We start from the raw sequence: 117,138 nt of genomic DNA on the forward strand, positions 1-117,138 counted from the left end.
CCTGTATATATATATATATATATATACATATATATATATATATATATATATATATATATATACACACATACACACATACACATACATACATAAACATATACACACACATACACACACACACACACACACACACACACACACACACATATATATATATATATATATATATATATATATATATATATATATATATATATATATACATATACACATACACATATACACATACACATATACATACACATACACCTTTAATAAACATACAACTCTAAACTATACCTCTCTCTCCACAGACCCACTGCAAGAGCCCCCCAAAAACGTCAAATATCTACCCCATTTCCCAATAAAAGAATCCCATATCCCCAGCTTTCTTACATGATACCTCATCGAAGGCTGCCACCCTTCCCATCTCTTTGCACCACTCCCGAATTGAGGGTGCGCCCACCGACTTCCAACCCCTTAAAACAATCTGCCTGCCTATCATCGCACTAGTGAGGATCCAATTGTTTATGTATTTATCACCTATGTTGATGACCGCCCCATCACCCAAAACACAGAGTCTGGGGCAAAACGAAATCCGAATGCCCAACACATCACACAGAACACTCCGTACCTTCAACCAAAATTCCTGAATCTCAGCGCACCACCAAAAAACATGGGCCATGTCTCCTTCCTCTGATTGGTATCGCCAACAGGTGGGTGTGTCTTCAAGACCAAGCCTATACAATTTAGAGGGGGTCCAATAGAACCAGTGTAAAATCTTGAATTGTATAAGGCACACTCTTGCATCTCTCGATGCAGTTTTTATGTTTTTTAAAATCCTAGCCCATTCTCTCTCCTCCAATTCCAGGTTTAAAACTTTCTCCCATAATCTCTTGAGAGTGGTTGAGACTCCGTCCCCCAGACTCTGAATTAATAAGGAGTAATACACTAATGCCTCATGGCCCTTTCCAAAAGCAGAAATCACCACTCCTAGAGTATCTGCTGCTTTAGGGGGGTGTATGCTACTCCCAAAAATAGTACAGAGCAAATGGCGTAACTGAAGATACCTAAAAAACTGAGATCTGGGGATCCCAAAATATTGAACCAGATTTTCAAAGGATCTCATCACACCGCTCTCGTAAAGATCACAGAGTGAATTAACCCCCCTCGCAATCCACTCTGACCAACAAAAAGGGGACTTATTAATGCATAGTTTGGGGTTTAGCCATAGGCTTGAGGCAACATTTAGATAAATATCTGAATTAAACACTCTGGACACTTTTGTCCATACTGAGTGTAAATGTGAAATAATGGGGTGTGATTTAACTTCTCTATTTAGTTTGATGGAAAGGCTGTGCAATGGCAAAATATGGGCAAGGAGTTCTTGTTCAATGCAGAACCAGGGAGGGGCTCTTTCAGGTGGAAGCGACCAATGAGCCAAATGTCTGAGACTGAATGCATAATAATAAAACAAAATCTTGGGTAGGCCTAGCCCACCTTTGTCAATCGGCCTATGTAATTTATTGAAATGTAGTCTGGGGTGCTTACCACTCCAAATGAAAGACTTCGCTATGCTATCAAATTGCTTGAAATAAGAGAGGGGGACATCTACAGGGAGAGACTGTAGCAAGTAGTAAAATTTTGGAATACAGTTCATTTTAATAACATTAACCTTCCCAATCATCAATAAATGTAATGAAACCCACCTGTCTACATCGCTCGAAAACCTTTTTTTTAAAGGGTCAAAATTAACTCTGACTAAATCAGACAAATTTGTTGGGAATAAAATGCCCAAATACTTAATTTCCTGTTTAGAAGGCCATTACTGGACAGTATGCTGTCAAAGCCAAAGCTTTGGATTTAGACCAATTGACTTTGTATCCTGAGAACTTGGAAAAGGAATTAATAATTCTGTGGAGGCAAGGCATAGATCTAGTGTGGTCGGAGACGAATAATAAAATATCATCTGCATAAAGCAGAAGCTTATGCGCCACACCTCCCGCCATCACCCCTGGAAAATCATCATCTTTTCTTATCGTGGCTGCTAATGGTTCCAGGGCAAGACAGAACAATAATGGGGAAAGAGGGCAGCCCTGACGGGTGCCCCTATCCAGAGTAAAATAATATGAAATTAATCCATTTGTTTGTACCGCTGCTACAGGGTGTTTATAAAGTAACTTAATCCAACCAATAAACGTACTCCCGAACCCATATATTTCCAAAATCTTAAAAAGATAATCCCATTCTACCATATCAAACGCCTTTTCAGCATCAAGTGAGATGGCAGCGACAGGAGTCTGATCATTCACCACTGACCACATGATGTTGATGAGACGCCTAATGTTGTCAGAAGAGCTGCGGCCCTGAATAAACCCCACCTGATCTATATGTATAAGAGATGTCATAATCTTACTTAATCAGTTAGCCAAAATTTTAGCCAGAATTTTTACATCTAGCTGGATCAGGGAAATTGGACGGTAACTTTTACACTCGCTTGGATCTTTGTCCTTTTTAAGAATCAGACTGATCCGGGCTTGTGTCATGGTTGGTGGAAGCTTTCCATTCTTTAATGATTCTGTATAAACATCTAACAAAAGTGGAGCCAGTTCTGTAGCATAAGATCTAAAAAATTCAGCAGCAAAACCATCTGGCCCCAGAGCCTTACCAGTAGGTAGGGACTTGATTACCTCATCAAGTTCCTCCAAGTTTATCTCAGAATCAAGAGAGTTTTTTTGCTCATTCGTCAGTTTAGGGAGTTCTAATGGTTCCACAAAGTTCCTAATATTCTCATTAGTAGACAAAGATGTGGAACTATAGAGATCAAGATAGAATTCTTTAAAAGCATTATTAATATCAATGGCTGAGGTAAAAATTTCACCACCAGCATATTTCACTTAGGGAATAGTAGAAAAAGACTCTCTCTCTGCTTAATATATCTAGCCAAAAGCTTCCCTGCTTTGTCACCCGACTCAAAGTATGACTGTCTAGACCTGAACAACCAAAACTCCACTTTCTGCAACAGAATAGTATTATACCTGTATTTCAATCAGGTCAATTCTCTGAGGCCATCAGATGACATACGGCGCTTCAGCTCTGCCTCGGCACTTTTAATATTTCCTTCCAACTCCACAAGTTCTCGTGCTTTGACTTTTTTGATAAATGAGGCATACTGTATGATTCGACCCCTAAGAACCGCCTTAAGTGCCTCCCAAGCCACTCCCTCAGAGGATACTGAGGACCAGTTGGTCTCCATATAGACACTGATTTCAGTCTTTAACATTTGTTGAAAATCAGGATTTTGCAAAAGGGATACATTAAAGCGGCAATTATATGATTTCCTTTTCTCTGTGTGTGGCAATATCTCTAAACTCACCAGGGCGTGATCTGAGATTAAGATATTTCCAATTGAGCAATCAACAACAGATCAAATGAGGGACTTCGATATAAAAAAAAATCTATTCTAGAGTAAATCTAAATCTTTTTTCATATGAACTGATGAACAAAATGTATAATCCCTACCAGATGGGTTCAAAAGTCACCAGATATCTACAAGACCAAGATTTTTACAGATCTTGTGAAGTGTCAATGTAGCTCTAGGGGGTTTACACACTTTTGCTTCACTGTGATCAAGGACTGAGTCCATCAAAAGATTAAAGTCTCCTCCCAATATTATGTCATGAGAGATGTCAGCAGCTTACAACATCCCTTCAAGATCTATAAAAAAGCCTTGATCATCAGCGTTAGGTGCGTAAATATTAGCCAAAATCAACCTTTGCCCCTGAATTTCTCCTAACACAACAATGACTCTTCCTAATTTATCTTTAATCTGTTTGAGACATTTGAATTGTAGATGTTTATTAATCAATATAATGACTCCCCTGCTCTTACTTGAGCCAGCACTAAAGAAAACATGTCCACCCCATATCTTCCCAAATTTTTCAGCTTCTTGCGGGGAAAGATGCGTTTCTTGAAGAAACACTATATCATATTTCTTACGTTTAAGAAAATTAATAACCTTCCTTCTTTTTATGGGGTGCCCCATTTACATTCCATGTGGAGAGAGATAACCCATTCACATTAACATTTGACATATTGATATAATAAAAAAATAAAAAAATGAGTGTGTCAAAAACAAAATTATACAGACCACATTCCCCACTAATGCAACAATCAAACCCCGAACTTCCCCCAGAACAAAACAAACAGAAAAAAGAAAAATGTGCGCATTAACCCCGCGCACGGCAGCGCCAACCGGCGACAATCCCTCTAAACTCAAAGAGTCCATGTATGCCTACGAGAGCCCCCGCAACAACTTTGCCATCGGAATGCTTGAGTCCGGTGCTTCTCCACAAATAATATTAAAACCATTCAGTTTCCTCGGACAGACAAACAATTGTTCAGTGAACTGGCTGTTATGAATGCAGCAGATGAGGTAATCATTCTACTAGGAGGCATAAGCACAAAGAACAAACATATTTAACCACAACTGTCCCGAAGTAGTGTATTCCACAAAACAAGTTCCAGCCGTTAGGCAGAGCCAGCGCGAAAAACAAAACCGGCATCCCGGTTCCTCGGATGATCAAGAGCCAAACTAACTCGGAGGCCACGCAAAAAAAAACAAAAAAAAAAACACCATAACTTACTCACCCGTTAACTTTATAAAAGACGTCCTTTATGTGAAAATATAGATATTTTGTGGTCATCCAAATTGTCCATTCTCAATCTGGCCGAAAACTTCAGTGTAACAAAAAATCTTCCGTCAATGCAAAATCTCTCAATCTCAAACTTTCTTGGAGTTATGCCATAAAACAAACTCCAGCCGCTAGGCGGAGTCAACACAAAAAGAAACAAAAATGGCACCCAGCTTCCTCAGATAATAGAGTGCCTGAACCGCGAGTCAGTCCACTAATATAAGAAACATCAAATGGCTTACTCCAATGTATTTATAAAGGAGAGTGCCTGTTTTGGACAAGTAAATACTTTGCGACCATTCTTCGTTTCAATTCTCAGTTTGGCCGGGAACATCAGAGCAAATGAGATCTTTTTCTGATGTAGGAGTTTCTTGCATTCCTTGAACCGATCACGTTTCTCTCTTGTGGAATTCGCAAAGTCCGGGAACAAGAAAATATTATGGTTCTTCCAAGAAAGCTTCCCTTTGCTCCTTTCAGAAATTTGGCCAGAATGCATCGAGGCCTATCTCCCTCAGCAGTTCTGCGAGCTGGCACTCTGTGAGCTCGCTCGATTTCCAGTTTATGGCCTGTTATGTCGAGCAGACTCGGGAAAAACTCATCCAGGAATTTCACCATATCTCTGCCCTCTTCATGCTCAGGAATTCCAACAAATCGCATGTTATTCCTTCGGCTCATATTTTATCTTGAACTCTAGAGCACCCTCTACCAGTAGAGTTTACCCTTGTCGGTGGAATTTGTTCTCTGATTGGTGTAGGGAACGAGCAGTGGCCCCACAACACTGCTCTTTACCCCTGGTATTACGTTTTCTGCAGTCCCTGCTAGAAAGCAACAGAGCAACCTCTACCCTAAAAGTCAAGTCATTTTTATTTGTATAGCGCTTTTCACAACACAGGAAATTATGCATTAACAACTAAAAAAATAATAAAGCTCCCGGCCTCATTTAGAAACCAAGCTATCGAACTGTCTGTGTTTAATCCACCAGCGTTAGAAACACGGGAAAACAGTCAAGCTGAACTATTATTCCTAGTGCTGGCCCACTGTGGCTATCTTAGGGTCACAGAAAGCTTATGACAATCAGACCAACAATTCTCTGCTATGGTGGGCCAAAAAAGTTAAAGCAGAGGTTGTCACACTGGGAGGTAGATGTGATCACCCATGTTTACAAGGCTAGCAACTATCTGTTGCCACCTGGTGTAAGATGCCACTCGACTAGAGGTATGTCCACATCTTGGGCAGCACTGTGAAGTGTCCCTCTCAGTGACATCTGTGCTGCAGCTACTTGGTCATCTACAGATACTTTCTCCAGATATTACAGTGTTAAAGTAGCTGCTCTGTGCACCATGGAGACAGCCGTCCTTTTGGGGCCTTCGACTTCGTATTAGGGGTAAGCATGGCCTGCTTGTGACCTTGTTGACCTGCACAGGTGCAAAGAGAGATAAAAAAAAACGGTGTGAAGCACTGCCTCTGGCGGTCATCCAGAACTCAAAGAACCACAGTTACATACGTAACTCTCCTTTTCTTTTAGATCATGTGGACGGCTGGGTGCATGTGCATCATTTACCTAGGGAAGAGATGGCAGCAGGATGCACCATGGGAAGAAGGCAGGCCGGTGGAGGCAATGTGATGCTCTGGGTAATGTTCTGCTGGGAAACCTTGGGTCTTGGCATTCAGATTCTTGCAGACCACATACACCCCTTCATGGCAACAGTATTCCATGATGGCAGTGGCCTCTTTCAGCAGGATAATGTGCCCTGCCACACTGCAAAAATTGTTCAGGAATGGTTTGAGGAACATGACAAAGTGTTCAAGGTGTTGACTTAGCCTCCGAATTCCTCAGATCTCAATCCAATTGAGCATCTATGGGATGTGCAAGTCCGATCCATGGAGGCCCCACCTTGCAACTTACAGGACTTTAAGGATCTGCTACTAACGTCTTGGTGTCAGGTACCACAGGACACCTTCAGAGGTCTTGTGGAGTCCATGCCTCGACGAGTCAGAGCAGTTTTGGTGGCACAAGGGGGACCTACACAATATTAGGCAGGTGGTTTTAATGTTGTGACTGATCGGTGTGTATATATATATATATATATATAATATATATATATATATATATATATATATATTGTGCTCAAAAGTTTGCATACCCTGGCAGAAATTGTGACATTTTGGCATTGATTTTGAGGATATTTGATTTATTTATTTAAGGATAGTGATCATATGGAGCCATTTATCATCACATAGTTGTTTGGCTCCTTTTTAAATCATAATGATAACAGAAATCACCCAAATGGCCCTGATCAAAAGTTTACATACCCTTGAATGTTTGACCTTGTTACAGACACACAAGGTGACACACACAGGTTTAAATGGCAATTAAAGGTTAATTTCCCACACCTGTGGCTTTTTAAATTGCAGTTAGTGTCTGTGTATAAATAGTCAATAAGTTTGTTAGCTCTCACATGGATGCACTGAACAGGCTAGATACTGAGCCATGGGGAGCAGAAAAGAAATGTCAAAAGACCTGTGTAACAAGGTAATGGAACTTTATAAAGATGGAAAAGGATATAAAAAGATATCCAAAGCCTTGAAAATGCCAGTCAGTACTGTTCAATCACTTATTAAGAAGTGGAAAATTCGGGGATCTCTTGATACCAAGCCAAGGTCAGGTAGACCAAGAAAGATTTCAGCCACAACTGCCAGAAGGATTGTTCAGGATACAAAGAAAAACCCACAGGTAACCTCAGGAGAAATACAGGCTGCTCTGTAAAAAGACAGTGTGGTTGTTTCAAGGAGCACAATACGACGATACTTGAACAAAAATGAGCTGCATGGTCGAGTTGCCAGAAAGAAGCCTTTACTGTGCCAATGCCACAAAAAAGCCGGTTATAATATGCCCGACAACACCTTGACACGCCTCACAGCTTCTGGCACACTGTAATTTGGAGTGACGAGACCAAAATAGAGCTTTATGGTCACGACCATAAGTGCTATGTTTGGAGAGGGGTCAACAAGGCCTATAGTGAAAAGAATACCATCCCCACTGTGAAGCATGGTGGTGGTGGTGGTGGTGGTGGTGGTGGTGGGGGGGGGGGGGGGGGGTGAGCTCTAAAGGCACGGGGAATCTTGTGAAAATTTATGGCAAGATGAATGCAGCATGTTATCAGAAAATACTGGCAGGCAACTTGCATTCTTTCGCACGAAAGCTGTGCATGGGATGCTCTTGGACTTTCCAGCACAGCAATGACCCTAAGCACAAGGCCAAGTTTACCCTCCAGTGGTTACAGCAGAAAAAGGTGAAGGTTCTGGAGTGGCCATCACAGTCTCCTGACCTTAATATCATCGAGCCACTCTAGGGAGATCTCAAACGTGCGGTTCATGCAAGATGACCAAAGACTTTGCATGACCTGGAGGCATTTTGCCAAGACGAATGGGCAGCTATACCACCTGCAAGAATTTGGTGCCTCATAGACAACTATTACAAAAGACTGCATGCTGTCATTGATGCTAAAGGGGGCAATACACAGTATTAAGAACTAAGGGTATGCAGACTTTTGAACAGGGGTCATTTAATTTTTTTCTTTGTTGCCATGTTTTGTCTTATGATTGTGCCATTCTGTTATAACCTACAGCTGAATATGAATCCCATTAGAAATAAAAGAAATGTGTTTTGCCTGCTCACTCATGTTTTCTTTAAAAATGGTACATATATTACTGTAGTTCTCAATGGGTATGCAAACTACACTGATTGGTGTATATATATATGTACACCGATCAGCCACAACATTAAAACCACCTGCCTAATATTGTGTAGGTCCCCCTCGTGTCACCAAAACAGCGCCAACCCGCTATTCTTCTCACCACAATTGTACAGAGCGGTTATCAGAGAGACTAGCACTGTCACAAATACAGGTGTAATATTTCATTGCATCTATTTCGTCAATATCTTTAAGGCAATACTGACATTTCTGCTTGTCAGTTAATGAAAAATCACTTTCTGCACCTTTAAGCTCAATTGACAGCATTTGCAGCATAATGTTGATAACCACAAAAATTTATTTTGACTCATACTTCCTATCTTTTAAAAAAATAGAAATTTAGATTACAGTGAGATCCTTACAATGGAAGTAATTGGGGCCAATTTTTGGAAGGTTTAAAGGCAGAAAAGAGAAGCACTTACAGTCATTTTTTTGTTGAAACGTGTGTATTATTTGAGATATAAAGTTGTTTAAATCATTGTTTTTTTGGTCATTTCAGGGTTTTAAAGTTTATGGCATTTGGTCGTCATGGCAACTGAGTGGTAAACTTGGACATAACTTTACACAAAAAGGGTTAGTAAGCGATTTTATAAAATTATGTTAACAGGCATATTGTTTGCATCTTGTGGCTATCCTTTTGAAACAGTGACTATTTTAACATTTACGGATTGGCCCCATTCACTTTCATTGTAAGTGCCTCACTGTAAATCGGATGTTTTCTTTTTTTAAAGAAAAGGAGAGACAAGTTGAAATGAATTTTTGTGGTAATCAACAATATGCTGCAAATGCTGTCAATTGAGCTTAAACTGTATTGAACACAGAATATTCATTCAGTAGTGAAATTTTTTATAAGGGATCTTTGGTTGCTGTTATTAGACTAGTCTAATTTTTATTCTATATGAGAATTTGTTTGGTTTAAGTCAAAAACATTGACAAGCTAAATATTAACCTTGGCTAGATCTTTATCATTCCTTGATATTTTTGTTGAGGGATTAAGCATGATTGTAATCCATTTGGTTATTTTTATTTAGTGGCCTGGCTACACCAGTAACAAGGACTTTTAATTGGTCATAATAATAACTCTCATCAACATTAAACGTATTTAAGGATATGAATGTGGTTCAATGGTTAGTATGCTAAAACTTGAAATTTGATTGAAAGCAATAACACTTTAGAATGTCTCAATGCGAAAACTATCTCATGTGATTGAAAAACAATATTATTTTTAGATGGAAGCTACAGTACATTTCATACTTGAGCGCAAAAAATCAAGCAAACAGATAAATATGTGGTTGCACTATTACAGGAAAATGGAAATACATTTTCATCCTGTAAAATTTTTAATTAAAAGCTTAGCCCAGTGGTTAGTCAGAAAACCTGTGGATAAATTCCTCTTTTTAAAGTCTCTTTTACAATGCATGACAGAAAAATCTAGAAGAACAGATAGAAATTTTTTTTTTAATTATACTGTAGATTTCTTCATTGTTTAAAAATTAAGGTTAAATAAAGATGCCAAACAACGAAAATTATAGAAACAAACAACTAAATATAAATTTTTATTGAGACATTTATTATCCTGCTGTGGGAGTCAATGTACTTACTGAGCTTCCTTTTTTTTTTTTAATTTTTTAATTTTTTTTTTTTTTTTATTAACACTTTTTATTGATTCATATATATAATACAGAATAAACAAAATATATATATACAGAATCAACTTTTAACCCTGTAATTTCCCTTTCACCCTTCCAAACCCCAACCCCACCCCCACCCCCACCCTGACCCTCAACAAATATCCCTGTGGTCAAAGCCTGTTACACACATATTAAAAAAAAAAAAAAAAAAAGGAGGAGAAAAGAGTTCCATAAAGAATTTACAATTTGCAATTTTGACCATAATCTTATTTACCAGAAACATCAAGTACTTGTCCCATTTCTGCCAAGCTGTTTATATGACATCTTTTCAAATGCTGCCACCATGCCCAATTCAGTGAACCATTCTTGAAATGAGGCAGAGCCTTTTGACTTCCATCCTCTAAGAATTATCTGTCTGTCAATCATTACACTAGTTTGAACCCAGCTTTTTGTATATTTGTAACCTACTTTAATAACCGCTCCATCACCCAATATACATAGCCTCAGACAGAATGAAATTTGAGTATCTAGAGCCTCACAGATAAAATTCTGGACTCTTACACCAGAATTTTTTGAATCTTAGTGCAGAGCCACAGAGCATAGGCCATGTCTCCATCCTCCAACTGACATCGCCAGCAGGTAGGTGTGTCTTTTAAACCAAGCCTAAACAATCTAGAGGGAGTCCGGTAGAAACAATGCAAAATCTTAAACTGAATAAGGCGTAGCCTTGCATACCTAGACAGTTTTAACATTTAACTTTCCCACTCCCCATCCTCCAATACCAAATTCAAATCTCATTCCCATAACTTCTTAAGAGCTGTTAAGGCTCCATCACCTAGACTCTGAATCAACAAGGACAAATTAAATGGAGCAGCAGTAAATACCTGCAAAATTGAGACCTAGAAATCCCATATTGCTGTTATATTTTCTATTATATTTTCAATTCAAAGCTCCATTTTCATAAAGGTCACCAGGTGTAGCAACACCCCTCTCCACCCATTCTTTCCAGCAAAAGGGGTACTTATTAATACATAATTTGGGGTTGAGCTGTATACTTAAGGAAACATTTAGGTAAGTGTCAGAACTGAACATACGAGAAACCTTTTTCCATACTGAATGTAAATGTGAAATTATAGGATGCATTTTTAATTCTCTTGGCAATTTAATAGAAAGACTTTGCAATGGTGAGATTGGGGCAAGGACTGTTTGTTCAATGTTGAACCAGGGAGGGGCTCTCTCTGGTGGAAGGGACCAATGGGCCAGGTGTCTAAGATTAGAAGCATAGTAATAAAACAACATTTTGGGGAGGCCTAAACCTTCTTTGTCTATTGGTCTATGTAACTTAATGAAATGCAACTACCATTCCAAATAAAAGACTTAGATATTCTATCAAATTGTTTAAAATAAGAAAGAGGAACTTCTAGAGGGAGAGACTGCAGTAGATAAATTAATTTGGGGATACAATTCATTTTTACAACATAGACGTTCCCAGCCATAGACAAATGTAATGAAGCCCACCTATCAACATCACACGAGAACATTTTCATTAATGGGTCAAAATTAACTCTAACTAAATATCTTAAATTTGCTGGAAATAAAATGCCTATATACCTAATGCCTTGCTTGGGCCATTGAAAGGCGACAGGTTGGAAAGCTGTGGTAGGGCAATATGCTGTCAGAGCAAGAGCTTCCGATTTGGAACAATTCACCCTGTATCCTGAAAATTTGGAGAAAGAATTAATAATTCTATAGAGGGTACGCATAGATCTTCTAGGATCGGAGACAAATATATCATCTGCATAAAGTAGAAGTTTATGCACCACACCTCCTGCTACAATACCAGGAACATCTTCCTCTTTTCTTATTGCGGCAGCTAATTGTTCCAGGGCAAGACAGAACAATAAAGGGGAGAGAGGACAGCCTTACCGGGTTCCCCTAATAAGAGAAAAATAATCTGAAATTAATCCATTAGTTTACACTGCCACTAACGGTTGTTTATAAAGCAACTTAATCTACCCAATAAAAGTGTTCCCAAACCCATACATTTCCAAAATCTTAAAAAGATAGTCCCATTCTACCATATCAAATGCCTTCTCGGCATCAAGTGAGATGGCAGCGATCAAGGCCTGATCATTTGCTACTGAATACATCATATTTATAAAATGTCTATTATTATCAGAACTACGATCATGAATAAATCCCACTTTATCTATATGTATAAGAGATGTAATTACTCTGTTTAATTGATTAGCCAGAATTTTAGAATATTTTTTAGAATATTTTTATAACTAACTGAATCAGCGAAATTGGACGATACCTTTTACATTCATATGGGTCTTTATCTTTATTAAGAATGAGACTGATTCTTGCATCATGGTTGGCATAGTTCACCTTTCTTTAATGTGTACATTTCTAACATACAGTAAGTGCAGCCAGTTCTGTAACATAAGATCTAAAGAATTCTGCTGCAAAACCTTCTGGCCCTGGTGCCTTACCTGCTGGCAAGGCTTTAATTACCTATCTGAGACAAAAAAAAGTATTTTTGATCATTCGTCATTTTAAGAATTTCTAATAGCTCTAAGAAATTGCTAAAATACTTATCAGTAGACAAAGACATGGAACAATAAAGATCAAAATAGAAACCTTTAAAGGATTTATTCATATCTGTGGCAGAAGTAAACATATTGTCTCCAGAAGACTTCACTGAAGGAATGGTGGAAGAAAACTCTCTCTGTTTTATGTACCTGTTAAGAGGTTTCCCTGCCTTGTTCCCCTACTCAAAATATGTCTGTCTTGCCCTGAATAACTAAAACTCTACTTTCTGTGACAAAATGGTATTGTACCAACTGTATATTTTAGCTGTGTCAACTCTCTAAAACCACTGGATAACATTCGGTGCTTCAGCTCTGTTTCAGCACTTTTAATACTCTTTTCCAATTCCATGAATTGCTGTACTTTGATCTTTTTAATGAGTGAGGCATATTGTATGATCTGCCCCCTAAAGGCTCAGGTATACTTCGTTTTTGTGTGTTCCAGATCGCCTCGCACATGGTCGACTGCGTTGTCTTTCTGAGTATACTTTTCTGACCGTGAACGAATAGGAACACATTCTACGCATACGCACTACAACTGCTTTGTGACACTCTTTTAGTACAGTCAGTGGCCAGCGCATACGCAGACGATGCACACAGACCAGGACCATGTGCACAAGTCAAGAAAATATTGCAGGCGTGCGATCAAGCCATGCGGCTGTTCTGATGACGCAATCTGCATACTATGTGCAGAGTGATCTGCATTGCGCACACTCAAAGTATGCTTTGGCCTTAAGGAATTGTTTACCCAAAAAATTAAAAATATCTCATTATTCACTTACCCTGATGCCATCCCAGATATGTATGAATGTTTTTCTTCAGCAGAACACAAATTAAGATTTTTAGAAAAAAGTTGATGCTCTGTAGGTCCTTACACCAATCAGCCACAACATTAAAACCACCTGCCTAATAATGTGTAGGTCCCCCTCGTGCCGCCAAAACAGTGCCAACCCTCATCTCAGAATCTTCTCACCACAATTGAACAGAGCGGTTATCTGCAGTTACCATAGACTTTGTCATTTTGAACCAGTCTGGCCATTCTCTGTTGACCTCTCTCATCAACAAGGCATTTCCGTCCACAGAACTGCCACTCACTGGATGTTTTTTGTTTTTGGCACCATTCTGAGTAAATTCTAGAGACTGTTGTGCATGAAAATCCCAGGAGATCAGCAGTTACAGAAATACTCAAACCAGCCCATCTGGCATGGTAAGTGAATAATGAGAGAATTTTCATTTTCACTATTCCTTTAAGAATTGCCTTAAGCGCCTCCCATGCAATGCCCACAGAGGACACTGAGGACCATTTGATTACATCATAAACATTAACTTCTGTCTTTAACATTTATTGAAATTCTGGGTCTTGTAGAAGGGATGTATTAAAGTGCCATCAATATGATTTTCTTTTCTCTATATGTAACAATATCTCTAAACACACCAAAGCATGATCTGAAATTAAAATGTTCCCAATTGAGCAATCAGTGGCAAATGGAATGAGTGACTTACATTTCTGCATTTGGCAGATGCTTTTATCCAAAGTGACTTACGGTGCCCTTATTACAGGGACAATTCCCCTGGAGCAACCTGGAGTTAAGTGCCTTGCTCAAGGACACAATGGTGGTGGCTGTTGGGATTGAACCAACAACCTTCTGCTTACTAGTTCAGTGCTTTAGTCCACTATGCCACCACCACTCCATTAGATATTAAAAAATAAATAAAAATAAAAATTCTAGAATAAACCTTATGAATTGATGAAAAAAAGGTATAATCCCTCCCAGATGGATTCTGTCTTATCGTGCGCGACATTAAATAATACTTATATCAATTTGATTTGAGTTCCATGTTTTATTAATCTTATAATTAATTATTTTCTTTATTTCATCTGACTCCAATTATGAAAAACCTCGCTGATGTATCTACGCTCTGAATTTTAGTAATTCTCTCTTCTAGACTGCATTTGTTATTTCAATGTTATTTGGGTCCTGTGCTGGCCAGACACAGGTCCTTTAACTACAAAACTCATCAGTTTCAGATATTAGTACCTTTTAGACTAAGTCCTTATAGGTTCTTGGCTTTATCCATTTAGTCTTATTTGGCAAATTCATATAGATTCTCGACTCACCGTTTAGCCCCAGTCAATTAAGTTCTGTTTTACAGATTCTCTGTCCTACCCTTAGTATTCCCATTTAATTCTACTTGGCTAAGTTCTATTATAGATTCTCGGTTTATTGTTTGCCGTTTGCCGTTTAGCCTTTTACATACTTAACTAATGGGTTACTTCTGAAGTAGCTTAGTTAAGCCAACTCTGACCATAGATTTGTAGTTAATAAGAAATATACTAGAAAACAGTCCTTCAGAATGAATCATAATAACAATTTATTTACCAGGTAATAGCAATACATTCAAACAATCCAATTAAAATATTAAATCAAACTCAAAGCTATCAGTGAACCAAGCATAATAATATAATTAAACTTGTATTCCATTCAAACATTTACCAAACATAAGAAATTCAAATTGCAATTACCTGGTAGAGATAAAACTACACACAATGTTTACTGTGTGGATCATCTGGCTACAGAGACCTTGATTCCTTTAAGTTATTACACACAGCAATTGTGTGGGAGATCTGAATACAAATTCCCTGGTAGATTTAAATACGACACACAATGTTTTCTGTGTGGGTCATCTGGCTACAGAGAACTTGAGCTCCTCTGCCATCCTTTCTTAAGTACCAAACAATTGTATTGTTATTTCAGATGTGTGTTTAATGTTATTTAGCATTTGGTTTACAATTTAGGGAGTTGTGAGTAGACCTTTGAAACGTGTGATGGAGTAGTTTGTTTGATGTTTACAAAGAATGCACCAAATCTGCATACAGCATCTGGTCTCTGTGAGGAGTCATGCCCCTGATAGAATACAGTATTATACTAAGTTCTTAAATCTTACTTGTGATTTGACTTTGCTGAAAGGAAATGAGACCGTTTTACCAGTTGCACTGAGACATCTTGAATGATACCAACATGTATGATCAGAAAATCTTTTACATTACAGAACAGGATAAGTCATAACTTAGTCTTTTGGTGTCCTTAAAGTGACCTGAGGTGAGAGTGAGAGCAGATGTGAGTGTTGTTTGCATTTTATGGTCTCTAATCAGTGGGGTGTGTTTTCTCAGGTGGAGATGCTCTTCTGTGTGAGAATTTTATGACGTTGGTTCTCGCAGAGTTCTTCGACTTTCCCGGAAGTGATGCATTCAATTTTGTGCCAGTCTTACATGATCAATAACCGGATCCATTAACAGACTGAAGTCCCCACCCAAAACCATATCATGGAGGATCCCAGCTGCTTGTAACTTTCCCTCAAGATCTATAAAACAGTTCTGATCAGCATTGGGTGCATAGATATTAGCTGTTTGAGACATTTAAATTGTAAATGCTTACTTATCAATGTGATGACTCCCCTGCTCTTACTCAATCCAGCACTGCAAAACACATACCCAACCCTTGCCCTACCAAGTTTTTCTGCTTTCTGTGAAGAAAGGTGAATTTCTTGAAGTAACACTATATCATATGTTTTTACGCTTAAGATACAACCTTCCCTCTTTTATAGGGTGACCCAGCCCATTAACATTCCACATGGAGAGAAATATTTTACATTTTGACATATTGACATGCAAAGAAAAATTGTGTACCCAAGGCAAAATTATAAAGACCACTTTCCGACATTGGAGTAACCATAAAATCCTGAACCCACAGAATAGAAAAAAGGTGCGCTTCAATGTCGTGCATAACAGTCTCAATTGGTGACCATCCCCTGGAAATACGACGGTCCATGAACGCGAAGTCTGTTTCATCGAAGTCAGTTCCTCCTATTTTTAATGTTTAACGGCACTACGGGGAACACTAACCGGGGAAACTTTGACACAACACCGGCCGTCTCCAGAAACTCAACTCGTTTTTCAACATTGTCTATTCTTATGATCAAGGTGGAAAGTTTCGCCTCCAAAGATGTGGTCGTTTTACATATTTCTGCGAGGCCTTCCGTGTTGGTTGAAATTTTCGTTAGTGCTGCATAAATGTTCACAATATCTTGACCTACACCATGAGGCTCGCCATCACTTTCAACCAGGCCCCAGCCATCTTGGTCTTGGGAGTCGTCAGGCGTGTGCGAATGTAAATGCTTTTTAATGTCCCCGCAGGCTGACGGTTTCAAATTTTTCGACATCCTACACTTCCAGCAGTTTAGCAATCAAAGCTATTTCAGTCATATTAATTAAAAGGATAATTGTAACAAAGTGAAGCGGAGCTCACCATTAAGCAGCCTACACTCGCATGGCATCACGTGACTCCTGGTATACTATATGTATGCATATTCAGACGCAGCTATTGTCAGTGTAGACTTACAGTTGGGTCTATATAAAGCTATCTCTTCAGAAGATTTAGCATATAGCATGTGAGCTTTTCCTAATACTTTCATTGATGAAAAGAAAGTCATAGGGTTTTGGAATTATATGAGGGTGAGTAATTGATGGCAGAATTAACAGAATCCTTTATGTTCTATTTTTTGACTATTTTAAAAAGTATATAATTAAATAATTATATAATAAAGTTTATTATATTTATTATTTATTTTTGTGACAATGACAGAACAATGTTTGGTATAGTGACAAATTATTATTATTATCAATTCAAGAGTCATTTTTATTATTTAAAACAATGAACATATGCAGAAAACACGAATAAACACATGCAATTCAGGTTTTTGTAGTTTCAAAGGGGGGAGTGAGTGTGACCAAAAAAACAAAAAAAAAGAAGAAAAAAGAGAGAGAGAGAGAGAGACCACTGTGCCAGACTGCCAGTTAATACATTTGATATTTAACTATTTTGGCTTTCTCAGCCTAGATGCAATGACTATCAAAATGTGAATAAATCAGTCTTGACTGGTGGCTTTTTATAGACAAAATCTAGGCAAACTGAGCAAGTATATTAAGAGTTAATTTCAAATTAGATTTTTTTCAAATCACTTCAAACTTAACAGATGAGATGTATATTATTTTATATTATCATATTATAAGAGAACAATATTATTTAAGATAGAAGCTAAATTACATACTTCAGAGCAAAAATCAAGAAAACAAATACACATGGTTGCGCTAAATCATAAAAATTGAAATATTTTTCCATCCTGTAGGCTTATTTTTTATTTGAACTATTTTTTAACGTACTACATTGTCTCGTTACAATACTTTTTCCAGTGCAAATCATCAAAGACATCATTATATCTTGTTAAAAATTAGCCTACTGCATGTTTCAGCTGACAAGTATTTTTCACAGATCATTTATGATTTCTCTCAACAATTCATGTGGAAATTTGAAAAAATCTCCAGTTGAAAAAAATAAAATGAAATAAAAAATTTCATCTCATATGCATCCAAGACATCCAGTCAGTTGCTCTGGGTCTCTTTCTGGTATACCTTGTTGGAACAACACATGCACTCCCCCAGTAAGGTGGGTAGTCCCTGGTGTGTTACTCGGACACTGTACCTGTAATGAGAACAGTTATAACCCTTTCCTGCAGGAATACACTGAAGACAATGAGCATAGATCATTACGGAATTCTGAGTGCTGGATGCAATTGTACCAATTTTTTAGATGTACCTTTTCTCTTTCTCGCAAATGTACACAGTTCATAGTATTTCGACATGCAACACAGGACATCCAAGGCTGCGAAACAGATGGGATAGTTTGTGAAATTGTCAGCAGAGGATTTTGTTGCTTTGTTTTTTTTTTAAAGTGTATTCTCTATGGGAGATAAAACTTACTTTGCCATCTTTGATTTTACATTCACTTCGATGTACACTATTTTTCTTGTCACATGAGGTGGGTTTTAATAACACATGGACCATGCCCTTGTCATTATCCTGTCATACATGGAAAGCTACTGGTAATGTTATTTTGCAAGGTATAAAGATGAGTATAACACCGTTAAGAGCTGTCGAAATATTTTTATAGAGCACTCTAAGACAAAGTGAAAAAAATACTGATCACAAAATTAAACAGACATTGAAATGGTCAAATGACTATACTTCCCGCAAGCATGAAATAAAAAATACATTAAAATATATACATAAGAAAATAAAAAAATAAAAAAAATAAAAAAAACTTACAATGCTCAAGATAGAGTGAAAATCAATGTGTTTACGATGTCTAGAAACAGCATTGGCCTGTTCTATTGCCATGTCAACGATTTGTCTCATATTTATATGTAGTTCATCATATTTCGTATTTCCCTCTGTTGACCCCAGCAGTAATACAACACCAAGCAACAAAAGTAATCCTTCCATCTTTCACAGTAACTGATCTGCTGCAGCTGTTTGCTTGTTAATCTAATTCAGAACCAGTTAATCATTAATTCGGTGGTCTCACAAATAACGTCTGAAAACGCTTTCGCCCCTGTTCTGCGCACGAGTAAAACGTTAAGACGCTTCGACACGCGTCGTTCCCGTCAGGCGTTTATTTACTTTCCGCCTCTTTGAAACGTCGCGGCAATGTACGGTCTGAAACGCCACTGTCCTCGCGTTCCGCCGCTGAACAACAACTGCAAGTAAACACCCCGTCTCCTTTGAAGAAATGTAAGCTGAAGTATGTACAAACTGACATTAATCTTTAACAACGCAATCAAACTGGAGAGTAGCTAAAACAACTGCGATACAACGTCGTCCACCATCTTGTTTTGGACTGAATGGGTCACATGACTAAAAATGCGTTATCGTTTTCGAAAGCATCCGTTTTCACAGTCCACACTACAACGCGAAAACGGCGTTTTCAAAAAGCTCCGTTTTCGTGGACAAAACACCGTGTGGACGGAAGGCCAAAACGGAGAGAAAAAGATGCGTTTTCAAACGAAAACGTATTACTGTGGACAAGGCCTTACCCTCACGCAATCCCAGATGTGTATACTTTCTTCTGCAGAACAAATATTTTTAGAAGAATATCTCAGCTCTGTTGTTCCTGTGCAAGTGAACGGCAATCAGATCTCTGAAGCTCCAAAAATCACAAAGGAAACAAAAGTAATCCACAAGACTCCAGTTGTTAAACCCATTTCTTCAGAAGCAATATAATAGGTGTGGGGGAGAAACAGATCAAAATTTAAGTCCTTTTTTTACTCTAAATCTCCACTTTCACATCTGAGAGTAACATGTGTTACAGTTTCACCTTTACATCTGAAAGTGAAAATGGAGATTTAGAGTAAAAAAGTACTAAAATGTTTCTCACCCACACCTATTATATACTGCTTCTGAAGATATGGGTTTAACAACTGGAGTCTTGTGGATTGCTTTTTTCATTGTGAGATTTTTAGAGCTACAAAAGGTCTGATCACCATTCGCTTGCATTGTATGTACCTACAGAGCTGAAATATTCTTCTAAAAATCTTCATTTGTTCTGCTGAAAAAAGAAAGTCATTCACATCTGGAATGGCAAGAGGGTGAGTAAATGAGAGAATTTCATTTTTGGGTGAACTATCACTTTAACATAAGAATTAGAAAATGATCCTAATTTGGGCAGATATTCCAATTCTTCAATAATCCACCATTTACAGGGTCCCCACTCTTTTCGACCAATTAATTTCCATGCCCTTTCCATTATTTGAAAGCTAATTTCCATGCCCAAACATTTAACCTTTTATTCCGAAAATGGCACCAAAATAACAATTGCAAATTTGTAAAACAAAACCACATTGTTTGATTAAAGTTCAACTGAAAACATTTAACTTAATCCATACGAACATTGCATGAATCCTAAAATGGTCTGGGATTAGGGACACATTGTTGTCTCTAATTGATCAGGTATTCTTAATAACATTTTAAACTCTTCACCGTGTGTTTTGAATTCAGTGCAACGTAACACCCAGATTAAATATTTTAGGACAGAGCATAATAAAAATATATTAACTATAAAAAATGTTTTTTGATTTCTATTATTTTTCTGTGACTTTGAAGATTTTATTAATTTCCATGACTTTTCCAGGCCTTGAAATCACAATTTTATATTCCCTGATATTTACAGGTTTTCCATGACCATGGGAACCCTGGATTTACATATTTGGATTTAAGGATAGTCACATATCCTATTTGAAAAGCAAAAATCAGACTAATTTTAAAATTTGATGAATCAGCTTGATGTTGATTTGACTCAGTTCACCATTTGTTTTTGCTTTTTTTTCTGCCAAAGTACAAATGGAAAGTTTACACAACCCCTGATAAAACATTCAATGTTTGATTTAAACTCAGAAACATCAACATGTGCAATAGGTTAACCTTTTCTTACTTATAGGCTGTATTTATATCTTGCAAAGTTATTAATCACATTGTTATATAAACACTAATCAATTACAGTTCCAGTTAAAAGTCTCAGATAAACCTCTAGACAATTTTATATATATAAAAAAAGTGTCTTAAAGAGAAAGGACTGCAATAGACCCAAGCATCATACTTGAATTTATTTTTCTTGACATTTGAAACCATGAGCATTATAATAAGCAAATGAGAATATTCAGGGATGTGGCAGGGGGTTGGGGGTTAAACCAATTACCAAGAGGGGGCATCCAGTCATTTACATTAAGGAACAGCAACAATAATAATAAAAAAAGAAAAATCCATGACCGTTTTCTTGCCTCTATCCTCAGAAGGGGTCATTAATAATATTAATATCAACATCGATAAAAAATAATTACAAGTCCTAAAGAGGCCTGCACCACAGGGAATAGTGTCAGGCAGCTGTATCTGTGTAAGTGAGAGAGGAATAGGGGAAGAGAGAAGATTATAAAGATGTATTTTTGACAGTCTATGCAGAGAGGTCACTGTTGTCGAATCGATCTTGATCATACACCTCCGCAATTACTTTTCGACCTCCAAACCAGCGGTTGTTAAGCGCCTGAATGGCCTTGTTCATTTCAAACACTGCTGAAAACTCTACAAAGATCTTCACAATGACTTCAGCATCCTCCTCCTCACCCTGCTTCTCCTGGTAAATAATCACTCTATTAACAACTCCAAATTTCCCACATTCCTCTGTCACTTCTCCTTCCAGATCATCATCGATGTCCTCAGGACCGACCATATTCCTGAGCACCATAACTGTAGACTGTGGAAAGAACGTACAGGAAAGTGCTTAAAATCACAATTCTCCACTACTGTGCAGCAAAAGCGACATCTGAGCATCGTCAAAAGACAAGAAAGTTGTCATTTTTTACTTACCCTCAAGTTGTTCCAAACCTGTTTGACTTTCTTTCACAGAGCACAAAAGGTGATATGCAGATGCAAGGAAAAGGTGATGCAGGAAAAAGATGCATTCAAAGTGAATGGTGACTGAAAATAAAATACTGCCTCATCTCTTTTTGCGTTCCACAGAAGAGGAAATCATATGGGTTGTAAAGAATGACAATTTTCCTTTTGAGATGAACTATCCCTTTAATAGTTAATGAACAACCAACCTCTTGTTTCCTCATCAGTTTCTGCATGACCATATGCCTGGCGCTGCTGCCCGAGATGCTCATGTGCTCCTGTTCACTGAGCATCTCCTGACCCGTGCCATCTTGAGCAGATTCCTCATCTTCCTTCTCCTTCTTTGCCTCTTGGGCTGCAGCCACAGCAGCTGAAAGTGACGGTGGAGAGGCCAACACTGGGTTCACAAGGCCCACCTGAGGCACAACAGGAAGTGTGGGCCGGGCTGGCGTCACCCCTGCACAGAGACAGCATTATTAACGGTGGTCTGACAGAGATACATGGAGCCCTGATAGACCCCAATAAAAGCCCTCTCTATGAGAATGATGTGGGCTTTTTTCCAGACTACAGGGACTTCACAGAACTGTTTAAATGTGTCATCGAGCACGTTTGCAAGCACGTTTTTACACCGATTATGCCTAATAAGCAGACAACATGTTTGGTCATGTAAATGCATTAGACAGCTTTCCTTTATTGGTATAAGGCCGTAAACAGCATAAGAATAAACCGATTGACACGGGTAGATTTTTGCCCATTATGCCGATTTCACTGTGCATGTAAACATCTTAACCGCCGTTCTTACCGGCTTATCCAATGTAAGCACGTTTTGACATCTAAAGCACAGAACTTGATTATTTCAAATGTCATAGAAACGCTGATTTTTGGGAGTAATCAGCGTATTGGCGTTCATGTAAACAGGCTTATTATTTTCCCTGAGAAGGATGAAGATATCTTTATGCTACTTTGCATCTTATCTCCACAGCTAATAGGACCAAAAACTGTTAACTCAGTTCCCTCTCATTTTTTTGAGTGAAATGATTCCTAAAAAACAAACAAAGGAAAGTTTGATTTTGGCCTAAAGCCATGCTAAAAAGTTTCAAGTTTTAAATGCTTTAAGTTTCAAAGTAATAATTTAAAGGTTGCACAGGCCTTACAGACTTCAACTGGTTTTCATGGGATAAGGGTCTGTTTGGGGTAAACTATGTTTGATCAGTTAGAAAAGAAAGCAAGCCAAATCAAAACAGACTGAAGGTTTGTGCAGAAATTGACAGATGTAGTTTGAAAGCTTCAGGAGGAGTTACAGTTTGAAATTTTGGTTTATAACAGCATGTTGGCTTTATCAAACCAACATAAGCTGCTTACGTAGAAACTGGACAAACGGCGGCTTGAAGTTCAGGCACTGATATTACACATTTGTCAATTTGCAATGACAGAAAAGAAAAAAAAGCTATTTTCAGGACAATTGCTTGTTACTTGCCTCTATGACCACGATATTTCAGCAACTTTTACATTTACTGAAACTACATAGCAAACTACAAGTGTTAAAATGTGAGACAGCAAGACAAGGGTCATTTATCATCTCCAGTTTGTAATAGTAGGTCATTCGCGTGTTTGGATGGTCACGCTGATGCATATTAAGATCAATTCCACATAAAACACACAGGATCTGAGAGACTCACTGGCCAATAGGAATGAGAGATTTGTTTATGAGGGGAGGGGCTAGAAACAGTCCTCTTCAAACTTGGTTGATCAGTGTGCAGCAAAGGGGAAGGGTTAAGAGGCCACGGTCAGGGCAAATGTGGAGAATAAAGACAGGGAGGGGAAGAGAGGAGAGAGAAAAGGAGGAGAGAGAGAGAGAGAGACAAGGAGAAAAGAGAAAATAAGAGAAATCTATTAGTGGAAAAGTCCCATGACTAGCCACGTTTAACTGTGTAGGAGACAACTGAAACCTGAGGAAGAGAAAAGGTTTACACATAAAATCTAACCTAAGACATTGAAAACAGAGATTATGGTGGGAGTTTAGAATGAGTATTGAATGTTTATAAGTATTAACACTGGTCCGAGCACACTTACATTTAGTGATATCATTTAAACTGTAGTCCTAAGTAATGCGTGGGGAGTCATGCCTGTTAAATAAGATTATGAATATAAAGGAAGGGCTGTCTGATGTATGTGTTGGTAATTATGGTTCAAACAATCAGACTTCTGTAAATGTTCCTAACAATCCTGTTTTTGAAAACATAAAATGGAATTCATGCAATTTACAACCAACTTAAAGGACACCACCCCTACACAACACACCATGCAGAACAAAAATACTCAAGACATATAGGACGTATAAAGACCTATTATGACCGAGATCAAATATTAGATGCTAAAAATTGACTTTGAATAGGAGTTTGACCTCTCATGCCAGGGAACAGTGCTCTTTACTCGACTTGCACGCTTGCACAAATGCACAGATTCTTTATTCCTCAAAATGCATCAATTCTAAAATTGTCAAACAGCACCACCTTTTGTACTAGGGTGATTTTGGCTTTCCTTTAGGTTGCTGAATATTTGTTTGGGTCTTGGTATGAATAGACTATTTGCTGTTGATTGGTCACATTTTTGTTTTGCATTTGGTGTGAATCAGCCTTAAGGCAAATAAGTGAAACACTGGTTGCAGAGGGCCACAGTTTTAACACAAGATAAACAAAACTACGATAAATCCCTTTCGATTACATGTGTGTGTGCCCACCTGTTATGACCCCTGGTGCCTGAGCTGCCATGACGGCCTGAGGGATCTGGGGCAGATTCAGGCCCGTCCCCGCGGTCATCGCTCCCAGGATAGATGCTCCCGCTACTGCTTCCTGGAAGAACAGAGTGGGACATATAGGAACACCACCTGGACAGCGCCCGTTAAAAGCACACACAACACCAACACAAGGAGACAAACACGGGACAGGATGGGACAGGACGCAAGACAAACACAAACCTTTGCACACACAGACAAGTCTTGGGCCAATTGCATAGAAATGGGCATTTGGAGTTTGGATTATTGGGAAATGTTTATTTGGTCAGCAATATGAAAAAAGCAATAAAATATTTTGTTCTTTTAAAATGCACACAACTACTGCCTCCAAGAGTATTCAGATGTGTATGTGTGGTATTGGGAAAGAAAACTGTAATAATTCCAGCATAGAGGGTAAACATTCTACATTGTTTTTTGAATTTCCATAGAAGTCGTCATGCAGGTTTGGAACATCATCAGGGTGAGTAAACAATGACAACTTTCACTGTAGATTAAACTCTTTATAAACCTTTCAAACATTTTAAGATCCCACTTTTATGGGTATTATCAGCCAAAAAGGTAATAGCTGAACAATGATTTTCACAAATTTCACTCTTTACAATATAATCACTCTTTCAAACACATTAAATGTAATAACTCATTAAATAACCATATAACTAGTACTGAACATTATGTAACTAGACAATATTTGGCATATGTACATTTATTTGTAATGCGTGCCTTGCCAGGAGTCTGGTTTCTACTAGGGATGTGCGAGACTAGTCGAATAAACGGTTCTGATGCTGCTAGTCGACACTGGAATTACTAGTCGGTTAATATTTCCCCCCATTAAACTGATCATAATTTTTACACATTTATGTTTGGCTTTATATTTTTTACAGAGGCTGCACTTAAATTACTGTCATATTGTTACATATTTTAAATAGAATTAATAATAGAAATATTATTAAAAAAAAAAAAAAAAAAAGGATATCTGGAGCAGATACAGAGTTTAATTTCACCTCAGGCTGCGTGAGCTTCTTTCCTCTCTCTCTGGCGGCGCGCGCAGGAAAATGTCCTCACGTTATAAAATCAATTCGTGGTGGTACGGGAATCGGCTTTCCAAATATTTGAAAGTCCCTAAGGATGTTTTCACATTTGAGTCTTCTTTACGTCGGTGCATGCTTGTATGTTATTTTTCCGCTGAGCAGGCTTTTTCAAGTGCAGGATAATCGCCTCAGGTGAGTCAAGTCCCGTCTTTCACCGGACCATGTCGACGTGTTAATTTTACTCATCAAAAAATTATGCTTTTGAGTAAGTAGCCTAGAAAATAACTGTTTTAGACTATGTATGCCATTTTTTAAATCTGCTGATTAAGAAGGCTATTTTCAACGAGGTGCCGACTGCTTAACGTGTTGAAGTATATTTTATTCTGTGTGCACGGCATGTTTAGAATACATTAGGTTTATTGTAGGCTACATCACAGGCCTATTTTTTTCTATCCTATAGCAATTTATTTATTTATTTATTTTTACATCGTAACTCTTTTTGGTTCTTAATACACGACTGCACGTTGTGAAATACACGCAAATTTTCAGTGCATTTTTTTCCTCTCTCATAGATTTGGCTTACCTGTTAATTATTTTCAACAATGTTCTGACTGTTTTAATATGTTAAGTAACTTTTACTTGGTGATTTCTATTTAGAACAGGCTTTTAATGGTTGTTCCATTGATCCTGCACTATTCATTCAATTGTTTTCAATAAATGTGTCTATTAAATATTCGCTAATGTTGATTCAGTGAATGCTTGTCATGTTCTATATTTAATGTACAATGATCAATTCAAGGTGAGCACATCCCAGATAAATGCCCCTTTTCAGTAGAATTCAGCATCGGATTTGGAATAGATTAAGTATTTTAAATGGGTCGCATACACTTTTTTTTTTTTTTTTTTTTTTTTTACCATTTTCTGAAGGTTGGTTTCTCTTTAGACTAGTCGGTTACAAAACTTCCGTTTAAGCCACAATCAGATTAATCGTAGCGCATATCCCTAGTTTCTACAAAGATCTTTCTCCCTCTTTTACTATAAATTCTCCTCCCTGCTCAGTCAGTCTTCACTTTAACTTTCTTCTTGTGTTTTTGGTGATTCATATTCTTCATGCATATCGGCCCCTAATGGGCAGGGAGCAGAATTTATAGTAAAAAGGGACTTAAACATTGATCTGTTTTTCACCCACACCTATCATACCACTTCTGAAGATATGGATTAAAACACTGAAATCATATGGATTGCTTTTATGATGCCTTAATCTGCTTTCTGGAGTGTCAAAACTCTGACACCCATTCACTTGTATTATATGGACTTACAGAGCTGAAATATAATATGTGATCTGCAGAAGAAAGAAAGTCATACACATTTGGGATGGCACGATGTTGAGTACATGATTAGAGAATTGTAATTTTTGGGTGAACTCTCTCTTTAAGGCACTCTTTTCTTAAAATGAAATTGAGGGTTGAAAGACAATCATATAAACAATGGTTTACAGTGTCCACTCTGATCAAGTGGGTGTTTACTGTAAAGCTGTGTTTTCATGCAACTAGGCCCAAGACCAGAAATAAAGGTCAAGAACATGTGACATAAGCTCAATTTATCATTAAAAATGTAGGTAAATAATTTAACAAGTACAATTATTTAGACACTGCAACATAACAGTTATGAACCAACATTTAACTGCTTACACAGTATGTATTTTAAAGTTATCTTTGAATGTCAAGCATGAGACAACATAGGACAATTACAACAATGAACACACAGTTAAGAACATATAAGTAGTGGTGCACCGATCAGGAAATTTGAGGCCGATATCGATCACCGATATTTAGCCTGCCACACTTTAAAAAGTTACATGTTACAGTTATGTGTTTATGCCCCACACTGTAAAATTACATTCAATTTACATTCATTGTGAAATGCTAACATTTACTTAAGTGAACACAGTTATGATATATAGTTCTGTTGTCACTATCAAAGATCACCGTGACATATTTGCAACCAGTAAACACCATGAGCATCACACACAGCAGAGATACGTTCAAAAATATATCTACTACTAGCTCCAAAAATGCTCTATTGAGAACACATTAGTATCTATGATAAGTTTACCCTCATTGGCGTTTTGTTGTAATGCAAATCACGAATTACTGAGCAACTGCGAGAAGCAGCGGTGCTGTTATTGAATGTTAAACTGTTATTGCGACAAACATAACTGATTTAAATGGGGGTTCTCACTAAGGTTGCTCCGATACCAAAATGTTGGCTCTGGTATGATACCAGCCCTGGTACATCAGGATCGATACTAAATCGATACTAGAATCAACAAATAAAAAGCCTTTATGAAATATCACAGAAAATGACAATTAAAAGAACTGCCAGTCTTACAGATTAAAATTGTGTTTTACATTTACATTTTTCTGGATTCCATGTTAAATATTTTAATTAAATGTTATGATCAAATGGTGTTTAAATCAAATTGATACATATAGTTTTAAATAAAAATAAATAAATTATAAATATTTGGTAAAATAAAATGCTGCACAACAGAGCTTCACAGTATAAATGAAAACATTAATGAAAAAAAATCTGATTACCTGTGGCACAAGGCTGCTTGCGTTTGTGATATTGCTTACAGATAATAATAATTCTACAACCATTTAATATTGCATAATTGTTATTATGAGTATTATTGCTACTTTTTTAATATGACATTTTTATACAGTAATTATATTTTTCCGTCTTCAATTTCATGCATCCATTTGAAGAGATTTCATGTTAGCGGGACTTTTATTTTGACAGACCTTTTAGTTCCTGTTTTTACGGGTTAGTTATATCAAGATTCCCATTAATGCTGGGATAATCCCGTTACGACTCTTGATCTGAAATCTCCGAGCTGCACCCGAGGAGTAGCTGTTTATACTCTAAACACACTGCATGAAAATTAAGCACCAGCAGTGTGTGTTGCGTTTGTGTACATGTGCGCATGCGTGTGTGGGGGAATCATATGACAGAGCAGAGCGGCACCTCTTGTTCATTCTGTATAGTGCAGCACATGTGACTATATTATTTAAATAAATTACATCCGCCATTTAAAGATCACACTTGGCCATATCCAGTGTTTTTTTTTTTTTTTTAAATGTATTTCATTATCATCAAATTGTCATTGATTTTATCTAAAATTTGTTACATCTCAAATAATTTAGCTAATGACAGCATAATGTAATATGGTACCGAAATTAGCAAAACGATTTTTTGGTATCGCGGTACCTCGTTAGTACCGGTAAACCGCACAACCCTAGTTTTCACAAAATATCACTGGGATGAGTGATGAGAAATTGGAGCTCGCATGTTTGATTGCCACCGAGAGCGTGCGTGTTGGAGGGAGTGAAAGAGCGCACATAATATCTCAAACTGTGTCTAAAGCAACTCACGTTAAAGTATACTCCGATATGTTTGCATGTGTTTGTTGTTAAATTTGCTTTACACCCGTTTGCAATATCTTTGTCTAACTGTACAGTGAGTCAGAATGAAAATGGGTACCTTAATATCCATACACATGTAATTCATACACTTAATTTTTTTTAAAACAAACTGGCATGTCTGAAAGTGTAAATTTAAGAATGCTTAGAATAGCTAATAATTCACCTTCCATTGTCTGCAATGTCATGCTTCGAGTGCTGAGCAAGTAGTGTGTGTGAGATTTCATGAGTGCTGTAATACATTTTTTTTTAAAAAGATCTGACCTGAATCTAGCCATGATCGGCCGATTGCTGACCACAGATTTAAGAGGAAGATCTGCCGATTTACATCGGTGGCTGATTGATCGGTGCATCCCTAATTATAAGTTTATGGTACAGCAACTTTGGTATTATATGGTGCATTCAGAAAGTATTCAGACCCATTCATTTTTTTTTTCACATTTTGTTATGTTGCAGCCTTGTGAAAAAAAATAAAATAAAAGCAGAGGTTCCCAAACTTTTTCAGTCAAGCCCCCATTTACTAATCAAAACATTTCTGCCCCCCCACCCCCCAAAAACCCCTTTTGCATCTTTCATAGTAACATTTTTGTAATTGTTGAATAGTCATACAAAAAGTGACTTACTGTCTCTGTAAAAAGGATTCAAAAGATAAAACTGAAGTTGATGTCATTTTGTTCAAATGTAATTGTAACGAATTACTAATAACTCATTTTGAAATAGTTAATGTGCAGCACATTAAAAACGCTTCACTGACATGACGTCATGTGAGGTTCGGACGTGTGAACGGCGAGCTCTTCGCACTTTGCTAGCTTTAACATTATTATGACAAACCAGTGAGATTTGATACACTTGGTTCCATAACTGTTCTAGGAGGACAATATGTCAAATAATTTAAAATCCTCGGGCTCTGGAGACATTAAGACACTTGCGTGCTCAAGCTGACACCCCCAAGAAGGCCCCGAGCCAGGGCGTCGATTTGATCGGAGAAATGAGGGAAATTCGTAAGAGATGTTGAACATGTCGACAATGCTGACGAAGGTCGTTGCTGACTTGCAGGATCTTGCTGTAATACGTCGATTGATCACTGCCATGGAAACAAAATTCTCTGAGATGGTTACAAGTGTGGGGGATGTTGAGAAACTGATCGATTATCTGGAGTCATCAGAGAGGAAATTATCTGCTAATCCGCTAGCGTCCAAGGTGGATTTGGAGCGTGTCTGGGAGAAGTTGGAGGACATGGAGAACCGTAGCCCGCAGAATAACGTCCGAATTGTCAGAATTCCTGAGGGCGAAGAGGTTCAGGATATGGTGAAATTCCTGGACAGGCTTTCCGAATCTGCTTGACATAACAGGCCATAAGCTGGAAATCGAGTGAGCTCACAGGGTTCCGGCTCGGCGATCTTGGCCAAATTTCTGAGATCATCCGATAAAGATCTTGGGATACGCGAGGCGAGGAGTAAAGGAAGGCTTTTTTGGAAGAACCACAGCATTTTCTTGTTCCCAAACTTTGCGAATTCGACAAGAGAGAAACGTGATCGATTCAAGTAATGCAAGAAACACTTACATCAACGGAAGGTCGCTTTTGCACCGTTATTCCCGGCCAAATTGAGAATAGATGTTAAGGATGGCCGTAAAACATTCACATGCCCACAGCAAGCGATGTTCTTTATAAAATCAATGGAGTAAGTTATTTTGTGGTACTCGCGTTGCAGCTGAGTGGACCAACTCACTGAACATTCACTTGATTGTTCGGGGAAACTGAGCACCTTTTTTTGTTTCTTTTTGTGCTGGTTCCGCCTAGCGGCTGGAATTTGTTTTGTGGAGTAACACTCCTTCGGGACAGTTTTGTGGATGAATCTGCAAGCTCTGTGTGCTTATGCCTCCAATTGGCTAGAGTTTGTTTTGTGGAGTATTTCTTGCAAGACATTGGAGTGATTAGGTCATTTGTTGCACTCATGTAGCAGCTGAGTGGGCCGGCTCACTGAACATTCGTTTGAATCTTCGTGGAAACGGAGGGCTTTTTTTTTTTTTTGTGCTGGTTCCACCTATTGGCTGGAGTTTGTTTTATAGATTATCTTTTGTTGTATAATTCTGTCTCACAAAATTTTTATAGAAAGACCAGACTTGAGCAATCCGACGGCAAAGTTGTCGCGGGGGCTCTCGTAGGCGGATGGATGGACGCCAGTTGCCGCTGTCGAGTGCGGGGTTAATGCGCGGGGTTAATGCACACGTTTTTCTTTTTTCTGTTTGTTTGGTTCTGGGGGAAGTTCGGGGTCTGACTGTGGCACTAATGTTGGAATGTGATCTTTATAATTTTGTTTTTGACACACAATAAATTTTTTCTCATATGTCAAAATGTCAAATATTAATGTGAGTGGATTGACTCTCTCCATGTGGAATGTGAATGGGTTGGGGCACCCCATAAAAAGGAAAGTTATTTATCTTAAGCGTAAGAAATATGATAGTGTTTCTTCAAGAAACGCATCTTTCCCCGCAGGAAGGTGAAAAATTCGGAAAGATATGGGGTGCACATATTTTCTTTAGCGCTGGCTCAAGTAAGAGCAGGGGAGTCATTACACTGATAAGCAAGCAAATCTACAATTCAAATGTCTCAAACAGATTAAAGATAAATTAGGAAGAGTCATTATTGTTTTAGCAGAAATTCAGTGGCAAAGTCTAATTTTGGCTAATATTTACACACCTAATGTTGATAAGGCTTTTTTATAGATCTTGAAGGGATGTTGCAAGTCGCTGGCACCTCTCATGATATAATAATGGGAGGAGACTTTAATCTTTTGATGGACTCCTTGATCATAGTGAAGCAAAAGTGTGCAAGCCCCCTAGGGCAACATTGACGCTTCACAGGATGTGTAACATGAGGCATCAGTGTATTACTCCCTGCTAATTCAGAGTCTGAGGGACAGAGCTTTAACTTCTATCGAGAGATTATGGGAGAAAGATTTAAACTTGGTATTGGAGGAGGGAGTGTGGGCTAGAATTCTAAAAAACATCAAGTCTGCATCTAGAGATGCAAGGGTGCACCTTATGCAATTCAAGATTTTATATAGATTCTATTGGACCCCTCTAGATTGTATAGGCTTGGTCTTAAAGACACACCCACCTGCTGGTGATGCCAATCAGAAGATGGAGACACAACCCATGTTTTTTGGTGGTGTGTTAAGATCCAAGAATTTTGGTTGAAGGTTCAGTTTATGTGTGACGTACTGGGCACTCAAATGTAATTTTGCCCCAGACTCTGTATTTTAGGCGATGGGGCGGTCATCAATATAGGGGTTAAACGCATAAAAAAAATTGGGTCCTAACCAGATCGGCAGACAGATTGTTTTAAGGGGATGGAAGTCGGTTGGCGCGCCCTCATTTCATGAGTGGTGCACGGAGATGGGGAGGGTGGCGGCTTTCGAGGAAGTGTTATGTAGAAGGCTGGGGAACATGGACTCGTTTGATGGGAAACGGGGCAGCAATTTGGCATTCTTGGAGGGTTCACGGGGAGGGGCAGTGGAGAGAGAAGTACAGTTTTAAATGTCTATGATTATTATTATAATTCTGATTTTGAGTATACTCGTGTGACCACAGGGATGTTTGTTGAGGGTCAAATTCTGTGAATATATATTTTGCTTTGTTAATTGTATGAATCAATAAAAACTGTTAATCAGGAAAAAAGAAAAAACCCCACTTCTCCAAGGTTTTTCCTGAATCAAAAATGGTCTTCAGTGGTGGCAGATGTGCATGGTTTTTAGTAGTTTTTTTTTTTTTTTACGTAACTGCAATTAATATTTTAGAATATCTGACACCAAACCAGGCCAGTTTGTTTCCTAATCTCAAACATAATTAGAACAAGAAATGTATTTAAATAGTACACGAGTTTGTTAATAATTTATAATGGTCCAGACTTCTATTCTACACTGTACATGCCCTTTTGTTTACCATAGTTCTTTCCTTTCTTTTAGTTCTTTCATTGTTTAAGTTTAATTTGTAATGCCATAATCACAAGAAAGACCATGGATGGCTCATTACAGTGGTTAGTTAGGTAGTTAGTCTTTCTTAAAAAATAAACTTTGTTAAAAGTAATAGCCTAAACACATTTAACACCACTTTAATAAAACGTCCACAGTTGTAATTAAATTTTTTTAGTTTACTGTGATAAACGTTAGTAAGGATGTTGATGTGTAGATGCGAAAAGTCTTGTAATTGATGCTGGTGCAGGTGTTTTCACTTTCCCTTGTCAAAGCTGTTCAGAATGTCAGTTCTGTAGCCGTTTGAAATGGCTGAATTACTCCACAGCACTTTAAAATAGAAAATTCTCATGAAGAATTCAAATGGGTCACATAAGTTGTCGTCTGAGCCACGATATTGAGAGAAGCCCCGTTTAACGAGACAGTCATGTGATCCGCTCTGTGGTATCCTGTCACCAGAACTCGCATTACGAGTGAAGCCTGGTTGACGCGCATCTCGCGCTTCAGATATACAGTAGGATAGAGCAGCGTGCATCTCATATGTGATTCTCGATGATTGCACAACACTCTCAGTTTGGCTGGGCGGCCAGCTCTAGGAAGAGTCCTGGTTGTTCGAAACTTCTTCCATTTAAGAATAATGGAGGCAATTGTGCTCTTGGGAACCTTCAATGCAGCTATTTTTTTTATTTTTTTTTTAGCCTTGCCCAGATCTGTATCACGACACAATCCTGTCTCTGAGCTCTGCAGGCAGTACCTTTGACATGAACTATCATCTGTGAGATCTTAGACAGATGTGTGCTTTTCCAAATCATGTCCAAACAATTACATTTGCATCAGGTGGTCTCTAATCAAAGTGTAGAAACATCAAAGATGATCCAGAGAAATGGGATGCACCTGAGCTAAATTTCAAGTGTCAAAGCAAAGGGTCTGAATTAGATGTAGACCGATAGTGGGTTTTGCCGATACGATAACTAAGATGGGAAAACAGACCGGGTAATTGGCCGATAGTTTTAAAAATGTGTAATTTGAATAAAAACTTTACACTCAATGTACAATAGTGTTGAACTTTAGTATTACTTTCCATGGCGATACTTTAATAAATTTCTCCCACACTGGTACCTTCTTCAAAGCCTTTGCCATCTGAAATTAATGAAAATAGTACAGGTCAAATGTGTTTGTTGTTCAGTAGTAACGTAAAACACTGCCTTACAAAGCCAAATAGCGATTGTATGCTTCATTACTGACAATATTTATTACTTTATTTTCATTTTAAATCTATAAATTATGTACAAGAAATAGAGAAAAAGGGATAGAAAAAAAAAAAATCAACTCAGGAGGGCCTGGGTAGCTCAGCGAGTACTGATGCTGCCTACCAAACCTTGAGTCATGAGTTCGAATCCAGGGTGTGCTGAGTGACCCCAGCCAGGTCTCCTAAGCAACCAAATTGGCCCGGTTGCTAAGGAGGGTAGTCACATGGAGTAACCTCCCCATGGTTCTCACTCTCAATGGGGTGCGTGGCAAGTTTTGCGTGGATCGCAGAGAATAGCACGAGTCTCCACGGTGTCATGCACAGCGAGCCACGTGACAAGATGCGCGGGCTGACTAACTCAGAAGCGGAGGCAACTGAGACTTGTCCTCCGCCACCCGGATTGAGGCGAGTAACCGCACCACCATGAGGACCTAGTAAGCCGTGGGAATTGGGTATGCCAAATTGGGGAGAAAATGGGATAAAATAAATAAATAAATAAAAATCAACTAAAATCTTGTCTTTTAGAAGGTATTTTTAGAATGGCATTGTTTATATTATCCTCACATGACTGTATCCATCCACTTTGTGCTGTTTTGTTATCGACAAAGTGAAAATGCGTAAAAAAAATTTGTTTCCATTCAAATGGTCTTTTATCGATAAAAATAGTGTGTGATGACGTCATGCTTAAAAACAGTCGTATACGTTTAGGTTTAATCACAAAAGAAATCTGCCCTTATCGATGACAGGTGCATGATACGAGATATTTTTGTTGGCACACCTGGAAGCGTCATGGAGGCAGATGTGTTTGCAGCATCGGATCTGTGCAGGTATGCCGTTAAGAGCAATCCATAACAGTGCGAGTAATGCTTCACGTACAATAAACTGGCTTTCAAGGATGTATACCTCGTCATGTGACACTACATTTTTGTGTTAATGCCAATTTTCTCAAGAGTTTCCAAACCAGTTTTTCGAGACATTAAGTATCGACATAGTTTATGCACTAGAGCTAAACGGAAAAATATGTTGACACTTGTGAAACTTTAGCGATAATTTGCGTTTCCATCAGCTATATCGGTAAACTTTTTGATGCCTTTCACCAGGGGTGTCCAAACTTTTTCGGTCAGGGGCCAAATGCAGAAAAAAATAAGGTGCCGCATCGCTGTAATAATTAAAAAGAAAATAGCTAGAAGCTACTAGATTGCCACTATGCATAATCTTTATATTCTATGCTTCATATTATTAATCATAATTTGTGCTCTATGGCAGGGCTGTATGTTAACTTTTTTTTTTTTGCACATAGCACTGGTGCTACAAAGGTTGAAAGTTTTGTAGCACAGGCCACACAATTGTAGCACAAGTATGAAACATCTCTGAAAACACCCACAAGTAGTGCAGTTCATCACTTAAACAGGCATGTGACTGGCAAAGACATTAATGTTGCATACAGGGCACACAAAATCCAAACCTTACGAAATGTTTTCAGATAAACATTTTATTTGCCCAAAATGGCAGACTGCAGGAACACAACACCTCTTGCTTAACATCAAGTCAATTTTGATAGCCCAATATCATAATCCAAACAACATCCATATATTAAACTTCAAATTAGCAGAACAAATCTGTGGGTCTGTGGGCAGACATCACTTAATAAAAGAACTCTTATTTGCAAACCAGCAAATTAACCCTAACTGGACTCACACCGTCAACAGTTGCATCATTGTTTTAGTGCATTGTGTGTGTCTGTATGTGAGTGAGTGTGTGTGTGCACGAGTGTATGTCTGTGCGCGTCACAGATCTGATGTCCGCTGGCCACTCTTTCCTATTTGGTCTCCTGGCGTGGCATTAGGAAGTGTTTTTTATGTTATCCTTTTTTAAAATGCTGTTACCCATTACATAAGGATTGTCTACTGTAATCTTTTCTGAAGCCTCCATGCACCAGCAACAGAACAAGAGCTTTTGTTTTGCTTCGAAAGTTAGCCAAGGAAAATCCTTTTTCCACTCGGGTGTTGTATCTATAAATTTTCCCTTTCGTTTCTCCCTTAATTTCATTTGGCAGAGTTGCTTCTTTCGTTTCTTCCTTGCGGGCTTGTTTGGGTTTTTGGTTGAGCACTTGAAAATACTGCTTTGTTTTCCTGTCTTCATCTAACTCGTTCGACAAACTGATGAAATGGCATAGAGGTAACTGCATAGGAATTATGGGATTGTTCCCTAGGAATTGTGGGAATTGGTGTTGGATGTATGGACTCTACGCAGCTGGGACATGATTTTTAAATCGCACAATAGACTACAACTACCAAGTAAAATAGCGATGCGCCATTGATTAACCTCACACACAACAAACTCTTGCTTCACACAAACAAGTGGCTCTGTCTCACACACATGCAAAACTATGTTGCATGGGTGCTACTGTGGTAAATTCATTCATCGCACAAACCGATATTTTCACATATATGTCGCACTGTACATCCCTGTATGGTATGATTGTGTAGGCCCTACATGTAAAAAAAAAAAAAAAAAAAAAAAGGATAGGGTACTTCCCTCACAAAGAAATCTTATAATGGAACAGTGATGCGACTTATACAAAATATTACACTAATTTATTCACATTTTTATCTTTTTGACGTCCATTCAGTGGCACTGCAAAGAAAATATAGATCTGCTGCTGAGTGTTTGGTGTGACCCATCACAATAATCTGAATCAGATTACATTTTATCAGTTTATGAAGTGATGCAAGGAATTACTCTATATAGCTATAGAATTATAACTTCTGTTCTTACTTGCGTTACAAATACCTCAGTTTACACACACTTAAGTTGAAGTCATTAAACCTCATTTAACCACTCCACAGATTTCATATTAGCAAACTATATTTTTGCCAAGTCGTTTAGGACATCTACTTTGTGCATGACACAAGTCATTTTTCCAACAATTGTTTACAGACAGACTGTTTCACTTTTAATTGATCATATAACAAATTCCAGTGGGTCAGAAGTTTACATTCACTAACTGTGCCTTTAAGCAGCTTGGGCAATTCCAGAAAATGATGTCGAGCCTTTAGGCAATTAGCTTGGATGTATTTTAAGGCCTACCTTCAAACTCAGTCCCTCTTTGCTTGACATCATGGGAAAATCAATAGAAATCAGCCTAGACCTCAGAAACAGAATTGTGTACCTCCACAAGTCTGGTTCATCCTTGGGAGCAATTTCCAAATGCCTTAAGGAACCATATTCATCTGTACAAACAATAGTACGCAAGTATAAACACCATGGGACCATGCAGCCATCATACCGCTCAGGAAGGAGACGCATTCTGTCTCCTAGAGCTAAACGTAGTTTGGTGCAAAAAGTGCAATTCAATCCTAGAACAACAGCAAAGGACCTTGTGAAGATGCTGGAGGAAACAGGTAGACAAGGATCTATATCCACAGTAAAACAAGTCCTATATCGACATAACCTGAAAGGCTGCTCAGCAAGGAAGAAGCCACTGCTCCAAAACCACCATAAAAAAGCCAGACTACAGTTTGCATGTGCACATGGGGACAAAGATCTTTTTGGAGAAATGTCCTCTGGTCTGATGAAACAAATTTAACTGTTTGGGCATAATGACTATTGTTATGTTTAGAGGGAAAAGGGCGAGGCTTGCAAGCTGAAGAACACCATCCCAACCATGAAGCATGGGGGTGGCAGCATCATGTTTTGGGGATGCTTTGCTGCAGGAGGGACTGGTGCACTTCACAAAATAGATGGCATCATGAAGGAAAATTGTGGATATATTGAAGCAACATCAAGACATCAGCCAAGAATTTAAAGCTTGGCCACAAATGAGTCTTCCAAATGGACAATGACCCCAAGCCTACCTCCAAAGTTGTGGCAAAATGGCTTTAGGACAACAAAGTCACAGTATTGGAGTGGCCATCACAAAGCCCTGACCTCAATCCGATTGAAAATTTGTGGGCAGAACTGAAAAAGCATGTCCAAGGAAGAAGGCCTACAAACCTGACTCACTCACACCAGTTTTGTCTGGAGGAATGGGCCAAAATTCCAGCAACTTATTGTGAGAAGCTTGTGGAAGGCTACCCAAAATGTTTGACCCAAGTTAAACAATTTAAAGGCAATGCTACCAAATACTATCAAAGTGTATGTAAACTTCTGACCCACTGGGAATGTGATGAAAGAATTAAAAGCTGAAATAAATAATTCCCTACTATTATTCTGAAATTTCACATTCTTAAAATAAAGTAGTGATCCTAACTGAATTAAGACAGGGAACGTTTTCTACGATTAAACGTCAGGAATTGTGAAAAACTGAGTTTAAATGTATTTGGCTAAGGTGTATGTAAACTTCTGACTTCAACTGTAACTACATCATAGAATTAGGAAGTTTAGTCATAAGTTAATTTTTGGCAGAACAGAGAAAAAAAACAAAAACATAAAATTGTTCCTGTGCTCGTGCATTCGAATGACCGAGTAAAAACAAAAACTCAGGCAGCATATTCATAAAAGGTTGCCATTAATGATTGATTTATAACTGATAAGTAACTTATAAATTCACTTAGAAACAAAACCTCTTTGGAGCGCTCATGTTTATAATCTGACTGGAACAAATTGGACGCACCTCTATCCCAAAAAAATTCAAAATTGCGTATTAAGAGGAAAGGTAAGTGGTTTCCACCCTTGACTTTGGAACATTGTTCTAACCATTCGAAAAGCTAACGTCCATTTGCCTGTCCTCTCCACCTTGTCGGCATTGCAATTCTCCAGTGCAGCTATTAGTTATAAACAAATATATTATCAAACCACCTTTGGTTGTCTTAAATGACTGATTTATTGTACAGCGGCAATAACAATAACGTGCACTGTATTCATACCTTGGCTTTTCTCAGTAGATGTTTTAAACCCGCGTTTGATAAATAGCCTAGTCATGTTAAACAAACTCCACGTGGAGTCAGTGATTGTTTTTATTTAACATCTAGTGGGCAACGTTACATAGTTTAACCAAGGATTTCAGACTGTAGAATTCTCCAGCGCTGACCATGGAGAAATGAAACCAAAAACAACTATCGGAAACTATCAGTGATGATTTTTTCAGATAGCCGATAGTTAAACGCAACTATCGGCCCAGATTAATAGGTAAATCCGATATATTGGTCGATCTATAGTCTGAATACATGTGCCAATGTGATTTCAGTTTATTTTTAATACATTTGCAAAGCTATCAAAAATCTGGTTTTTGCTTTGCTATTATGGTGTATGGAGTGTAGATTGATGTGAAAAAAATAATTTAAATCATTTTAGCCTAAGGCTGCAACATAAAATGTGAATAAAATGAAGGGGTCTGAATACTTTTTGAATGCACTGTATATGCTGTAGCATTGACAAGTTCACTAAATACAAGATAATCCACAATATAAAATGTAAAAAGTGTATCTTAGAATTGAAATCAAGTCACACACATTAAAAAAAAAAACACCAACATGAATAACCTTAAAGATTATGAAGACATCCAGGATGTCCACTTAATGTCCAATTAATTTCACTTAATTATTTAGGCTAGAACCCAGATTTCAGATAAAAGGCATTATTTAGCTCAAACATATTGTAGGAGGTGCTAGTTAAAGTCACCTGGAGCAGCAATCAGCCTGTCTAATAAACATTCTCTACCAAGCACACTATTAAACAAAGAGCACCACTTTTAACGGGAGGTCTTGAAGACAAGTCTCTCCCCACACTCATATTCTACACAAAACAAAAAGGCACCAGCGTGCTTTGAACAGAATTTCCTGAAGGATTTACCAGACAGTTGAGGAAGTCTTCTGTACGATTCTCCGGCTGGGACAGATTCCATGCCATCTGTTTTTGGAGTTTACACGCTATGTTATCTTTCTGCATGTAAAAGCTCAGTCTCAAATAAGTAATGCTGTATCATAACTGAGTCTTCATGCCAGTCAATTCCTAAACTGAAATCAAGCCCTCACATACAGCACCAAGTGTCTGCTCTAGCCTTGCTCAGCGAAGTAAAAAAACGCTACCTTATTTTAAAAAGGAAGGATTTAAATGCCAAAGGAAGCAGCTGCTCACACATGCACACACACACTCCCTGACTAATAATAGATGATAGAATTGGAAAAATGCTCACCTGGGCAGTGATTCTGGCTGTGGCGGCTGCTGCAGCTACGGCGGCGGCAGGGGGCAGGCCGCCCGGCGTCGCTGGTGTCAAAAGGGGCATGGGAGGCGTGACGGCTTTACCCACTCTCAAGTACTGGCCACCCAAGTCAAAGAGGTTCATGGAGGACACGGCATCCTGCGCAGACTGGGCCTTATCATATTCTACAGGGGAAACAAAAGGACTAAGACTCAACAGCCTCCAAGAAGACTCAGCATAAATCTACCAGAGCTCTGAGACAGTTACTTTGTAATTACCAGCGGGTACTTATGGCACAAATGTCCGTAACAGAGCCTAAGAAAACAATGACAACAGAAACAAAAACTTACTATGAAAGCATGTGAGGAACCTGCCCCCACCCTTCTCTATCCCCTGGTGAGACATGTAGAGAACAGCATTCTTCCATGACTGACTGCTCTCAGTCAGATACATTTATATTCAACCGAATAGGTAAAGTTGCCACCAGCTCACCTATGAAGCCATAGCCTTTGTGTTTTCCCGTGGTGGGCTCTCGCGCCAGCATACAGGACTTGATTCTTCCGAAAGCCTCGAACACACTCTTAATGTCATCATCTGACAAATCAGGATGCACGGATGCCACGTAAATTCGGTTGAAGGCGCGCGCTTCTTCAGCTAGCTGGTCTATGATTGGTTGAGCCTGCCCAATGTTGCTTGGTCGCCCCACCTATAAACAAGTGTAGTAACAAACCAGACATTTAATGTTGAATACATTTGAATGATTTAGAAATATCTGGAATGTGATTCACCAAATTACCACAAACCAACAGCTAATCCTTAAAAACATGCATAACCCAAACATTTTAAAGTACTCACTTTAATATTTCTACCGCCTAGCATGACGGAGTTCATCTGCTCTAAAGCCAGCTGTGCGGCTTCTGGTACTTCATATTCTACAAATGCAAAACCCTGAAGAAAAAGCAACTCATCAGTTAAGATGCAACAAACCAAACCTAAATTGTTAATTTACAAACATGAATTAATTCTGACCTTGTGTTTCAATGTAACCGAGTCCCAGGACATGTCAATACTCTTTATGGGACCAAAGGGAGCAAATGCCTGTCTGATGGTGTCCTCTCCTAACTCGTAGTAGATGGACCCAACATAAACTCTGCACATTATGGCTAGTGCCCGCTGCCTCTGTGCTGCAACCTGTGACAGACAATTCCACTGATCAGATGGGGTCCATGCACTGACATTTTTCAGTACTGATTCTTGTAAATTATTGTAGACTTGTTCCAATGATTGAGGATAGAACCAGCAGACGATAAACATGCTAGCACCGAAGACATAGCACTGGCTTTATTTACCTCCGTACATTACACACATGAGTACTGAAAAACTACATGTATGCCAAGAAAAGGAGGGGAACAATCTTTTACAAATAGTTAACAAATGGTCTAGCAATGAAAGTAATTGACGACCCTCTTTGACAGCGTTGTACTTACAGACTGTAGTGGTGAGAGGGGATCTCCAAATCCCATTGTTAATGAGGCCATCTGAAGAGAATTAGGGATCTGTCAGGAAAAACAAATTATCCTGGTAAGATCATGACTTATGGAGCTGCTTTGCACTACTAGTTAAGTGTGAAACTTGCCAGTGATGGTGATAATCACATTACATTACAGCCATGTATCAATTTAGGATAAGGATGAAAGCGCAACAATACTACATCAATTTCCACCATCTTGAGCAGTTTTACCTGTAGGCTACTGAGCTGTTGCTGCTGATGAGCAAGGGTCTGCTTGACCAGAACACTTTTGATGCTTTGTTCCATGGCATACTTCTTTGCCTAAAATCCAGAACAGACAACACATTTAAGACCAATGAAGTTACATAACTATCTCATCAGGGGTGGGTAGAGAAATTATTAAAAGCCCATGAACAGCTAGGGCTCTTAAAAAAAAAAAAAACCAAAAAAACAGTATTCTTCAGTTAAGCCACCTAACAATCTCAACTCTTCGAAGACATCATTTCACAAATATGATTATCTATAGACCTTTTATAAAATTTCCGGGTTTTGCCCTTGCAAAAAAGGTCTATTAAACTGGCAGACAGAAAATAAACAAAAGTGCGTATATGATCTTCAATGAGAATTACCTTTAACTTCAAATATCAGTGTACCAGCAATAGGGTTGGAGTGGTATACCGGTTTCACAGTATGAAAATTGACGGTTATCATACCATGTACATTTGCTTATCTACGGTATTGAGAAACAAATGCAACCGGACGGAGAATCTCACCTGCGCATCTCCTTTCCTCCTCGACTGTCTGTCAGACTTGTCAACTTGCCCCACACACACACACGCAGCGGAGAAAATGTCAGAGAAAGGTGAGGGGGTCTGACATAAGTGAGTGTGTGTGAGTTAAAGCAGTGTTTCCCAACTGATGGGTTGCAGGTCTATTCGGACTGGGTCGCGGACAGTGGGGAAAGAACAATGCCATGGTTCTCCCATTGAAGATATTTTGGTGGCCGCCCAAGTGATAGCCTATTTAGGACTGCTTAGGCAGATTTAATGATAATCTCGCAATCAGCTAAAGGCTTCTCATCTGCACTTTCGCACAAGTGTAACAGAACCAGCTCGCGATCATGATCTGCTCTCCTCTCTGATGCGCGCATGCAACAGCCGGGCTTCCCTCGATGTTGCGGAGCACAGACCTCAAAACCGATGTGACCAATTTCAATTCTAGTGAGACTTTTCTAGTTTAAAGCGTTACGGAGGAAGTCAAGTTGAACCTCTCAAACAGTAGGCAACCCTGACATGCCAAACAGCACTGATGAGGAAAGAGCAACACTGTGCTATGCGCTATTTTTTTTTTTTATTATACATCACCTTTACAAAATTGTTTCACGATTTTACACGAGTAAAAATAACTCTGATAAAATGTTAGTTTCATATGAAATAATCTAAAAGGTAGAATCTATTAGACCTCATTTTATATCAACAGTGGCAGTTTAGTTAAAGTTTCAAGATGTGTTCCAGCTAGTACTTATTTTTTCATACATACTATAATTTGTTGTTATTATTACTATTATTTAAGACTAGCAACACCTGACCTAATCATGGTAATGAGGAGCCTTTCCTCCTGTGTAATATGTATGTTCTGTTTGAATTCTGTTTGAAATTAGGAAGCAAACAGGATAATAATGGGCTCATAAGTAAATATGCTCTTCAATTTTTTTAAAAGGGGGGAGAGAAAACTTCCTGTCGATTTGTTGCTGACGTCAACAACAAAAATAATGTCACTTGATGCATGTCCTTGAAAACCATGAACAAAACTATGCAACATAAAGGGAAATGCGACCCAGGATACATTACATACAGGTTACATTTTTACTATTGTGGGTCGCCACTTTCCAATATAAAATCTGGGTCCTGAAGCAAAACCAGTTGAGAACCACTGAGTTAAAGGTACAGAGAGGAGCAGTCTGGCTGCACTGTCATGCACCTACAGTATGTTAATTGTTAATAATCATAGGACATTACTTCAAGCTCACACAGCTGGTGTTATTTTTCATTTAGTAGTTATTTTAACATGCTATGCTAACATGTAATCTAACAGCTATATAACATGTTATAGTTACATGCTATTTTTATGTTTATAATTAGGTTTATTATAATTCTGTTAGCTTTCTTATTTATTCTATTTTATTTATCTTCAAAAGGGAGACATTTTACACATACTTCAATTTTAAAAAATGGTTTCAATTTTCAATTATAATAAAGCATTTGTTCAACCAAAAACGCTTTTCACTCCTTTAAGGGACATTGTAACTGATAACAGTAATTGTGTAATACCGTATACAGTGAAATTTTCTAAGACGGTTATCGTACCATGAAAATCTCATACCGCTGCAACCCTAACCAGCAATTGAGAATAGTACTAGCAGACAGTCAAACACCACTAGTACCGAAGGCATAGCACTGGCTCTGCTCTTGTACACTGCTTTTATACGTGTGCAATGAGCAAACACATGCTTATAAAGCTGGAGGACACAAAAGAGAAAACAAGGGAAATACCAAAATGATCATTTTGGGATGTGTTGGCTTTAAATACAACATGCATACATTTCTTCAATCATAGCTTTATTCATACAAGGTTTGATTTTTGACTGACCAACTGTTCTAATGCAAACTTGAAAACGTCAACATCTGAGAAAAATTCCTTACATGAAAACACGAAACAGCCACCAAAGTATGTGCATGTAGCCTACTGTTTAAATACCATTTAAATAAATAAATGTAAGTGTGTGTATTGGTATTTTTCTCAACATGTTTTCAGTCGAGTGCATTTTGTTTATTTATCCCCTTTTCTCCCAATTTGGAATGCCCAATTCCCACTACTTAGTAGGTCCTCATGGTGGCACGGTTACTCACCTCAATCCGGGTGACGGAGGATAAGCCTCAGTTGCCTCCACTTCTGAGACAGTCAATCCATCTTATCATGAGGCACGTTGTGCATGACACCACGGAGACTCCGCATGTGGAGGCTCACGCTACCCTCCGCGATCCACGCACAACTTACCACGCGCCCCATTGAGAGCGAGAACCACTAATCGCGACCACGAGGAGGTTACCCCATGTAACTCTACCCTCCCTAGCAACCGGGCCAATTTGCTTGCTTAGGAGACATGGCTGGAGTCACTCAGCACACCCTGGATTTGAACTCGTGACTCCAGGGGTGGTGGTCAGCGTCAATACTCGCTGAGCTACCCAGGCCCCCAGTCCAGTGCATTTGTAATACATCCAAGCCGTTTTAACTTATTTACATTAATTTACTGTTACAGTTCTTCATACTCTGTATAGACAGTCTTTTCTCTATCTGCTGATATGATTAGTAAACGCATTTTTGCTGAAATTGATCGATGAATCAAACTATTGATCAAATTATTAATGACTAATAATCAATCATTATTTATTAACATCCCTAGCTGGCTTCAAGTTAAATGTGGAGGTATAACAATACAGTTGTACAAAAGGTTATGGAACACTGAACAACAAAGGTATGAGGAAAGTCTCACCTTCTGCAGTGCCTCCTGCTGTTCGGGGGTGAGGGGGGGCAGGCCGAGCTTCGAGGCCGTGCTCTGTCCATTCTCCATCATCAGAGCCTCGCCTCCCTGCACAAAGCAAAGGAATCTGTCAGACTTTGTTTGTGAGCTGCAGTAAAACTGCAAATTTACTATATACACACGCTGGACAACTTTAAGATCCTCTCCTAGTTAAAGAGCAAACTCAAATTATATCAATGATAATACATCTAGATAATTCTCTTATGGTGTATGACCTATGCATTGTTTAATGCAGGGGTTCTCAAACTTTATTAAGCCAAGGAGCCCAAATATGACAATCCCCTTGCGAGGAATCCACTGTTTAAGAAAAATAGTAAACAAGATATTTTATAGACATGTTTGATAAATTAAATAATTGGCTTTTATATGTGCCATTGTACTAAAGAGAAAATGGTAACACTTTACAATAAGGTTCCATTTGTTAACAACATTAGTTAACATGAACCAACAATGAAAAATACTTAAGCATTTATTCATCTTAAATGTTAACTCCAACATATACTAATACAGTTTTAAAATGAAGTTGTATTAGTTAACATTAGTTAATGCACTATGAACTAACAATGAACAATTCTTTTTATTAACTAACATTAATAGAGATTACTAAATATTTTTCTTTGTAAGTTCATGATACCTAACGCATGTTAACAAATGGAACCTTACTGTAATGTGTTACCGAAAGAAATATTAAATTGGTATTATAGGGAAAACAATTTTATTAAGTTGATTGTCTTTTTTCTTTTACAGTAATGTAAATATTTACATCAATTCAAACTTATTTGTATAGTGCTTTTCATGATAATTATTGTTTCAAAGCAGTTTTGATAGAAAATAGAAAAGTAAATTTCTTGCAAATAAGAAATATTTCTCATAATACATGACATTCTATGCAGGTTAATTTTTATTTCTTACTGTTTAAAACTATGGCTGTCAACAGAATAAAATAATCCCTATTAACCTAATTATTTCAAAATGAAACAGTAAATGTCAAACAATGTTGTCAATTTTTTTTTAAAAGTCACTTTCTCTGAAATTTTCCACAGACCCCTTAGCAACCCCTTGCGGACCCCTGGGGTTCCCAGACCCCAGTTTGAAAACCCCTGGTTTAATGTACTATTTGATCTTTATAAATGCAGTAAACAAATGTTAAGGTAAGTAATGGTAGGACAATTTTCATATTCACATTAGTGTATGTTGTGGCATTACAAAATGATTCTAAATCATTTTAAGCAAGCTATGGAACGGCTTTCAGCACATTTTCAACAACTTCAGTCTAGCAAATGGCTTGTTTTCAAGACATTTTAAACTGAATTAAAAGGTCATAATTCTGTGCAGTCAATAATGAATCAAGCCTTCTGTATGCATTTCAGTTATTAACATGTTTCTCACAAAATGGTAAAGAGAACCATGTGTTCATAGCACATGGCGACCTCTCCCCTCAATGGAAACTAATGCTTGATATTGTCATTCACTGGGGGAACATGTATGTCCTTAGAGTGCATATGCTTATGTGAGCCCTTCTTATTCAATACTACACACAAGAGAAAACTTAAGTACCTTTGCTCAAATGAACTCCAGAGTGGTGCACTGCCCCTCCTTAAGGAGGTTTGAACCCAAAAAGTTCTGCCATTGGCTTTGGAAATATAGTACAGTCAAGAGATATGCTCTACAGCACAGACGACACATAGAGAGAAACGACAAAAAAGAAAAAGAAAAAGAAAAAACACAAGCCTACTTAGAACAAGAGAACTGGATAGGGAGACAATTTTGAGATCACTGACATCCAAATCCAGGGAAAAAGACTTTACACTAACGCTTGGGACATGAAGCCCTGGGTGACATACCTAACGGTTTTATATTTTCTACTCACGGTAAAGCCACAAGTCGTCATTTTCTGTAGCAATGATTCTTAACGGACTGACATTTTCTATTGCATGGAAATTAGTGCAAAAACATGTACATTGCTTACACTCATCCCAAAAATTAGAACAAGTGCTACCAGGATGGCATGGATGACATATAATGATCAACAAGAAATTAAAATGTATCACTAAGAATGTATATGCAAAGAAACATTATTACAAATCATTTAGCATCTAAAGTGCTGTTAAAGCCTATAGCTTTGATACTTTTTGAAATCTTCTAGGTAGCCTCTTTATTTCAGTTACTATTAGACAACTGTTCTTCCTCTCTGAAATAAGCTATATGCAATACACCAATAATGTAAAGGAAATGTGACACTTTGAATGTGCTTTGCAGACCTCTTTCATAAGAAAGGGGAAGTGTGGACTCCGGGTGAGCAGTGCAAAGGGCCCTTACCTAGCGCCTGCTCTCCGCTGGGGTGTCTTGGGGTGTTTACTCGTGAGATTAAATATGGGGGAGCTTTTACTGTTCAAAACACAGTCTACAAGGAGAGAGAAAGTTTCAATGAGTTTACTGAAACCTGTGTCCATTCCCAAATTAACAGGATGAACTTGCATCATTTTTATGAATATTTATCCTAATTTTACATTCCAAGGGCTTTGAGATGTCTGCAAAACATTGTGGTACCACCCACAAAACATAGGCTGGGCTCTAATTCACCCATTTAGTAGGCCTTCTCAAAATTACTCCACATAATTCATCTAGTTACCTCAAGTATCAGAGTTTGTCTAGTAAATACATTCTATGTCATAAACCACGCTGGCTATAGGGTTACAAAAAGCAGCATTCATTGAAGATGGGCCTTCCACAACTCTGTATATACCCTTTCCCATGCGTTCCAACAGGCCATTGCGCCTTATTGAGCTACATTACATTAGATATGGGACGCGAATGCGTATCTGCAACCAACGTACTTTGCTTACAAGCGTTAAACACACTTTACTGGAGCATTCAGTCTCTCTGGTGCCATGCAGCAGGGGTACAGTTGACTCATGAAGGACAATATGAACGGGTTAACATGTTAGCTCACGTAACCAATACAAAAAATCGAATAAACGCAAGCGTTTAAGTTAGTGATATCACAGCAGGCCTTTAAAACGACTGTTCGGATCAAATCCTAAACATTAGAAATTACGCACGAGTTCGAATATCGTTATTAAATCACTGAGGTTTAAATAAAACACACGCATCTGCAGCAGTAGGCCGTGAGGAAAATCCCGCTCACTGTGAGCTAGGCTAGTTAGCCAACCCCTGTTCTTAAACACTGCGCTGTTTTAAATTATATTTTGAGCGAAATATACATAAACACACCTGGAATATGTAACAGGGTTTATAAATAAGAAACATGTTAATACAAATGTCAAAAATAAATTACATTTACCGCCGAAACAGCCACCGCCATTGAGCACACCTTACAGCACCGACGTCCACACGGCCACGGTGAGGAGGAAGACTATGAAATCTCGCGAGAATTAGCTTTTCCCAAACAATGGGCGTTTTCAAACCATTGAGATTCCCTACTTTCAGTGGTTAGTTTAGAAATGCCCATCCTGGTTTGGAAACGCCCACTGATTTCTACACTGAGATTCCCTACTTTCATTGGCTATTTTAGAAACGCCCACTGATTTCTACACTGAGATTCCCTACTTTCATTGGCTATTTTAGAAACGCCTACTGATTTCTACACTGAGATTCCCTACTTTCATTGGCTATTTTAGAAACGCCCACTGATTTCTACACTGAGATTCCCTACTTTCAGTGGTTAGTTTAGAAACGCCCATCCTGGTTTGGAAATGCCCACTGATTTCTACACTGAGATTCCCTACTTTCATTGGCTATTTTAGAAACGCCCACTGATTTCTACACTGAGATTCCCTACTTTCAGTGGTTAGTTTAGAAACGCCCATCCTGGTTTGGAAATGCCCACTGATTTCTACACTGAGATTCCCTACTTTCATTGGCTATTTTAGAAACGCCCACTGATTTCTACACTGAGATTCCCTACTTTCAGTGGTTAGTTTAGAAACGCCCATCCTGGTTTGGAAACGCCCACTGATTTCTACACTGAGATTCCCTACTTTCAGTGGTTAGTTTAGAAACGCCCATCCTGGTTTGGAAACGCCCACTGATTTCTACACTGAGATTCCCTACTTTCATTGGCTATTTTAGAAATGCCCACTGATTTCTACACTGAGATTCCCTACTTTCATTGGCTATTTTAGAAACGCCCACTGATTTCTACACTGAGATTCCCTACTTTCAGTGGTTAGTTTAGAAACGCCCACTGATTTCTACACTGAGATTCCCTACTTTCAGTGGTTAGTTTAGAAACGCCCATCCTGGTTTGGAAACGCCCTCTGAGTTCTACACTGAGATTCCCTACTTTCATTGGCTATTTTAGAAATGCCCACTTTTTTCTACACTGAGATTCCCTACTTTCATTGGCTATTTTAGAAATGCCCACTGATTTCTACACTGAGATTCCCTACTTTCAGTGGTTAGTTTAGAAACGCCCATCCTGGTTTGGAAACGCCCACAGTTTTGAAAACACCCATTACTGTTCTGCAGAGACCTACGCCCGTTTCACATATGATGCATATGCAGTGCGTATGCAGTACGTACTTTTTTCAGTGCTCTTGTTAACAGGTTAGATCATTCAGACAGCACACGGGTGCAGCACGGCAATGCGTTGCAGGAGCGGTGCAGCAGTGCAGCGATACAGTATGTTTTAAGTGAACCAAACCCAGTTCGCTTAAAGTGAACCAGAAATAGAACCAGCCACAAATGACCTCAGTGCTTTTGGTGTTCACAGTGTAAGTGAACTTAAAAGAGGACCCAGTTTCTTTTTTGGTCCTCTTCACATTAATGTGGTCTCAGACCCCTTGTTGTTCACACCACAGGTCCTTAAGAACTCAGACCCTATTGCAGCTAGGGCTGTCACATTTAATTGTGATTATTATGATAAGCAATTGTCATACAAATTGTCATACTTCTTAAGGTTCTTTCAGATAGGCCTACACCTTAAGTAGTCATTTATTGATATTTAACTTGAAATCATATAATAAAATGGGACTATATTATTACTTTTAAGGCTTTAAAGAATATTGAATTTTTCATTCAAAATTATTGCACAGGGATAGAATTACATAAAAAAGTAATATTTTATGTTATATCGTTAATGAAACCCAGACAACACCGGCAGTTATATTACATGATGCAATAGTAATAATGTATACTGTATTTCTGTCCTAAATTCTTCACTCTCTCACGTTATGTTCAGGCTCTCCGATAAAACCTACAAGCCCTTATTTCGCATGAAGGAAAACATTTGAAATTCTATGTGCATTTGAATATATGTTTCTTTATCTATCATCCTGAGAGTAATGGAGCAAGCAAGCGTCTCCTCCTGCGTGTCATTTACACTGTGTGTATGAGCCAAGAACATTTGTCATTGCGCAAATAAAATTAAAATGAAACTATAAAAATCCTCACTTGTATTTTTGTGGGAGTTTGGCACGAACCTCCGTAGACGGTACGCCCATCAGAGCACTTTAAAGCAGTTCATGCTCTGCTCTGAATGCAGCCGGTCCGTTCATTTTAGGTTGTACCAAATAATACAACAAGAACGGAATATAAGACACAAAAACACTACATCGTAGAGTATGGTTCACTTTTTGGTCCTTTTAGGGGGGTCTGAGACCACTTGGGTTGTTCACATATACATGTTATACCGCTCTGAGAGTGCTTGGAGTGCTCAAACGAACTAGGTGTGAAAACGGCCTTAAAGTGATAGCGCATTGTTCGTGGTAAAAATTAACATGGATTGACACGAAAATGCAGCAGTTTCACCGTAAATGCATTTAATTATAGTCTACTGTTTCACAATCACCATATGACATTCAGCATTTGGTAAAGCAAAGAAAACCAAAACACACTATTATCTGGAGTTGCAAAAATAACAAATGCGATCAGAAGTATATCTAAAGATTTGTTTTCATGAGAAATACGCTACACAGCATGTTATATGGTATGTGGGGGAGGGGGACACTTGCATCTCAGAAAAAGTGGCAATCATGTGACAGGCTGGTGGTCAGACAACTACACCTTACCTCACATTTGGAAAAACAAGGCGACATAATGGATGACACTTGTCTCATCGTGGAGGTGGAAAAACACAAAGTTCTTTATGACCCACTGGATTTCTTGTACAAAGATTTGAGTGCAAAAGAATAGGCATGGGAGGCAGTTTCCTCGGCTGTTGGTGTGGATGGTAAATTTTAATTTAAAATGTTTGTGATACTACCTTTTCAAATAAGAAAAGTACCATGTTTAAATTTATTGCCACTTGCTTGAGCAACTTAATATATAAATCTATATAGAAGTAATGAATGGAATATTATGTTGTTTATATTTATTGTGTTTAAACGTGAATATGTCTTCTGCTCCACCTACGCACCGCATCTGCACTGCTTACGCACTGCTAAGCAACATGTGTAAAACCGGCGCTATACTTGGAGAGGCACGCAGCAGTGGTGTCACAGATTGGCCTCTGGTTGGACAGAAACTCTCATTGAAAAATAAAACTTGTAACGGTGAAGCTGAACTCGGTGAAGCTGAACAGCACTCAGGTTGAGAACATGATAGATGCGTTTCTCGTCACCACATTTGGAGAAGATGAGAAAAGCATCAATATGGTTACTGTTACTCATTGTTCTCTGTAGTTACTTTTCTTTACATTTTGTGCACTTACCTGTATGGGTATTATTATTATTATTATTATTATTAATAATAATAATAATAATAATAATAATTTATTATTTGACTTTTGTTATGTATGTTTTTTAAAATATTTTTGTATTAATTGTTAATGAATGCTTTGTCAGCATTGTACAGTACAGTCTTTAGAGACCCGGTACAGTATATCTATATTCATTGTATTGCTATAATGACATGCCAAACACCAAACACCAAAAGAAAGATGCCCAGGGTCCCTGCTCATCTGCGTGAACGTGCCTTAGGCATGCTGCATGGAGGCATGAGGACTGCAGATGTGGCCAGGGCAATAAATTGCAATGTCCATATTGTGAGACGACTAAGACAGCACTACAGGGAGACAGGAAGGACAGCTGATCGTCCTCGCAGTGGCAGACCACGTGTAACAACACCTGCACAGGATCGGTACATCCGAATATCACACCTGCGGGACAGGTACAGGATGGCAACAACAACTGCCCGAGTTTAACCAGGAACGCACAATCCCTCCATCAGTGCTCAGACTGTCTGCAACAGGCTGAGAGAGGCTGGACTGAGGGCTTGTAGGCCTGTTGTAAGGCAAGTCCTTACCAGACATCACCGGCAACAACGTCACCTATGGGCACAAACCCACCTTCGCTGGACCAGACAGGACTGGCAAAAAGTGCTCTTCACTGATGAGTCGCAGTTTTGTCTCACCTGGGGTGATGGTCAGACTCGCGTTTATCATCGAAGGAATGAGCGTTACACTGATGCCTGTACTCTGGAGTGGGATCGATTTGGAGGTGGAGGGTCCGTCATGGTCTGGGGCGGTGTGTCACAGCATCATCGGACTGAGCTTGTTGTCATTGCAGGCAATCTCAACGCTGTGCGTTACAGGGAAGACATCTTCCTCCCTCAAGTGGTACCCTTCCTGTAGGCTCATCCTGATATGACCCTCCAGCATGACAATGCATCCAGCCATACTGCTCGTTCTGTGCATGATTTCCTGCAAGACAGGAATGTCAGTGTTCTGCCATGGCCAGTGAAGAGCCCGGATCTCAATCTCATTGAGCATGTCTGGGACCTGTTGGATCGGAGGGTGCTTGCAAGTGCCTTGGTGGAAGAATGGGGTAACATCTCACAGCAAGAACTGGCAAATCTGGTGCAGTCCATGAGGAGGAGATGCACTGCAGTACTTAATGCAGCTGGTGGCCACACCAGATACTGACTGTTACTTTTGATTTTGACCCCCCCTTTGTTCAGGGACACATTATTCCATTTCTGTTAGTCACATGTCTGTGAAACTTGTTCAGTTTATGTCTTAGTTGTTGAATCTTTTTATGTTCATACAAATATTTACACATTAAGTTTGCTGAAAATAAAAGCAGTTGAAAGTGAGAGGACATTTATTTTTTTTGCTGAATTTACATGCTGTAAAAATCGGATGACCCTGTGACAAGTTTACCCTTCTTGCCCCAGTAGTAGGGTAACATGGCCCCTTTTCCTAATTTTTTTATTTTGTGCTGTGACCGCAAAATTAGCAAATGTTTCTATTTATTTCCCTTGATAATATGTTGGATGATACATTATTATCACGTACATGCTAAAGGTTTATCTATATATGTTACAATTTAAAAGTAAATGAACAATGATCTTAAGGGTGGCGTCTTACCCTAAATGTTAGGCATTTGTCTTTGTGCAATCGAGTAAAATAAAGTTGTTTTGCATATAGAAAATTAAGCCTGTTTTTAGGGATTGTGAGATTATTTTTATGACAATTCCACACGTTTTACCCACCAATTCTCATTACTGCAATGCACATTACCGCAATGTGATTTATATATATTATTATATATATAGTATTTACACATCATATTAATACTCCCTTGGTACTAACTTTCATTTTCGCTGTTTTATTTTATTAAATTTTTTATTTAACCCTTAAATGCATGGTAATTTCCCCAAACACTCTTACATATTCAGGTCTTTAGAGACCTGGCACTTGTATCTATAAAATCTATGTACAAAATGCCCAGATAGTGTATAAATTTAAAAAAACTTTCAAGACAATTAGAAAATATCAAAATAAAATATATTTTGATGCTTTAATTTTCATAAATTAAAAAGATAATTCAACAAATCAGGAAAAATCTAGAACAGGATTCATTATTTTCACATTGAAATTTCATGAGATGCAACTGGCTGTCAAACACATTCTGAGCTACACATGACACAATCTACACATGATACAAATAAGCTACACAGAAGTTACCCATATGTATTTTCTCAGGAACTTACTGAGTCTAAATAGATGCACAACTTACATTATTTCAGTAGTACACCCAAATGACTGTAGTCATACTGTTCATGTGTTGTGCTTGCTATAGTATACTTTGATGTTGTTTCTTCATCAAATAACACCACTGTTGACAATTTATTGTTGCACAGAAAGTCAACTAAGTATAGTGTTTATTTGTATGAATATATATTTCATACTATCCTGTGATAGTGAACTTAAATAGTTATGAAATAACAATAACAAATATAATTTATGGAAGTGCAAAAAAAGCAAAAAAAAAACAAACAAAAAAACAAACAAACAAACAAAACACTCTTACATACCTCTGGGTCTCTAATGACCCTATACACTTTTGGTACTTAAACCAATATAATGAATTTATCTGATTTTTTTCAATTTTGGCTATTTTTTCTGTTACATTATAAGAGATAGATTGAGGAATACTAAAGAGGTGTGGGCACAGCTCCAAAAAATGGATGAGGTACAGGGGGTGGAATTAGGTCCCAGGTTTCTAAAGACCCGAGGTATTCATTGAAGGGTTAATAAAAAATAATAATAAAAATGTGCATGTTTAATTGTCATATTTCATATTTTACTTCAAAGATATAAATAAAATACAATAGAGCTGTATGATTTCCTTTTAAGGCTTTAAAAACTTATAAATGACATTATAAATAATGTTTTAAATATCAAAACATTGCTAAATACTTAAAATCTGTCTCTCTTTTTGGTCAACTTTAGTTTTGGTCAACTAAGTTTACAGTGTTGAGAATCATCATTGAAAACAATGGTAATAGGCCAGTAATGAGAACTGTGGGGTAAAACTGTGCTTAAATGTCATAAGTGTTACGAAAAAAATCATAATGGTCCTGAATGTACAGTTAATTTTTTTTTAATGCAAATTCAAAATATAATTTAAAATATCTTTTGAGTTGATTTTTGGCATTAAATTCTACCAGGGCATTTTCTTGAAATGTTTGACAAGAATCAACCATTAAATGTTTTCTAAAATACTTACCCATTGACAACTGGATAAGTAAAAGAAAATCAGTGGTCGAAAGGTGTGGGAATGGTTTGGCCGGCAATAAACCTACTCAAGATCTTGTGTATATTTAAAAATGACATCATACAGAAGAAACTTCTGAAATAAATAGTCATATTAAAGTATTAATTACATATTTTAATGTTATAGTATTTCATGTCACAGTATACAATTTCAACACAAATAAAAAGTAAAAAATAAAATAAAATAAAATAATAATAATAATTCCCAAAGCATAAGTCCAGTTAATGCTTGGATTTAGATGATAAAGGGCACTAGGAATTAGACAGAGTACATTTTAAGAGTTATTGACTGTACATTCATATCTGTGTCATTACACTGCAGAAACATCTGTGTCTCTTGATAACACTGTGTGGATGGGGACTGTATTTTTCCATTACAATTAAAATGTTTTGGAGATCACAAAGCTGCAATACATCCACCATACAATCATGCCAATAAACAAAACTGACAAATTCTCTAAAGCATTCTTTTTCTGACATGCATGTATTTCTTTTAAAGAGATAGTGAAGTCAAAGCCATTGGAAAGTACAGTACTTAAATGCATCCCTTAAATAGATACTATGAATACTGTTTTAAATATGCAATTGTCAATCAAATACAGAATGTTGCAGTTGCAATGAAATACCTACTCTTACTTATAAAGCAAAATCGCAGTTGCCAGCATTGCACCCACTACATCTTTGGCCTTGACATGATTCAGTTTTCACACAGAATACATATGCAGTGTGTAAATCATTTAAATGTGACAAAATATACACGTACTGATAATATGACAGAACAACAGCCCTTCAAAAGGAGTACACCATTTTATTTCGAATTACTTCAAGGTCACTGGTCAGTTTACTCTAGAACGGTGTATTTAGTGTACATAAATGGCATGAGGCTTGCCACATCAAAAAGTATAATGAAACAATATCAAAGACTAAGGAACAGATAAAAAGTAAACTGGGCCCATATATGTTAAACATCTCTGAGCAGTCCACTGATCAATTATCAGCACATATTCACATTAGGGTAAAAGGCAAATAGCAAATGCCATATCAACACTGTTACACTCAGACATTGGATGAATAGATCCCCCGGGTGAGAGCTTGGAAGTATGAATTAGCTGCTCAAAATGTTCTTAAGATTAATTGCTTGTGCTTGTATTTTCCACATTTGTAGGTCACTTTGTTTAAAAATGTCTGCTAAATGAATAAATGCAATTGTCTTATTGAGTTTGGAGAGGTACTCATTGGTTCAACCTCATTCTTGGTGAAAAACATATGGATGAAGAGCTCTTCTGATTTTTATTGCTTAAAACTGAGCAAACACCAGACACAACGTGTAGCTCACACTATTCTGGGGTACCGTTATTGCCACGGTTTATAAATATTTGCAAAGTCAATCACCGTCTGCATGGAAAAAGCATTTGGGATATTATAAAAGCAACATAATCTAAGGAGCAATTCTAAACACATTCATTTCTCAATGAGACACTTTTAGCCTTTGAAATAGCTACTCCTGGTTAAAAGAAAGAAATGAAGTTTAAGATCTGAAACAGAGAGTGTTGAAATAATATAAGAGGTGCCAAGAGCACTTTTGCCATAGTGCTGTACATTCATTTGCTCACTGTCAGCTCTTAAAAAGCATAGAATAACGTAACATAGAAATGAAGAATTAAAAATCTTTTTCAAATTTCCTTGCTTGGAGTTTTAAACACGTTTCTATACCAAGACCATGTATTAATAGTTTAATAAAATAATAAATATATTTAAGTCTGAAACACAAAGACCTGAAGACAAGACTCCAGTTGTGTTGAATGACAGGAATTTCTTGCTTGGACATTTAGCCTCCTCTCTCAGGTTCCCAAAGCCATCCTAAAATTGTCCATTTTTGTGGGATTTTGACCCTGCCAGATATCATTTGGAGGATAAATGGAGAACGGATTATGTTATAGGCAGGATAACTTGGAAGGATGTGTATATATAAAAATCCATTAACCTCCATTTTGGGGGAAAAAAGAAACCTAAAAGGCTGGCAAAGAGGTGATTTCTTCATCATTGTGAGATGACAGCAATTTGACCTTCCATTTCAACATTTTGAATGGAAGGTACCATGTGGTTTGATGAGAACTTTCTACCATTTCATTTTTGGTCTCATTCAGGTTTATCAGTCTGGATTTCTCTCTCTCTCTCTTTTTCTCTGTCCTCGGTCCAATCTGCATGCTCTGTTTGTGTATTATGGGACGGTTCAGACCAGCTGGGCTTAGTACATCACAGCCATGGCAGTAGGGGAGTTTGATGTCCCTGACCAGTGCTTACATAATGCATCCTCAAGAAAACATGCCAACTTCTCACAGTCTTCCTGCATGACAGAAAAACAAGATAATCAGTCCTGTTGAGACATACAGTGCCAAAAAAAAAAAAAAAAAAAAAGTCTATTCAATGGTAGCTTTTCCTAGACAAAAAAAATATCAAACAATTAATCATTATGAAATCTGTTGGCTGTAAGATTCTGCACTTACCTCACTAATGAAAGCATGGTGAACCAACTCACTAGCCAAATCTTTGGGACTGTCAGCTGAAAAAAATTAATTTACTTTTTAGCTATTTACACATTTGTGTATTCACTAAATGGTCAGTTTGTTGATGGCTTGAGCAAATAAGTATTTGAAAATACTGTAAATGCAAAGGTACAAGACTTCAAAGGCACTTAACGTCTTTTATGGAAGAATGAACTACAGTCCCATGAAGAATTGCGAATAACAAAAGCAAATCAAAAAATGTATAAAACTATTATAATTGATTCGAAGTATAACCAATATTTTTAAAGTTTACTGCTAAATATTCACTCACACACACACACACACACACACACACACACACACACACACACACACACACACACACATACAGATAATAACAATTTCATTCAGAATTTTAATCTTTAGAACAGAATAAATGTGCCAAGAACACATTTGTGCATGTGGACATTTACTCACATGGTATGACATCACAGCTAAGTTGGCGATGAAGGCGGTCATCCATCTTTAAAAAGAGAGAGAGCTACAGAGAAAGAAAGGATAGATGACGGAAACATTTTATAACTTTAAGGTGAAAACTACAAGCTACACAAGATTACACTCACATGACTTCTTGTGCCTTCTTCATTTGCTTCCAAATTACAGTGGATCTGGACAACCTATAAGGAAACATTACAGGATTACAAAACTACAAATAAAAAATATATATATTTTAGTTTTTTAAACATACATAACACCTTATTCATATAAGTGTATGTACATATATCTTGCTATATGGAATGTTTCCCCACAAACATTTAATATATATGTTGCAAAGGCCAACCAAACCAAGTTTTTTTTGTGATTAACATTTTTTTATTGATTCATATATTAAACAAATAAAAGCAAAACATATACAAACAGAATCAATACTTAACCCCCTCTATTACCCCCCACCTCATCCCCAACACCCCCCCACAAGAACACCCCGGTGGTCCCACATGATTATAGACACACAAAAACAAATAAAAACAAACAAACAAACAAACAAATAAATAAAAGAAAAAAAAATACAAATAAATAAATAAAATATAATCACACACATAACAACTACACCTCTCTCTCCACTATCCCTCCCAGAGAGTCCTCCAAAAACGGCAGATATTTGCCCCACTTTCCCACAAACAATTCCAAATTTCCCTGTCTTCTAGATAATCCTTCTTCAAAAGCAGCCACCCTCCACATCTCCACACACCACTCCGGAAATGATGGCGCTCCGTCCGACTTCCAACCCCTTAAAATAATTTGTCTGCCAATCATAATGCTAGTCAGAACCCAATTTTTTATATATTTGTCCCCCAAATTTATGACCGCCCCATCGTCCAAAATACAAAGTCTGGGGCAAAGTAAAATTTAAATGCCCAAAACGTCACACAAATAACTCTGAACCTTCAACCAAAAATCTTGGATCTTAACACACCACCAAAAAACAAGGGTTGTGTCTCCAACTTCTGATTGGCATTGCCAGCTGGTGGATGTGTCTTTAAGACCAAGCCTATATAATCTAGAGGGGGTTCAATAAAATCTATGTAAAATCTAAAATTGCATAAGGCGAACCCTTGCATCTCTAGATACAGACATGACATTTTTTAGAATCTTCCTTCCTCCAATACCAAGTTCAAATCTTTCTCCCATAATCTCTTGATAGAAGTTAAAGCTCCATCCCCCAAACTCTGAATTAGCAGAGAGTAATACACTTATGCCTCATGACCTTTTCCAAAAGCAGTAATAACCTCTCCCAAAGTATCTGCCACTTTAGGGGTGCGTGTGCTACTCCCAAAAACAATACAGACAGGTGGCGCAGCTGTAAATACCTATAAAACTGAGATCTGGGAATCCCAAAATGATGAACCAAATTCTCAAAAGATCTCAACACTCCACTCTTATACAGGTCACCAAGTGTAGTGACCTCCCTCACAATCCACTCTGACCAACAGAAAGGGGACTTATTAATACATAATTTAAGGTTCAGCCATATGCTTGAGGCAACATTGAAATAAATGGCCGAATTAAACACTCTGGACACTTTTGTCCAAACCACGTGCAAATATGAGATAACGGGGTGTGACTTAACTTCTCCGGTTAGTTTGATAGAAAGGCTTTGCAATGGCGAAATAGGGGCAAGGACTTCCTGTTCAATACGAAACCAGGGAGGGGCTCTCTCAGGTGGAAGTGACCAATGAGCCAAATGTCTGAGACCGAATGCATAATAATAAAACAAAATCTTGGGTAGGCCTAGCCCACCTTTGTCAATTGGCCTATGTAACTTGTTGAAATGTAATATGGGACGTTTACCATTCCAAATAAAGGACTTCGCTATGCTATCAAATTGCTTGAAATAAGAGAGGGGGACATCTACAGGGAGAGATTGTAGCAGGTAGTTGAATTTTGGAATAAAATTCATTTTAATATCATTAACCTTCCCAATCACAGATAAATGTAATGAAGCCCACCTACTCACATCAGTCAAAAACCTTTTTGTTAAAGGGTTGAAATTAACTCCAACTAAATCACACAAATTTGCTGGGAATAAAATGCCCAAATACTTAATGCCCTGTTTGGGCCACTAAAAGGTTCCCGGCTGAAAATCCGTTACTGGGCAGTACGCTGTCAGAGCCAAAGCTTTGCATTTAGACCAATTAACTCTGTATCCTGAGAACTTAGAAAAGGAATTAATAATTCTGTGGAGGCAAGGCATAGATCTAGTAGGGTCAGAGATGAATAATAAAATACCATCTGCGTAAAGCAAAAGCTTATGCGCTACACCTCCCGCCATCACCCCTGGAAAATCCACCTCCTTTCTTATTGCGGCTGCTAATGGTTCCAGGGCAAGACAGAACAATAATGGGGAAAGAGGGCAACCCTGCCGGGTGCCCCTATCCAGAGTAAAATAATCTGAAATTAATCAATTTGTTTGTACCACCCATACCGGGTGTCTATAAAGTAACTTAATCCATTCAATAAAAGTATTCCCAAATCCGTACACTTCCAAAATCTTAAAAAGATAATCTCATTCTACCATATCAAATGCCTTTTCGGCATCAAGTGAGATGGCAGCGACCGGAGTCTGATCTTTCGCCACTGACCACATGATATTGATGAAACACCTGATGTTATCAGAAGAGCTACGCCCCGAATAAACCCTACCTGATCTATATGTATAAGATATGTCATAACTTAATCGGTTAGCCAGAATTTGACAACATTTTAATGTCTAGCTGGATCAGAGAAATTGGATGGCAACTCTTACACTCACTTGGATCTTTGTCCTTTAAGAATCAGACTGATCCGGGCTTGTGTCATGGTTGGTGGAAGCGTTCGGTTCTTTAATGATTCTGTATAAACGTCTAACAAAAGTGGAGCCAGTTCTGTAGCATAAGATCTAAAAAGTTCAGCGGAAAAGCCATCTGGCCCTGGAACCTTGCCTGTAGGCAGGGCCTTAATTACCTCATCAAGCTCCTCCAAGTTTATCTCAGAATCAAGATAATTTTTTTGCTCAGTCGTCAGTTTAGGGAGATCTAATGGTTCCACAAAGTTTCTAATATCTTCATCAGAAGACGAAGACGTGGAACTATAAAGATCAAGATGAATTCTTTAAAAGCATTATTAATATCAATGGCCAAGGTAAAAATGTCACTACCAGCAGATATCACTATGGGAATGGTGGAAAAAGACTCTCTCTGCTTTATAGCCAAAAGCTTCCCTGCTTTGTCCCCAGACTCAAAATATGACTGTCTTGCCCCAAATAACCAGAACTCTACCTTCCGCGACAAAATAGTATTATATCTGTATTTCAATCGGGTCAATTCTCTGAGGCCATCAGACGACATTCATAACTTCAGTTCTGTCTTGGTACTTTTAATATTCTCTTCCAACTCCACGAGTTCTCGTGCTTTGGATTTTTTTGATGAATGAGGCATACTGTAGGATCCGACCCCTTAGAACTGCTTTAAGTGGCTCCCAAGCCATGCCCAGAGAGGATACTGAGGACCAATTGGTCTCCATATAATTGATTTCAGCCTTTAACATTTGTTAGAAATCAGGATTTTGCAAAAGGGATACATTAAAGCGCCAACTATATGATTTATTTTTCTCCGTATATGGCAACATCTCTAAACTCACCAGGGCGTGATCTGAGACTAAGAGGTTTCCAATTGAGCAATCAACAACAAATGAAATGTGGGACTTATATAAATCTATTCTAGAATAAATCTTTTGAACTGATGAAAAAAATGTATAGTCCCTACCAGATGGGTTCAAAGTCTCCAAATATCTGTAAGACCAAGATTTGTACACATCCTGTTAAGTTTCAATGTTGCATTAGGGGGTTTCTTGAAGAAATATTTAAGAAAAGAAATAACCTTCCTTCTTTTTATGAGGTGCCCCTGCCCAGTCACATTCCACGTGGAGAGAGACAATCCACTCACATTAACATTTGCCATTTTGACATATTATAAAAATAGATTGTGTGTCAAAAATAAAATCATAAAGACCACATTCCAACATTAGTGCCACAGTCAGACCCCAAAATTCCCCCAGAACCAAATGAACAGAAAAAAGAAAAACGTGCGCATTAACCCCGCGCACAACAGTGCCAACCAGCATCCATCCATCTAAACTCAAACAGTCCATGTACGCCTATGAGAGTCCCCGCGACAACTTTGCCATTGGATTGCTCAAGTCCGGTGTTTCTATACAAATTTTGTGAGACAGAATTACATAACAGAAAATAATCAAAACAAACTCCAACCAATAGGCAGAATAAACACAAAGAATGTGTAGATTCATTCACAAAACTGTCTCGAAGTTTTGATCCTCCACAAAACAAACACCAGCCGCTAGCGGAACCAACACAAAAAAAAAATAAAAAATAAAAATAAAAGTTCAGTTTCCTCGGACAGTCAAATGAATGTTCAGTGAGCCAGCTGTTCATGAGTGCAGCAGATGCCCTAATCCTTCCAATGTCCTGCAAAAAATACTCCACAAAACAAATTCCAGCCAATAGGAGGCATAAGCACAAAGAACGAGCAGATTCATCCACAACTGTCCCCAAGGAGTGTTATTCAACAAAACAAACTCCAGCCGCTAGGCAGAACCAGCACAAAAAGAAACAAGAAATGCGCCCAGCTTCCTCGGACGGTCAAGTGTATCTTCAGCGAGACAGCTCACTTGGAGGCACGTGAGAAACACACCATGACTTCCTCAGTCCATCAATTTTATGAAAGACATCGCTTGTTGTGGGCATGTAGATATTTTGCGGCCATCCTTAGTATCTATTCTCAATTTGGCCGGGAACTTCAGTGTAAAAGCAACCCTTCGTCGATGCAAAAGTTTCTTGAAGGTGTGTTATTCCACAAAACATATTCCAGCCACTAGGTGGAACCAACACAAAAAGAAACAAAAAGGTGCCCAGCTTCCTCAGACATTCAAGTGTATGTACAGCAAGTCAATTCATTTGGGGGCCATATGAAGAACACCAAATGGTTTACTCACCCCATTGTCTCCATGAAATACAATGCTTGCTGTGGGCATGTAAATATTTTGTGGCCATCCTTAGTATCGATTCTCAGCTTGGCCAGGAATATCAGTGCAAAAGTGAACTTCCGTTGATGTAAGAGTTTCTTGCATTCCTTGAATCGATCACGTTTCTCTCTTGCTGAATTCGCAAAGTCTGGGAACAAGAAAATGTTGTGGTTCTTCCAAGAAAGCTTTCCTTTACTCCTCGCCTCGCGCAACACGAGATCTTTATCAGATGAGCTCAGAAATTTGGCCAGAATTGATCAAGCCTGTCTCCCTCAACGGATCTGCGAGCCATGACTCTGAGCTCGCTCGATTTCCAGTTTATGGCCTGTTATGTCGAGCAGACTGGGGAAGAGCTCATCTAGGAATTTCAACATATCTCTGCCTTCCTCATGCTCAGGAATTCCAACAATTCAGACGTTGTTTCGCCGGCTACGATTCTCAAGATCTTCCAATTTTTCCAAAACGCGCTGCAAATCTCCCTCGGTAGCTAGTGGATTAGCAGCTAATTCCCTCTCCGATGACTCCAGATAACTGATCCGTCTCTCGATGTCCCCGATTCTTGTAACCAACTCAGAGAATTTAGTTTCCATCGCAGTAATCGATCGACGTATTACAGCAAGATCCTCTAAGTCAGCAACGACTTTGGTCAGCATCACAGACATGTTGGACAGTTGCCGCTGAATTTCTCCTGCCACACCATCCAAATTGAGTCCCTGGTCTGCAGGCCTGTCAGAGGTTTCAGCTTGAGCACGTAAGTGTCTTTTAATATCTCCAGAGCCCGAGGATTTTGAATTGTTTGCCATGTTGACTTCGGTGAGATTCGATACACCCTGATACATATCTGTTCTTTGTTCTATGACATAAAAATAATTAAAAACTAGCAAAGTGCGCAGAGCTCACCGTTTACACGTCTGACTCTCGCATGGCGTCACGTGACCACTAAACCAAGTTTTTTGAGTACAGAGTCTTAAAAATACTTTGTAACTGATGGAAGGTAGCTAAAAGACAGACATAGACAAGACATAGACATGATGCATTGATCAGTTCTGGGAAATGTTTATATAGAAGGCAACTTTTTCAAATTGACCCTTGCACCAGTATCAGTTATGGGCCCACTTCCCATTCGGCAGCAAACATTTACCAATGGAGAACAAATATCAAAGATAAAGGTGTCATTCTGCATGTTCCAAATCAGTCTACTCCTATTTAATTTAACATAAATCTTTCTCTACTCATCAGTTTCTTACCTTTCTGGTTTCAGTCTCCTGTGGTTCTGGGGTTGGGGTCTTAGCAGTCTCCATCTGTTCCTGTGGCAAAGAGAGAGCGCGGGGGACAGGATGAGGTCGCTGGGAAGCAAAGTTCATAAGAGGGTATATGCCATTCCTGGACAAGCAGAAGAAGAAATGTTGTAGTATCATACATAAAGCATTTAAAAAAATCAAAACACAGCTTTAACCTAATATCAGTTGTTCTTCTCCACTACTTACTTTACATCCTCAAGGAATTTGTCCAGCTCCAGGGGAGAAACGTGGGAATACCTTGATAAAACGAAATGCGAAGGACTTAAGTGGAAAGTGGAAAACAATCAAATAAGACAAACTCGGTTTTAGAAACGCACTTCAGATGAACTCCAGGTCGGTCTCGATGGTTGATCTGTGCCATGATGCCATTAGGGTCATAAGATTTAGTCTTCTCTTCTACACAATTCTCAGGAAGGAGATCTGGGGGAAAAAAAAAGGAAATCATTTCTAAGACCTAAACCACACAGAAAGGGATGTACAACGGAACAATAATTTCCCTTTTTGCACGAATGGGTCATCCAGAATGTTTCTGTTACATCTGAGATCAAACTAAAGTATTATTACACTGAGAAGTATGGAAGGTGTTTTCCATGTCCCACTTACACTGATTACTGATAAAACAGTGCGCAGAAAGCAGTTTTAAGGAGTGGACTTCGAATAATACTCTATGGAACAACAGGTCGTGAGCTGTGGGTCTCGTCTTAGCTTCTGTGAGCACACACGATTGGATAAATTCCTGTCGGTGTAGAAAGTTGAAAGAATTTGATTGAACCAAAAGAGTTCAACTGAGCAGTATTAGTTATATAGTTACAATATAAGTCTTTTACCCTCATGAGAGGGTCCTCAAGTGACTGTCCAGCATGATCTACGGCCTCTTTCGAAACTGCAGTGTCCCCATTGGCCTGGATTTCCAATACTGCCATCTAAAGGTGAATGGGGAATAAAAAAAATTAGAAGGTAAAAACAGAGGTCCTACTTCAATGTTAATCTGAGGGTAAATAATCTTGCTTGCTAGCTTTGATTGTTAAAAGTAATTTTCTGACCTCCAAGGCACAGATCCCAAATGAAAATATATCAATGGCGTAGTCGTCTTCAGCAACTGAAAGAGGAAAGATAAGAAAAGAAAAAAAAATTAAAGAAACATTTTTCCAGATGTACACAGAACATCTAATGTAGCGGGGTGATCAAGAGACAGACACAGAAGGTGTGGTGTCAGGCCTTAGAGAAGCAATTATTTAAAATAATAATCAACATAAAATGTCCAAAAGGAGGAATTAAAAGTGTGTAACAACTTCACAGCAGAAGGGAAGGAGAACACAGGGAAGCGGTTTTCCAGGCTCAGGTAAGACTTTTAATCGGCCACTTCAATGCTTTACAACTTCACAAACTCATCAGCTTCACAGGCACGTAGTTACTTAAACACATCAGCTTCACAAATACAACAGAATGAACGTAACAGCTTTTGGAGCACCATGGCCTTCCTTGTGCCAAACTCTCTCTCTCTCCTCTGCTGGTGGCGTGGCTGCTTATATGCTGCTCTCCCCATGCTCACTGGAATTAGAGACAGGTGTTACACATAATCTAGCTCGGGTGCAAGCGCCCTTACAGCTTTCTCTCTCTCCGGATGGATGCTTGACCACGCCCCCACTGCCACAATGTGCTAAAGGGGAACACTGTCCAAAATAAAGGGGGATCTGGTGCCCTCGTGGTGTGTAGGAAGGGGGAGAGAGGGGGATAGAGATTGCCCGAAGAGAGTGTCTGCTGCATTTGACACTGTAAACCACCTGTCAACCCTCATGGCAAAGGGTATCACAGGAACTGTGCTCTGCTGGTTTGAGTCTTATCTCACAGGTAGGTCTTGGAGGTGAGTGGTGTCTAAGTCTCACCATCTAGCTACTGGGGTACCCCAGGGTTCAGTAGATGGGCCCTTCAACTTCTCCATATACATGTCATCTCTGGGATCTGTCATTCAGGCACATGGCTTTTCCTACCTTTGCTACGCTGATGACACACAACTCTACCTCTCATTCCAGCATGACAATCCTACGTTAGCTGCACGGATCTCAGCCTGGTAGACATCTCGTGTTGGATGAAAGAACATCACCTCCAAATCAACCTTGCTAAAACCGAGCTTCTTGTGATTCCATCAAGCCCAGCAGTTCAGCGCAATTTCACCATTAAACTAAACTCATCAACGATCACACCATCCAAGACAGCCAGAAATCTTGTGGTTGTGTTTGACAATCAGTTAAACTTCACAGATCACATCACAAGGACTGCCCGATCGTGCAGATTTGCTCTGTACAACATCAGGAAAATCAGGCCCTTCCTATCTGAGCATGCCACACAACCCCTCATCCAGGTGCTTGTGCTATCCAGGCTGGACTACTGTAATGGTCTTCTGGCAGGCCTTCCTGCATGTACAGTAAAATCTCTGCAATTGATCCAGAATGCAGCAGTGCGATTGGTTTTAACGAGCCCAAAATGTGCACGTCACGCATCTCTTCATCAAACTCAACTGGCTGCCAATGGTTGCACACATTAAGTTCAAGGCATTGATGCTTGCTTACAGAACAACCACTGGCTCTGCACCCCTTTATCTACACTCACTACTTCAAGTCTACATGCACTCCAGAAGTTTGCGTTCTGTGGGTGAACAGCGCCTCGTAGTGCCATCTCAAAGAAGCAAAAAAATCACTGTCCAGGACTTTCACTTCAACTGTTCCTCGCTGGTGGAATGACCCGCCAAACTCTACCCGAGCAGCTGTTTCTCTAACATCCTTCAAGAAGCATCTAAAGACACAGCTCTTCTGTGAGCACTTGACCCAATCCCTTTATTGCACTGTCGTCTTACTAAAGAAAAAAAAAAAAAACCCCTCTCATCCTCCCTGCTAGGGGTATTTCTCTAAACAATTCTGAAACTTGTATTACAGTACTTGTGTTACTACTGTTCTCCTCATTTGTAAGTCGCTTTGGATAAAAGCATCTGCTAAATTAAAAAAAATTTAAAAATGAAAACATAAACATTTATATTTAAAGATCAAACAATAATTGGTGGACCCCTGCAGTCCCACCACAGACCCCCTTGATAGACATAAAAGATGGCATAGGTGTCAGATACTTACGGCCATACTCTGGAGCAAAAAAGTGCTGGTTTTGCATTTCATCTCTATGCTGGTGCACATTCCCATGAATAGCCTCAGCAAATACTAAGGGAATAAGAGGGACAAATAACATTATTAAATAAACTCTTTGCAAATGCCAAGATTGTATAGATGGAATAATTGCAGCCAGTGAACATATTTCAAGAAGTTCGAGCACATGGGTTTTTTCATGTCCAAAAGAAATACTCTGAGGAGGCAAGGTCTTATTTTCTTTTTGATCTCTTTGATTGTCAAAACGGAAATAAATAAATAAATAAAATTAAAAATGCTAGGAATACGTTACATAACTGTCAGGATTTTGGGCCAATATACGCAAAGCACTGTTCAAGAGGAAGGAAAAGAAACAAACTACTTTGCACAGTGTGTTTTCTCTCTGATGAGATATCACATTCATGTGCACATGGCATATAGAGCTAAGAGTGAACTTACCATTTACAAACAGCCTGTGCCAGACTGCAAAAGAAAAGAGACAAAAGTATTGTTAAAACAGAAGTTAGAAATGATCAAGTGTCAAATACTTTTACGATCCCCATCAGGATTAAAAAGACTCCATCAAACCTGAGCCAATTTTTATGAGCCCATTGTGCTGGATAAAGATGGTGTCACAGGTCAGGTTACCGTGGATAATGGGCGGATCATATGAATGTAAGTAACTAAAGATAGAAAGCATAAAACAAGAGTAAATATATATACCGTACACACACACACACACACACACACACTGGATATAAAAAGTCTACACACCCCTATTAAAACAGCAGGTTTCTGCGATGTAAAAAATTAAACAAAGATAAATCATATCAGAATTTTTGCAACTTTAATGTAAAAATTAAAACCTATGCAATGCCGCTGAAAACCAAAGAGAAAACATTTCAGAAAAAAAAAAAAAAAATGTAAAATTACCTAAAGGCATAAGTGTGCACATCCCTAAACTAATACTTAGTTGAAGCACCCTTTGATTTTATTACAGCACTCAGTCTGTTTGGATAAGAGTCTATTAGCTTGCCACATCTTGACTTGGGAATATTTTTCCACTTTTCTTTGCAAAAATGTTCCAGATCTGTCAAATCGTGAGGGCATCTCCTGTGTATGGCCCTCTTCAGGTCCCCCCACAGATTTTCTATAGGATTCAGGTCTGGGCTCTGGCTGGGCCATTCCAAAACATTAATCTTTTTTTGCTGAAGCGATTCTTTTGTTGATTTGGATGTATGCTTTGGATCATTGTCATGCTGAAAGATCTCTTCATTTTCAGCTTTCTAGCAGACACCAGAAGGTTCTGTGCCAAAATTGACTGGTACTTGGAGCTATTCATGATTCCCTCCACCTTCACTAAAGCCCCAGTTCCAGCTGAAGAAAAGCAGCCCCAAAGCATGATGCTGCCACCACCACCATGCTTCACCGTGGGTATGGTGTTCTTTTGCTGATGTGCTCTGTTGTTTTTGCGCCAAACATAACTTTTACAATTTGGGGCAAAAATATCAATCTTGGTCTCATCAGACCATAACACATTTTTCCACATGGTTTTGGGAGACTGGATATAGGTTTTTGTGGGCTTGAATGGGTTTTTTTTCGTCAGAAAAGGCTTGCATCTTGCCACCCTGCCCCATAGCCCAGACAGATGAAGAATATGGGAGACTGCTGTCACATGTAAGGAGCAACCAGTTCTTGCCAGAAAAAGCTGCAGCTCCTTTAATGTTGCTGTAGGCCTCTTGACAGCCTCCCTGACCAGTTTTCTCTTTGTCTTCTCATCAATTTTGGAGGGACGTCCTGTTCTTGATAATGTCACTGTTGTGCCATACTTTCTCCACTTGTTGATGACTGTCTTCACGGTGTTCCATGTTACTGTATATCTAATGCGTTGGAAAATATTTTGTAGCCCTCACCTGAGCGATACCTTTCAACAATGAGATCCCGTTGATGCTTTGTTAGCTCTTTGTGTCCCATGGCTCTTGTAGAAGCATGCAACCAAGATGTCAGAAAAATCCTACAAGAACAGCTGAGATTTATTTGGAGTTAATCAGAGTCACTTCAGGTGAAGGTGTGTACTATTTCACATGAGCTTGATGATTGGTTGATTCTGAACACAGCCACATACCCAATTATAAAAGGGTGTGCACACTTATGCAGTTTTTTTATTTGTATTTTTTTTCTCTGAAATGTGTCACTTTAGTTTTCAGTGGCATTGCATAGGTTGTAATTTTTACATTAAAGGTACAATAAGTCTGATATAATTTATCTCTGTTTCATTTTTACATCACAAAAACCTGCTGTTTTAACAGGGGTGTGTAGACTTTTTATATCCAGTGTGCGTGTGTGTATATATATATATATATATATACATATATATATATATATATACACACACACACACACACACACACACACACGCGCGCGCACACACAACCGGTCAAAAGTTTTGAAACACGTATTCTTTATTATAATTTTGTTTCTTCACATTTTAGAATAATAGTAAATTCATCAAAACTATGGAATAACATAAATGGAACTATGGGAATTATGTTGTGACTAAACAAAATCCAAAATAAATAAAAACTGTTATATTTTAGCATCTTCAAAGTAGTCACCCTTTGCCTAGAATTTGCAGACATGTACTCTTGACATTTTCTCAATCAACTTCTTGAGGTATCAAATAAGTATGCTTTTTAAACAGTACTGAAGGAGTTCTCATCTATGTTGGGCACTTATTGGCTGCTTTTCTTTATTATTTGGTCCAAGTCATCAATTTCAAAAACTTTTTTTTTATTACATTTTAGTTTTGTAATGAAATAAATTAATATGGTGGCACAATTATATTTTTGTCTACAAAACTAATTTCAAACATTTAAGCATACACCTTCAGATAAAATATTTTTAAGATCATGAGAAACATTTCAGTCAAGTGTTTCAAAACTTTTGACCGGTAGTGTATATATATAGAATAAATGTCTATTTTAAAGCTGAAGTATATGAGTGTTTCATTATTTTTGGAATTCCGTTTGGTGATGCTAATGGTTCAGAAAAAACACACTTCAGCTTTAAACAAGTATTAACAGCAGATTAGTACAAGAATTTTAGAGATAATATTGAATATTCAATGTCATACCTGAGCGCAGACAGGATCTGTGTGCACCAACGCTTCCATGCCTGAGACACAGAAAATACAAACAGAAAGTGTCTTATGATAACATCATATTTCTGCCAGAAGGTGGTGTTGTCCTCCAGCTTTTCTGTGTGCTGGGAAATTTCATTTCATAATTGATGAAATGTCTAACCTTCACATTCATAGTTTTGTGGTTTTTCTTTGTCTTCTTCAAAAACTGCTTGAGGCTGCCAGATGACATATACTCTGTGATAAAAATCACCTGCATGACAGGAGACATGACAGAAAAAGGGAATGTCTGTATTTGGGGTAAAGTTCACCAAGGCGTTTGTTTATATCAGGTGCGTTTTGTTTCTCACCCTTGCTCTGCTCTCTCTCATGTCCAACCAATACTTGTGAAACTTCACAATGTTTGGATGCTCCACCTGCATCAGGTTCTCAAACATCTCCTTTATCCTGTCCTGCATAACATACAAAATAACATTTGGTTTTCCATTTCAAGTGTTGTTTCTGTATTTTGTTACAATACCACCATTTCACCATGATGACTGTCCAATATTGTAACAATTTACAGATGTTTGTGGTGTAGCAACATGTAGGCTAATGTACAACAATATTGATGTTGTGAATTCTGCTGATTTAAATTTGTCATCGAGGTAACTTTATCCAGCTAAGCTGTCCAAATGTTGTCAAAATCAAGCAATTGATATATATATATATATATATATATATATATATATATATATATATATATATATATATATATATATATATCTCAATTTATTAGGCCACTTTTTTAGGTACACCTATATATCTACTTATTCATGCGATTATCTAATCAGCCAATCATGTGGCAGCAGTGTAATGTATAAAATCATGCGGATATGGGTCAGGAGCTTCAGTTCATATTCACATCAACCATCAGAATGGGGAAAAATGTGATCTCAGTGATTTCGACTGTGGCATGATTGTTGGTGCCAGATGGGCTGGTTTGAGTATTTCTGTAACTGCAAATCTCCTGGGATTTTTACGCACAACGGTCTCTAGAATGTAAAGAGAATGGTGTGAAAAACAAAAACTTCCAGTGAGCAGCAGTTCTGTGGGCGAAAATAGTTTGTTAATGACAGAGATCAGAGAAGAATAGCCAGACTTTTATAAAGTAAATGTATTCTGAATACAGGTGCTTGAAAACATAATGGGGGCTGAATACAGTTACTTCATTTTTGTATACGTATATACGTAACGCCGTTACATGTATTCCGTTACAGCCCAACCCTGTCCAATAAAGTGGCCGGTGATATATACATTTTTTTTTTGAGCAAAGACAACATTCAATTAAATTAAAAATATATTTTTCTGACACATAATACAATGCATAATTTGAAAATGTTGGCATGGCAAGTACAAATCTCAACTAAATCTAAAATAAATCTTGTTGCACTCTGTCCACCCAGGATATTTATACTGAAAATAAATAAATGTTGAAAAAAGTGTGGTCCTACCTCAAAGGACTTGAAAACCTTCTTGTCTGAAAACTGCACTTCATTCCACACCACCTCCACCCCCTCCTCAGTGTCCATAGCCAAGTACGCACTCTCAATGCCTGGGACGTTTCCCTGGCTGACCTAAACCAAATAAAAAATAAAAAAAGGAGAAAAAAGGGAACAAGAGAGAAATAGAAAAGAGAGAAGAGATTCTTAGCTGAAACACTCAGCACTCAAGAGTAGCAAATATAGCAAATGAGGCAATATTTACACTTTTTACAGTGTTTGGACATGTAGTATTTTAGTATCAAGTTCTCGGTATTGCAAGTACAGGAAAGTTGTATTTCTATGAAAAGGACACGGCCCCTTCTCCGCCCCCTGCTCCACCACTCTCCCAGAGCGCACGTTGTGAGTTGGCACAGCCTGAGTTTTTCTCTTTGTGATGCTGTAAATAAAGCTCTTAATTCGGAACTGGGCTCGCTGCTGTTCGCTCCCAAAACACTTCAAGTTTCCACCTATTCTGTCCAGAAAAGTCCCTTTATTATCAAAACTGGTCAAAAGACCAACCGCCCAATGTTTTCTTACTTGGATTTCTCCATTTATAGGCCAATTCTGCTCCCCTCCTGGTGATCGGACAGCTCAAGTTATGTGTTTTGGAGACAGACACAACATGATGTAATCTCGCTGAGACACAGCTGCACTCTAAAAGGACTTGGATAGATTTAACTGTCTCAAACTCACAAACATATGACTTCAAATTGATTAATCTGTTTGTTATGGTTCAACAAAGAGCTTTTTCATTTGTCAGGATATTCATGTAAGAAAAATACAAAAGTTGGACATGCTGTACATGCTTGTCACTGTAACATTATAGTAGACTGAATAGTAGCCTACTAAATGTTTCAGTTTAGTACTTCTTTAACCACTTTAAAATAAACACATAAAAACAGTTTATTGTGCCATTTCAAGCATACTGACTGTCAGTCACCACTGAAGGAAATCCAATCCCAGAGGTTTAACACCGACTATTAAAACTACTGACTGCATATAAATCAACCTTAGGGCAACAGTAAAATGTAGAACAGGCTTTATCACACTTGAACATTCATTGATACTGGCCGAACACAGCAAAGCTGGGCTATTCAAAACCAAGGATACAAAAAAGCATGTCTAATTACATTTGGAGTTAATTAATTTCCTAGATTCCCCTAATTCCGACCCAATGTTGCAGTTTTTTGTTTGTTTTGTCTACAATTCTTATGTTTTTCGTCTTGGATGTGGTCTGCCTTACTGTCTACGATAGACAAACATTTTTGGACATTGGTTCTTCAATAGCACACAGAAGACCGGACTTTAAATTCCTCAATGCCGACAGCAGAGCCCTTTGTCTGGGCTGCCCGGCCACAGAAATGTAGCCAGAAAAGGGGAAGGAGAGCCAGCGTTCTTGTCAGACTAAGACGACGCACAAATAGACCCCCGCTACCCAGCATTCTACTGGCAAATGTTCAGTCTCTGGACCACAAGCTGTGCGAGCTGAGAGCGCAGATCTCTTTCCGGGGAGAGACGAGGGACTGCTGCATTGTCTGCCTTACAGAAACTTGGATGTCTGTGGAGATTCCAGACTCAGCCATCGAACCCGTGGGGTTCTCAGTGCAACGAGCCGACAGAGTGAAAGACCTCTCAGGTAAAAGCAGAGGAGGTGGTGTATGTTTTATGATCAACAAATCCTGGTGTGATCAGAGGAACATACATTCTATCAAGTCTTTCTGCTCTCCTGACCTGGAATTTCTCATGCTTCTGTGTCGACCATTCTGGCTACCGAAGGAATTCACAGTGGTCATTATCACAGCTGTGTACATCACACCACAAACCGACACAGACCGGGCACTCAAGGAACTGTATGGGAGTACAAGTGAGCAGGAAACCGCGCACCCCGAGGCCACGTTCATTGTGACCAGGGACTTTAACAAAGCCAACTTCAAGTCAATAGCACCGAAATACTTCCAACACATCAGATGCAACACACGAGGGGACCGGGTTTGGACCATTGCTACTCTCCCTTCCGGGATGGCTACAAATCCCTCCCCCGCCCACCATTTGGCAAATCGAACCACTCTTCCATTCTCCTTCTGCCCGCTTACAGGCAGAAACTGAAACAGGAAGCACCCGCCCTCAGAACAATCCAGTGATGGTCGGACCAATCAGATTCTATGCTACAAGACTGTTTTGATCACGTGGACTGGAGATGTTCCGGTCTGCCTCTGATGACGAAATCGAGGTCTATGCTGATACCGTAACATGTTTCATCAGGAAATGTATAGATGATGTAGTGCCAACCAAAACAATACAGATCTACCCTAACCAAAAACCATGGATTAATAGCGATGTTCGTGCGGCACTTAATGCGCGGACCTCCGCTATTAATTCCGGGAACGCGGAGGAGCACAAACAAGCCAGTTATGCCCTCTGCAATACTATCAGAGCAGACTGAAGGACAGTTCAACACTGACACTAGAACCATGTGGCAGGGAATTAGAATCATCACGGACTTCAAAGGGAATAAAAACTCCACTGTGAACACCGCTGCCTCTCTCCCGGATGAGCTTAATACATTTTATGCTCGTTTCTAGGGAAATAACACCATCCTCTTGCAGAGAGCTCTCTCAGCCGAAGCTACAGAGGTTAGTTCACTCTCTGTCTCTGTAGCGGACGTAACCCGATCCTTCCGGCGGGTGAATATCCATAAAGCCGTGGGTTCAGATGGCATTCCAGGCCGCGTCATCAGAGCGTGTGCGAACCAACTGCTGGTATTTTTACGGACATTTTCAACCTTTCCCTCTCCTTGTCTGTGGTCCCCACATGCTTTAAAATGTCCACCATTGTGCCTGTACCAAAGCAACTCAAAATCACTTGCTTAAATAACTGGCTTCCTGTTGCTCTGACTCCCATCATCAGCAAATGCTTTGAGAAGCTAATCAGAGATTACATCTACTCTGTGCTGGCTGCCTCACTGGACTCACTGCAGTTTGCTTACTGCAACAACCGCTCCACTGATGATGCCATTGCAACTACACTACACACTGCTCTCTCCCACCTGGAAAAAAGGAACACATATGTGAGAATGCTGTTTGTAGACTACAGCTCAGCATTCAGCACCATAATGCCCTCCAAGCTTGATGTGAAACTCTGGGCTCTGGGCTTAAACAGCTCACTGTGCAGCTGGATCCTGGACTTCCAGGCAAGCAGACGCCAGGTGGATAGAATGGGCAGCAACATTTCCTCATCACTGACCCTCAACAATGGAGCCCCACAGGGCTGTGGTCTCAGCCAACTCCTGTATTCCCTGTACACACATGACTGTGTGGCAACACATAGCTCCAATGCCATCATTAAGTTTGCTGATGATATGACGGTGGTAGGTCTGATCACTGACAATGATGAAAGCCTACAGAGAGGAGGTGCACACTCTGACACGCTGGTGTCAAGAGCACAACCTCTCCCTCAACGTCAGTAAGACCAAGGAGCTTGTGGTGGTCTTCAGGAGAAAAGACAGAGAATACAGCCCCATCACCATCAATGGAGCACTGGTGGAGAGAGTCAACAGCTTCAAGTTCCTCGGTGTCCACATCACTGAGGAACTCACATGGTCCGTCCACACTGAGGCTGTTGTGAAGAAAGCTCACCAGCACCTCTTCTTTCTGAGATGGCTGAGGAAGTTTGGAATGAACCACCACATCCTCACATGGTTCTACACCAGCACTGTAGAGAGCATCCTGACTGGCTGCATCACTGCCTGATATGGCAACAGCACCGCCCTCAACCGCAAAGCCCTGCAAAGGGTGGTGCAAACTGCCACATCATCGGAGGTGAGCTTCCCTCCCTCCAGGACATCTATACCAGGCGGTGTGTGAAAAAGCTCAGAGGATCATCAGAGACTCCAGCCACCAGAGCCATGGTCTGCTCTCACTGCTACCATCAGGCAGGTGGTATCGCAGCATCAGGACCCGCACCAGCCGACTTCATTACAGCTTCTTCCCCCAAGCAATCAAGACATTTGAACTCCACGCACAACTCACCACACGTCCCACCAAGAGCGAGCACCACATTATAGCGACCACGAGGAGGTTAACCCAACGTGACTCTACCCACCCTAGTAATCGGGCCAACTGGTTGCTTAGGAAGCCTGACTGGAGTCCACGCCCTGGATTCAAACTTGCGACTCCAGGTGTAGTAGTCAGCGTCTTTAATTGCTGAGTTACCCAATAGTATTACTCTAATAAGTGAATTAATCATAATTACATTTTTAAAGCTAATTCCTAACAATATAAATTGTGAGCGGATACCACGAGCTGTTGTATTACGATTTAAATGGTGGAGAATTTTATTCAGACAAAAAAAAAATATCATTATTTGTCATTTACCCTTCTTATAATGGTGGTTGAACGTGGCTAATTCCATTATAAAATTCCTTACATATTATGGTGAAGGTACAGGGACACTTTAATCCACATGTGTGCATTTATACTACCAAAAATACTACACTGATTAATTGGTGCTGAAGGTTGCTTTTTGGAATCTCGGTTATCTGCAAAAATCTATGCAGATATAGTTTCTTATAGTTTTTTCATCATTTCAAAATAAGAGTCCCCAGTGAGTTTATAGTTTTTTTATTCTTAAAAGTCCCACATTATGTACCAAATCAGAATTGTTTCTGGTTATTATTGCGATTTTGGTTGAACAATAAACCACATCTGGGATTTCATTCATTTTGGACTCTTTTTCTGTGCCCACCATAATAAGGAACATTTTTGACGTTCTATCAGTGGCGGTTCTAGCTTGTGTGGCGCCCTGGGCGAAACCCGCTTCAACACTCCCCCAAAGTTGTTGGGGGGTGGGGGGGGGGCGGGGTTGTATGGTGCCTCGGGCGAAACACGCTTCAACATGCCCCCAAAGTTGTTGACGGGGGGGGGCTCTGTGTGGGTGCCTCGTGCCACCCCACCGCAATTACATTGATTTAATGTCATTAAATCAAATGGGGGAGCATACTAAACACTAATAAAAATTAAGTTCATGTTGATTTTCTCAGTTCTTTAAACTTATTTATTCACTTTGTTATGGTGATATTGAAAAAGCAAAATAGAAGCATTTTCACAAGTGGTCTTAGACTTTTGAACCCCACTGTATATGGCTAAAAAGATAAGGTAAAGTTTTGGTGTCCAGCGCTTCTAAACCCCTTCTGACATGAACCCACATTACATCCCACTTTCCCAGTGAAAACAAACATTACAACCTTCATTTCCTGCCCTTACATCCCTTAAGGGCATTTCTGCCACTTACTCCATAATGTATGAACTGTAATAAGTTGCTCTTCTCTGGCACTACTTTAATCTCTGGAAAACCATGCATTCCCTATTTCTACCCTTTTTTATCATATTAAAATGAATTTGCGGGCTAAGAGAGAAAATGTGCATGGATTTGCATTAGGGTTGCCACGGTGTACGGTGTTACTGGTTTTACTCGGTACAAGGGATAACACCAGTGTGAAATTTTATATCGGGTAAAAGGGGGATACATTACGAATGGAACTTCCAATATCAATACAACTGCCTAACAAATAGAATAGCCTTAAGAATAGTTGCCTAATGAAGAGTTTGCGACCCATGATAAATGAACCTAAATATTGCACTGAAAGCCAGATGCTCTTTACCAACATATCAAATTTCACAGGCTAGCAACGTATGTGGACTGACAGAAGATGTTTAATTGCAGGTAGTGAATATAATGTGCATGGTGGGTAACTATAAGATGTCTCGGATTCGGAATAACACAAGAAATGCTGTTAGCCACACAGACATGCGCTTGAAGAAACACACATATTTTTAAGAACATGTCTGATGTGCTGTTTGTTCGGAGGTGTGCAGTCTCGTGGAACACGTGTATGTAAAGGGTTCACACTTTTTCTTTGTTTCAGTCTTCTGAATTTTTTTTTGCAAGAATAGTATAGTCTATGAGAATGCTGCAAATGACCTCAGACTATCTCAGCTCAAGAGGTGCTCTGAGTTTAGTTCACTATTTCCACAGAGCAGTTAGTTGTAAGCGTAACTCTGCAGGGTCACTTTATATATAGCCTATACATCTTGATGAAATCATAAAATAATACAAAAACACGTTCACCTCGAACCATGATTTATATTTTTATTATATTTATTATATTTATATTTCAGTGATTATTATCATCATTATTATGTTTACATTTATAATTGTTTTTAGATCTTAATTTTTATTAGTAATTTTCCACCTGTTGTCATTGACGGATACTTGCGTGACGGTAAATGGAAAGGTGGTTATTTATAATTTTTTTTTTGAACCACTTTGTTATTTTAATTGCTTTTTCGTTTCGTTTGAAGTGCAATTTGAATTTAGAAATGTCTTTGGTTTAAGTTTTATGTTTTTAATAAATGAATTTAATTTTTAATGCAAAATTACTAAAGCAAGAATATTCACCAATCCCTCAGCCAGGGGGGTTGATGATGTAATTGGATATTGTGATTTTCTTTATATATTTTTTTTATATCGTGAACAAATTTCTTGCATATTGCCCAGCCCTAGGAGAGAACAAAACAAATTTATTCACATACATTCAAAGTCATTACCCTTCTGAAGCAGCTAAACTGGGTCCTGGGTAAACACCAACATTAAACTCGCAACAACCCACAATAAGTGATGTATTTGCCTGGACAAAGAAATACCCGACTGGTAGCCCATAATGGAGAGAATGCACGGATTAAGTAGGTTCATTGCCAAAGAGATGTAGCCCTTCACAACTGCTGAAAAGCCATCTTTCATAAAGTTCAAAAAGAACAACACACATTTTAATTGCACATAATTTTTTTCAGTTTCATTTGAATTTTTAGTTAAAATAAATAAAAAACTAAGTTCAAAGTTTGAAATCAAGCTGCCTTGCATTATTGTGTATGCAATTGCTTAATGAAAATTACACTCTGAATAATAGTTCTTATAGGGCATTTTCACACCTGGCTCATTTGGAGCATCTGATTCGGAACCTGGTGCATTTTCTCTCTTGGTTCGGTTCATTTAGGCATATATGAACACAGCAATTGCACTTGGATCCACACCAAAACAATTGTTCCAAGACCTCCTGAACGAGGTGGTCTCGTTCACTTGTGTTGAGAATTCAAACCGACCCAACGGACCAACGCACCAAATAATATCCCTATAAAAACCATGAACATACCTGATGGATCTGCGGAGAACAAATCTGTAGGTCAGCATGTCGCTGTAATTCATAATCAAAATGTGGATAGAGCCTTTTGACGACTATATTAGACATAATTGCACATTTAAAATAGCAGTTACTTTATAATTCCTGAGGGAAAAATAGTACAATCTCTTCTTTGGGATGCGGCAAAACAAACACAGTTAGCAACTTTGTGACAGATGTAAAACATCTTTACTGTACGTAGCTTCACTCTTTCTGATGTGTAATTGTGTGTGTGCACGGGAGAAAGAGAGCGCTCTGTGTCCATGAGAACAGGCACTTTTCAATACATGAATTATGCAAAAGCAGCTAATGACAGATAAAAATAACCATGGCGAAAATTTTACAACTCATATCCATCTGAGTGACAGATTTTATTTGCAGTGCAACCTCTGACTGGAATGCACATTTTGTGCCACTCGGAAGCTTTTTGCATAACTGTGACATAGACAGTAGTGGAAAATTTTTAACAGTTGACAAATTTATGCAGGTTTATCATTTTAACTGTAATTTTTGGATGTTAGAGCTAAATACCTGAACAGCACTCAAACTTTGACCAATAAGAGGACAGTTTGCTCACATGTGACATTTATTAACACAGTTTTGGTCCATTTTGAAATGTTGCCTAGTGAAAGTGAACCGAACCAAGAAGAAAATGCAACATTGTTACAATTTAGCCTCTTTTTTGGAACAATTTAAACAAGCTACAGGTCTGAAAATGCCCTTAGTGTTCCACAGGGAAAAAGTCATTCGAGTTTCAAGTGACAAAGTTGCATATGATGACTAAATTTTGAGTTTAAAGCAAATTATCTTCAAAAGGTGCGATTCGATTGGACTGACCAAATTTTAGACAAAATCTTTCAAAAACAATTTGAAGGTGGCATGCTAGAATGGACATGACATTTCTGTATCCAGGCATAGCATTCAGTATCTATACAATTATCATCATGAATGGCGCTTCAATTCACCATGCTAACCCCAGACGGATACTGGGCCCCCTAGATAGGCTAAACGTCCTGTTTGGGTATAAATACTGAGCCTCTCTCTATGGGGTGGATACTTTTGTGATGGAGTAAGTTGACCCGTTTCAATGTTGCAGACGCCACAGAGCCCTCATTTCAACCGACATACAAGAGACACTTATGTCAGTGCTCTGCTTTAATGTTGGAACAAAATGGTTGTGTAACTGTGCTTAGCTGGATAGACACCCAATTCCAGATGTGAAAACAAGCAGCCCTTGTTAGACAAAGTGCCAGTGTCACTCAAGGCCTCCAAAACAGCCTGAGGGCACCCCACTCAGTGGTCTGAGATAAACACAAAGACATGAAAGAGACCCAAGCACGCTGCTCTGTATACTTGAGGGAAAGCTCACTAACAAAAGACGCGTTGCCTAAAACAAGTAGAAAATCTTGTCTTCACTGCCCAACTCTTTAAACAGGAAACAAGATGGACGTTTCAGGCTATTTAAGGGCTGATGGAAAGCTTTAAAAATGTACTTATTTTTATGAGACTTCTATAGACATTCCAGTGGCTAGGAGTTCATCACTAGAATCCAGGCAATTAGATAGTAAGTTATAGGTGGAAAAGCTATGCTATACATAAGCAAAGGGATCAGATGGCCTTTATCAAAGAATGGATGATCAAATAATACACATTAAGACTTTTCACACACACCTTAATCCTGGGTTAACAATTTTTTTAACCCTGGGTTAAGGCCATACTAAACCCTGGATTAATCAATGTTTCACACTTTTAATTTTGAAGGGGTGTTAAGATGGCTTTTAAATCTGGGTTATTAAGTTAACACTGCTATTCCAACCCCGAATTATGCTGCCAAAGGTTTAGAGTGTGAAATCCGGTGCTAGAATGTACTCGCAAATTGTTTCACAGCAGACAACCAATCAAAAAAGAAACCATGTCATAGGGGCTACTTTTATGATACATTATGGTGCATTTTTCTGTCAGACCCAGTCCCTGATCACTTTCATTAAATATAAAAAAGCGGCCAGGATATTCTTAAAAAAATTCACCTTTATGTTCCACAGAAGAGAGAACGTCATATGGATTTGGAACAGTGTCAGAAATGAACTTTTCCATTAAGGAGAAAAAATGAGTCCTGTATTAAATTTTCGGTGGTACATTTCTTTCTTTTTTTTTTTTTCTTTTTTTTACAATATCCACCTTATTTTGCAAAGCCGAAGCAAGCAAGCCGCTGTGTTTCCAGCAAGTGTGACCGAGTTCCACTGACATTGACTGCAATGTAAATAACTAGAAGCACACTGAGACCAGACTTTAGTGATATGGGCTAATAAACTATTATACAACCACACGATGTACAGCACAATAATATGCCAATATCTGATAATTTTCATGTAAACCTCCATTCATATTTATCTGCTAAACCTCTGATGCTGCCTTGCGACCTTGGCCAGGTCTCTCTTGTAAAAGAGATTTTTTGATCTCAATGGGACTTCCAGGTAAAATAAAGGTAAAATAAATAAATACAATATTTTCAAAAGGCAATCAGCGCCTGATCTCTTCTTCATTTTGCCTGTGCAACAGTGTGTGATGAAGCAATGGCAAAATGCGATAAACAGTGAACCTATTTGCACTACAAACGCAAATTTTGTTTTAATATAAACAATGATAATAATATGACATATATTGCCAGACTGCAATATAAAGCAACATAATGTAGTATTTTTGTATCACTAAAATGATTTCCAGGGAACACACAAACCAATAAAAAAAATGCACAAATACCTTGAATGCACAGCCGCTTTGGATAAGTGTCTGCCAAATACGTAAATGTAAATGAGCCATTGTTATCTTTTAAAAGAGGTTGCAGGTTTGTTGCGTGTTGTACTTTATAATTTACTGTATGTTATTAACCCTGTAAATGTGCAAAAAGGAACATCAATCTAGGAACACCTGATTACCCAGGATGAATTAATAACCAAGGGTTAAGTATGAATAGTGCGAAACACTTTTTTTTTCCAAAAAGTCTTTATGGGGGAAAAGGTCCAACCACATCAGCTTACTATTATTATTATTATTATTAGTAGTAGTAGTAGAAATTCCCTAAGATTACATGAATCACAAACTGATAATAAACACAATGTCAGTGGCCCATGTCATCAGGAAAGGTACTTGAACTCACTGAGCAATGTTATCAATTTGACCCTTCCAGGGATTTATATTCTTGACAGTCACTCACAGGGAGTACTTGGAGTCAGAAAATACGATAAGCCTATGAGAAAACAGTCAAATTAATACAACTTTTATTGCACCCTCTACTAGTTTTAGCTGTACTGTGTAACTTCTCCTGTGTTCACAAAAGAACGAGTGCTGACAGATGCATATTTTCAGCTCTTGCCTTGAGGGCAACTCTCTCCCAAAGCGCCCAATGTTTTATCTTGCATCCGCATCTTAAATAAGTTTATGATGAATAGCACAGCTTTTGGGTGAACTGGGTGAAATAGGTGTGTGTGTCTGTGTAAGTAGGAGGATGAAATGTAAACCAAGAATTCAGGGAGTCAACACTATTAAAAGGGAGGTCTATTGAACATATGCACTCATTTGCTGTTTGAGAGCTATGTGTGTACAAACAGAAGATGTGCCGAAAGCAGGTTCAGGGCATTAACCAGGGCTTGGGACCAAAATGCACTGAAAGTGACAAAATGCCCCAGATATTTAAAATGTGGGGACAAGTGTTCAACAATGCATTTTTCTGTTTTTCTAAAAAATTTTAAAATCTACAAACACTGAACATGAAAAAACACTCAACAACTACTATTTGTAAAACAATGACGGCATTTAAATATACAATAACAGTAGACAGTAGATTGCTATAGCATCTTCCATAAAGATCAGACAATTATTTAAAATGTGTTTTAGCAGATTTTTACAGCTACTTTTGTACTGATTGTTATATTTCTTTAATCAATTAACTGATTCAATCAAAGTATTTGACATAAATGGACCACACTGTGTTTTTATATGGTAAAAAACAAGATATGCCCCTTTAAATGTAATAAATGCCCTTTAAACATCAATTCCAGGAGATTTCATTTCTGACACATGATGGAAAGGTATTGTATTGTTTGTATAAGCCAAGCAACAGAAGGAGAGGGAATCAAGCCTACATTTAGCCCAGCTAATGGAGCTATAAACCTGAACGTTTCAAAGGGAACACCAGGACAGTGTGCCTTTGGGTCTGAACATGACTGGCACTTTTGAGGTGAGGACCTGCCACAACAGGCCTGTAGGATCGAACTCTGCAGTATTTCCATTTCCATTTATTCATTTGGCAGACGCTTTTATCCAAAGTGACTTACAAAAGAGGAAAACATAAGCGAATCATCTTAGGAGACAGTGGTATGAAAAGTGCTGTATTACAAAGTATCACTAGCATCATAATAGTATTCAAAACAGAATAAAGTGCAACAGGAATATTTTTTTCCTTTTTTTTTTTTTAATGACTGGTTAAGTGCTCATGGAACAGATGTGTTTTTAGTCCTTTTTTGAAGACAGAGAGTGAGTCAGCTTCACGGATGGAGTTAGGAACGCTGTTCCACCAATGTGGTACAATGAAGCTGAAAGTTCGGGAAAGTGTTTTGGTGCCTCTTTGTGTTGGTACAACAAGGTGACGTTCCTTAGCCGACCGCAGGCTTCTAGTGGGCGCGTAGCTCTGCATAAATGATTTTAGGTATGCTGGATCAGACCCAGTGACTGTTCTGTATGCTAGCATCAGAGCCTTGAATTTGATACGTGCATCAACCGGCAGCCAGTGGAGAGAGATGAGGAGTGGTGTAACATGCGCTCTCTTTGGTTGATTAAAGACCAGACGTCCTGCTGCATTCTGGATCATTTGCAGGGGTCTAATTGCACATGCAGGGAGGCTTGCAATGAGAGTGTTATAGAAGTCCAGTCTAGTTATGACAAGTGACTGGACAAGCAGTTGTGTGGCATGTTCAGAGAGGAAGGGTCTTATCTTCCTGATATTGTAAAGTGTAAATCTACATGATCTTGCGGTCTTTGAGATGTGGTCTGTGAAATTTAGTCTGTTGTCGATGGTTACCCCTAGATTTCTGACCGATTTGGAAGGCGTTACTGTAGTTGCACCCAGCTGCACGGTGGGTTGAGTTGCAGGTGGTGCTCCTTCATCCAGGCCGAGATGTCCACCAGGCAGGCAGAAATTCGAGCAGCCACTGTGGTGTTGTTGGGCTGGAAAGACAAGTAGAGTTGCATGTCATCAGCGTAGCAGTGGTAAGAGAAACCATGTGCCTGAATGATGGGTCCCAGTGATGTTGTGTATATAGAGAAGAGAAGTGGCCCAAGCACTGATCCCTGAGGTACCCCAGTAAGTAGCTGATGTGGCTTGGATACCTCACCTCTCTAGGCTACCTTGAAGGACCTACCTGAGAGATAGGAATTAAACCAGTATTTCCTGATTGAGAGCTCTGGTTTTGAATGAGTGGATCAATGCTGATACACTTGGAAGGATCATAAACTCAGTATGGTGCAATATGTAGTGGGCGACATCAGATGACATGACAAAAAGAGAAGTAGTGAAGAACAATAAAGAAAAGTAAACAAAGAGCATTACGGACAGTGTATAATGTGATATCCACACATAACGGTGTTTGTCACTGCACTCGCAATTCATGAATGCCCTGCATTGTGACAGTAAACATGTGGGAAGTCATGGTGTGAACCGACTGAAAGCTTTGTTTCAGGGCTTTTCCTCACTCTGCTAGCTTTCTCTGCCTGGGACTCTGAAGTTCTGAGACTTGTAGTTCTTCTGGGATTTTCCAACCATGTGCCAGGAAAGGAACAAACTTTGATCCTAGAAAGAAAACATATTAGCTCTGTTCCTAAACCTAGTTAACTGCCTACTGTCTACATATTTAGCTGCCTTCTAAGGCAGCATCCTAGCTGTCATAAAACTCAGCTCACTAGGTTTTGAAACAGAGTAATTGTTCATACTCAACTATGGATTGGTTAAGGAACCAACAATGGATTAAGGACGTTGTTTCTCACTTTATTCAAATTGTGACAGGAGTCATGATTTGTGAACGGAGAACAGAGAAAAGTTCTCCTAGATCAGAAGAGCGGGTGTCATGAATAGCCATCTTGTATATCATTCAACGGACATGGGTAGCTAAACAAAGGAGTGTCACATCTTCTTGTGACATAAAAAAAAATATATAAAATAAAACCTTTCCACCCTTTCAGGGAGAAAAATCATTAAATGAGGTTCAGAATACACCAAGATTATGCCATTAAAAGACTGGGATTTGTTCAAATCCAGAATGATAAAAGTGGGCATTAGTATGTGAATGAGTATAAGCTCTAGCTAAGTGATCTGTCTTGCACACAAAAAAAAGAAAAGAAAAACCCAAATGCACAATCAAGTGCACACACACACACACACACACACACACACACACACACACACACACACACACACACACACACAAAATGGAACAGTGTAATCCACATATAAAACAAAAAACAAATATACCATCTGCTCCATTTCAGGCCAGTTCTTTATAAACACTGAAAGTAAGTAGTTTATATCTGAGGCAAGCGAACTTATAAAGAAGATGTACATTTATCAAGATACACACTGCATTAGAATTTTTGAGGACTGAGGTTAATTTGTAAATCTATAAAAAATGCATCCATTTCAAACACAATGATTTGTCCAACATCCAAGAATGTACGTATACTAAATAACATTATATGATTAAGTATATATTGTGGATGATTTTAGCCATTATTTAATTCCCAGCTGTGGCAGTAAACCTGAACAATGAATGGAATTCAAAGTATATCTTGTATCTGTGTCATGACTAAAATCTCACAATTCTAGTCCAGTTACAGCAAGTCAGTCACATGAGAACCATTTAGCATTCTTGAACTGAAATGCTCAAGCTGTCATCAAAAACTAATTCTGCAGACTCACACATGACACTAATAAATTCAAACAACCCATCACTGTCATCTAACTTTTCTAATTACCTTTATCTGAATAGAAAGCATATCAACTGACTAGAGAACAAGGCAATTTATTCTTGCTGAATTGATCAGTCCGAATCCTCAAATTGCAACTGAAATAGTGGTGAAATGTAGTCCTGCACCAACATGCACAGCTACTGTTGGCAGATAGATGAGACTGCATTTGTGAATGATTTTCTAAGGGCCATTTGGAAAACTGCAGATTTACTGTACATTAAAAAAACAAAAGCAGATAATCCTAAAATGATACCGAGAGTCTAATGCTTAAGCTTTTAATCTTTTTGATGCCAAGGACTTGATGATCCCCTGGGAAGGGACCTCCCTTCCTAAAATATAAAGGCAGCTATATATTTTCATGTATAAAGACCCATTGATACTGTTAAGGGCTTTTCACACTGCACTTACCCCAGGTAATTTTGAAAGGGGGTTAGCACCGCTTCTAAACTGGGATTATGAAACCCTGCTCTGGAGCAGGGTTAGCAGCACCACATTTGCGGGGTTAACCCAACATTGCAGTGGCAAAGGCATACAGTGTGAAATGGTGCAGTGGTAGAATGTTAAACAAAGTTGTTTAGCAACTCACAACCAATCAAATAATGCCTCAGTGCTTACCTTATTAAATATGCATGAGCTTTGTACAGTTGCTGAAACTTTCATACGCTGTTTACATTCTCCATCTGAGGGAAACAGTTAAGGTGTCGAACAAAGTTGGCAAACATGATAACTCGTGATGAATACCCAGTATTCTGTATTTTCATGGCATATTTAAGAAGAAAAAAGAAAAACAGATTTGCATTGCTTTAATTTGCTTGGTGACATTTCCACAGAAGTGCAGCTCAACTGACAGGTTGCCTGTCCGCCACAAGCTGTATTCATCCAATCATTGTTTTTGACACCGTTAACTATGAAAATAAGAACGTTAACCCAAGGTTTGCGAATGTATAGTGTGAAACATCGGAACATGAATACCCAAGATTCATTATTAGCCCAGGGTAAAGTTTGAATAGTGTGAAACATGAAACAAGATATCCCAGGATTCCGTTTAAACAGAGACTATTTAGCAGAGACGAGCCACTTCTATTCAAATTAATGGGAGAAAGTAGAACGCCAAACCAAGGAGCTCTAACACCCAACGGTCAATGGATGTAGAAAGGAAGTCCCACCTTACAGGTAAAAGAGCCAATAACCTTTTAGATACAGACATCACCTGTCAATCAACTCAAGAACACGCATGCCCATTAGCTATACAAGCCGGGATAATTGCCTTTTTTAGTGTAATATGAGGTAAAGAAGCACAATGTATGATACCAGTTTTGTCAGATTTTATTGCAGATTTAAAATATGCTCATTTATCGTTATCTTGACCAACCATTTTTGAGATTTCTGTGTTCCCCCATTTAAGCTGATAGGAGCTGCACTGGCATGACTGGAAATAGCCTCCCGGGAGCGATCAAAAGATGACCGACAGTGGACTGACTTGCTAGAAAGACTTTGGTTTAGATTAACCTGGGGTTTACTATTTCAGGTATGAAAAGAAATATTAAATATTAAATTTATTTGTAGACTTTAGAAAGCATAATTAAATAATAGTAATGTCAAAATCAATAAAATGTTTACATTCTCCCTAGCACCCCCCTTGCGGCCCCTGGACACCAGTTTAAAAATGCCTATAGATGCAATAATAATATCAATATTATTATAACTGTTGAACAGCCATTGAAGAGATCGCTAAAATTTAATTTTCTTTTAGAAGACAGCTGAAGCAGACAAAAATGACAAAAAGGTTAAGGATAACACAGCAAATATATCCTTCTGCAATCATGGTGTACCGGTCCGGTAATTTCTAAATAATCCAGGAAGTTTAAAATGGCCTTCTCTCCTCTCTTGAGCAACTGGTTTAAACTTAAATAAAGTGCTCCCCTGAGTGCTGTTTGGCTGTATGACCTGTGTTGTTACCATAGCAGAGTAACAGACTGCATGTAATGAGGACAGCTGTCACAGTTGATGCTGCAGTTTAAAACAATACTGTATCATGTCAAATAATGGTCATTATTTACAGTCTACTTTGTATGCTTGATAGAAATTAGTGTTTGGGAAACCTGTTTGAAAACAGTAATTATTTTGCAATTCAGTTTGGCTAAGCAAGTGGCACAGAAATTACACACATTCCCTCAAGTAAGGGGTGCCCAATCCTGCTCCTGCAGGGCTACTGTCCTGCAGAGTCATTTCCAATTGGAAGTGAGCATCCCTATGCCCTAATCACTCTGAAGGGCAGAGCCCTTGATGTGGGAATTCTGGAGGGGGTAGAGCACTCACGTCTCATATATAACCGTTTGGAACACCTTTGATGAAGGGCATAAAGAAAGACATGCGTCACTTCCTCTTTATCTTCGCCTGAAATGTTACCATGATGACGCAGCGCAGCATCCATCTCCCCATTAGCTGTTCTTACAACAGGAATCTCTTATTAATTGCTGTTAATTTGTAGTTGCAAATAAATATACTTTTTGTAATATTTTTTTTTTCCAAACATTGCCTTTTGTGTCTTATTTGAAATGGCTAACTCTCTCCCCACGTGCTGTTTTATTTATTTATTTATTTACTTATTTTTTGATTAAGGTCTGTTTACTAAAGATTTTCATAAAATACATAATGCAAAACACAAACAGTACACTTTATCCAGTCTAATCCTAAATATACATCCAACCTGCCCACCTAACCACCACCCACCCATCAGACCGGCATCATTCAATTCAAGACAGTTCCTTTATATACTTGCCGAAGAGGTAAAACACAAACTAATAAAACAAAAGTCAGACAAACAGACAGACAGACAAACAGCAACTGAACAAGTCAAAATTTTATACATATTATGGGGTTACATTTTCTGCTTCACTTTTTCACAAACGTCAAGAAGGGCTGCCAAGTTGCATAGAATCTCAGGGCAGACCCCTGAAGAGAGTATCTTATCTTCTCTAACTTGAGATATTGCATAATCTCTTTGATCCAATGAGAATATGTGGAGGGGAGAGGGTCTTTCTACTTAAACAGTATAAGCTGCCTGGCCAGCAAAGCCAGTATAAGTCACCTGGCCAGCACATTGCACTTACGATTGCTTAGATGCATACTCTGTGGTGTAACACCAAATATAGCAATAAGGCTCCTTTAATATTTTAGAGAGAGTATTGAAAATTGATTGCCAAAAATGATGTAGTCTTGGACAAGTCCAGAACATTTGTGATAAACTTGCAGGGGCTTGCATGTCATCAGTCACATGTAGGGTCTAGCTCTGGTCTAATTCTAGACAACCTAACCTTTGACCAGTGAGGTCGGTGTACTATCTTGAATTATACAACAGCATGCCATTGACAAATGGATGATGAGTGAATCCTTCAATAATTGTTTTGCCAGATTGCATCTGGGATTCGTTCATTTAAGTCCTCCTCCCATTTTTTTTTAGACCTCAAGTTGCCAAACTATGTAGATTGAGAAGGTTATATACACTACCGGCCAAAAGTTTTGAAACACTTGACCAAAATGTTTCACATGATCTTAAAAATCTTTTGATCTGAAGGCGTATGCTTAAATGTTTGAAATTAGTTTTGTAGATGAAAATATAATTGTGCCACCATGTTCATTTATTCAAGTTTTTGAAATTGATGACTTGGACCAAATAATAAAGAAAAGCAGCCACTAAGTGCCCAGCATATAGATGGGAACTCCTTCAATACTGTTTAAAAAGTATCCCAGGGTGAAACCTCAAGAAGTTGGTTGAGAAAATGTCAAGAGTACATTTCTGAAAATCCTAGGCAAAGGGTGACTACTTTGAAGATGCAAAAATATAACACAGTTCTGATTTATTTTGGATTTTGTTTAGTCACAACATAATTCCTATAGTTCCATTTATGTTATTCCATAGTTTTAATGACTTTACTATTATTCTAGAATGTGAAAAAAAAATTATAAAGAATGAGTAAGTGTTTCAAAACTTTTGACCGCTAGTGTATATACTTTACCTATAATCTGCTTTAAGTATTTTCCTAACTTGAAAATAAGAGTCTAGCAGAGACGTGGGGGGATATGAAGGGAAGCAATCAGAGTGTGTGGCCACGAAGTTCCGCAGTTGTAGATATCTGATTTGTTCTAGTTGCTCAAAAGATGCAAAATTATCTACATAGAGGTCCTGTAATGAAAGGATCCCACTCATAAACCAGATATCAAAGGCTTTGTCTAATATTGAAGGGGTAAACATGTGGTTTTTAACTAACAAAGCAGAAAGGGAGAGGCTGCGGAGAGCAAATTACCTCCTAAACTGGTTCAAAATTTTTAGCGACTGCGTCACAATGGGGTTAGTGGCATAATGAGAAATAGGCTTCAGAGCACAGTAGATCAGGTAAAGAGGTAAGCCCACAGGAGGTATTCTCCTACATGAGCCATTAAGGTGTATCAGGATTGTCTATGTCACTCATCCATTATACCAATGCCCTGATGTTGGCGGCCCAATAATAGAGCAAAAAATTGGGGAGTAACATGCCACCCAAGAAACGAGGCCTCTGCAGTACGCATTTCCGTTTATGTGTTTTATTTTTTTTATTTTTTTTTTAGATAAATGTTGATATAAGCTTGTTTATGGAGCAAAAGAAGAATTTAGTCAGAAATATAGGAAAATTTTTGATAAAAGGAACTTAGGTAATACATTCATCTTAATGTCGTTAATTCTTCCACTCAGAGAAAGTGGCAGCAAGTCCCAGCATTTAATGTCTTGTTTCAGACCAGCTATCAGGAGCAGGAAGCTAGCTTTGTAGAGGTCTTTATAGTTATGTGTGATCCAGATTCCCAGATATTTGAACTTTTCTGTGTTGACTTTAAAAAGGGTTGAATTAAAGGAGATGTGCTTGGCAATTATTTTAATTGGCATTAACTCGCTTTTTTGAAGGTTTATTTTGTAACCGGATATTTTGCCAAATTTCTTTAATATGCCTAATAGTCTAGGGAGGCTTGGCAGAGGGTCTGACAGGTACAACATCAAGTCATTTGCATAAAGCGATACTTTACACTCCTGACCTCCTCGGCCAATTCCTTTAATATTAATCTCCTGCCATATAGTTAGTGCTAACGGTACAATAGCAATGGCAAACAGGAGCGGAGACATCGGACAAACTTGTCTAGTCCCTCTTTGCAGATTAAAGTAAGCAAAAAGGTTATTGTTGGTACACACCGCAGCCATTGGAGAGGAATACAGAATTCTGATCCAGGATACAAACTTTGGGCCAAAGCCAAATGTTTTGAGTGTATAAAAAAGGTAATCCCACTCCACCCGATCAAAGGCCTTCTCAGCGTCAAGTGATAGTATAATCTCTGGCATGTCGGATGGAGAGGGATTATAAAGGATATTTAGAAGGCGCCTGATATTAAAGAATGAATACCAGTTCTTCATGAAGCCTGTTTGGCCTGCTGAAATGATTGAAGGGAGGGATACCTCAAGACGTCGGGCCAACAGCTTTGCGAGAAGCTTTACATTTGTGTTCAGGAGGGAAACCTGGACGGTATGAGCTACACTGGAGGGGATTCTTGTCTTTCTTTAAAATACGGGAAATGGTCGTTTCGCGCATAGTTGGGGGAAGAGAATTTGAGGAAAGCGATTCCTTAAAAATGGAGAGAAGAAGAGGTGCAAGTGTGACTGGGAATGTCTTAAAATAATTCGGATAGCCACCCGACCCTGGAGATTTGCCGCTTTGCATCCTCCTAATCGCTTTGGTGACCTCTTCGACGGAGATATCATCCTCTAGCTCCGGGTCTACTCTAGGGATGTCAAGATTGTGAAAAAACTTGTCTAAGGCAGATTCATCATCTGGTGGCTCTGAAGTGTAAAGTCAGGAAGAGTAACGGTGGAAGCAAGACTTTATTTTCAAGTGGTTGGTGTGCTTTAAACCTTGTTCATCACTAAATGTACTTATTGGCGGCCCTCTGACGCAGTTGATGTGCTAGTATTTTCCCAGCCCTCTCCCCATGTTCATAGAAGCCATGTCTAGATTTTAAAATAAAGATTTTCTGCTTGGCGCATCGAGAGGATATCAAACTCCATTATAAGTGTCAGACGTTATTTGAGTATGTCATCAGAAGGTGAATGACTGTTTTAATCATGCATTCAGTGTTAGCTTTCTTTCACATTGCGCAATAAGAAATAACCTGCCCCCTCAAGTATGCCTTCAGCGATTCCCATATTATTGAGGGCGACATTCCCGGGGTCTGATTGTGGGTGAGAAATAAATTAATTTCAGATTTAATGAAATTTACAAAAGCTTCTTCTGAGAGAATCAAGGGGTTAAGTCTCCATGAGCAATGACCGGAGTCTGCACAGGGAATACGTATCCTCATGCTCAAGGGGCCGTAGTCAGAGATGACTATGGACTGATATTCACAAGTGACTACCATTGGAAGGAAGGATCTGTGAGAACGTCTTGTGAACAGAGGAAAAAAAGGAATAGCCCCTAGATGCAGGATTGCGGAAACGCCAAACATCAGTTACGCCATATGCCTGAAGAATAAGTTAGATTGTTTTTGCCGATATTGACTCATAAGACGTTCTACAAGAGCTACGGTCTAACTCTGGAGAAAGTACGAAGTTTGTATCCCCACCTAGGATGAGGTGATGTGGTTCTTTGTTAGGAATTTGGGAAAATGTATTGATGAAAAAAGCATTGTCATCCCAATTGGGGCATAAATGTTGGCTAAAATAACTGGGAATCCGTACAATCGTCCAACTACAATAACATAACGCCCCATGAGGTCAGATTCTGTGCTAGACATCACAAATGGTACATTCTTACAGATTACGTTTGCTGCCACCCTTGCCTTGGAGTTGAAATTGGAATGATATGCTTTGCCCTATCCATCCACCTCCCAATCTGGATTGGTCAGCGATACAGAGATGAGTATCATGGAGAAATACAATATCAGCCTTGAGATGATCAAGGTGCGAGAGTACATTTCTGCGTTTCACAGGATGATTTAAAGACTTGATGTTCCAGCTTACAAAGTTAAACATGCACCCCACAGCCCCTCCTAAACTATTAGTGTCAGCCATCAGGAGCCTAAGTGAACATGGTGGCTGCAACATCCTTTGCAAACGAAACCGCACATTAAGTGTTATTAAGTGGTAATGAGGAATAACTTAGTGACCAGTAGGTCGGCTCCTGCCCAACCTCCCATTCAGAAACAGAACCAAAAAGCACCTCAATAGAAATTGTGAACTTTTGGCATTGATTTTGAAAATATGACTGATCATGCAAAAAAAAACTGTCTTTTATTTAAGGATAGTGATCATATGAAGCCATTTATTAACACATAGTTGTTTGGCTCCTTTTTAAATCATAATGATAACAGAAATCACCCAAATGGCCCTGATCAAAAGTTTACATACCCTTGAATGTTTGGCCTTGTTACAGACACACAAGGTGACACACACAGGTTTAAATGGCAATTAAAGGTTAATTTCCCACACCTGTGGCTTTTTAAATTGCAATTAGTGTCTGTGTATAAATAGTCAATGAGTTTGTTGATCATGTGGATGCACCGAGCAGGCTAGATACTGAGCCATGGAGAGCAGAAAAGAACTGTCAAAAGACCTGCATAACAAGGTAATGGAACTTTATAAAGATGGAAAAGGATTTAAAAAGATATCCAAAGCCTTGAAAATGCTATTCAGAACTTTTCAATCACTTATTAAGAAGTGGAAAATTCGGGGATCTCTTGATACCAAGCCAAGGTCAGGTAGACCAAGAAAGATTTCAGCCACAACTGCCAGAAGAATTGTTTGGGATACAAAGAAAAACCCACAGGTAACTTCAGGAGAAATACAGGCTGCTCTGGAAAAAGATGGTGTGGTTGTTTCAAGGAGCACAATATGACGATACTTGAACAAAAATGAGCTGCATGGTCGAGTTTCCAGAAAGAAGCTTTTACTGCGCCAATGCCACAAAAAAGCCCAGTTACAATATGCCCGACAACACCTTGACATGCCTCATAGCTTCTGGCACACTGTAATTTGGAGTGACGAGACCAAAATAGCGCTTTATGGTCACAACCATAAGCACTATGTTTGGAGAGGGGTCAATAAGGCCTATAGTGAAAAGAATACCATCCCCACTGTGAAGCATGGTGGTGGCTCACTTATGTTTTGGGGGTGTGTGAGCTCTAAAAGCAAGGGGAATCTTGTGAAAATTGATGGCAAGATGAATGGAGCATGTTATCAGAAAATACTGGCAGACAATTTGCATTCTTCTGCACGAAAGCTGCGCATGGGATGCTCTTGGACTTTCCAGCACGACAATGACCCTAAGCACAAGGCCAAGTTTACCCTCCAGTGGCAGCAGAAAAAGGTGAAGGTTCTGGAGTGGCCATCACAGTCTCCTGACCTTAATATCATCGAGCCACTCTGGGGAGATCTCAAACGTGCAGTTCATGCAAGACGACCAAAGACTTTGCACGACCTGGAGGCATTTTGCCAAGACGTATGGGCAGCTATACCACCTGCAAGAATTTGGGGCCTCATAGACAACTATTACAAAAGACTGCATGCTGTCATTGATGCTAAAGGGTGCAATACACATTGGACACACATATTAAGAACTAAGGGTATGCAGACTTTTGAACAGGGGTCATTTCATTTTTTTTCTTTGTTGCCAAGTTTTATTTTATGATTGTGCCATTCTGTTATAACCTACAGTTGAATATGAATCATATAAGAAATAAAAGAAATGTGTTTTGCCTGCTCACTCATGCTTTCTTTAAAAATTTTACATATATTACCAATTCTCCAAGGGTATGCAAACTTTTGAGCACAACTGTATAATTTATATATATATATATATATATATATATATATATATATATATATATATATATACACAGTACTGTGCAAAAGAAAAAAAAAAGATTTAAGAACATTTGTCTTAAGATGGTTATTTACTGTATATCTTCAGCTTTAGTGTGTAAATAGGAAATATACATTTTAGACTCCTAAACATTCCTTTTGCAAACAAAATAGAATAGAAGAACAGGAGCCCTGCAACAAATGGCATGGCCCCCACACAGCCCCCAACTAGACATTGAGTCAGTCTGGGATTACAAGAAGAGACAGAAGCAATTGAGACAGCCTAAACAGATCTTTGGCGAATTCTCCAAGAAGCTTGGAACATCCTATCTGCCAACAACAAAGAAAAACTGTGTCCAGTTGTACCTAAGAGAATTGGTGTTGTTTTTAAGGTAAAGGTGGTCACACAAAATATTGACTTAGCTTTAGGTTTACTGGACTTTGCATGACATTAATTGATCAATGTAAACTATTTATGCCGTTATTTTTGAAGACATCCCCACTATGCAACATTTTTCACAAGTGCCTAAAACATTTGCACAGCACTGTATATATGAAAAATACACTGCACATCTAGGCACATCTCAACATATGCATTAATGTGTACATAAAATCAATAAAATAAAATCAGGTGCGAGTGTCTTGACACAAGGTGTACTGACAGAGAGGTCGTCATGACAACTGGAATTAACAAAATCCATATGTGCAGTTGAAGTCAAAAGTTTACATACACCTTAGCCAAATACATTTAAACCAGTTTTTCACAATTCCTGACATTTAATCGTAGAAAACATTCTCGGTCTTAGGTCAGTTAGGATCACCAGAATGTGAGATGTCAGAATAATTAATTATTTATTTCATCTTTTATTTCTTTCATCACATTCCCTGTGGGTCAGAAATTTACATACACTTTGTTAATATTTGGTAACATTGCCTTTAAATTGTTTAACTTGGGTTAAACATTTTGGGTAGCCTTGCACATGCTTTTCACAATAAGTTGCTGGAATTTTGGCCCATTCCTCCAGACAGAACTGGTGTAACTGAGTCAGGTTTGTAGGCCTCCTTGCTCGCACAAGCTTTTTCAGTTCTGCCCATAAATGTTCTATCGGACTGAGGTCAGGGCTTTGTGATGGCCACTCAAATACCTTAACTTTGTTGTCCTTAAGCCATTTTGCCACAACTTTGGAGGTAGGCTTGGGGTCATTGTCCATTTGGAAGACCCATTTGTGACTGAGCTTTAACTTCTTGGCTGATGTCTTGATGTTGCTTCAATTTATCCACATAATTTTCCTTCCTCATGATGCCATCTATTTTGGGAAGTGCACCAGTCCCTCCTGCAGCAAATCACCCCCACAACATGATGCTGCCACCCCCCTGCTTCACAGTTGGGATGGTGTTCTTTGGCTTGCAAGCCTCACCCTTTTTCCTCCAAACATAACAATGGTCATTATGGCCAAACAGTTAAATTTTAGTTTCATCAGACCAGAGGACATTTCTCCAAAAAGTAAGATCTTTGTCCCCATGTGGACTTGCAAACTGTAGTCTGGCTTTTTTATGGTGGTTTTGGAGCAGTGGCTTCTTCCTTACTGAGCAGCCTTTCAGGTTATGTCAATAAAGGACTCGTTTTACTGTGGATATAGATACTTGTCCACTTGTTTCCTCCAGCAACTTCACAAGGTCCTTTGCTGTTGTTCTAGGATCGATTTGCACTTTTCGCACCAAACTACGTTCATCTCTAGGAGACAGAATTTGTCTTCTTCCTGAGCAGTATGATGGCTACATGTTCCCATGGTGTTGACACTTGCATACTATTGTTTGTACAGATGAACATGGTACCTTCATGCATTTGGAAAATGCTCCCAAGGATGAACCAGACATGTGGAGGTCCACAGTTGTTTTTTTGTTTTTTTTTGAGGTCTTGGCTGATTTCTTTTGATTTTCCCATGATGTCAAGCAGAGAGGCACTGAGTTTGAAGAAAGGCCTTAAAATAAATCCACAGGTACACCTCCAATTGACTCCAATTAGCCTATCAGAAGCTAATTGCCTAAAGGCTTGACATAATTTTCTGGAATTTTCCAAGCTGCTTAAAGGCACAATTAACTTAGTGTATGTACACTTCTGACCCACTGGAATTGTGATAGTCAATTAAAAGTGAAACAATCTGTCTGTGAACAATTGTTGGAAAAATTACTCATGTCATACACAAAGTAGATGTCCTAAACGACTTGCCAAAACTATAGTTTGCTAATATGAAATCTGTGGAATGGTTAAAAAATGAGTTTTAATGACTTCAGCCTAAGTGTATGTAAACTTCTGACTTCAACTGTACTTATTGCTTCGGTATGAGGACACCTACACATAAATGTGAACACATACCTGAGATGTGCACTTGCCTTATGATGAAAGGGAGGGTGTCATAATATCCCTCTAAACAACATATGAATAAAGTAAATATGTAAATATCAGTCTTTTAAATAGGATTGTCTATCAAACCTTTCACATAGTGGCATCGAGGGAAAAGAGAGTTGGGTTCAAGATAAGAATGAATCAGAATGTTAACATCACTTTGCAGCCTCCGCTGTTGGAATAATGTTTTTAACGTAGGCCATTGCCTTCTCTGGGTCCAGAAATTCCTTGTTATCCCCATTATAGGAGATGCGGAGTCGAGCTGGGAACACTATCCCATAGAAAATGTCTCGTCGGCCTCCGAGTAGATTCCTGACGTCACTGATTGCAGCACAGGCTTTAGCAACACTTGTAGTGTAGTCTGGAAAGATGGCTATCGGCTCACCATTGTATCGAAGTGGGCCTTGCTCTCGAGCTTGGCGCAGTACACTGACACAATCCTGGTAATAGTGGAGTTTAGCGACAATAACCTCGGGTTTTCCATTAGACTTTCTCAGTGCAAGACCTCTGTGCGAGTGGTCAACCAGGATTTCTTTCTACAGATGCAAAACTTCCTTCAGCAGTTTAGAGATTGAAGTAGTGGAGCTCGAGCTGGGCTCCTCTGTTATACCTACAATACGAACATTGCATCTCCGCATCCTTCCTTCCATGTCCTCATTCTTCTCCCTCAGATAAGCCAGCTCCGTTTTAAGTTCAGCAACTGTCGCCTGTAGCACGGTGACCTCACCTGACCATGTTGACAAGCCTTCCTCCATGTCATTGATAGCGGCCTTCATATTATCCATCTCAGAACGAATAACCGATTTGTTAATTGCAATTTCAGACTTAACCTCTTTCAGCTCGCTTTTAAGAAAGTTAGTCTTCGGAGAGTGCATTCTTTAGCCTGATAACAACAGAAATGTCCGCTCTCAGTGAGGTGAGAATGTCTGCTTTCAAATCCGTGGCGTACATTACAGACTCTGGCCGTGAGATGGTTGGTTGGTCACAGCGATCTGTAGGAACTTGTGCTGAGGAGGTGTCAGGCCTAGTGCTCAAGGGACCACTGTATTTATATTTACGGAGCTTGGTCGCCACTGAAGTAACATGCACAGTTCAAAGTTGTGTATCTCCAGTGTATCTCGCATATGTTAGAAAATTATATTCACATTTAGTTTGCAGAAAGTGCGCAATGTATTCATAATTTTAGAAAAGCTAGGCCGGCTCATTAGTAAAACAGCTAAAATCCATTATAAGCCATATGGGACCACAAGTAAATAACAGGCCCTTTTTTTTTTTTTTTTTTACTGTAATACATGTCATAATATCAGGCCCCTGATTTGCTATGGGGAAAAAACTACTTAAAGTGTTTTAAGTGCAAAGTAAAATTATATATTGCTCTGTCAAGACTTGAACAATCCCTGAACTAATCTAAATCCTCCCCTACCAACTACTAAAACTTTGGATGTCACAGGAAACCAACTCTGCCAGTCCTCATGGACTTAAAGATCTTTAAGAGAAACTGGCTCAATCTACTAAAACCCAATGCCAAATGCAAATCAGAGTAGCTCTATAAAAGCCATCTTGATAATATAGTGTGTCGAAGAAAGATGAGCAGTTGTCAGAGTGAGAAAGACTGTGGACTCAATCTAATTGTTTTCCAAGAATCTGGCCAAATGAACATGCAACAAGGGAGAGAAATACCATATGGATGGCTTAATGCAGTGAGACAGATGGTGCTTTCTGGGTTTTCTTTACACTGGCCATTGGCCAAGGCACTCTCTCTCTCTCTCACACACACACACAGACCAATGAGTAGAGCCTGCTGATGGTGGTGGTGATGGTGGGCCTGTGTTCCTCTCCACTGGGTTAATAAGGCATTACCACCATCTTGTAATAGGTGAGAGTGCCTGTTACCTGGGATTGTCAGATAATTACCCTATTAAGGAACAATGACTAGGCAGCGCATGGGGAGAAATGCAAATAATATCAAATAATTATATGGATGATCAGAATATCAGTAGTTCTAATCATATGTAGTAAAAGAAAAAAAAACTTTAGTTTAAAAGTTAGCATTAAAGATAAGAAAGAAAAGTAGTCAGCACCCAAAGTATGCCTCACCTAGATCTTTCACACATCTGTAATCTTGGCAGTTATAAGCACAGTGAGTCTTCTGTCTGCTTGCCTGAAACATTCAGGATGGATCTCTGAAAGATAGTGTGAGTGTGTGACCTACTGTGCCATTAAGACAATACTTTTACTTTTGCCTCACTTTGAGACTCTGAAGTAGAAATGAGAAAACATTCAGCAAAACAAATTGTGAAAAATGCAAACTACCCACTTAAAGGCTTATTCACATTTAGGACCTCAAGTACGTAGTTTGCATTTTTCACAACTGATTGTGGAATCTTTGGTTGTTGTGCAGACTGAATTGAAAAAACAAGCCGAATGCAAAACTAACTTTAATAACGTTTTGTTCTTTAAACAACCGCCTGCCACTAAATGAATATTTCCTCCAACAATTACTCCCAACAACCCCTTGATTTTTCCGTTAGCCAAGATTTCACCAAAGACCATTGTGGATACCGATTTATCTGACAATGTTCCTAAATTGCAGTGTATTATGAGAGAACGATGAATCTTTTAAATGCCTCTTGTTTATTCAGGGCTTCAGACTAAAAAAATTACTTAGGGGTTATTGGCTACTAAACTGAAACATTAAGGTGCCAAATGGCTGTTTCTAGTCACCAAATCACAGAATTGCTTGATTAAGATTGCTCTTCAGAAACAAGAAATAAAGCCAAAGGAAAACAGCTGATAATAAACCATTACTATATACAGTATGTATAGTTGAGAAGATAAGTTTGGACTTTCCTTTTGTCTCATAAATGTTAACACCCCTTTCATAATTTATACAATATAAGAGATTATTTATTATTTATTTAGTACTGCCCTTCAGAATCTTCATTACAGATATTTACATAAAGTATAGTTTGCATATAGGAGTGTGTTGCCTTCTTGAGCATCACTGAATGTTTACGCCTTGTGTAATAGTTGTGTACAAGTCCCTCAGTTGTCCTAAGTGTCAAAAGCTGGATCTCATATATATCATTTAATTATAATTTAAATTGTTTTAAAATATTGCTTTAGTCCTTTACTGCTACAGATGGACCAGACACAGAGACTGCAAGAGTGTAAACTGAATGAAATCCCAGATGCAATTTATTGTGCTACTCCAATCCCAATCAATAATTACCAGAAGAAGAAAAAAAGTGGCACATAATGTGGGACTTTTAATTATAAAGAAGCCCGATTTACACATGAGACTCTTATTTTGAAATGTCTGCACTCCCAGTTGTGAGCTCACTGACGGCTGATTCGCTGAGAAAGTGACTCTGGCTGTGTCTCGTTTGGAAGGCTGCGTCCTCCGGAGGTCGCATTTGTCAGCCACATATGTCATCAAGGCTGTCTTGTTTCAGAAAAGCGAGTAGGACACTTCGAATGCAGCCTTCAAATGCGACCTACTTTCACTGGAATTTGGAGGATGCATGAGGTGTATCCATCGTGGGCACTCATAACCCACAATTCTTTGCTTCAACGGAAATGTCTAAAAAAAAGATGCCAATTTGCCCGTAAATATGATGTTCAAACGCAAGGAATGTTAATTCCCAAGTTGAAGTACCTCAATAGATGGATGCAGGGTATATAATATGTATAATTATATTAATATATAATTAAAATAAAGTATTAGACTAAAACTACACCTGTAAAATCTATTTTCTTTTCTCTTTGAATCATTTTAACTCTCCTAAAATGTACCTCATACATTCCCTTCTAAAGGGACTTTGTTCCCTTCTCACTCAAAGCGCTCGCACTTATTAAAGAGTGGCGTGCTGTCATAGCAACCATGTTACGTTACGTTTCTGTTTATCCTACGAAGGCCGTCTCGTTTAAACGAGGCTTGTTTAAATCAAAGGACGCGTCCCACCTAGCATGCAGCCTTCCAAACAAGAGACAGCTTCTGATTAAAACTGCTAACACCCTCAGTTCTTTGAGTGATTCATGAAAAAGACCCGGTTCAAAAGAGTAATTTGTTCACGGCTCTCTCGCGCTGGGTTTGTTGTTGCGTGCGGTGCAGTGAGCTCACCAGAAACAGAACGGGTGAAAAGTGGCGTGAGACAGACTGATGGTGCGCGCTCGAAAGATATATTCAATAACTCACAAGGTAATATCTGAAGAAACCGCATATGAACGCACACAACCCAACTGTCACCAATGGCAACTAGATTTTAAATTATTGTTGCAAACAATTATTTTTTGTCACATTTGCGACCATTTTAGTCGCAGTCTGGAGCCCTGTTATATGATAGTATGAACACAAATAAATGCTTTAAGGTCAATAGAGTGTCTCTCATTAAAGGTGTTTACACAGAACTCATAGTGACTGTATCACACTGAAACAATCGTGTTGTTTCAACTTAGAGTTTGTGCTGCCTTAAAATGTTAAGTTGTGTCAACTTAAGAGGGAAAGTTGTTTATACCAAACATAAATTTAACTTGAACCAATATAACTTGTTAAATGAGCTTAATGTCTTTAAGTAAACTTGACTTTCTTAGTTCAACTTAATTCTAATTTAATTCAAATTGAATATATGTTCAATTTCTTATAAAATATTTTAATATTATTAATAATCATAGAATTAGTTAGAGCTATCCCATTGTCAGAGGTAAAATAAACTGCCATCTGATGGTAAATGTCCAGTAGATGTTCAGAGACTAATGTCTGATCGCTCTATCATATTCTGTCTTGTCAAAGAGACACGCATGGGCGTTAAAACTTTACACACAAATCACAATGATGGTGGCAATCATCAAACACATCACTGAGTGAAAACATGAGCTTTGAATTATTACTGCGACAAATTACTGAAAGTGACAACAAACCCAACAACCAACAGCATAAAGTAAAAAAAAAAAAAAGAAAAAGTGAATTAACAAGATCAATCCAGGGCAGATCAATCTACATTTTTAATTAAGATAACTAAAAGGCAAAATAATTTTTACAATGCATGTATACTGTAATATAAGTCACACTGGGTGAAGTTAACTATGGCCTGCTAGAGCTTGTATTCCTTTTTGCCTACATTACAGAGTGAGGCACAAGACTGGATTTTAAAATGATGGAACTAAATGCTGGGCATTTTCCTAATATTGGCATTTAATAGGAAGTGTTTCCTTAAAGCAATGTTGCGGGTTCAATACAAGTGAAGGTCAATAAACAGCATTTGTGGCATAATGTTGAATACCACAAAATATAATTTTGACTCATCCCTCATGTATTTTTAAAAAGCAAAAATTGCATTTACAGTAAGGCACTTACAATGGAAGTAAATGGGGCCAGTTTATAAACTGTTAATAAAATACACACTATTTCAAAAGTATAGCCACACAAGATGTGAACATAATAGGCCTATGTGTTAACATGATTTTAGTTATATTAAACCAGAGATTTACCAGCATTACAGCGTTTCCCAGATCATGAGGCTTACTGCCATTATGTCATCACGATAACGCAGTTGTAATACTGGATTTAACTTCACACATATATGGTTAGTAAGTGATTTTTTCACACTAAAATCATGTTAACAGATATGATGTTTATGTCTTGTGGCTATACTTTTGAAAAAGAGTGTATTTGAATGTTTATGGACTGGCCCTACTCACTTCCATGGTAAGTGTATTACTGCAACTGCAATTTTTGCTTTTTATATACGAGGGATGAATCAAAATAATTTTTTTGTATTAATTAACATTATGCCGAAAATGCTGTTGAGCTTAAATTGTATTAAACCCAAAACATACTATTATTAAATATCCAGTAAAGCATTGATACTGAAGAAAAATGCATTTAAGACCCAGTGTAGTCAAAATTTGGCTGCTTTTAGTCCATTTCTTAAAGGTACACTCAGTAATTCTAATCCAATACACTTTTTGTCAAATTCTGCAAATATCTCCTCACAGTCTGCTAGCTGTCCATTCTGTGGGTGGGCTGAAAAAAAAATCTAGTATTTGTACACAGCCCTGGCTCTGTAAATGGGACAAAAACAAAGTGGAACTGACCGATCCACGCAATACTACGCCAGCCAATCAGCAACAGGGGGTGGTTCTTGTACGTGCACAGGATGGGGGGTGGGGGCAGAGCGAGAGGGAAATTCATTAGAAGAGCAACAGCACATCTGGCTGATGCGAACTTTCTAAACTCCAAGGAGGACAAATGACTGAGAAACAGACCAAGAGAAAAAAGTCAGACAAATATAAACTAAAAAAGAAGGATTATGATAAGTCGAGGGCTAGGAGCCGCGTCAACATTGGTGAGGCATTTCAGCGGTGGAGAGACCTCTGAGAGGTAAAAGGCTTGAAGATGGATGCAGAAGTTGCTCTTTTTCTTCTCGATAGGTGGGTAAAATAAATTTTGCTATGTTTCACAGAACCCATATATGCTGTTTTTGTGATGTTAGATTTAGTAGCAGGAGAGATGTGAGTGTCTGGAGCTGGTGTGCGTAAAACCGTCTTGGATGCATGAATTTGGGGGGCGGAGCTTCCAAAGGAGCACTGAAGGGAGGGGTGTGTTTGTTTTGGCAGTTGAGTTCAAATATCAACAGTGTTTCTCAGGAATCACTGAGTGCACCTTTAAGGCCATCTATTTGATAGGTTACTTCTAAACATTGACTAAATTCAATTTCAGTAGATATAAGCATTTAAAATCAGCAGTCTCACAGGACACTTCAAAGGGTGCACAATCCATGCTGTAGTGTTGTTCCAAACAGATTCTCCAATAAGAATCACTTAAATTTTTGTTTTTTAATGACAGTTATCACCTTTCAGCCATCTGAAGCCCTCAAAGTACAGGGTAATTGCCATAGGGCATAGGGATGATCACTGCTGAATGGGACATGCCAACGCTGGATGTGGATGTGGAAAAGTGGTCAGACTTCGGCAGATCACTTCTCCGGCTAAACACAGGCTCTGGCATGAGAAGCAGCAGGTGTGTGTGCGCATGTGTGCTGCTTTGCTGCGGCTGCAATGTAAACTACAGCCTATTAGCTGTTTTTCAAAAAGGCATGGGCTGTTCGTCAAGTCCCGCCCCAACTTCATGTTTCAGTAGGAGTAGGAGTTTTTCAATGCACTTCAGGGGGACTTTAAGACCCTGTTTACACCTGGTATCACGATGCATTTCTTTTGATCCGATCACATGTGGTCAGCGGTAAATACAGGTCTAAACGGGGTCTAAAATGATTTGTAATAGGATCGCACAAACAACATACAAATGTGGTCAAAAACGCATATGACCACATCGCATTTGAGGTGTAAACGCTAATCCGTCCTGTATGCATCCCGGACAGCAGTGAAGCACTACCCCTCAACTGTCAATCAACCTCTGCGCTATAACAAAAATATAAACTTTGCTGGTTACAAGGGACTTTAAAAAGAAAATAACCGTCCGATCAGAAACTTTTTTAAAAAAGTATGTAAAAGAACATTCACAAGCACGAGAACTTCACAGATCTCCTTCAGTGTGTCTGATATCAATATGCAGGGACACTTATAAGAAGCACAAACATCTGAAGCCCTTTTAATACAGGTAATCCACTAGAATAATAGATCATTTTGCTTGAAATGTTGTGTTTGTGCCTCGATTAAATTTCAGACGGGAGAAACAGCATGCCAATTTTTGCACTTTCTTTGTCTTTTCTGAATTTGTTGCACTTTAATGTCATGCAGTAACACACTGGCATAGTGACTTATGCACTGTATGTTGTCATGAAACAGAGACCCTCCCCTTGAAATCCGATCACAAGTGGTCACGGCAGTTATTCTTTTATTGTTTTGTTTTTTTATGATGGAATTTGTGAAAAAGTCCACATAAAGATCATGTCCACATAAGATCATGAAAACATTTTTAAATAAAGACATTTGATGTATACGGCAAAGATGGGTGTTGGGTGATATGGATGTTACTATGGCAGACAAATAATAGGTTTAATCAATGGGCAGAAAACAGACAAAAGAATAATAATTAGAAGCACATCAATAAGCCACAGGTGTGAATGGCTTACAGACTGCTAAACCATCCAAAAATGAACATTTCTAGAGTTCACCATAACACCTTTCTGTTGTTGTTGCTATCATTCTTCTTCTCTGCTTTGTGTTACATTCGACTTCAGGGTTAAATACACCTCGCTACACACCTCTGTTTTTCGGAGCATGAGAATAACTCTGAAGCCAATTATGTTTTCGATTAACGTGCACAGCTGCTGGATGAAGCCAAGCTGCAATCGCAGTATCTATGCCTTTAGTTCGATTTTGCAAATACCGGACCTGTATTATTTCAGTTGGAAGAGCATTTACATGACATTTTAAAAAGATGAATTATTGCTTAGTTCGACTGAAATTGAACTTTTTAAGTGCATGTTAGCACACTCAATGGTTGTTGGTTTTAAGGGTCAGAGAGAAAAAGATATAAAGAGAAAGCGTGAGAGAGTGAGGGAGAGCGAGACAGAGAGATGTTCTGCATGCTGAACAGAATGACTAAGTGTATGCAGATTTGTCTATAAGGATGCCTGAATCTTTATGCAAGTTATAAATGAAGGCACAGTAGTTCAGACAGCCATGAAAGGCAGTTGCCTCTGGGAATATTTAACAGTCACAGATCTAACTGTTAGAACATTTAATTAGCATTGCTCATTAGAGACTTGGTGAACTTTAGTCCTACTGTGCTGCTTCTATAGGCCAATTATTCTCTTACTATTGTTGGTGTCCTTAGGAAAGTGATTATGATTGGGCTTTTAATCTCTGGATAACTCATTTAATTCAGTCAAGAAACTGCTCTCTGCTGACATTACAACAAAGCGCTGATGCTCCAGAGGTGTTAATGGTGCAGATCTGCCCAGATGGAGAAAACAAGACTCATGTGCACGCTTTTCTGAAATCCCCTTCTCTGTCTTTTGACCAATTTACAGTTAATGTAATATGTAATACAACACAGTGCCTTCCTTGGAATGGATGTAATTATCATAGGGTTTAAACTTTAAAGAAAACAGTTGAAAAACAAGCATCAAATCTCAAATCTCATTTGTGAGATTACTGTGACAGATTAAATTTGTTAGGTTTAGCAAATCTATCAGTGACTACAATGGCAAACAGTTCTTCATAGAAATGGCAAAACGGTGGAAAACAGTTGCATAACAGAAGTGTTTAAGAGCTATGCCAAACTGGCTATGATCACAGAAATTGCTCCAATAATGGCTCTATTCTACTCCTTCAATTACAGCAGAACCCAAAAATGAGCTAATTCATAGCTGTCACAACGGAATACTGATAAACGGAGTAAGAATAAAAGCTTATTTAAACCAAACCCACAAGTTATCCCAGATGTAAACAGTGTTTGGACTGGCTTTATCTTATGGAGTGTCATAGCCATGTGAAAATTAACACATCACCACCAGAAAACATCATCTCATCTGCTGAGTCATTTTCACTCTAGGCTTCTCATTAACACCCATGTGTTTGGTGTTAATTAAAGGAATAGTTCACCCAAAAATGATGTTTTTACATCATTGATTTTCTTTTTTCTGCAGTTCACAACTGATGTGTAGGTCAACAGATCAATACAATGTAAGTGAATGGTTGCCAGAAATTGTAAGCTCCAAGAGCACATAAAGGGAGCATAAAAGTAATCCATATGACTCCAATGGTTAAATCGATGTCTTCAAAAGTGGTATGATAGGTGTGGGTGAGAAACAGATCAATATTTAAGTCCTTTTTTACTATATATTAGGGGTGCACCGATACCACTTTTTTTCTCTGATATCTTTACCTCACTGTGTGGAACTTATTGGGGGTACTCTCTTATATGAAAAGAAACATAAACCTATATAACAATTTGTTAATTTCAATATAAATGTCTAGCCTATTAAGAAAAACATAACTTAACTAGTCTACTGGATAATGCAGCAGCAAAATTAATAGTAATTTATGTGAAAGTCTTCAGTAGAAAAGAAGCCAGTTTTCTTTGTCATTTTTTTTTCAACTTGTATCTTCTGATCTCTCTTTTTTTTCACTTAAGTCCACTTTTCATTCACAGAATTGTTTTTTAAAACCCAGTCAACTTAAGTATTGTTGTAATTTGTAAACTAATAATAATAATAATAATAATAAAAAACAAAAATTAAAATATTATAATTTAATAACTTTTAGAAATGTATTATAAAAAAGTAATATATACAGTACTCAGTCGTGCCTTATTAATTTTAAAACACTTTGGCTTTTATTTTTATTTAATTTACTTATTCAAATTCTGGTGAAAAGCTCCTTCAGTGCCGTTCTCGATGGATGTTACAGGTGAACCAAACAATTAAGCATCTACATCTGAGATGAGTTGTTCCAAAGTAGCGCATAATCAGTGTAACTCTCTGAAAACAGAGCACTACGCATTCACTGAAACGCGCTGCACATGGTGACTATATATTTATTTTTCAAAGTCACCAATTCACAAAGCTATCATTTGTATTCAGGAGACTTTGAATGAAATGCACGAGTCATATGGACTACTTTAATGGTACTTTTTTTGTTTTGTTTTTTTTTTGTCATTTTTGGAGCTTTACAGTAACAACTATTACTAACACACAGTATCGGATTTAGATCGGGCTTGTCGGCCAAAGCTTCAAAGTTTTGGCAACCACTCACTTGCATTGTATGGACCTACAGAACTGAGATATTCTTCTATAAATCTTTGTTTGTGTTCTGCAGAAGAACGGAATGCATACACATCTGGGATTCATGAGGGTAAGTAAATAAAAAAATTTTTTTTTTAATGTATGGGCTGAAAAGTGGTGAACAAACACAGAAAAACCTGAAATCATTGGACAACACATCACCAAGCAAATTAATTGCACAAGTTATATTGCATTGATTACAAATAAAATAAAACACTGTTTGCTGAGAAATTTAGAGGTTGTGCTATTTTTTTAATGCAATCTCAAGCCACTTTAGATGCGGCTGGCAATCCTGATGTCACAAGGCCATTGTTGAAACAGGCAATGTTGATGCCAGAGTTTTGCAACCACCTATAAAACTCCCAGCATTACAGCTCTTTACGAATAAAATGAACAATCTGCAAACAGATGCTGTGATGCATGACCCACGCCTTTCCATGTAAATCTTTGGGGCCGTTTAAACGACAACGTTTTCAACTAAAAACTGAAAACTTTTTATGCGTTTTGGCTGTTCGTTTACACGACAACGGCGTTTTGTGGCCTGAAAACGCAAACTTTTGAAAATGGGTTTCAAAGTGCACGTTTTTGAAAATGATGCCGTTATCGTCTCCATGTAAACATACAAAAACGCGAATTTTTGAAAACGATGACGTCATGCGCACGCGTATTACGTGTTATATAAAGAATGATGGATTGATAGGCAACAATTTGAGATGTATAATTATCAATATGAATACTGGTGTCTGTGCAAATAACAATAATCAACAATTTATTCATTTGGAGTGTTTTGTATGGAGTGTGAACATTGTACAGTAGGCAGAACCTGCAATTTGAAAATCTTGAAATTAATGTATGGATTCAGATGGGAAAAATGTATTTGTATTTTAAATGTTATTTATTTACTTAATTTTATTTGATGTACCTTTACTCTGCAATTCATTCACCCACCGCTTATGTATATAGCCTATAGACAGAGATGTTATGCCATGTACAGTATTCAATGATATGCTTAGAATATGAAAACATGAGGCAGTGAAATTGCATGTTAGATCCAGTGTACACAAGACCTCTCTCTCCGTCAGAAGATATCCATATATCAGAGTTCTGTCTGATATCCAAAACCAGTCAACATCAACAGCTTATGTTAACTTACTCTCCTACCAAACCAAGAGTCAGCAGGGGGAATACAGAAGAAGGCAAGGGACGAAGTGATGGTAAAAATGAGCAAAGTTTATTGAATAATCTTGAGAGTTCAGTCTATTGGCATGTGCGCGAGTACTTCAAAACAACGCGCGAGCCATTCAAAACTACAATGGTGGACTACAGGACTGTGTTTGTGCTGCTCAAGGTTTTGAGTTTATTGACGCTTCTCCAGCAAATTAATTGTTGTAATAAAGCAACCTCTTCGTCCGTCCAGACAAAATTGCTCGATGCTTTCGCCATCTTCATTGTTTGTATTCACCGCTCTGTGGAAGAATGCTTATGTCCGCAGGCGCGTAGTGTTTCTTTACAAAGTGACATCGGCAACTACTGGCCTGCCATGCATAATACAGCCTTTTTAGTCGTTTTTGCGGATCCGTGTGAACAGGGATCGTTTTGACAACGTTGTCGTCTGTACGAAAACTTTTCAAAAACGCAAAGGAAAAACGTTTCCGATTTTAGTACATCGTTGTCGTGTAAACGTACCCTTTGAGTCATTCATTGAGAAAAGAAAACATCCAATGCAAACAAAACTCATAGTGCGGGCCACACACTCTTAACAGTCTTACACTTCCAGGCTATTCACAAGGAGCGAATAATTGCACATTGTGCTCCAGCCAATTTGTCCCGTTGCTTTTATCCAATTTTGGATCCTTATTGCTTCTCATTGTCAAGTGTTGAGGAAAAAGAACATTCAACTTCAACCTCACCTTGCTGAGACTCACCCCTGACCTTTGAGAAACTCAGGAGGGCTTGTAACATGAAATAGAAAACTTGTACAGATTTACACATAAGGTTGAGGGTCAGTGTATTGTCACGTCCTCTTGAGTAGGTTAAGTGGGGTTGTTTAAAGCTTATACTTAATAATTCTACTAATAACATGTGGTTAAAAGAGAAGTTTAGAATGCACCAATGTCCTGTAAGATAAGCTGAACGTGTGCCAGGAGTGTAAGTTTTGTATACAGTCACTGTGACTAATCTCAAAGAAAAGCCTAGCTCTTTTCACTGACTGACACATCTGCACCCATACTATCTTAAAAAATAAAAAGGAGCAAAGAAATGTAAACACAAATGAGTATTAATAATGCTCAATAAGAAATAACTGATATATATATATATATATATATATATATATATATATATATATATATATATATATATATATATATTTGGATGCAAACTCATGAGAGGTGAAAAAGGTGAGAAAGTCATAGCAGGTGTTCTAGATATATAATTTTAGTTGGTTTGCTTGTTAAAGGCTTTTTTGTAGTTGCTGTTGCTGCTTTTAAAGTTTTTAAGCTTAAACTAACCATTTCAAGTGATTTTAATAAGGAAAATGTAGAAAATTTGACCAAACAATCTGGGCAAATTAGCTTGAAAAAAAAAAAAAAAAAAAAAAAAGGTTATTTTAGCTGAAAGGTGAATATACAAGCGCGAGTCAAATGTGCGCGTGTGCAGAGGGGGAGGGGCTGGACGTGCGCTCGAATGTTTACATCAAATCCCTTACAGAAAACTACGTGTAACACTACTAAAATGTTCTTCGATATCCTTTTAGAAGATGTGTTTTTAAATGCATTGGGTTGGATTCGTTATACATATGTTGCTTTTCTTAACAAGTTATTCTGCAGTGTGAGACAGGCATTTCATAGCTGTAAATCACTGTAAACTGTGACCATGTGGAGAAGAAGCCAACTGTGGTTATCGCGAGGATACCCACGACTAATCGTATTCTTAGGTTGGCTACATATAGTGTTATTCCCTGTGTCTTTTAAATACTTATCACACTTTCTGCACGATCAAAAAAGAAACGACGGCGGCGATGTTGCATGTGGATCCTTGGAGATCGTGCTGTAGTAAACGTACCTGCTCCCGTCTCTTCTGCCAGCGGCCGCAGGGGCTTTCCTCCAGGATTTCACTCTCATCCTCACTCTCCTCCTCTTTACCCCCGGACTCCGATATCCTCTCCGGGACGGACATCGTCATCTTACCCTTGCGTGCTCCTGTAACGGTTCCTTTAAGACCACACTTTGAGCACGCAGCAGGACCTTCGAATGTTTGCAGCGATGTTGAAGCTACAAAGGTGTACCATTGACGAATATAAAACAGTGCAGATCACTGTTGCAAGTTTTATAGTCGAATCGTCCACCACATAAAATACTGCAACGTACACCTAAATTCCACGATTCGTGAGAGTTTTAAAGCAAGGTAAAATAAAAATCAGCGTTATGGTGAATTTAACCCCATCCTCAAAGATTCTTGGAAACAAGGAAAAGGCTCCCGTTAACTGACAGTCTCGTACGTGAGAGACGTGTATGTCTGGACCGTTTAATCGCAGATGCTCTTTACATATTCAGTGCTCGAGGAGCCCTACCTACAGGCATCATTTCATCTCCGTCCAGCTTCACCCACTGGCTCTACATGCGCTTTCTGAATTTCCTCATTTTAATATGCTACCGTAAAGCTTAGACAAAATGCACAGACATAACCTAGAGCTTCAGGTGTGCAAATCCATCCAGTGCATGTCGGAAGATGACTTAACCTCAGTCATAATTTCACAATGAACGAGTTTCATAATTGCATAAGTGTATATATACATGTGTATACATCTATCTATCTATCTATCATCTGTGTGTGTGTGTGTGTGTATATATAAATATACTGGTATCACTGGTGTGAACAAATTTTAGAATAATGTACATATTTTGCTCTTATGGAAAGAAATTGGTACTTTTATTCACCAAAGTGGCATTCAACTGATCACAATATATAGTCAGGACATTAATAACGTGAAAAATGACTATTACAATTTGAATTTTTTTTCCAGAACTTCTTAAACTACTTATTTTAAGTAATTCTCCACGTGCAGCAATGACAGCTTTGAAGATCCTTGGCATTCTAGCTGTCAGTTTGTCCAGATACTCAGGTGACATTTCACCCCACGCTTCCTGTAGCACTTGCCATAGATGTGGCTGTCTTGTCGGGCACGTCTCATGCACCTTACAGTCTAGCTGATCCCACAAAAGCTCAATGGGGTTAAGATCCATAACACTCTTTTCCAATTATCTGTTGTCCAATGTCTGTGTTTCTTTGCCCACTCTAACCTTTTCTTTTTGTTTTTCTGTTTCAAAAGTGGCTTTTTCTTTGCAATTCTTCCCATAAGGCCTGCACCCCTGAGTTTTCTCTTTACTGTTGTATGTGAAACTGGTGTTGAGCAGGTAGAATTCAATGAAGCTGTCAGCTGAGGACATGTGAGGCGTCTATTTCTCAAACTAGAGACCCTGATGTACTTATCCTCTTGTTTAGTTGTACATCTGGCCTTCCACATCTCTTTCTGTCCTTGTTAGAGCCAGTTGTCCTTTGTCTTTGAAGACTGTAGTGTACAATCAAAAACATTGATTGACTGATTTCTAGAGAAAGTTTCTTTTTTTGCCATTATTGACCTAATATTGACCTTAAGACATGCCAGTCTATTGCATACTGTGACAACTCAAAAACAAACACAAAGACAATATTAAGCTTCATTTAACGAACCAAATAGCTTTCAGCTGTGTTTGATTTAATGGCAATTTAATTTCTAATACCAAATTAGCAATTTAGCATGATGACTCCTGGAAATGGGGCCTGTCTAGATTTGATCAAAAATGACTTTTTCAAATAGTGACGGTGCTGTTTTTTACTTTGTGATCAGTTGAATGTCACTTTGGTGAATAAAAGTACCAATTTCTTTCCATAAGAGCAAAATCTGTACATTATTCCAAACTTTTGGCCACCAGTGTATATATATAATTTATGTATTTATGTACATTATATATGTATGTACACACACACACACAAAACTCATATATATATATATATGCAATTATGAAACACAGTTATCCGACATACACTGGAAGCATTTGCACATACATGTATTAACTGAAGCTCCTGACCTGTATCTGCATGATTTTATGCACTACACTGCTGCCACATGATTGGCTGATTAGATAATCACATGGATGATTGTTGGTGCCAGACGGGCTGGTTTGAGTATTTCTGTAACTGCTGATCTCCTGGGATTTTCACACACAACAGTCTCTAGAGTTTACTCAGAATGGTGCCAAAAACAAAAAAACATCCAGTTCTGCAGATGGAAATGCCTTGTTGATGAGAGAGGTCAGCAGAGAATGGCCAGACTGTTCAAACTGACAAAGTCTATGGTAACTCAGATTACCACTCTGTACAATTGTGGTGAGAAGAAAAGCATCTCAGAATGCTATTCTAAGATGCGGGTTGCACTGTTTTGGCAGCATGAGGGGGACTTACACAATATTAGGCAGGTGGTTTTAATGTTGTTGCTGATTGGTGTGTATATATATATATATATATATATATATATATATATATATATATATATATATATATATACACACTGTATAATGTATTATGTAAATGTGTAATATGAATTATATATATGTAAATAAAATTTCACAGAGGATAATTACATTTGTGGTATATCTGAACCTTCTGTTTCAAAACACTTCATTCAAATGGTACACTTGTGCAATTTTACTGTTCAGGTATTACAGTCAATGACAAACATGAGCACTGTATGCAGTGACTGGGTGCAAAAAAGTTAAGATGTGTGTAATTTAGGGTTCCTCAAGTCAAGGCTTGTAGAGTTAAGAGTTGTAGTAGCCTGTGAGAGTTGTAACTAGTATTTAAATGGAGCAGTGGTGGGTGTAGTCATGCTTGCAAACCTTCCAAAGCCTCTTTTATTATCCATATGTGCAGATCCTCCTCCCTCTCCTCACCCTGACTACCTTTCTCTCTCTTTCTTACAAAGTCCTTTGAGAAGTTGCAGAAGATATAAGTGTGAATACATTTGTAGCTTATGTTTCAATACACCAATCATCAGTATGTATCACCTTAATTTTGCAGTTGCTCTGTCTATAGAGATATTTCACAATTTGCTGTTAAAGTAGGCCTAGATACAGTATATGAACCTTTCACTCTTTATTATATTTCCTCATACCATGTTAATTGGGTTTTGCAAAATACTTACAGTTCCTGAAAACAACTGGTATCTTTAAACAGAAAGTCTGGAGAACAAGGCATCACATCTCAAAAGCAACATCTTTTATTTATTTATTTAGCTTATAACAGGTAGACCTAATGGATTCTTTAAAATAGTCCTCCTTTTTATTTTAACCAAAAGCATTTTCTCAGTAAAGCACTTCTAGTAAATTCCCCCTGAGGCAAAAGCTCTTCTACCTGAACAACCTTTTTTTTTTCCTGCCAGTGCTTGCCTACCAGAATTTCTGTTCTCCGTTTATTTCAGTAAACAGGAATCACAGGAACTGCCAGTAATTTGTCAATGGCAATGTTGTGCCCTCTACAGGTAAAGTTGTGTAGTTACACAGGAATGTGCATTGGGCATCCCACTCTGTTTGACACATGCTTATTGATCATGAATGGGTGAGCAGGCTATGATTACAATAAAAGCTATAGTTCTTGTCACTTGAACAGGCAGAAGCCAATAAAGACAGAAATAATGGTATGTGCATATAGTATATTCTATTTGAAAGTTCAATAATTATACTCAAATCCTCAACTTTAAACATGTACCTTTCTAGCTGGTCTACCTTTCTTTCCATCCAAACTTAAAAGTTTAAGTTAATCTCTGAATAGAGTGAATTATGAATATAAAACAAAAATACATACAAAACACATATAGACAATTAATCTTTCAGAGGGTTCTGTCTGAACTACTGCGTTATTCTTTGTGGTTAGACCACAGGGTGTCTCCCTGCTCTTGTTGTGTCGTGTGTGCATAACAAGCATGTTATCAATCATTTTCTCCAAAAAACATTCTCTTTGTCAGTATGTGCAAATTTAACAGTAGGTGACTATAAAAAACTTGATGAAGAGTTTAGGAATGCATTGAGAATTGAATGAACACAAACAAAATAAAACAAAACTTTTTTTTTCAACAAACATTTGCTTATTTAGCTGTAATAAGTGTGACTTAGATCTCTAATCTACTATGCAGTATTTCACTGATCTCGTAGTTTGTTATGATGTAACAGTTATGATATTCATTGTCACTTTTAATTTAAGGCTACTCCTATCCATATTGGAAACAGTTTAGATTAGAATGACCAAAAGTATTTAAAAAATACTTATTAGGAAAAAGTATAATGATTAGTTAAAGGCAGTGTTGGGTGTAATGCATTACTAAGTAATTAATTACAGTAATTAAATTAATTTTTCATTAAAAAAGTAAAGTAAGGGATTACTCTATTTTTTCAGTAATTTAATTACAGTTACGTCTGATGTAATTGCATTAAATATTGTATAGACTATAGAGCAATTCTATATAAAACAATAGTGAATTTTAAATAGAAATTTAACGTCTAATGTTAAAATATATGTTTTCTAATTTAATGCTTTCCCCTTAAATTCTTTGACCAGTTCATGAATAATTTATTTGATTTTATATGATTTATTTGAAAGAATTAAAAGAACAGTTTCATGTATATCCTTGAATTTTCATCTGGCCAAGGTTGATAAGGGTTTTAGAAAGTAATTAGTAATAAGTAATGCAATTACTTTTCAGACAGATTAATTAGTACAGTAATCTAATTACACTGTAGAATATGTAATTAGTAGTTAGTAATTAATTACTTTTTTAGAGAAACTTACCCAACACTGGTTAAAGGTGCACTCAGTATTTTCTTTTTCTCATTAAAAAGTT

At 38.4% G+C, this 117,138-nt stretch overlaps 2 protein-coding genes and 1 non-coding gene across 13 annotated transcripts; all 3 read right to left on the bottom strand.

Annotated features, from left to right (window-relative positions):
• Nucleotides 1-21,131: 21,131 nt before the first annotated feature.
• LOC127441425 (poly(U)-binding-splicing factor PUF60-like) lies at nucleotides 21,132-49,172 on the bottom strand. Of its 10 annotated transcripts, none has more exons than XM_051698844.1 (14): nucleotides 49,018-49,091; nucleotides 48,033-48,117; nucleotides 47,271-47,379; nucleotides 45,666-45,761; nucleotides 42,344-42,433; nucleotides 42,090-42,158; nucleotides 41,632-41,793; nucleotides 41,458-41,550; nucleotides 41,095-41,308; nucleotides 40,597-40,787; nucleotides 40,254-40,310; nucleotides 24,671-24,782; nucleotides 22,140-22,387; nucleotides 21,132-21,790 (listed from the first exon to the last, which is right to left on the bottom strand). In XM_051698844.1, exons 4-14 carry the CDS (start codon nucleotides 45,744-45,746, stop codon nucleotides 21,491-21,493), a joined length of 1,617 nt encoding a protein of 538 aa, XP_051554804.1. In that variant the 5' UTR covers nucleotides 45,747-45,761; nucleotides 47,271-47,379; nucleotides 48,033-48,117; nucleotides 49,018-49,091; the 3' UTR covers nucleotides 21,132-21,490. The 10 variants fall into 10 exon arrangements, with proteins under 10 accessions (XP_051554804.1, XP_051554805.1, XP_051554806.1 ...); XM_051698845.1 differs by having other exon boundaries at nucleotides 49,012-49,063; XM_051698846.1 differs by lacking the exon at nucleotides 47,271-47,379.
• LOC127441725 (small nucleolar RNA SNORA57) lies at nucleotides 41,873-42,008 on the bottom strand. Its single transcript, XR_007897387.1, has one exon. It is a non-coding gene; the product is annotated as a small nucleolar RNA SNORA57 (small nucleolar RNA).
• Nucleotides 49,173-55,845: 6,673 nt separating the features above from the next.
• LOC127441426 (nuclear receptor-binding protein 2-like) lies at nucleotides 55,846-112,809 on the bottom strand. 2 transcript variants are annotated; one of them, XM_051698853.1, is made up of 18 exons: nucleotides 112,269-112,809; nucleotides 72,889-73,011; nucleotides 71,746-71,847; nucleotides 71,559-71,648; nucleotides 71,390-71,430; nucleotides 68,845-68,939; nucleotides 68,716-68,739; nucleotides 68,248-68,331; nucleotides 66,166-66,221; nucleotides 65,950-66,045; nucleotides 65,726-65,858; nucleotides 65,440-65,542; nucleotides 65,309-65,359; nucleotides 65,069-65,204; nucleotides 58,865-58,918; nucleotides 58,719-58,782; nucleotides 58,242-58,297; nucleotides 55,846-58,081 (listed from the first exon to the last, which is right to left on the bottom strand). In XM_051698853.1, exons 1-18 carry the CDS (start codon nucleotides 112,386-112,388, stop codon nucleotides 57,983-57,985), a joined length of 1,527 nt encoding a protein of 508 aa, XP_051554813.1. In that variant the 5' UTR covers nucleotides 112,389-112,809; the 3' UTR covers nucleotides 55,846-57,982. The 2 variants fall into 2 exon arrangements, 1 of the variants encoding a protein (XP_051554813.1); XR_007897303.1 differs by having other exon boundaries at nucleotides 57,994-58,081; nucleotides 65,069-65,128.
• Nucleotides 112,810-117,138: the final 4,329 nt, after the last annotated feature.

This window comes from Myxocyprinus asiaticus, chromosome 5, assembly GCF_019703515.2.
Source record: "Myxocyprinus asiaticus isolate MX2 ecotype Aquarium Trade chromosome 5, UBuf_Myxa_2, whole genome shotgun sequence".
In the NCBI taxonomy this organism is placed as follows: domain Eukaryota; kingdom Metazoa; phylum Chordata; class Actinopteri; order Cypriniformes; family Catostomidae; genus Myxocyprinus; species Myxocyprinus asiaticus.

Bases quoted from the DNA above. Each gene is read 5' to 3' on its own strand.
- LOC127441426 (XM_051698853.1), bottom strand. From the start codon at position 112,388: ATGACGATGTCCGTCCCGGAGAGGATATCGGAGTCCGGGGGTAAAGAG. The intron at 73,012-112,268 runs GTACGTTTACTA...TATTTGGTTTAG, and splicing joins GGCAGAAGAGACGGGAGCAG to GTCAGCCAGGGAAACGTCCC. The intron at 65,360-65,439 runs GTGCGTTTCTAA...CGTTTTATCAAG, and splicing joins CGACCTGGAGTTCATCTGAA to GTATTCCCACGTTTCTCCCC.
- LOC127441425 (XM_051698842.1), bottom strand. From the start codon at position 49,038: ATGGCGGTGGCTGTTTCGGCGGTAAAT. The intron at 42,159-42,343 runs GTAAAACTGCTC...TTTTCCTGACAG, and splicing joins AACAGCTCAGTAGCCTACAG to ATCCCTAATTCTCTTCAGAT. The intron at 40,311-40,596 runs GTGAGCATTTTT...CTCCAAAAACAG, and splicing joins CAGCCAGAATCACTGCCCAG to ATGGCATGGAATCTGTCCCA.